The 134,521-nt window shown below is 43.7% G+C and overlaps 1 protein-coding gene and 2 long non-coding RNA genes across 7 annotated transcripts; 1 reads left to right on the top strand and 2 right to left on the bottom strand.

The window, feature by feature from the left end:
- Window positions 1–544: 544 nt before the first annotated feature.
- Window positions 545–8,732, top strand: LOC112950221. Of its 2 annotated transcripts, XR_003249981.1 has the most exons (6): window positions 545–898; window positions 3,583–3,722; window positions 4,206–4,393; window positions 5,402–5,515; window positions 6,353–6,519; window positions 8,398–8,732. It is a non-coding gene; the product is annotated as an uncharacterized LOC112950221 (long non-coding RNA). The 2 variants fall into 2 exon arrangements; XR_003249982.1 differs by lacking the exons at window positions 3,583–3,722; window positions 4,206–4,393; window positions 5,402–5,515.
- A 7,384-nt stretch (window positions 8,733–16,116) lies between these two features.
- On the bottom strand, window positions 16,117–83,454 carry MBNL2 (muscleblind like splicing regulator 2). Of its 4 annotated transcripts, XM_026042703.1 has the most exons (9): window positions 83,216–83,454; window positions 50,431–50,595; window positions 47,290–47,490; window positions 45,820–46,083; window positions 40,139–40,192; window positions 39,155–39,308; window positions 35,829–35,864; window positions 34,275–34,369; window positions 18,635–18,705 (listed from the first exon to the last, which is right to left on the bottom strand). In XM_026042703.1, the coding sequence occupies exons 1-9, from the start codon at window positions 83,387–83,389 to the stop codon at window positions 18,691–18,693; spliced, it is 1,158 nt and encodes a 385-aa protein (XP_025898488.1). In that variant the 5' UTR covers window positions 83,390–83,454; the 3' UTR covers window positions 18,635–18,690. The 4 variants fall into 4 exon arrangements, with proteins under 4 accessions (XP_025898491.1, XP_025898492.1, XP_025898490.1 ...); XM_026042706.1 differs by lacking the exon at window positions 34,275–34,369 and having other exon boundaries at window positions 16,117–18,705; XM_026042707.1 differs by lacking the exon at window positions 35,829–35,864 and having other exon boundaries at window positions 16,117–18,705; window positions 39,217–39,308.
- A 76-nt stretch (window positions 83,455–83,530) lies between these two features.
- Window positions 83,531–122,610, bottom strand: LOC112950222. Its single transcript, XR_003249983.1, has 2 exons — window positions 122,571–122,610; window positions 83,531–84,065 (listed from the first exon to the last, which is right to left on the bottom strand). It is a non-coding gene; the product is annotated as an uncharacterized LOC112950222 (long non-coding RNA).
- Between the last annotated feature and the right edge of the window lie 11,911 nt (window positions 122,611–134,521).

Genomic DNA, 134,521 nt, shown 5'->3' with positions numbered 1-134,521 from the left:
CCCCGTCGCCACGGCGACGGCCAATGGGCGCCCGCGGCACGCCCCCGCCCGCCCCGTCGCCACGGCGACGGCCAATCGGAGACCGCGACACGCCCCGCCGCGCCGCGCCGCGGAGGAAGAAAGAGCGGCGGAGACGGAGGGGCGGGGCCACGCGTCACGTGGCGCCTCCTGCCCCCGTCCCCGGGCCGCYGGCCAATCCGCGAGCGCGGCGAGGGCCCCACGTGACGCCGGCGGCGGCCGTTGCCCGTCTCCTCGGGGCCTGTCGCCASGGCGACAGCGGCCAAGCCCCGCCCCGAAGCCTCTCCGCGAGAGCCAATCAGCGCCCTCGAGGCCGTGACGCGCCGTGCGGCCGCAGCCAATGGCGGCGCGCACTGGGGRCTGGGGGAAGAGCGAGGGGGTGGGTGCCTGGCGGCCGGAAGTGGCTGCCCCGGGGCGACCGTTACGGCCGTTGCGGCCTGTGGCCCCGGGTGAGGGCGGTGGCGGCGGCGCCCGGGGCGGGCTCGGGGGGCCATGAGSGGCCATAACGGGGCCCGCGCCGAAATCCCCGCGCCCGGTGTCCGGTTCTGTGGCCCGGGTCGACTTGCGGCGTTTTAGCGCTCCTGGACGGTCCTGGGGCGCCGCCTGGGCCCCGCTTCGCCAGGGAGTGAGGGCCTCCCACAAAGAGGAGCTTGTGCGGAAGAGCGGCCGGGAGGAAAAGGCCAGGAAAAGGCCAGGGCTTATTCACAGGGGCGCAGTGCGAGTGTTTGTCTCATTAAGCTACCAAAACCAAACCCGGTGGAGGGATTGGGCTGTGTGTAGTAAATTAAGGAGGGCAGAGTCAAGGAGTAGGATTGTAGACCAGAGAACAGTGTTGAAAGAGGAGCAGGCGTCTGAACTGCATGCAAGTCTGCAGAGAAAGGTAAAGGAAGACTCCAGCAGCTGAGATTTTTGCCCTCCTGTAAGGCTGGTGTGGGGTGAAAGTGGCTGACGGGCTGTAAAGTGTGTAAAATGGGGAGAGGGAGGTGAGCAGTYGCACAGAGCAGGTTTGATTGGTGAGGAGGGGAGGAGATGGGGGCGTCCTTGAAGCTACAGTGGGCTCCTCGTGCTCGTTATGGGGCTGTCTGGTCTTGATGAACGACAAGGATGACAGTTCAGCAATAGGAGTGTCCTCACCCAAAGATTTACAACACGTGTTCACTCTCTTTGATAAAACAGTTGGAGTTGATGGGGCAGCAGGCCAGTTTTTTTTCCTTAAAGTAGTGACAGTGGTGGAGGGATGTGTGCAAACACTAAAGAAGTGTGCAAAGTAATCAATACACATAGACCATATATGTGGCCTGCAGGATGGGGAGGCATAGGGTGGTCAGCTGGAAGAGACTCCAACTTTCTGCCTACGTGGCTGGTCCCAGCAGCCTCGCTTATGTCATTTATGGGGCTGAACCCTGTGCCTCTGCGCTAATTTTGTGCCCTTTGCCTGTGATTTTGATTGATTTGGAGCAGAGGACAGCACTGAAAATTCAGCTATTAAGTGCAGGAACATCTGCCCTGAAAGCGCAGTGCTGTYGGTGGCGTCGCCCATAGTGAGGGGATGGGAGCACGTGGGGCTCTGTGGGTGCTCTCAGTTTTTCTGCCCCCAGGTTTTTGAGTGCACTGCCCATACCTGGTTATTCTCTGCCCGGGGGTGCGCAAGAGAGGAATGAGTTCCAAGGGAAAGAAGACTTCCTTCCCCACGAGGCTGGCCTGGATGGACCTTGCTGGCCTCCTCGCAGTTAGAGGGCTTCCTTCCCGAGCCTTTCATGTCCTGTGCTCGCCAGCCACGTCCCAGGCTCCAGCAGCCTGTGGCTAACCGCACTGTCTGGCCAGGGGCTGCAGCTCCTCAATGAATGGTGAATTTTATGCTGAAAGCAACTTGCGCTTGCGTCACTTTCTTGTTAGCTGCTGTAGCCTCTGGCTGCGCGCTGGGTCATGAGTCTGAAAGAGGAACGAGGCCTCTCACATCTTCCCSCTCCAGGGTTCGCTGGTTGAGCAGTAACAACAGTGTCATTGGGAAGGTTTAAACTGGAGCAAAGTGCAAAAAAAAAACCCCAAATGTGCAGCCTTGCCTCTGCAAGTAGCTAAGCAGCTTTTCTAATGGGAAAGGAGACCACGTGGGATAAGGAACATGCCGGCTCCATCAGCTTTGCTCTGGTGTGGATGTGTTTTCCATGGCTAAGAGTCTTTGCAGCACAGCTCATTCAGACCATGGGGACTGCCTGGCTCTGCTTGGTGTCATGTGGTTACGTTCAGGCGGGCCCTGCAGTCCTGGCATCCCCCACACTGCCGCGACCACGTGCAGTTACCTCAGGAACACGTGCAGTTACCTGCAGTTACACTCAGCAGCGAGTGACAGGCTGGATGGATCCAGCAGATATTTCCTCTTTCATCTGATGCCTCTTGTTACGTTACCTGTCTCATTAGGGCTGTTCCTCAGGTTGTTACCCAAGTCAGGGTGCAGTGAGGGATTGGTGTTTGCCCGCCCTTCTGGGCACACAGACACCGGGCGGTCCTGCTGCTCGTGCCCAGCTGTAGGGGCGGCGCTCCCGGGCCTGCCTCCGAAGGCTGCTGCCCGCTCCGGGTGAACTAGTCCCRGCTTTGAGCTTCCCAAAGCCAGGGTGCACAGACAAACGTGGAAAAAGAGCACTCCACAGGCCATCCCGCGGGAATCTGCTCGTAGCCTTCATTTAAGCATCTCTGGACTAACTGTTTTGTAATTGCCAGCTGGTAGAGAGCATGAGGCAAGAATGGGAGTTAGCTCCATCCTCACCTCCAGTCGGTTTGATCCCACACCTATTGCTCCCCAGGGAGCATCTTGGTGAAGTAAAACAAGCCAGGCCGCGTTCCGGCAGTATTTGATTCAATTAGTGCCTTGCACCTTCCACCCAGAGAGGACAACAAGCGTGAGCACAATGGCCAAGGCCGTGCTCATAGACACTGGCTGGTGGCTCTGTCACCTTCCAGCAGTGCCATCCACCTTCCAAAGTCCTAGGGTTCTTTTAAGCTATTGTAAAGACACTTAGGCAGTTGGAGGCAACCAAGCCCTGCCTGGATGCCGCYCTGTGCCCCGTGCTYTGAGTGTCCCTGCGGGAGCAGGGGGTTGGACTGGATGATCTCTAGAGGTCCCTTCCAACCTCAGCCATCCTGTGAGTCTGTGGGGAGCAGGCACTCCAAAAGGCTTAGCCGCAATTCCATTTTCTAATGGGAAGTGAACATCCAGGCTTCAGCAGCTTGTGTTTTATTTTGTTTCCACTGGATGACCAAGTGAGTAGCTCTGCAAATGGGCATCTTTTGGTTGTTATCATCTCATTAACGCTTTTTCCTTACAAATTAACCCTTCARAGGAAGGGGATCACTCCCTGATGGGCAGCTCTGGTATCTTTTAACTACTTTGTGCAATCCACTCTCCRTCCTTTTCACTTAAAAAGGTCGTTGTGTTTACTTGAAGATATTGTGCCCCTCTTTTATATTAAGAAAGAAAATTTGATCAAACCATTCCCCAAAGCACCTAGAAATGCAAGYGAAAATATTCTGGTTTAGCTTGTAACCTGTTTTTTTTTATCATTTTAGTGGAGTATTGGTGGACTTCTGATTTATTATGGTGTTTCACAACGAAACCAAATGAGAAATCTTGGTGATGTTACTAATTTTAATGAAAAGCTTCCCCTGGTTATCTAAGTGTTGTAAGACATAGCAATCTGCCAATGAGGGTAAGTTAAATAACTGTCGTTCAGATGTAGGTTCAAAACAGAGGAAGTTTCCAGATTTAAAAATACAGTGAAAGGAACAAAGAGCAGCTAATTTATTATTCCATTTGACTCTTTCTTTCTCCTTAGGATGTTCAAAAATATATCAATCCAATCACAAGTTGTAAGAGAAAGATAATGATAGTCTACTTTTATTAAGGCACTAAAATCTTGTTAMATGTGTCACAAAGCCAGGCTTATAATATTTAACTCTTCTTTTCTAACTAGTAGTGTGTCAGCATCAGAGTCTTGTATTTTGCAGGCAGTAGATTTCATAGGTGTCAATAAAAATCTTATATTACAGGTACTATAGTTTTTACATGGTTACTTTGARCAAAACATTGGGAACTAAATTATAAGATTGCTGTGAGTTTCAGTGTAAATTAAGCTTTCAAACACATTTTTTTCTCATATATATATTTCTTACATATGCATTTTCTGAAACAGGTTAGTAGTTCACCTTCATCTCCGAGGAACGATCAAATCAGGATTTACATCAGTCGGTGCATGTCTGAGTAGACACATTTGCTCTGGGTTTTTGCATCTACATCATCTATTACCAGCAGTTATACGGGTTGCTGTGCAGAGTGTCCACAGCAAACGACCCAAGACCCCCAAAAGGTCCATGAAGAGAGGTAGGGTTTAAGGGCAGACTGAGCTGGAGCTGAAAATTGCGTGTGGCAAGTGAGATGAGGTCCCTTTTGAAAACCTCTGCAGCCAATTTGTCTGGCCACGTGTCTCCACCACAAAGAGACGGACACATGTGCCCAGACCAAGTAGGGGCCCTGTCTCCCTCCCTCAGCACGTGTAAATATCTACAGATGAGATCATTTYGGGTAGGGATGTGGGCTAGGAGTCCAGCTTCAAGTGCAGAGTTACTCTCTCTTTTTGCCTTCTTTTAGGGTTGCCACTTCAGGGAACTTGCTGAACTGAACCTCCAACTAGTTGAGCCAGAAGTTTTAATTAAGTGCCTCAGAATCCAGAGTTTTATATAGAATATTTATCAGTGTAAACTTGMTAACAACTGTCCTTTAAAGATGAACAGGAAAGGCCTGAAAATCATCAGGCTTTGGGTACTTTTTAACACTAAATACTAGATTTGCCTTTTAGTCTTTATTGCTTGTTTTTGCTACACCCTTGTGGATTTTACTTTGTTTTAAACAGAAGCCAGAAGATTTATACTCTGTTTGGGTGCTCTACTAGTGGGTGGTTTAAGACCCAGTATCAAAAATCTTTGATAAAATTGGAAGTTTTATGTACAGAGAAAAGATTCATACAAAAGGAAAGAATAAAAAAAAAGGATCGGAGTTAGAGGGGGCATGGCAGGAAGCTGTCARTCTCCTTTCTTTAAGCTTTTGGTACTGTGTGAGAATGCTACCCTGTCACTAGTGCTTTGTAGCAGATTTTCAGAGCTGGGGTAAACTGGGAAGTGCAGGCAGGGGAAGTGCATTTGTTAATACAACAGGAATCCCAGTTCATTTCCTTACGGAAACTCACACAAAGAGTAAGCCCCAGCCTTGCTTTGCATTTCCTTTCAGTAAAGGATGATTAGATGGCAGGCAAATTCTTGAAGAATAGTTTGGGAGCAACTTAGAATATGCCAAGCTGCTATTTTAGTTTCAAATACCATTTTCCTGACTCAGGAACTTCCTTGGAGATGTGGTCYCACAGCACAGAGTTGAGCTTTATCAGACTTTTGGGGGCAGATTTGAGCAAGATTTCCTTGCAGGTTTGGGATGAATGTAGCAGGATTTGAGGTGAGTGATGAATCACCTGGAAGTGACCCTCGGTTGTCTTCTCAAGGCTGTGCCAACTAGTTTCTCTCTTCTTCCTGTTTGCCTTTTCATTCCTTTCATCTTCCAAATCAATGCTCTTCTCACCCTTGGATTTCTTGTCTAGTTACTTAGCAGTGCAAGGGGAAAAAAAAGCATTATCTTTTGTATTTACCTAAATCAAGGTTATGATGCGTCAGTGCAAGGAAGAGTATCTCTTGGTTGCCTGTTTGTGATGTCTTTGGTTCTTCATCTTGCTGTAAACTTCTTTCTCATGTGATTTCTTGGCTCTTTTTAATCTAATGTCCTCATGACTCACCTTTACCAAGGCCGCATCCTCACGATGCATTAGCTTGGACAGGGACACTAGGGGCAGGAGCCCCAGCATTTCCCCCAGCTTCTCCCCGTATCAACCCCTGTGCTTCCTCTCCCGTTTGATGCAGAGCCTTGAGGCTCCCACACTTGTCCTTACTAATTGTAACATATTTTTCATACTGCTGTCTTCCAGTTTGCCTAGACCATTTCAAATTCTGATTTTGTCCTCCAACATACGTGCATGTCCTTCTCAGCTTTGCATCATCATCCCAGCTAATGAGCATTCCCTATTCCATGTATATTCCACTAAGTGCCCTGTTGCTGGATTATGGCGTGGTACGATAAATCTGTGTTGCCTTTACTGTTCTTACATAAGAAAATGGATTTAATATGTTCAAGTCCAAGGATTTATTGTTAGTATTTGTTACTATTTGTTTATTGAAAGAAAAAAAAGTTAATAATGTAGATGGCAAAATAATGTTTTTAACCTTATGGTTAAATCCTTAGGTTTGCATCTTTGTGTTGTCAGGTGGACTCTTTCATCCAAGCTACCATTTGGTTATAAATGAAGCATGGAAGTTTAAGAATTGTATGCACACAACTGAAAGAAAATTCTGGAAGAAGATCAGCCATCACATGCCTAATTAAGGACTTCTAATAAGATGTTCTTCTAAGTAAGCTTTTCATTATACTTACTGCAAAATTATTTTAAAATCATTAGAAGCGTGTTGAAAAAATCTGTTTCATATTCTGAAAAGGGACCATGCAGTTGGCATGTTCTATGTAAATATGGGTCTATACATTAAACGTATTCTGTGTGTGTGTATGCACATGTGCACAGGCTCAGACACCGCTGTGCTGTATTTAAACCCAGTCATGATCACAGGTTTTTATAACGTGGCTTATTCTTGCCAATTTGAACAGGAAATAATATTGTCTCATATTTAAAATTACATAGTTGTACAGGAAAAAGATTATAAGTTAAAGTTAAGGCTTAAAAGTTAAGGCAAAAAAAAATCCATTTTCAAAGCAAAGACAGAGAGSCCTACTTTGCTTAACTGAACTATTTACAGCTCTCTTTGCACTCCTTTATTTCCTTTTTTTCTTGTATTTTAGTCARTGCCCAAGAAATGGATTGTCCCCCTGATACACTGTCACACAGACTCACTTSATAGAAACATCTATTTAACACTGTGTAAGAGAAATGAACACCAAGACTAGTCTTAGCTGCAGTATTTCCGAGGCCTTGCAAACTTTCCAGCAGGGTCTCAGCTGCTATAAATTGGCATAGACTCCAATAACTTAAAGCTCCGTTGGCTTACGTGACCTGCGGAGGCGACCCCTGGGATCTGTGGGGCTGCTGTGTAAATACCGGTGCRTTCAGGCTGCCAAGGCCAACGTAAATGGTGCTTTGGCCCAGGCCTGGCCCAGGGCTTAGGCATGGAGTGCCTGGATTTAGGCAGCAGCACGTGGAGGCAGCGATAGGGGAAGGCAGCTCTGCACATCGGCTCAGAGTGCGCCCCAGTGTCCTTCGAAGCGTGGCCGTTTCCATCTTGGAGAAGAGCGTAACGGTGAAGAGAGTTTCTTTGTGGCCCACGTGGGCCAAGGCCAAGGCGAAGCCTTCAGGCATTTAGCCCAGAGTGAGAGACAAGCCCCGCTGCTGGATGGATGGCTGCAGGCTAGCACTTTTTTCCTCCATGCCAAACCTTTGCCAGCAATCACCTATTCTGAGCCTGAAATAGCCAGAGAAGGGAGGAAGCGGAGCAGCAACGTTACTGCCCCCCAGAGCTAGAAGACACTGCAGGGCAGCGAGGGCAGAGCGCGTGAGCTGTGCATGTGCAGAGGGGTCTCCTGTTTCGTCTCTGTTTTCTTTTCATCAAAASAAATGCAGAGTTCACCCCTAAAGGGATACAGGTGCCCTGAGGGGGTCCTTCAGCCCACCCCTAATCCATAAAAGCCAACCCAGCGCTCCTCACCCGGTGYCTCAGGCCCCCAGGAGGACACACGTGTGGAGGGAGGGCTTGGCTTGTTGGGCAGCAGCTGCAGGCTAGGGCCTAAGGCAGAGCATTGGAGAAATACAGGGAAATGTGAAGGGAAGAGGCTGAGGAAGGCCCAGGGGGAAGGAAGCAGAGGCAGGTGCCTGGAAAGCCTGCCGTGACGCAGCAGCAGCACAAGTTAGTGCAGGCTCCAAGGTGGGCACTGCATGGGCTTCGTTATTCAGGGCAAATTCCACGGAGACCCAATCCCGCTCGCCCGAAGGGGCCGGCGCCGAGGGAGGCCCCTGCCATGGGCAGAGCGGGAGCTCATGGAGCTGCCTCCCACGGGGGTCGCTGTGTGGTGCTCGCCCGTTTCCAGAGTCTCCAACCTCCTTAATTTACTGGTCCAAAACCAGGCCTTGCTCGTGAAGGGCCGGCAGCTTGGCAGGGCTCCTCACCGCCCGGCTGCTCCAACCAGCCCCGGAAAACCTTCCTGTTCCCCCGGGCCTTCTGCAGCCGAGCCGGCCGAGGGCGGCAGGAATAGAGCTATCCGTGTTTCTCCTTTCTGTCCCCCAGTGTTTTGCAAGAAGGAAATGGGGCCAAATGAGACATTTCCAAGGCCAGGCAGCTCCTGGCTCCAGCGGGGGATRCAGAAGAAAGCCCTGCAGTGGGACGCCAGGAGAAGACGCGCTGTGGAGACCCCACGCTTCCCTATCTCCTACCCCAGCTTCTTACAGGGGCCTCCTATTGCTAATGCCCGAAGGGGAGGAGACCTTGCGGGCTTATTTGGGACAACGTCGTATTTCCCCCGTGCGGGAACACCGTACGAGGCAGCTGTGGAGGCCGTTGCTGCTGTCAATACACCGAGCCACCGACGCAAGTTCGTTTGATGTGTGAAGCCAGAGCGATGTGAAGAGCTTCCAGCGACGCCCCAGCGCGGGATCATTTCACATCGCTGCCTGCTCACCAGCACCCCCCGTTACTGAGTGCCGTAGGAAACACCACGTTGGCACCGATGGAAAAGCAGCAGTAGCTCTGGGATTCTTACTGCTGTTCGTTGGTGTGTTCCTTCAGTCCTGGCAGGGACTGGCCCTGCTGGGAGCCAAAGGTCGGTCCCTTCCGCTGCGCCCGCTCTGCCAAGCCCCACTGCTGCAGAGCTCCCTGCTGAGAGCCCAACCGCAGGCCTGGGGTCCAAGAGCATAGGCTGAGTCTAACGTTCAGGTTCTGCAAACACCAAATCTCATCGAGCCCGTCTTTCATTGATGGTATTGCAAACGGGCTGAGGTGCGTAGGCTCCTGCAGCATGGAGCAGGGTGCAGCCACGTCAGGAAGAAGCTAAGGAAGGGGAGGCGGCTGTTTCTCCCCGAAGCTTCTGTTGTGATAATAGTAACAAGGGGAAATAAAATAAAGTGCTTTCATTGTGATATTAAAAAAATGATTCCATTGAATATAATATGATCGCTGATGTGGCCACTTTGACTGAAATCAGTTTGATTCTGAGTAATTTTCTGAGCAGAACGAAAGCTGCGTTGAGAGGAAACAACTCTTGCTTTGTATAGAGAGGTGCTGTTGAGTAGCACTGCTGGAGTCTTTTGTTTAAACAGGAGTAATTATATTGCACAGCAAAGTTGGATTTGAAAGCAGTTCCTCTGATAGTTACTCCTGAAAAGGAATATATCTGCTGCACTCACCAAAAATTGGAAGGCTGATCACATAGCACAGAGGCGTGTCTGCCTTATGGATAAAATTAAAGACAGAGGAGAGGAAACAAGCAAGCAAGCAAACAAAAAAGGACATAAACTACCAAGTGAGTCTATTAAAAAAACCAAAGTTCATCTTGCCAATAAGAAGTGACACTAGTCTCTTCTAGTCTCCTAAAGAGAGTGACCAGGAGGTGTAGATAGAAGTAAGAAGCAGCAAAGAGAACATTGTTCTTGTTTTCCTGGTACGTGTCCACCGAATTCTTGCAGTGTGAAGCTCTCTCACTGCTCCGCATCTTCCCTTTGCCTTAGATTTGCACAATACTCAGCTCAGTAGCTCTCATCASAACATTTCCTGTGAATAAAATTCACTGTGAACGATACAGGCCAGTTTTTTTCTGCAACAAATAATTAGAAGCAGAGAGCTGCTTCTGAAGCGGGGTGCATTTGTAGGCAGCTTGGAGTAAAACTCTCCTGCTCCACGTTCCCCTTGATCCCAGACTACGGCATGGAGCAGGCAAGTCCTTGCCTGCATGAAATACAGCTCCCCTAGGACGGGCCTGACCGTTCCACCTTCAACACGGAGYGAGTCTGTAATTAAGCATCCGAAATACTCAGACCGTTGTGGTTTCCTGCAGTTGCAAAAATGGATGATTTTCYGGGGTCTAACTGGAAATGACCCTCGCACGGGCTGACCAACACTTGCAGGAAACTCTGCCACGCGGTCCAGAATAGCAGGGCTCTTCATGTGGAGCCCAGGGTCACCAGAAGCAGGCAAAACCAGATGAAGGTCTCTGCACACCGGTGAGAGCAGCTCAGCTATTAGTTCTCAGTAGCAAAATAACTATTTTTTCTTTCTCTGAGTTTCTCTGAGTATTAAAGGATTCACTTTCACGGGCGAGCGTAGCGCTGGGGAAGGTGTTTGATGGCTGAACAAGGGGTCACTTCTTACAGCTCAGACTTTGCTCAATCTGTGTTTCTCTGTGCGGGCAGGAGAAACTTGTTCATTAGAGCTAACGAATGGGCACAAACGATGTGGTAAAGAACTGTGATGGTGGAAGGAGGGCCACAAGCTCCATGTGAAGGTGAAAAGGAGAAAAGAAGAACGCCGGCATTGTTTCAGGAAAGAAAAGGAGAACAAGATGTTTTAAGAGTAATAAACTTAATAAACTAACCTCAGACAAAAAAAGAGGGAGAACCAGAGGAGCAAAAGCTGGCAGGCAACCCCAGGTTCCCTTGGTGCACATATGCCCAGAGGAGACACCAAGGAGGATCCGGGTGTTCGGGAGCTGTGTGGCTGTATGTCCCCACGGGCACCAAGGGGGACACTCACCTCCGCATCTCAGTGGCCGCAGGGCTGGAGAGGCTCCTCTAAGAGGCCCTTCTGCAGAGGAGTTGAAGTTGTTGCCCTCACYGGCCCTCCCTCTCTCTCCATCTCCTAATATAGCAAGCCTGTGGCCGCTTGCTTTAGAGCTAAATTGCGGGTGGGTGGTAAAAATATACCTGTTATTCCTCCAACCGACCAACTTCAGTGGGCCCGCATGCAGAGACRGACAGCCAGAGGCAAAGTACCCCTATTCTGGCAATCCACATAAATAGTGTTTACATCTGGCAGAGTATTTGCGAGTAGGAAAGCGTAGAGTTGGTTGACAGCTAAACAAGTTGGGCAGAAAAGCAGCAACCCAAAAAGCTGATACACACCTGCAATTCTAAATCAGATCAGGACTTCAAGAGGCTCAGCCGCTCCCAACATCCAGTTCAAAGAAGTGAAATTAAAAGTCCTCAAGCCACAGGAGGAGTTGCCAGGGACAGAGAGTAAGACCAGCCCAGGGATTTCTCAAGGGATCGGCCTAGATTAGAACGACCCAGGATTTCCACTTGCAGAGCAGGGCTTGTATTTGACAGTGTCTTAAAATCCATCCAAAAAACCTCTATTGTTTTTTAGATTGACAGTCAAAGAGAAGTGGGACTCATTGCCTGAAGCCACCCGAGCTGCTGCAGACTATCTGCAGAGAAATCTGCGTAGGACTGGCAGGCTGAACCTGGGGCATCTAATCCACCCAGATCTACACTCCTCCAGTGCAGGAGCATTTCCCTTCTTCCCTCCACCCTTCTCATGGAAAGGATGGGCATTTTTGGCAAAAGGAAACGCATCGGTACGAGCAGCCCAGCCCGGGTTTAGCGTAGGCACCCGAGCCATCATCCCTGCTCCTGCAGGATGCGCCCACTGTGCGCGGCTGCGCTCGCACGTCTGCTAACACCACACAGACTCAGGGCACTCGCCAAGGCTTGCGTTCCTTAAAAGCAGTATCCAAACTCAGCTCTTTGAAGACGAGAGGAGCTCGATGTTCCTCCTGTACTGGTTTTCCCAAACCGTAAATCTACATTTATTTTCTACACATTTATTTTCCTCATTTCTGAAAGAAATTTCAGTGGTTATAATGCAACTGCAAACACAGCACTGCCAAAAGCAGTTCACATCAATATCTTCTTTCATGTTTTTTTTTTTCTTCTTGCTGCAGAAAGTATTTTCATATAACAACCTGCAATTTATTTGCTGCAAGTTCTATAGTTCCTGTAATTGCAGAATTGTAAGAGCAAGAATTTGGAAGACATTTCTACAATTTATTCGTTCGCACATAATCTAGCTATACATATTTTATACCTATCATTGTGTGCTCCAATGCACTGCATACCAGAAATAGCAACTGCCCTGATGCAACAGCTGGGATGGTGTCGCCCCGCTCCACAGCAGCAATAAAAATCATCTTGAGACACAGGGAAAGCCATCAGGACTGTCAGTTACGTGACATAAAGGGAGGTGGCTCAGAGAAAGGCTTGGATAAAGAAACGTTTTCAGGCACGAAGAGCATGGGATGCATATGATGAGATGCCAAGGAGCTTCCAGCATTTCCAGTGAGGTCCTTTTTGGGGGGTCCAGTGAGTTCATGCAATAAATTCCTCTAGCAGAAGCCTCCCTGCCGAGCATGTCTGCCCTGTCAGGCACCCCAGCTCCCAAGTCCTTTTGCTCTCGCCGTCCCCCACCACGCAGGCGTTGGGCTGTTCCCAGGCTCTCGTTTGCAGTGAAACAGCAGCTTGTTCCTGGAGTGAAACCCAGCTGCTGTTCTGGTAGCGCGCTCAGCGGGCACTCCCAGCGCGCCGCGTGGACGGGGCTGAACCACCTGCAGCCCCTCCGCCGCTCACAAGCATCCAAAGCCATCGCAGCAGCAGCCCTCGGTGCCACACACRGCCTCTCCCTCACGCTGCTGCCTCCAGGAGGCTGCAGAACAGCCCTCGCGCTATTTTCAGGCTTTGGAACCGGAAAGCAAACAAAACCACGGCAAAAATAGTAATTATGGTCATGGCCTCACCCCGTGGGGCCAGAGGAGCTACGGAGCCAGATGCGAGGGTGGACCCAGCCAGTCTGCGCTCGGGAGGGCAGACATGAAGCAGTGCCGTATTGCTGCGTCACAGACTCACAGGATGGCTGAGGTTGGAAGGGACCTCTAGAGATCATCCAGTCCAACCCCCTGCTCCAGCAGGGACACCCAGAGCACGGGGCACAGGGCGGCATCCAGGCGGGTTGGGAAGATCTCCAGAGAGGGAGACTCCACAGCCTCCCTGGGCAGCCTGTGCCAGGGCTCTGGCACCCTCACAGGAAAGAAGTTCCTCCTCACATGSAGATGKRACTGCCTGTGTTTCASMTTRYACCCAYTGCCCCTTGTCCTGTCACTGGCCACCACTGAGGAGAGTTTGGCTCCTTCCTCCCTACATTCACTCTTCAGGTGCTTGTACATGTTAATCAGATCCCCTGTCAGCCTTCTCTTCTCCGGGCTAAACAGGCCCAACTCAGTCTCTCCTCATACGATAAACTTGGCCCGGGGCAAGCGGCTGCTCCCTGTGGAGATTTGATGCCCCGGCTGGAGCTCCGGCACATGCTTGACGATATGGAGGCTCCCAGGCCGCAGCCATGTCCACCTCTGCCTGGTGGGAACACTCGGCCTTTCTACATTCTCACCTCTCAGAAAGTGCCTTGTGTCATTTCTGGAAACCCCAGTGTTGCCTGAAGAAGGCGCACGAGGCTCTCCTGCTCAGCATGGCTCATGGTCCCCACAAGCACTTCCCAGCTGCCGCTCCAAGTGCCCAAGTTGGCAAGAAACAACACGACTTTTAGACACGAAAATCAACATGTTCGGACCCTTCTTGGCAGCTGACAGCCATCTAAAAAGTCACTGCAGGCTGTGGCTTTCTGTAAGAAAGTGTAAACTGACATATTTCCTGTCCTGAACCATGAGGAGATCTGAATCTTCTGCTCCTTCTTCTTTACAATGCCTTCACCACCCTCCCATCTGCCAGGCCTTCTCTGTCTTTTCAAGTCACCCCTGTAGCTCTTCTCCATCTCACATGTTTGTTCTCAGCAGGTCCCTGGCTTGCTGTACTAGTGATAGCTCCAAACTAATGGGTTGCCCTGGTGGTTTTCCATGTTACTTGTGACCTTGGGCCCTTTCAAACCAGCCCTGGGCTGCCGCAATGTGTACAAATTTATGACACAAATTCTTCCCGATTCTGCACACTCGTAAGGGGACAGGAATTTTACTTGCTTTTTTTGAAGTATTTAAGAAAGAGATGATCATGAAAAGGTGCCTGATAGCCACATGGGGTAAAGTTACCTTGGCCAATGGACCCAGTCCTGCATTTCCACGAAACCTGAGGTTGTGTCCCTGTCTACAGCTTTTACTGATGAAGAGGCAGGTCACGGTGTTTGCTGCTCTTCACTTAGGTTTGATGTGTTCAGGAAAGCCTGGCTCCATCACTCCAAGCTGTACATCGTGTTTCCCTTGGCTTCTCTGCTGACAGCACGGGGTTCTGCCCTGGTGTCAACACAAGCACCACGACCGTCTTGTGAAGAATTCAGCGGCGCTGTTCCAGTCCTTTCCCTGTCACTAGCTAGCTGGGTGATCTCTGCCCGCAGGCACCAAACTCCTCTGAGATGCCGCTTTCCCAAGAGGGTCTAGTAATAGGGATTACTTGTTCGTATAATATTCTCCGAGATGCCGGGGTGGGAAGAAAAACTAGCATAACGCACTGGCAACACTCCCCAAAGCATCGCATGCTGTGAGCCACCCTGCTGAGGCAACGGCTGCGCGTGCCCACACCTGCGCGTGCAGAACGAGAAGCCCCTAAAAACCCTCTAAAAACGGCTCAGGGGCAGCGCCAGGGAGGCTCGAGGCAGAGAAAGGGACAGGGCAAGGAGGCCACCAGACCTCTGTCCTGGTGCCGCTGCTGCACTCACGGGCCTGTGGTGCCGGTGAGGAGGGAAGAAGAGCGYGCGCTTCCTCGAGGGACGCCTTCATGGAGGCTGGCATGGGGCACATGCCCTCCATGCGCCACTACGGCCACCAGCCTGACCCAGTGCACTGCGTCGTATGTGAACCTGCCATGTAGGGCGGACACCACGGGCACCAGCCCGACCGAGGGCGCTGTGTCGTGTGTGAACTCGCCGTGTTGGGTGACCACCAGGGCCACCAGCCCAACCCAGGACACCGCGTCATGTGTGAACCCGTCGTGTTTGACGGCCACCAGCCCGACCCAGGGCACTGCGTTGTATGTGAACCTGCCACATTTGGTGGCCACCAGCCCGACCCAGGGCGCCGTGTCGAGTGTGAACCCGCCGTGTTTGGTGGCCACCACGGCCACCAGCCCGACCCAGGGCGCCGTGTTGAGTGTGAACCCGCCGCGTTCGGTGGCCACCACGGCCACCAGCCCGAGCCAGGGCGCCGTGTCGAGTGTGAACCCGCCGTGTTTGGTGGCCACCACGGTCACCAGCCCGAGCCAGGGCGCCGTGTTCAGTGTGAACCTGCCGTGTTCGGTGGCCACCATGGCCACCATCCCGAGCCAGGGCGCCGTGTCGAGTGTGAACCCGCCGTGTTTGGTGGCCACCACGGCCACCAGCCCACCCAGGACACCGCGTCATGTGTGAACCCCTTGTGTTTGGTGGCCACCACGGCCACCAGCTCGACCCAGGGCGCCGTGTCGAGTGTGAACCCGCCGCGTTCGGTGGCCACCACGGGCACCAGCCCGAGCCAGGGCAACACGTCGTGTGTGAGGCCTCCATGTTTGCCACGTGTCCATGCGTCAGCCCCGTCCCCCTCGCAGGCCCGGCCAAGGAAAGCGCCGATTCCGCCTCCGTTTTAAAATGCTCCTTTTTATTTCAGTGGTTGTACATCGGGTGGATGAACTGAACGTCACAACGGAAAGAGAATGGCTATTTAACAGAGCACTAGTAGTTCTGCTGGGGAAGGGCGAGCGGAGGGGCTTACCTGCTACTGAAACATTCACTGTCAGTGTCGTCAATTGCTCGGCATGAGAGAGGCAAACGGAAAGGTGTTTGGGTGAGGTGCTGTGTCGCTTAAAGAAAATAAAGACTGAGACATCTCAAGTAACTTGAAATTCTATCTCAGCTACAGTATTCACTGTCTCTGTGTTGGCCCATCTCATGGTTCTTTTGGGGGGGTTTCTTTGTTTTTGTTTTTATTCTTTAATTAAACAAAGCATTTAAAATTTACTCGTTTTCATTAGGCTTTTTAAAATATAAACAAAGTTTTGGCAAATAAAATTTATACAGAAAAATAGTTTTAGATCTTCCCAAATTTTGAAATAGTCTATAAAATTACTTTATAAATAAATAAAATGCAGAATCTGTTGTACACATATTTGCACATGTCTGTAATTGCCTCCTTATTGTTAGCATAGTTTTGCACTTGTACAGCTTTTAGGAATATTACAAAGTCATAAAGTCGGAAAGTGGATCTCTTATTAAAAATACATTTTCTCTCTTTTTTTTTTTTTTTCTTTTTTTTGTCTGTCAGTTGATCTGGATGAAAGACCTGATGTATCTGAAGCTTCGTCATCCATGGGCAAAAAATAGTAGTATTGGATTAATTGTAAAAAACATAGAATAACAGTTATTCTGAAACATAAAAAGTTCACACAAACCATGTTTTGAAGAGTTATCTACATAAAATATTTAAACAACATGGATAATTTACCATTTAGTATTATACAATAAGCTACCCAAATGCCTAAATTAACTATTATAAAAAAATAAAAACAACTTTGACAGATATAGGCAAGTTGCAGTGTCAACTACCTAGTTATAATGACTGAGAAAGTCTACAAATATTAGTGTTTAATAGTATATAATGGTGATACCTTAACTGCTAAAGTAACAAGTTAAGATACATTATTTTTCCACAAATTAAAACTAACGCAACGTTACAAGCACTATGTTAATTTTACAATCGAATTGTGATTACTTGTTTTCTTTCGGATGATCAAATCTCCAGCTTTATATATAAATAGATAGTAATTAGACATTGGACAAACAAGATTTAGCCCGGAAAATAATCTCCTAGACAAATAATTATACGGTTAGTGCCTTCAGTCTTTCAGAACAGGCAGTGCTGCCAAAGTTTCAAATAGTTTACAATCAATCTGAAGAGGTTAAGTTAAAATACTGCAATCACTAATAATGTCCACATAGAAAACTTATGCCGCAAACAATTATACATAATATCCACTTATAACAGCTGTCTTGTTTTTTTAAACAATAATTTAAAAACTATGCAGTTCATGTGATACATGTGCAACATATAAAATGTGAAATATGAAATATTTGGTACAATAGTGCTTGAAACAAATCTCAAATCAAACAAATGAAATTTTAATTATACATATATAATTACCTTGTAAATCAACAAAGTATTTAAAAAAGTAAACAACATTAAAATCTGCTTCATCCATATATATGTATGTATGTATATATAATATGTATATAACTGTATTAAAGATATCTTCATACTTTTGTGACACAAAATATGTTTTTAAAGAAAAACAATTAAAAGAACTATTTTTTTCCTTCACTCTAATCTGGTTACAATCTTATGATCCAATTTAAAAATGCAAATACAGTAATGATTTATGAAACTGAATCTCATCCTACATTCTTAGTGTTCAGTTGTTAATCTAGATTAAAGTCACTTGTCAAGTTTCAGTGACTAAACTGAATTTTAGTTAAGTGAGAATATCATACAAATCTCTTCATCTGCACCTTCCTTTTTTCTTTTTTTGTCTGTTTTGTTTTTCTTTTGTTTGTTTGGTCTTTTGTATGATTTTACGTTTAGAGAAGCTGTTTCTTAACAGCTTGGATCTTTTTGGTAACCTGATTACGAGTTTGAAAGATTAGTCGCTTCCTGTAAGATTAGACTGTTGGCATCAGGCTCACTTCCATCAAGTCTGATGTGACAAAATTTAGGCACTTCTGCAAAGTCTCTTTTAAAAACATTATAAATATACTTGTAAAATAATATTTTCAAGACTTTGTTCTTTTGGGGATTAAAGAGGGGTATGAAGGTCATACTGTGCAAAATTTTTATTTTTCTTCTGCTATTCTGCTATGATTCCAATGCAATTTCTCCATAGAAGTCGAACATCAACTCTCTGCATCGACAGAATTTGTGCTTTACTTTGGATTTCTGGCTAAAACGTTTAGATTGGCAGGGTGACGTGCAGGACGCTGGGCTTTGTTTCGTTTCCTTCGTCTTGGAATAAGCTCACGAGGGGAGCAAAACCAAGATTTAGAGCCAAGAGGAAGAAACCCATTCATAATAGGGGTTAAAATCAAACCTGCAACTGGAGTAGGTTTTTAGCCGATACAAATTAATTATTGCTGAACTTGAAAGATTCAGAAACGCTGAATCTCCCAAGACTAAATTAATTGGACCGTTTGTGTTAGGTTATCGTTATGGAGACAATATTCGCAAGAAGTAAATTATGTTTAGAAAACCTTTAAAACTAAATGTTACCCTTTATGTCTTGAAACATCACAGCTGGTATCAGGTAGTTAACTATTTTAGGTTGGAATATAGTAAGCATACCATATTTAATATTCATATATAACATAGCAGCACTAGCTTTTTTTTTACTTTTTTTTAACTTTTTTTTTTTTTTTTTCCTTTAGAGTTTGTGTGATTTGTCCGTCAGAACAAACTCGTTACTTAGCATGCAGTTTGTGGCAACTCTAGAGAGGAGGAGACAGGGTAGTATGTACAGTAACCGGGCTTTGCCGATCGCAGGGAGGCCTCTTGACATTCCGTTCCGCTTCTGCTCCTTACTTCAGGATTATCTGCCAACGAAACGGAGACGTCGTCATTGCGCTGTGGGGCGGCGGCAGGCCCGGCGCGGCGGCCCCGCGGCCCAGGGCAGGCTTTGCCCTTGGTTTGCTCGCACGCTGGGTGCTGGTGGCGCTCAACGGCCACCGAGCTGCTCTTCGGGCTGCCGCCTGCGGCTCCCGAATCGTGTGGGGGCCGCTCGGCGCGGTGAAACGCCAGGCCGGGCCTACGGGAGCAGCTAAGGCCCTGTTTCGGGAGGCCGCGCCTTGGCGGCGCTCGGCACCCTTCACAGACTCACAGGATGGTTGAGGTTGGAAGGGACCTCTAGAGATCATCCRGTCCAACCCCCTGCTCCAGCAGGGACACCCAGAGCACGGGGCACAGGGCGGCATCCAGGCGGCTTGGGAAGATCTCCAGCGAAGGAGACTCCACAGCCTCCCTGGGCAGCCTGTGCCAGGGCTCTGGCACCCTCACAGCAAAGAGGTTCCTCCTCACATGGAGATGGAACTGCCTGTGTTGCTGAACCCCTGGAGGGCTCCCGAGGCAGGGCATGGGGCTCAGCGCCTTCTGGGAGGCTTGGAGTTGCATCGGTCTTTGCTGCTCTCGGGAAGCATGGAGCCCTCAGCACCAGGAGTGATGGGGCAAAGCAAAGCTGGAGGCAGGGCTGCTTATCTCACCCAAGCAGGAAAAAAGCACCAGGCCCCATGTTTTCAATAAGCCAAAGCATCTTTTCTTTCTTTTTTAGCCACTGCTGATTTTCTAGAAGATTCCTTCGGGTCAATGATAKGAAGAGCTTTCTCCCATCTCCTCACGTCAGGAGATCCCCAGGGATAGAATCACAGAATCACTGTGGTTGGAAAAGACCCTTAAGATCATCCAGTCCAACTGTAAACCCATCACCACCAGGCCTGCTAAACCATGTCCCTAAGCGCCTCATCTACACGTTTCTTSAASGCTGCCAGGGATGSTGACTCCACCACTTCCCTGGGTAGCCTGTTCCAGTGCTTCACCACRCTGTCCATGTAGAAATTTCTCCCAATACCTAACCTGAGCTTCCCCTGGCGCAGCTTGAGGCCACTGAGGATGATCAGAAGGGCACCCCAGTGAGCCTTGCTACTTGCTGACCTTGCTGGTTTACCTTCAGATGTCTCAAGCTGAGGGAGAAGCCACCATTTCACAGCGGAGAGCTGCTCTGCGTCCAACACCGCACAGACAAGCGGCCGAGCGCCYGCAGCGCTCTCCAGAAACAAGCCCTCCTACGGGATTGGAAAGCAATCCACGTTTCTGCCGTCTGCCTCGAGAAGGCTGCCGGTGGAGGCGATGTCAGGAGCCGGCAGCGCGGCGTTTCATCACACCACTGCTGCAGTTGTACTCCAGACTCGAGCACGAGCCGGGGAATCAGAGGGAAACGCTCGCTTTCACTGTTTCATTTGGCATTCAGCATAGTTTTAAGTTGCATTTGCAGGTAGTAAGCGAGACAGTCGTGACAGCGCCCTGACCTACTTGTGCATTACAGAGGCAGACTGCCGCTTCATGCGATCCTTACTTTAAAAGGAGGGAAAAATGGCTTGAAAGCAGCTTTCAGCAACATACTACCTCTGACATACAGGCTGCCAAAAAGAAACACGCTCCCCACTGYGGGGAAGGCACTTGCTCCAGTGATCACATCTGAACACACCTCGCAACCAGGAGCGCCTGCAGCCACTGCATGAATCATGTCCCGAAACCCAGAGGAATGTTTTGCTTGAGGTGCCCTGAAGACAGTCACTCCAGACAGCTGCCCGTTCAGGGAAACCATCATCAGGAACGGGAAGCGTTTGCAGGAGCTGCACAAACACCCTGGGACACCCAAGGGGCTCCCGGAGGAGGGTGGGAAGAGCTCTGGCCTGCAGGTATCACATACTCAACACTTGTGAACCTGCTCCTGAAGGCACCTGCCATGTGTCTGTGCTCCTCCAGGAACAACCCGCTGGAGGCCTGTGTTGGAAGCACATCTATGGTCATCAGCCCTAAGAGCCCAACAACACTCCAAGCCCAATTGTAATGACTGACAACCTGTTGCTGCAAACAGCTTAGTATTTAAATATATGATGCATACCACAAGGATAGATATTTTTCAATGACTTCCACTCATGGTGAGTTTGCTAGTTGTTTTTTGTGTGTGTGTCTAGACTCGTTTTCTTTTTGAAATAATATAAAGCCCCTCTTGTGGTAAAATCCTGGCCCRTTTAAGCATCGTGGCTTGATCGTAAGTGCAAGGAATATAGCCATGCTGAAAACAAGAAGTGACAAAGATTATCAGCACTGATATTTTTAGCATGTTACAACCCAACATGTCAATGTAATTARTACAAGCAGCCTTAGCTATTCTGGGTTAACCATAATCACAAAATAATCTACTTCCATGGAACACAACCTGAAACCTGCTCAGTTTAAAGAAACTAGAATTCCCTATCCTGCAGCTGCCTCCGTCCCCTGCCAGGTTTTGAGGGGATACAACTTCCATTTTCTATAGCTTTTTTTCTATAGCTTTTTCCTCTCTCTACCAYTGTTTCAGAAATACAGAGAAAACTTAGCAAGAGCTCACTGCCCCTTTTGGAGAGATATCTGGAAAGGTCAAAGCTAGACTGGTCCTTCCAAATGCCCCCAGGCCCATGCCAGAAGAGAGAGGGGGCCTGATCCCYGACTGTATCCATATCACTTGAAGAGCACAGGGCTGCCCATGGATAAGCAAACGTGTCCCTGATGTAGGCTCCCTGCTCCAGACTCAGGGACCAAAGGCGAGGCCGTGGCTCTCCTCCTGTGTCCCGTGCAGGTGGCTGTGGGTGCGGAGGGCGCCGCTGGAGCTCGCCCTGCTGCACGTTGCTGYGGGCACCACTGGGTTCGGAGCTGGCTCCTTCCTCAGCGCTTGTGCAGCGGATGTAACTAGGGCACGCTGCACCCTGGCTATTTCTAGGATACGTAGGAGTCCTCCCAGTGGGAAAAAGAAGAAAAAAAAGCCCAAGTCTCTCCTTCAGAAGAAGCTTCTCCACTGCAGAGACTCAGAATTGAGAAGCTCTGTTTCTTTTTTAACCTTAGCCACAGAGTGTAAAATGCATCCCGTAGTCTTTAATTATATGTTCACACCCTATTTCTCAAAAGATAGCTCATCTCTGCCATAGCTACATACACATGTAGCAGCGTCTGCGACTGTTTCTCTACTGGCTCTGACAGAGAAACATAAAATGCTAAACTACTTGACAAGGCGAACACAGCGTGACCCTCTCCTGTTTAATCTACAATCAAAGTAACAGGCAGCGATGGAACATGTAGGCTACCTACGTCTGCCTCAACTGCCTCACCTCTTGCATGTTGAAGAAGGAGGAACTGCACAGAACATACCGACCAGAGAACATCTCTGCAAACACTCACTACAGGGAGACTCTCTTATTACTGGCAAGGAGGTCCCAAAGCCTTCCTCTTCACTGCTGTTTGAAGAATGAGATCCCAAATGTATGCACATATGACTCATTCTCAGTGATACTATTATTTTCATTGTACCTCACAGTAACTTGCCCTAATGTATTGTCACTTTTACCAGAGTAAGTGTAAACATCAAGAACTGAGAATAGGACTGTGCGCGTATGTGTGCACGTGTGCATTGACGCAAAGCTCTGTGGCTCAAGCATGGGAAAGCGTTTGCTCCTGCTGTGTGGGGTAAGCCCATAACCATATCCATGAATATGGATATGGATGTGCATGAGAATACTCCGCTACCACAGTAGTAGACCCARAAAGAAGTAGATCCAAAACACTGCTTCCAGCAAAAGCATAATGGCCAGACACTTACAACTTGTGATAGTCATGCATATACTTTAGAAGATTTAGTAACAGGGCAGGGCATTTTTTGAGGCAGTCACAGACACAGGGTGTTCTCTCCATTGCCTTCGCACCTGGTACTCATTTGAGGTGATGTGCCAGAAAGAATGTCACCCTGCAGAGGCAAATCACTATAACTGTGCCAGTGCTGCTTGCTACGTCTCAACTAACTGGTAAGACATAAAGTAAACTGAAATGTCTACAAACTGCTTTCTACTTGTCAAGAAATGTTTGCTCTCCCGAATTTGCCACCTATAAAAACACTAAGCTCCCAAATGCCAAGGCTTTCTCTCCTTTCTGTAGGAGCACAGCCCATTCAAACTCTCACAAGCCTTCAGGCCCTGCAAAGTACCACAGTATCACTGAYCCCACTGGGAAACACAGAACAGGGYGACCTACRTTACTCCTCAAGGTGAGACCATTCTGCTGTGTGCTCCATGGGAAACACAACCAAGAGATACGTTACTRTCCAAGCTTTCCGTGTCCCACCAAACCACCAGCCTGCTGCGTGTAGTGGGCAGCTCTACAGCAGCCTGTGAATATGGCTRTAGGAGGTTATTGGCTCAAGACTGAAAGGTAAAATTCAAAAAGTATTTTATAAAAAGGTGGAAATTCAACCTTTGTAAGCTCTTTTCTGATTTTTGAATTGCTAAGGGCGTTGCTTTAGTTGATGCAGTTCACGTAATTATTCATATAACCTAAAATGATGACTGCATAACATGAATTCAGCATTACTGTTTGGCCTGAGATTTTCCATCCTGATTGCTACAGCTCATGAAGCTTCTTTACTCTCTAGGAGGTAAATACTCTTTCCAGTTCYATATTTAATACACAACCATGAATCCAGAGAACTTTAAAATCCAGTATGAATTTGATGAGTGTGATCTTTAGCAGCACTTCAGCTAAAGATCAGTCCCAGTGGGTCGGCAGGAAAACATGACTTTACATGCATCTCTGAGATGCTTCTCTTTAAGAGGCTTTGAAATTATTTCTCCAAATGACACTTTGCTCTGTAAGTGTTAATACATTTGAAGACAGGATTAAGACCATATCTGACCTCCGTATTGCAAAGCATCTGTCCCTCTTAAAATCTACTCCTACTCGGCAAACATCTTAGACCACTCAGCCTTCTGTTTGTGGAGCGATGTAGTAATAAGAGTTTCCTGAAGATGAGAGATCTATCTGGGGTATACATTCCAAAAGGCAGGGATTTGCAGCCAGCCTGCTAGTATGAGGCTGCCTCAGAATTTCTTCTCTGTTCTAAAAGTAAAACCAATACGAAGGATTTCTTCCCTTTGACACGAAATCCACAACTATTTATATTTCTTCATGCCTTTGGGAAGTGCATCCATCTCTGTATTTTTCATTTTCTCTCAGAATGCTCCTCTGTTGCATGCGCTTTCTCCTTTTTCCCCAAATGAATTAAAGTTTCTTTTTATTCAGTCAAAAATGAAGAAGGATGAGTAAACGTTCAGACATGTAGTGAAAGTAATCATCATCAAATCAGCTATGCTTAAGTAGTTTTTCTGTAGCCTTACAGTTTCACTTTTTTAACCCCATACTTTCACCTTTGTGGAGCACCAAAGGGAGCTTTTGAAACCCCTGCTTCAGGACACTCATTTATGCTCTTCCAAGGTTTGGGATTTGACACTGTTCTCAACTGGCTAACARCAAAGGTGGCTTGATTTCACTGATCCTACCAGCAAAACATTAAAAACAATCTGCCTGCTCTCACAACTTGGGGGAGAAAGTGCTTGGTTGCACTCCTCATCTCTCCCACCATAGTTATTATCATGTCTATTTTACTGGCTATAGACCCCRCTCGACGTCCCTTCCTGACTCATGATAGCTCTTGTCACTGTCCCAAGGGCCCCCTTCCCTTACCTCTATTAAACACATTTGCTTGTTCATGCATCCCKTTCAGCTGCCATGCCTGCCTGATTTGCCCACGTCCACTCTCAAGACCAGCAATAACACCACGACGGACTGTCACCAGCTCGTGCTAGTGACATCCTATCATTCCTCTCTGCAATGTCATCCACAAACACAAGAGAAAACAARAGCAAAACTCCTCAGGCAAAACCTACAGGAGCTGCTAATAGGACTGGAGGGTCTTCTTGGAACCACCTTGGCAGCCCTCCTACTCCCTGCTCATCACTTCATACATAAACATATTGAGCTGCAAGTTGTATCACTAAGTTCCTTCCTCTGCTACTCCCCCCACCAGAGGTTGCTCATTCTCCTGATGTCTAGAAACCTTATCATCTTTTCCAGCATTTTATGATTTAATGTCTACAGTGTTTTTTCCCCGTCTCACTACCCGCAGATCTCTTCTAATCTTGCAGAGTGTTGATTTTATCTTCTTGTTTCTCCATTAATCCAATGCATTCCCAACAGGGTGACAACTGTGATTCATACAAACACTGAGCTCTCTAGGCCACAGATGACCTCCTTGGTCCCAGACACTAACTCACATGGTGGGCYACAACTGGGTCCTGAGACAGGAAGGTCCTATCTCTTTGCCATATATCACAGCTCATCTCCTAACACTGCAATTCTAGCACCCTGCTCCATCTTTCATCCTCTTCCATCCTCCGTTTTGTCTGTTCCAGGCACRTGCTGCATCCCGGACCATCTTCTGTCCACCAGCCCAGTACTGCTAAGGTAAGATGCCTACTCATTGGGTTACTCATGTTTGTTTGGGTCTGCCAACATTACTACCTATCCTATGCAATAAGATTTTAACCAGTCAGTAGACACAAAACTGTTGTCACAGTCAGAATGATTTCAGAATGATTTCAGATTTCAGAAACAGAGTCATGTTCCCCTGCACGCTAATTTAATCAAGTTTCTTTGGATACAATATAGTAATGTTTTATCAGTGAAAATCCCAAGCGTCAGATAATGGGACAAATAGAGGCTTTATTCTTACAGCCTCAGGAGGAGTAAGAAAAATGCCTTATCAGCTTTATAGATAGATATTTTTAGCGTATTTTGTTCTTTTTAAGGGGAAAAACATTAGTGATATCTTATAAATAGTAAAGATCAATTTCTCATTAAACCAAGGTTACAATCGCTAATTCTTTTCTCTCTGCTTGGGAAAAGATTTGAACTCCTACACCAAGAGTTGATAACGTGTCTGGAAATGGCTGAGGGTCAGAAATTCCTGCTGAGGTGGACCTATTTACCAGAATACTCCATTCCATTAGGCACAAGCTGTTGGCCATTAGGGTGTTGACAGAGAGATCGTCTGAACTTGGCTCTTCATGATGATCTTAAAGTAAAGATCAAGGCTACTTACGGGAGCCCCGGAGGGCTCAAGGATTCAGCAACACTATTCCTCTTTTAATATCACTAAAGGGTCCCAAAAGAGAGGCCACAATCATCGGGGCTGCCAACTCCCTAGCATGCTTACAAGCCTTAATATGYATTTCCTCAAAGAGTACTGCATCATGTGTAAGTGTAACTTAACAGGTACACTTCAAAAAGACAGCTGCAAAGATATATTTGCTTTTAAAATGAAAGCAACTTGGTCTTACAAATTCTTCTCAGAAGTAATAAACCGTCCASTCTTCAAAACTGACCACCCATATCCACTTTTATTAATTGCACAGGCAACAAACAGACTAGATAGAAATGAAAAAAACGTAAGATTTTAGGGCCACGCATACAGTGACTCTTTTGAACAGCCACTCAATATCACTTTCCAGGTCTGAGCGAGTGCAATCATCTGTGGTTTTCGCTTCCTATTTTTAGATTATTTTTCCTCTTCTTGAATTTTAGAAACTGCTAAAATAGGTTTACACAGAGGAACTGAGAGAACAAAGGAGTGAAAGGCCAAGCACAAGTCRTGAATCCCTTATGAAAAACATCTCCATTTCCCTTGTAAAGAAGAGTGCTACTTCTCCGAGCCCAAGTTTTCCTCATTCAGTGTTTTTCCTACACACCCACTTTGTATTTTCCTCTTACACTTCATGTCTATCCAAATCACTGTAGATGAGTGTGTAGCTTAGCCCTTGCCCTCCCTCTTAGGGGAGCACTGGGCAGCATGAAGAGCCCGGCTAGCACTTCTCTCCATTTCTCAGCAGGAACCTCCCCTCCCAAAGCCTGGGTTTCAAATTCAGATTCTATTCAAAACAAAAGCTGTTCTCCTGCAACTTTCAGGACTTAAAGACTGAAAAACAAACAAAAAAATCATTTTCTTCAAGATTACTCACAAACCACCATACTTACAACAGGATATACCTGTTTTAGTTGATGAAGCTTTGCTCAGATTTTTAAAACCTGCTATACATATAACTTCTGTGAGGAAAACCTCATGTTCCTGACTTCTGTTTACTGTTTCTCCTGCTGAAGTTTTCCTCTTATCTGAACACTCTCATAAAGAACCCGTGTATGTGTCTTTCCAAGAATACTGAGATAAGAATAAAATTGCATACATTGGAAATTGTGCAACAAAACAAACCTCCACCTCAAGCTGAAAGGCATGACAGGCACAGCAATAAATGCATAAATCCACTGTGGTTATGTGGGGAGCTGCCTGCACACTCAAGGCCAAAAATAAAAGGCATTTCTTTTGGGCAAAACGTTCATGTAATAGGTGATATGCTGAAATAAAATATGGTATTAGTTTATTTCAAGGACTATTAGTTGAAGCAACTAGCAATGCAGAGTTCCAAACAAATACCTTCAGAGCTCTGCACTGCGTTATTAAAATTTTATGACAGAAAATAACAGACTTGCATAAACTGTGTGTACATTCTAAGAACAATGAAACTAACTTTTTTTYCCCCCCCCAACAAACGCCTATGAAATCACTGGACGTCAGGAAAGTTTCCCTRTTCTTACAAAATAGAAACTGTGGCCTAAAAAACTTTTTACTCAACTCATTGAAACATAATTTGTTGAAAAAATAGCAAAAACACTAAAAGAAGCTACTTTCTCAAACATAAATACACTATTTTAATTGCAATGCTGTAAGAGTTAAAACAGTCTAGAACAAGAGAGGGAAATACAGAGTTTTCTTGTTATATAAAAGAAATAAGTGTTTGCCTTTGCTTAATTCTCATCTTATGTGATACTGCCACCTGGCAGGCCAAGAGGGGAAGTTAGGAGATTCACAGAGTCTTTTGTCAGTACTACTTAGGACTTCCTGGGGCCTTTAATACTGRAAACTCTGACTTCTCGAGTTTTCAACTTGGTATTTTTTAAAATTAATGTTACTTACATGTAGCTCAGTGTGTCAAGACAGTAGAACTTACTTGAAATCATGCTAGTGATTCTTGGGTGTCCAACAGTTTCCATTTCATTCCACGACTATCTATATCTATTTCARTACCTTACAAACAGAAATTCCTCTTCAGTATCTTCAAGATGAAGGATACTTTAGAAAAAAATATGAAACACTCTAAAAAACCATAAATTCACTTGTTGTTGCTACATGTCATAACGCAAAGAAATTGAAATTTTTAACCTTTTGTAAAAAAAGGTGTTAAGAGAACAAATCTTGTTCCTCTGTTCCTTCACAAATGGCAGACTGCGTCAGCTCCACTGGATGGCCTTTGAGAACAAAATATTAGCAGATACTCAGAACTGCTGGGTGCTGCCCTGTTAAACTGCAAAGCTGAAGAGTTTAGGGCAGCGCTTTGGAACATGGACCTAACTTTTTCCTCGAGTTCACTGGGGAGATGAACCTTGGGGGAACCCCAAGGTTCATCTCTCCAATGCTCTCTCCAATGCTCTCTCCAATGCTCTCTCCAATGCTCTCTCACCCAGCAGCTCAGGACCATGGCCCTGGTGAGACACCGAGTCCTGCATCTGAGATCCCACAGCTGGCTGGTACCTCTCCATGGCCCAGCAGGGCACTGAGCATCTTCCAGTGCCCAAAGCCTTTCTGCTCAGGGCTCACTCCTGGCCAACATGCCCTCCCAATGATGCTCCCGAGTAAAGAATATGCACTTCTGCCTCTTTTTGTAGACTTCTTCATGTCAGATTAAAAGCGCTCTTTCTTTTGCCATGAACAGAATCATCTATAGGAGGAATTACTTTGGATTTTCTAGTATTTTTAGTCAAAAAAAAAAAAAAAAAAAAGGCTGTTTGGATACCTCTTCTTTACTTTCTTATCTTTTGCCTGAGAAACCACAGCCTTTGAAACTAGTAACTCATATTTCATAGTTTTCTTCTTGTTTACAAATCCAACAGGCTTCCACAAAGGGAAAAGGAGAAGGGAAACACAAAAAGCCTTTTCAGACCTCAGCAAAACTGAGAACAGCCACCTGCCCTGCCAGAATGGGCATAAGCGGCTGTGAGGTAGAAATAAAYGGAGAGGGAGCTCTTTTGGGCACACAAGACCCTTTAGGAGACACAAGACCCTTTTGGGGTCTGTTTGCAAGAGGGAAGAACTGCCAGGAGGTGCTTTTGCTTCACATGGAAAGAAGAAAATTCACTTGCATGGGGTTGTGTTTGGGCCACATGGCATTTCAGCCTCATGGAAATCGGGGCCTTACCTTGTGGCCCTGCACCTCCTCTTCCCAAGARGTGTTTTCCTGCCATCTCCCTCATTCCTGAAGTAGCTGCCATGCACAGCCTCCCACATCCTCATGAAATATTTGGAGTGTTTTTATTTTACATTCTGTTAAATATTTCTTGAATGCTGGGGCATATTTTTTTGTTTGTTTGTGGTACTTGAATGCAACACAAGTATTTTTACGTTCGCTTCATTGTATTTCTATRGATTCCAACAAAACTGAAGACTATTGAATGATTTCATAATTAATATCTCTGCATAATTGCCACCTAATTTAGTGCAAAAACTGATGCATAATTTAAAACAGCTGTGCTAGATAATCACAAGCCTTAGTGTGAGACAGCTTGTTGATCCTCCATTTTTCAGACATGGCCTTTTTCTACTACGTCTGCCTTTCCCCTCTTCCCTCCTTAATTAAAGGCATTATAACCAGTAGAGAAATGTTGCGACTATATCATAGCTTTAACTGGTATTCCATAGTGTTGTTTTTATGATATTTATAATATAATATTTTTCAGTGCCAAAATTAAAGCATGTACCTATTTCTGTTGTATATAGAAGATAAAAGCAGTGTTCTCTAGAAAGTGATAAAAGCAAGACTATTTTCTTTAAAATAAGCTGGATTTTGGTGGTTGCCCTGTAATCACCAAGAACTGAAGACACACTCCTTGAGCTTGAAGCCGAAGACTAAGACACAGAAATGCTGGTGTCTAAACTGCCGTCAGTGGCATGACACAATCTAGTCAATGAGTCAGTGGAGATCATTTCATGTGACCATTTACTACAGACTCCGTTGATTTGCTTGCCAGATGTTGAGTAGCATTTTGGCTGAGGTCCCCTGTCTGTCATCCAGCTAGCAATTCAGAAACATGCAGATTTGTCTGTGGGTTGTATCACATTTCTTCCAAGCCTGCCAACATGATTCGGGTAAGCTAGACATCCAGGGCTGTCCTAGGACAATCTTCAAATGGCAGTAGACACATGTTTAGGCAACTGAATCAAGGCTTATATGTGCCTTATATATCAGAGAGTGAGTCAAACTGATCTCCAAGCTTCATTTGACTGCACTGATAGTCTCCACATTCCACAGCAGGCACCTACATTTCTAACTCCCATATAGACAAGTCAGAAACCTACATTTGGGTGTCTTAATTTCAAACTGAATCTCATCCCTGTGATACTTGTAGAACTCATCAATGCATATTTGTGAATGAATAGTAAGGCTTTCTATTTAATATGAAATTAAAAACAAAMAAAAACAGTAAGCAATTTGGCACAYTGACCTTATTCAAAATTGGAATAACAGTTCTAGAAGTGAGAATAACAACTCTGTCAATAAATATTAGATCATTCTCTAAAATCATACAGCTGTGAGTAAAGCCAAGAGAGTAACACTAGCTTTCTTTCTTGAATACTGCTAGCCCACTACAGATGTGAGCAATAACCAAAAGTTTTGAAAATGATCTCAGAAGTACGTATTTACATACAATTGTTGTCTTAATATTTTAAATAAAATGTTTTACATGTTTCTGTCCACCCATGTGCACTAGGTGGAGCTAGTACCAAACTTTCCATATTTATTCTCGAAGGATACTCCTCATAACTAAGATACACGTTTTGGGAACTTTGTGGGTTCCAATCTGCAAAAAAATGCTGTCAGCATCGCAAAACAGCAGCTGAACATAAGGTACCTGAGGGTCTATGCAAGGCTAAAGAGCTGCTACTTGCACCATCACTGTGGTAGCGATGGTTGGGTCACCTGTGAYGGTGGGAGGAAGCGAGTTACAAAGGGCTCCATGAATATGGAGCGTGGATCACGCTCCCAACACTTCACAGACCTCTGGAAGTGAATCTGTGTTCCTCTGGAGATCCCAAATGGGGCAGAAGTCCCCCGTTCATCCCCTTGCAATCATAATCCTGGCAGCTAGAGAGAGGGGGGACACTCCCCAGCAAGATGCCTAATCTCAGCAAAGGGCAACACCACCATTTCTGCTATGAGCTGAATTTGTTTTTTATCAGAGTTTTTGTAAAACAGAGTTTGCTAGAAGTAAAACAGCTTTCACTCAATCCTCTTGGCCCTGTTACACACCAAAATAGTTCTCCTCCCCACAGAAGTACAATGAAAGAAAATTAGTTTGGTTTTAAATCAAACTTCTGCAAGTTAAGTAAGAGATTTCCAATTTTCCCCTATATTCTTAACTGGGTCCCCTAGCCCGTATGTATTATGCTGCAGCCTTTAATCCTATAAATTTTCTCCTTTGTCTCATTCCATGCTCATACTGTGCATCAAATGCACAGAGCTGCTGGCTGAGTGTGACCGTGAATGGGTGAAGGGCAGGCACATTTGCCGCTATTTTCATGAAGAAAAGATGTAGAAAAGACATGAGACATAGCTCTTCTTTCTCACAATACAAACTTCATGCACATACGAAACAGTCCTAAATAGTCTTGTGGGCTCTGGACTCAACAGAGGGTTTTTTTTTAACCTATTAGCTGAYACTCTACAGCTTTTGGGATGTTGGTTTCTTCTAGGACACCTGAAGCATCGGACTCCCTCTAGGAAACTCCGCAATCTTTCCTCAGGAGAAAGCCAGAATATTAAGCCAAATGTTATTGAGCCAGATGGTTAAGCACTGCTATGACTTTCTTTTTGTGCCTGGCACAATGCACAAACAAGATGGCCTGAAGGTTGCAGGCCAGTAAGAAAAGTGCAGCAGAAATCRAAAAGAGGAGACCATATCCCACAGATAAGTGAAGAGGCCCCAGTGCAGCACAGACCAGGAAAGGAAGTTGTACCCAGACAGCAATAAACACATTATTTTCTGGTATATTCAGGAGAGCTTAAATACATAAAAGAGGGCAACAGCAAAGGACTCTACGACTATCAACTAGGTCATTAACAGGTGAACTCAAACTAATTCCCTGCTTGTTCTGGTTTTCTGGGGCTAGAGAAATATTGAAGGTAACTCGCCTTCAACTCTTAGAAAGTTGTAAATAAACAATGAAGTTGGAACTTTGCCTCTGATCTTTATAAGAGGTTTATAAGAAGTGCTCGTACCTCAGCACATATAGGTTCGTAGAAAAGCTTCTAAAGGGTTACAGTGAATAAAATAAGGACAGCAATGACAAAAAACCCACAAAACAAAACAAAAATAACCCCAACAACAACAACAACAACCCAACGATGGCACACACTACAGCAACCAACATGACAAACCGCTGGGGTGGGACCCATCTCCCCTCACCGCAGTGGTGCGGAGCTTGTTCTCTTTTTATCTGCATTAGTCATCCAAGCTCCTTCCACATTCAGCAGAAAGAGACGGGGCCTCTGGAGGGCAGTTCATCGTGTCCTAACACAGACTTCTAGAGAAGCACAGGGACTGGATGCCTAGCTTCTACCCGGCTGAAATTAAACAGGAGGAAACCTATCCTGCTGTTAAACCTGTTTCTAATTTCAGCAGTGAAATATATGTACATATACATGTGTGTGTGTGTATATATATATATATATATATGCATATACACATACACACAACTATATATATACACACACACACACATAAGGAAAACTCTTCTTTTAAGCGGTCATAAAATGCTCTGATCTTCCACTACAAACAAAATCTGCACTGAGAGCATTACAACACACCACTGTCTCCCCCATCAGATAAAGCTACTCGTGTGAAAGCAACTTCTTTTTAAGATGCTTACTGATACTTTTGTAGGAGTATAAATATTTATTTTACTTCAGCCACCTTTGCTTCTCATGCAAAAATTCTCCCTGGGACTGAATAGTGTCAAGGGCAGAAATGYAGTGCAGTGCACTGAGAGGCTCCCCCAGCTGACGCACTCTGGGAACAGCCCCATTTTCCTGATATTCCCATGTCTTTTTCAAGTCCAGGTGCCACCACTTCAGGGTCACAAATCCACACTGTGCTCCCAGAGCGTTCCTGCTGCAGAAACCCTTCTTCTGTGCTCAATATTAAGGAGCTGCAGCCCAGCAGGCCCACGGGCCTAACTTGACCACGGGCCTAATCCRACCACGGGCCTAACTCGCAGCATTCCCTTACCCTGAGGCACAGAAGAGGAGGACTATTAGAGGGATCATTTGCCTGGTCACTTCCCTTCTTGTCCCAAGCACTTTCCTCACCAAAACAAGCTCTGGGAAAGGAACCCTCTTTGCATCAAAAAGCTAAAAGCCCTCATGCCACTTGTTGGCAAACAAGCCCTCCAAAATAAAAAGTGAAACGAATGGACCAGTTTGTGTTTCTTTAAGATCAAGTAAGGTGTATTTCAGAGGTAGTATATTTTCCCTAGGTTAACTGTTAKGGAAACTTCTATTTTTTATGGGATATTTAAAGTTCTTTGGGGATGGACACACGAAGAGCTGCAGCTGACACCTCCTGTGTGAATCAGATCCTAGCGGAGAAGGGGGAGATCCCAACGCAATGAAAACTACCAAACCAACCCCAAGAAGGGGGTTGGTTTGTTAATAGGTATTTTCTTTCCTGCCCTGTCTCTGCCAACAATTCTAGGGATTCTTTGCAACCGTATCCATCCCTAGGGAAATCAATTTCCAGGCTGAAGATACTCCTTCAAACCTAAAGCAGATGGAGTCATAAATACCTAGAGTGCTGTGAACCAGCACTTAGAGGAAACACTCGARTTTGTTTCTTGTGTCTTCCTCACTGCTCATCCCACCTCTTCCTCARCTGCCTCATCCCACCTCTTATTCCAGACTGCTTCCATGCTTACAAACTAGTCCCTTCGGCAGCACTGCATGGAGGAGGCTACATCAGGGCACCCRAACACTGGAAACCCGTCCCAATCTCTTCCCTTTAAACACAGGAGTTAATAAGAGGCTACTGTGAGTAGTCTGGTACTGTAGTGACTCTACCTCCAGCTGGGTTAATTACATGGGAATTAGGTACAMACATGGCAACACAAAACGCAGCTACATCATTATTGGCAATAAATGTTAACTCTAAATAAGTGCAACCTGTCCCACAAACACTTGCTATAAACGACTTTAGGAAAAAAAAAAAAATTGATGGGTAAACACGAAAAAAATTCTCCAGGAGAATTTTTTTTTTCTTTTTTTGGAGGACGAAGGGTTAAAAAAACCAAACGAACAAACAAATAAATCTCAGCACTCATTTAGAGTTGGGGGGTCCGTGAAAGAAAGCTTTAAAAGGAGCAAACCTGATTGGCTGTGGCTGTTGCGGCGAAGGGAACACTTGTTGCAGGAGTTGTTGCTGCAGAGACAGTGGCGGCCGTAGCGTTGTGCATCATGGGTACTTTCAGGAGGGGAACCATGGAAGCAATGAACAGGAGGGTGCAGCATTATGGTAAGAGAAGTGGTGGTTTTTTAATTTTTTTTTTTTATTTTTTAATTTTAATTTCAATTTTTTTTTGGTATTTTTTTGTGGCGTGGTGAGTTATCAGAGCGGCAAGCCATCATGGGTTAAACCAGCAGATGGCATGCGATCGACAGTGCAAAGCGAGGAAAAGCGTGGCAGAGAGGTAAAAAAAAAAAAAAAGGAAAAAAAAAAGGGAAAATAGCTTATTACAAGTACAATTAAAGGAAGTTTGTCAACACAATCAGCGATTCCCAGAAAAAAAAATAAAAAGAAAAAAGCAGAGGCAAACACAATGAAAATGCAGAGACAGACTGGGCTGGTTGGGCTACATTAGGGCTCTACCAAGTTTGCCTGTTACCTGGAGAGCTTTTTTTTCCTCCCCCAGTGCTTGGATTACAACTAGTGCAGGACAGAATTGTACAAGCAAAATATTTCATCTGGGGAAGGAAAAYGGTAATTGTTTATTAATTTGGAAACACAATTAAAAATGAATTATATTCATTTGCCTTCATTATGAAGTAAACCAGATATTTGCTTCTTCCTTTCCAATCCAACTTTTGCATTTTATCTAGCAGCACCCCCTAACTGCCAGACTTCATCACAGTTAAATTGCCATCTGGTCTGAGACAAAAAAGATCAGGAGTAGCATCATGGTCATTCTCCTGATCTGAACACTAATTCGTTTCATCTAATAAAGCAAAGCCGAGTCTGTGAAATGTCCTGCTTTTGTTCATTTTAAGAATGATTTTTAATCAGCATTTTCAYGACAGGGTATTAATTTGACTTTCAAAGGCCTGATATTTAGCTGCTTTCCTGAACAGCCCAATAAAAAGCCATTGGGCTACAGAAAGCAGCAATGACTTATTTTCCGATTTAGAGTCTATTTGCACTAGACTTCAGTTTTGCACCGCCAAAAACAATGTGTTCTGAGGTGCAAATGTGCTTCAAGGAGGAGTGAGGTTCAGCTCATGGGTCTCACCAGACCTCTGGGGATGGAAGTCTGTATTTCTGGGAAACGCTGATGAAACTTTCTAACACACAGCAAAAAGGAGAAACAGGCACACCACTATGAAACTTTAAAACACTGATGAAATTGGCTGGCTTTTCCATCATTTTATGATTTTATAGTACTAGACAATATAAAATATAAAGAGAAATAAAACTTTGAAAACTGAAAAGCAGACTGGATTCATGATATTATGCTTTTGCAGTATAGTTGTTATAGCAGGTGAAACCCATCTAAACTGCAGTTTTTAATCTGCAAATCTAAAGAACGATACAACCAGAAGGACAAGTGAACCTTTAAATGTAGTCATTGTCTAAGCCTCACCTAAGATTTTTGAAACAAATGAATATACATCATATACAGTATAAAATAAAGAAATTTGGAACCTACCAATACTGGTAGCGGGTGTCATGCACAAAACTGACCCTGCATGTCATGCAATGATAGGTGAAAAAAGTGGATAAAGGGAAGAAACAGGTTAGCTGTTTAGAGTTAACATTCAAAGTGAGATTCAAGCATCACCACAGATAAGTTAGTTAGTTAAACAAAACCTGAAGGTCATTCATAGTTCTGCTTTGTTTTAACCCCCAATTTCATACTACAATCCTACCTGGGTATGCCATACAACTTCTTGCCTTTTTCTGCGTATATACAAGGTATTTCATAAGCCCTTTGATTTAACGTATTTGCAGCACTAGTTTTGTGTTTACAAGAATTTCTTTGAGTAAATATCACAGTCTTTGGGGACATTTAGAACCTGTTGCATAATTCAAAGAGGTTAATGTTGCACAGACCAACATTAACAAACTTCTTTGATTTGCAGTGGAGAAAGAAGGCCAAATGGAACTACCCATTATTATTTTGCATTTTTTTCCAAATTCATGTTTAATATTAATGTGGACATCCTCAACAGCACACTGTGCTCAAGTGGAGCTGTGGTTCTGACCAATCCAATAAAAATGCTGCTGTGACGATTCTCAAAGGTAAAAAGGGAAGAATGTGGTCAGAGCTCCATAGCATCCCCTGAGTCTCCAGCAAGGCTCAGGAAAGACTCTTTACCTGCCATGCAGTTCAGTTTTGGTGCCTAATCAACCCTCCACTTTCCCGAGAGGCCAAATGAGGAAGAGAACAGCAGATGTTTCGTATACTGTGAAGGCTGGACGAGTGAAGAGAGCAGCACCACATACAGCCATATTTGCTGTGGAGTCAAATATGTTTTCTGTATTCCTGCTTGGTTACTGCAGCAGCCTTTTACCCAACCATCACAGTAGCAAAGCAACTATGAATGACCTTCCCAAAGAATAATCCCCAGAGAACACACCAAGTGCCTCGTCTAGCGGTTATAAAACGTGTGACAAACAGCACTGGAAGGAGGGAAAATAGACTTGTTGCTTTTAAGATCATTCACCAAACAATAAGAAGAGGTGACAAAGCAATTGTACTGATGCAAAACAAATARAGTACAAAAATTGGAAAGTAAGCCATGCTAAATCAAGCCCCACACTTTTCTATTAAAGGAGCAAGTGGTTAAGAAAGCAGAGAAGTTATATAAAACAATTCAGTTTTATATATATTCCAGCAGCAAAACTTGCATTAAAAATAAACTTTGTTTTTTAAACACACACACACAGCAGCATATTTTAAAATTTTATCAGTTCAGAAGATATTACACAATTTAAAATCCAACAGATCATGTCATGCGGTGCTCCCTAGAATTGGGTGACACGACAGTCCTCACACACAGCAAATCCAAAGACGTGCATCTCCTTTGGCCTTCCCAAGCAACATGGGAATTGCAGATGCGCTGTCTTTRATGTAAAGCTCATTACACCCATTCTTATAGAACAGCTTTCTAACGTCCTCCTATACCCTATTCATCTCTCCAACATTCCTTCTAGCAGCTGATGACACTCACAAAGAGCTGGAGATTGAGTATTGTTAAAGAGGTCCTCCACTGTAGGTCTAAACTTTACTTGCTATGTTATCCCTATATTTCTTCTTTCTCTAAAAAAAAGAACTCGCCAACAATCTGGCCCTTAAGATTTGGCTCCAAGAACCACCTTTTCCACCATCAGAAATTTATAAACTGAAACTCTAATTCTGACCCATCAGTTGGAAAGAGGAAAGTACAATAAACAGCATAAAGAATGAGCTACTCGGGGAAGCATGAGCACTCCAAAGGTATCTAAATGCTATCTCACTTAAAAAAAAAAAAGTTCACAGACTACTGTATTTTCAACAGTATTTTCTACATTCTGAAGTAGTTTAGTTGCATACTAAAGCAATAAGCCCTGAAAGGCAGTGCTTAAGAGAAGGAATAATGCACACCTTGCTGCAAATTCTGAGGRGGAGGAGGTAAAATGAATTTGTGGAAGTTTCTGTCTATTTGTAAGCGCAGGGCAGTATTCCATTCATTTCCAAACAGGCAGGCTCATGGCTTTTCCTCAAACACTCCCCTAAGTGTCAGCACATTTTCTGCCACAAATATTTTGGTGCACAAATGTGCKAAAAATACTGTGCTCTATAATTCATTGTAATAAATATAGAGGAAGGTTCCAAGGTTATTACTGAGGTCTTACACCAATATTTCATGAAATCAATGCCATATGTGTTTGCTTCTAATCTTTAAAAGCATATGGATGGCTGATATATTGGGAAACCATTGCAGGTTACATTTCATCCCTTGTTTAACTGGCATTATTTCTATACACAAAAATAAAATGTCGAAATGTCAACAAATGCATTTGAAAACACATAATTTCAAAGAATTCTGGAAGTTCACATTTCATAACTACCTGAAACTAAAATATGCAATTTGTTAATTAAAATCAAATCATGTAATTCATTACCCAATTACACAGGATATTTACCTGTTTGGAGTGGGGGTGACTGACATAATTTAAAGAATTATATTGCTATTGTGTTTGCAGATACCTAGTACTCTTTCTTCCACAGCGTTAAAAAGAAGCCCTGGCACCCGCCACCATGTAGCTCAAGCTGCAATGGATCTTTGATTGCTCTAARGTTACAGACTTCTGAGCACTGAAATGCAAGTTACATTCTCTCGTTTTCAGATCACCTAGAAAAGGAACTATAACCCCAACTATTAGTCATAAACAGTAGGAAAAATCCTGGTTTCATTCCGAAATGAAAACCACGAAAACCAATCTGATGCCTGAAAACCCTTGAATGCAGATGCAGGGAACAATTTCTTTCCACGGAGCTGCCATGCAGGCAGAGGCTGCAAGGTTACTGCGACTGCTCCAGCTCTCCCTGGGCTCGTGTGGTTTGTGAAATGGCACGAGAGGGAGCAGAAACAGGCTACATTCGGGGGGTGGGCAGAGCCTGCACAATTCCCATGGCATCCTGGAAGCCTTTCCCACTATTCCGCTATTTTGTTAGCAGTATTTTGCCTTCTCGTTTCCTGGGAAAGCTCTGGCAGATGGAGTCAGAACACAACCAATTTAACGCAGGAAGAAAGGGCAAGCTGTGGACAGTGATTAACAGGCCTGCSAATATGAAAGGCCATCTAATGGCACGTGGAAATTACCGCTGGAGTTCTGCAGAGGGATTAAAATAGCTGGTAAATGTGTGCGCAGGCTTCATCTCCGAGGGCACAGGGAACATCATAAAACACCCTGTCAAGCGCAACAGAAACTGCCTCCCAGCGAGGCCGCCCTGGGCACAGGAATGTCCTTCCCGGGCCTGGCACTTACCTGTTGGGATAAACGCTGCGTGTTGCTGCAACTGGGCATTGGCAAGAGCCTGTTGATAGTGCAAGACACTGGGATTGAAAACGGCACTGGCACCATTGCTTTTTTCGAGTGCTTGTCTCTTTGGTAAAGGGTGAAGAACCCCAGGAGGAAAGGCCTGTGAATGAGAAAGTTAGTTAAAATCACGTCATTTTTTCAGGCATTGTCTACAACAAACATGTAAATACAAAAACTTATTATTTTTTAAAGCGGCTAAAGATGCCTTGCCATGCATATTAACTCAAAGCAGAGCAATGTAAAATGAGTGAAATATTGTTATTGATAGCAAAAGCATGGTACTATTAACCTAAGAAAGCAGCACAACTACTGAAAAGAAAGGCCTTTAAAGCAACAAAAATGGCATTTCTTTTAAAGAGGTTTCTGAGTATCACAGGGAGAAAAAACCACTTGTGTTTCATTGCCAAGTTGCTTTTAAATTTAAATACATTTCCTATTATTGTACAGATTAATGGATTATGTTAAGCATTTTCAATTACAGAAGCAGTTTTATCTCGGTTCAAGTTTTTTTTTTTTCTTTTTTTTTTTTCTTTTTTTAAATGGCAAGATATTTAAAAAAAAAACGAAACCATGTTAGGAACCAAACTAAATTGCCTGCGCTCATTACGTATGAGAATGAGATGGAGAACTACGGTACGGCGGTCGTGGTGGAGGTTGCTTTTGTTTTTATTCTTAATTATTGATTTATTTCTTTATTATTATTATTATTATTATTAAATTTTCCCCGTCAAATTAACGAGAGGTGAAATCATTTCCGGGTGATGTTCAAACGAAAGCAAATACGAGTTTCATTAGTTGCTTCTCCGAGAAAAGRAAAAAAAAAAAAAAAAAAGGAAAAATAATTTTTTAAAAAAAGAAGAATTTTAAAAATAAATAAATCAAAATAAATCAAGCGCTACATGCAAAGCAAAAGGTGAAAGGTCAAAGTACCAGGTCTACAGTTGCTTCGAGAGGTCGCTTCATTGCTTTGGCAGTCGACTGAGTCTTTTAATAACAGGCAGCGAGCACATGATGGCAGTGGGCCAATGGGATTCAAGCGAATTAACATACAGGTAAACAGCAAGCAGAGGTGCATCATGGGAACGGCATTGCATTGTGGATAGGTGAGAAGGAAAAAAATATTCTGAATGCAATATACAACATACGAAACACTAGGCATGCACAACAACCAAAATGTCTTCTAAAGAAACGGGTATTACACTCTCAATTAGTACTGAAGCAAAAATGCATCTACTATACCTTAGTTAAAAAAAAAAGCATATAAGAGAGTAAAATATAGATGTTTGAAATTCAGGAAAGTTGAGTAAAATAGCAGCTTGCAGACACTGTTAAGCACTTTTATCAACACTTCACAGAGATGCGGGACGGTTTTAGGGCGCTCCTATGAGAATTCCTGATAAGTTAGTTACGTCAGATTAAAAAGCATAAAACCCAATTGGAAGACTACATTTTTTTTTTTTTTTAATAAAAAGCGCTAGTGAACACTGTAGTGTGTTACAGAGGGTGCTAATATGTGGGTTGGCAAGCTAAGGGTCTCTGTTAATAACAGGGCATAATCAAACAGCTTTGGGGTTCAAAGCGAAAGAGCTTCTCTTTTTCTAGCACGAAGCAGATTAATAGGTTGAGTTACACTAACTTATCATTAATTCTTTATTTGTTYGGACAGGGGGGCATTTTTGTAGATTTTTTCCCTTGTAACTTACCACATTACACTGAGATGAAAAAAAAAAAAAGCCCTTCAGAATTTAAAACATATTTTCTAAACTTCATTACAACCTCTAATACTAGTTTCAGGAGCATACACTAGCAGAAAACACTGCTCCCACTGCACAAGTGAACACATAAGTATGATTTCTGACACTAGTCCAGCATCATTAAAAATTCAAGTTTCAGATTCAGGCTTCAAGAAAATATTTAGGCAGAGTAAAACAACATTTATGCATATTTCCATAATAAGATAAAACTTATGGCTGGTATGACAGTATTCTATTAAAAAAAAATCTTTTCACATTAAGTATTACTTTCAAACTTTAATGTTAAGAACGCTTTAAAAGTTTAGAGAGGAAAAGAAGGTTTATATATAAATCAGAATTTTTGCCTTTTTTTTTTTAAAAAACGGATTGACTTTTAGTTTTTTTAGGATATGTGGGATTATGTCTTAACATCAAAATGTGGAAGTAGGGAAGAAACGTGAAAAAGAGGAGAACAAGGCTCAACATGCCCTCAAAATGCTGATGGTCACAAGATGACCTAATGCCAACACTTGCTTTGCCTATTCCACACTCCTGTGTTCCACACGGACTCACCATTCTCACTGCCTCTCCATTAGCACATTCTGGATTACATACCTTGATTTAAAAGATCTGCTCTTTTGTGGTTCTTAAGGATGCATCYGGGTCCAAGATGGAGATATGATATATAGCAAAAAAGACCTCATATAAAGTTGTAGAGTCTCCATCCTTGGTCACATTTAAAACCCCAAGCAGACATGGTCTTGGGGTTGGGCTAGACAATCTTTGAAAGGTCATGGTGATGAGGGGAGGTTCCTGAATACTGGAAGACAGCAAATGTCACCTCTGTCTTCAAGGACAAGAAGGAAGATCTGGAGAAGTACACATCAGTGAGCCTCACCTCCATCTCTGGGAAGGGCATGGGGTAAGTAATCCTGGCTACCATTTCTAGAAACACCAAGAACAAGAAGGGACCAGCAAGTCCCAAAAGACTGGGTGTAGTCAACAYAGATTTACAAAGGGAAAATCATGCTTAACCTTCCTGATACTTCCTGAGAAGGAATGACTGTCTGAGCAGATGAGGGGAAGGCAATGAAAGCTGTTTAACTCAACATTAGTAAGCCTCCTGACTGTCTCCCATAAAATGCTCACAGAYAGGCTGCTGATGTGACCTGAATACATTTGCAGTAAGGTAGACTGAAAACTGGCTGAACTGCCAGGCTCAGAGGGTGAGGATCAGCAACGTAATGTCCAGCTGGAGGCTAGACAGTACTAAAGTACCCCAGAGGTTGATACTGGGCCCAACACTGTTTAACCTCTTCATTAATTATTTGGATGACAGGACTGAATGGACCCTCAGAAAGCTCCCAGATGATACAAAGCTGGGAGGAGTCACTGATACACCGGAGGGTTGTGCCAGCATCCCGTGTGTCCTCAGCGGGCTGCAGAAGTGGGCAGAGAAGACCCTCATGAAGCTCAGCAGAAGGAAATGCTAAGTCCTGCACTTGGACAGGAATAACCCCATGCACCAGGACAGAGCGTTGATCAAATGGAAAGCAGGTTTGCAGAAAAGGATCTGCGTGCACAAGAAGCTGAGCATGAGCCAGCAATACAGCACTGAGGCAAAGAAGGCCAGCCTGGGCTGTACTAGGAAGAGCACGGCCAGCAAGGCTGAGGGAGGTGATTCTTGTGGTGAGCCCACACCTGGAGTGCTGGGTCCAGTTCTTGGCTCCACAGTAAAAGAGAGACATGGACCTACTGAAGCAAAGGGCCATGGAGGCAGTTAAGGGACTGAGGGATACAACAAGCAAGGAGAGGCTGAGGGAGCTGGGGGTTCATTAGCCTGGGCAAAAGCAGGTTTGGGGGGAATTTAGAGATGTGCATAAATACCTGACGGGTAAAGAAGGCAGAGCCAGACACTTCTCAGTGGCATCCGGTGACAGATCAAGAGGCAATGGACAAAAATTGGAATACAAGAGATTCCATTTAAAGGTTTGAAAATACTTCACCACCAGTGAGGCTGATAAAACATGTAACAGACTGTTGCCCAAGCAGGCAGTAGAACCTTCCTCCCTGGTCATATTCTAAACCCAAGTGGACAGAGTCCTGAACAACCTGCTGACCCTGTTTGGAGTAGGGGGAGTTGGACTARACAATGTCCAGAGGTCCCTTCCCACCTCAGCTCTCCTGTGAACTGGCCTATGAATCCACATTTTAATTTAGGCTCACATTCCTCAGYGACTTTGCCACTCTCTGCCGTGTGAGCATTTGGAGCTCCTTAAGTACAGTGATGGATGACACTGTCTTCTAATGCCCTTCACATTTAAGCTGTACATGGTCTATAGCCTCTATCAGAGACTGTCATTCCCTTTGCTTCACATTTAAGCTGTACATGCTCTACAGCCTCTTTCACAGGTCGTCATTCCCCTTGCTGCTTACTTCAAATGATGAGGTCAGCTAAGGCACCCGAGTAAAAATTCCTAAGCTTAAATTACAGAACTCGAGGCAGGACATTCTCTGCAAGGTCTCAGACTAGAGAATTCATTGACCTCCAAAGGTCTTACAAGCTCCACTGCTCTAATGATCCCCTAGCCAGAACACTCACCCTGTGGACCAGAACGAGCCGGCCTGCTCTCCCAGGAAGGAAAACCTCCCGGGTTTTTGCCAGCAATCCACAGGGCGCCCATCTGCCCTGCGAACAGGCCCTGGCACCCGGCGCCTGTCTTGTGACTTCCATCTGCTCCTGCGGTGGCATCACTTGACAAACAGCCCGGACGAGGCCGACGGCCCCCGGGCGCTGCCCTGCAGGGCCCTGATTTGAAGGCAGCCTAAATCTGACCCTGAGGCTGGGCAGACAGGGCCAGAACACYGATGGAGACGTATGATAATACATTAAACTGCAAATATTCACGGGCCCATGGAGAGAGAGGAACATCTATACATAGTGAAGCATAAATACTGTTCTACATCCTGACAAGAATATTTCATGATGTCCTTGATCAYCTAAGTCRTACACACTTTAGTCTCTCAATCCTGCAATTGCARAGTGTCAAGCTACAACTGTTCTCAAAAGCAATTTCAACTTGGGGGAAACCTGCAAGCAAGTCCTACAAATAAAGATTCTTATTTCTCCCTTACTTTTGTTTTTTTTTTCTGTTTTTTCTTGACCACATTTGAATGCTAACATTTCAGTTCTGTCTTTCTAGAGATGCTTCATCGTGCTCATTTGATATCAAAAGAATCCAGTTATGGCTCACTGAAATCACAGGACATATATCCAACTATTACTGATTTTCAAACAAAAATCTCCTCAACTCGTTCCCTTCTTCTTCTGTATATTGCCTAGAAATATTATGTTCATTATATGGACAACAAAAACATATAACAGAAGCTAATTAGAATTAAAAAAGATCTTCTTTGCTTTAATTTCCAGATGGTATTCTATTTCTGCAGGCACAGGGAAGTTTAACTAAAAATTACCTAGGTCTAAATAGACCTTGGGGATACCATAAAAAGTATTAACATTGAAGAATTTTTCTTCTGTCTGGAGGTTTACGTTCTTGCATAACTTACCCTTTGTCCCTCCAAACGTCTGGTCTTTGCTAATTTGCTAAATACAATAGCTCAGRGTAGTTATATACTGTACTGTATTGTGTTTCTTCTAGGCTTCTTACTCTGAGAATAACTGTATTGTCTGTAACTATTGTATGCACTGCCCACAAGTCCACAAACCGCATCTGCTTAACTCTTCGCCCGGTGCCAGCCATGGGCACAATGATTCTTTGATTTGCTGGCAGCAATTTTGTCTCCGAAGTCCTGCATGCTTCCTTTATTTATCTGTACCACCATATCTATTTAAACTTATCAGCTTCGCTGCTAGCAAAAATACTAGATATTCGGGGTACTAGTAAATGGATGGACCAACTGCTCTACACTGTTTTCAGCACCAGCCTGAAAGTTCTGAAAATAAAAACATCCTCAATCTCTTCTCATCTTACTATACTTAACCTGCTTTTTAAGAAAAAAAAAAAWGAGTTTTTAAATTTTTGATAAATTTGAGTTGCGTTTAAGCTTGATAATTTGAGGTTTGTAAACTCAATTTTTCCAATAGCAAAATTGTAACACAGTTTCAAGCCACTTGTCTATGACAGTGGGAGAGAGAAATAAAAAGCGTAGGTGGGCATTTGTCTCCTCTGTCCTAACCAAGGTTTGAAAAGACACAGTCACACTTTTTAGTCAATGGGTCAAGATGTGTGCATGTGTGTCTGCACAGGGCAGTTCTTTCTCATCCTCAGAGAAGCACTAATGATAGATGAACAGCTATCTCAATGTGCTTGTTTTTCTCCACTAACTAAGGGTGGATGAGGGTGGCTAGGTTAGGCTCAGCTATCCTTAAGTCTGGCATCTCAAGGGAGGAGGCTTGAATCTCAATACAGATTTCTCTTCTGTGGCCCTTCTTTGAGGGCAAATAACCCTCTCTTTGCCTTCCTCTTTTTCTTCCAAATTTCCACATTTATATTCACACCAAAAAGCTGGAGTAGTACATACGCCCCGTTTTCCAGGGGACATTGCATCTTCAGTTTTATTTTCTGTTCAGGAAAACTAGGGGCAAATTTACCATGTAATCAAGGCAGAGAACATAAGTGGTATAGAGCGTCATTTGCTTCATTGTCTCCGACAGAAACACAGCATTAAAATAATAAAGGGGAAAAAAGCGTTTCTTCCCCCAAAAAAGCAATAGTAATTTTATAATTTCTTAACTTTTACCAAAAATAAAAGGCAAAAGAGAAAATAAAGTACAAGCAAACAGCATTAAACTGAAGCAAAATAGCCATCAAAGAGCTTTTGTCAAAGAAGGCAGCCATATATTCCAGCACTTACCATCACAGTCGCAGCTGCCGCAGCTGCCTGGGCTGCCACCGCAGCCTGGTTGGCTTGATGTTGCGCCGCTTTGATTTTGGCCTGCAAATGTGCAGGAGGGTGAAAATACTTGCATTTCTCCCTCATGCAACGACCTTTTATGTAATCCATACACACGGTTACGGTGTTGTCGTTTGTGTCAATCATTGTGCTGTCTGCAGGATGTGCAAAGCGGCAATCAGTCTCTCCACGCGCACAGTTGCCTCTCTGGAACTCCCTGCACACCTACGTGCAAAACAGCGTTCATTGCAGAGGAAGGACCCGACAGCCTGAGGTTACAGGGGAGGGAGAGCCCACACTCCCCCCAAAAAGACAGACCTTCCTCCTCCTCCAGCTACCGCAGCCAATTCAGCTTAATTAACAACCCTTTATCTTCTTTTGGGGAGAAGGGAGAGGAAAACGTCTCTGTTTTACCCTTAAACATTTGGCTCCACAAGCAACTTKGCAGTATAACTGCTAAATAAACTTGACTTGCAACACGAACGTTCCCAAATATCTTTTTTTTCCCCCCCCCTTTTCCTCCTGTTTAGAAGACACCCATAGAGGATACTCACTGAAGTAACTGCCCCTGTAAAACTAGCTCGGGATCACAAAATATCACAAAATCCCTTTCTGACTGTACTTTATATTCATGCAATTCCACTGGCTGGTAAGAGGTTCCTCTTGCTGATACCAGGGGGAGGTAGGAACCAGATTCACTGCATTTAAATACAGTCTACAAACAAAATGAAGAGCTTCCTTAAAAATAATAAAAAAAGAGGTCAGAATGAACACACAAGAGTTTTGTAGAAAGAAACCTGCTCTAGACATTAGAGCTCGGGCTTTTGGGGAAGGACATTTCTGCAAGTGCCATTTGGCCTTCTCATGCACTTGGATGAGAGGCCGTGCTGAGCTCGGCTGCACGGAGACACGTGGCCTCCAGTGGGGCTCTCCCTGAGCACAGCTGAGGGTTTCCTATGCAGCCTGTTGCAGCGTTTGTAACGCTCAGTATCTGCAYGTGCAGCTCAGGAAGGCTGGAAGGCTATAGAATTCCCCTACTATTGACACTAATTCATAAAAATCAGGAGGGAATTCATAYTGGAATACAAATGTGGTTGTTAGATATTTCATCAAAGCGTACCTGAAAAGGCCTTGTATATTTTGAGGTTTAAAAGCTAAGCCATGGAGAGCTTCATAATGAAGAGACACTTCTGAACAAAGCAACTCCATGTTGCTTTCTGTGTRTTAAAACTGAGCAAACACGCTACCTTAAAAATAACAACACACACAAAAACTCCTTCATTAGCACTGCCTGCAGGAGGAGAAATCCTGCCCATCTGTGACCTCACTATTTGCAGCAGTTAAATTTAAGCATGAATAGAGTTATCCCAAGCATCTTTTGTAGAGCCTGGCAGAGAAGCCCATTTCTAGCCACGGTGGTGCCYACAGTACCTCCAGTTTATCAGTCCGGAGGAGCTTCTGGGTAGCAGTGGAACCAGGGACTGAAACCGGCGGACTGCCAGGAACTATGACAGGCGGCGTGGGTAGGATCTCGGTCGGGACGAGGCCAACTCCGGGGGTTACTGGTGTGATGTAAGGAGCAAAGCTAATAGCCGTGTTCGTTCCTATTGTGGGACCCACTGGAAACGTGGGCTGCAAAATGAAAACACAGATCAAAATGAAAAAAATGGCCTTACCTTTAGAAAAAACTTAGCCAAGAATTTCTGAGTTGCCTTTTGCATGTTCTTTTTGGCACCGATTCATCTTCTTATTCAAACATTTTAAACAGCTGGCAAAACACACACAGTTTATTCTCTTCTTTAAATCACGGAACACATTCCGGCAATTCTCTAACCTGAATCTCTATGGAGGTCCAGCTTACACCGCAGGCTTATTTACACATCTACAACTAGAAATAACATAGATTTTATTGCTTTTTCCTCAATACCTGGTTCCTTGGGATAACACTGTATTTGATTTCATAGTGAAGCATTATTAACTCTATTAAAGCCGTATTTCTAATAACAGCATATATAATGAGCTCTTCAGCATGTAACCTCCATCTGTTTGCATGCTGTATTTTGCCACCTCGTGCAATTATATGTTACTATGGCTCACACATTGGAAAAACCTCACCTGTGTAAATGTTTGTGTGTTCAGCTGCCATTGGTGGCAAGCAGAATAAATATTATAATCTCAGCTGGACCCAATATTTAGAAAAGGATTATTCAGGCTTAGCTGGAGAGTTCATCTTACAAAAAAAGAAATTTGACTAGAAGGAATGACAGGCGTGTAAAAATTCTCAAGCAAGTCAGTGAAGTCATGACTAGAAGAAAGGGCACTTGTGTGATGCTAAAACCTAGCTCTACTAAATCAGAATAGCTGATTTGTTACCACCTATTCCATTGGGAATGGAGAAGGGACATCACCATGGTCAGACTACGGTCAGAAGCAGAAAGCTTTTTGTTTCTGCAGAACTGATGTTTGCTCCAGAGAGTGAAGCTATAATTATAAATGAGGAAAAATTATGTGGAAACCAGGACAAATCTCAGATTGGCTTTGTCAGAAATTAAGTTTCCAAATAAAGTGGTAGCTAGAAATAAATCACACATGCAGAACACATGAAGAACACTAGAGAAAAATTTAAGAATGTTTAATGACAGAAGAATGTCTTCCTCAACAAGGTAGCCTCTATTATAAAATGGAAGCCAGCCACACACAACGTAGAAAAYGTGTAACATGAAGCACAGGAGCCTAAAGGGTTATATCTGTTTAGTTTTCTTTTTGTCCTAGGAAGAAATTCCTAAATTATAAATGAGTCTGAGTTGGTACTGAGAAGATGCTGAGGGCAGCAGATTAGCCAGGATACTCAACCATATGGAAAGGGAATCCAACTACCCTGGAGAATTTAAAGCAAATAATGCCCTGTTTTCATCAGAGATCAAAACTGCTTGATACCAAACAGCACAGTTTATATCCTAAGTACTAGCTAAATCCTTTAAATTAAAATAATGAAATTTATATGACTCAACAGTTCAACTATTTTGGAACAGTATGTGTTATATAAAATATAAATGCCAACTTTGTATCACATACAATTCCAAGAATAAATACAGATACCAAATGACTTCTAGAGAGATTTTTTTTTTCCTACTTGGTATCCATTTGGTCAAAGCTGAGTCATCCTAATCTGGCAATTTACGTGAGACAGAAATAAAAGTCTTTACTTCTTTCATGGCAATCACTACAGAAAGCATTACGTAGATGAAACTGTAAAGTTCAAATGATGAATTGACAGATGAAAAAAAAAAGAATGATTTTAATACTTAAAATTTGCACTGTAACCTCTGTAATACTTCATGAAAATGTTTTATGTAGGGGGTGAAAACTCAACCAAGACACATTATGACAATATTATCTATCCAAGATACATCTTACCTGCATCTAAAAAGTTGACTAACTTGCCCACTAGGAGCACTGGGAGCTGGGACATCAAGGACATCATCACCCCAAAAAACTACATGTACCAGAAAGTCAGGGACTCTTAACGTCCATTTTTTGCTCATACTTCCCACCTCACACACAAATGTTTCAAGTGGAAAACAAGAATTGAAACAGAAGAATCAGGATTGAGATTGTTTAGATTCATCTGACCATATTCAGATATCTTCATCCAAGATGCAGACAATACTTGGCTCCTTTGACAGTCCATAAAAAGAAAAAGGCACTTCTAAAACCCAGCCATCTAATCCTTAGGCAAACATCTGAAACAAATGAACTGGAGAGTATTTAAAAGTGCTTATTTCTTTTGATAAACTGTAAAGGGTCCTAGGAAGTCCAACTCCAAAGTCGATGCCCACGCTGTAGATGCCTCAAGGCAGAGAAAGAAATCCCACTTCARTGCCTTGTACTTGGAGTTTGAATTGAGAAARCAGCAGCAGCAGCAGCAACAATATGTGAAAAGTTCAATTCAGGTAACTTGCCTAGCAATAAATTCTGGTACCACCCGGGAATAAACTGCAAAGGCAACTCAGAGCAACTGATCATTTTCATGGATAACCAAAGAGCTGTTCATTCCTGCAGAACTCTGGCTTTATGTCACCTTCTGGATTTCAAGTGTTCCAGATATCACACACATTACCTCAAGATAAAATGCTGAATTTTGTAAAGTGGACGCATTGTCAATTCCCTTCAAGTGTCTTATCCTGGAATATTTCAGMTTTCAAGACGGTAAGGAAATACTATCTGGAATGACAAGACTCTTTGCTCCTGATATTGAGATTAAATATTACTTAAAGCCACTCTGCCTCATAGACCCTTGCAAAGCTAGACAAAACCTGACATGAACTGAATAAGAGAGAAAGAAAAAGAAAAATAGATGAAGCTGGAATAAAAATATTTCAGCCTACAGTTATACTCCTTCCTATGTTCATATGCAAATTTAAACAAGATTATTTCTAGCATCTCAGCAGTTCCACAACTTAACAGCCAGCCATTATTTTTATTGATAATGCTGCAGGCAGCTTTTGCAGGTCAGTACAGCCTCGTACCTCAGCTTCATTGCCAGGAACATCATGTGGGAAACACACTTACCACTGGCTGTAGCGGTGTTCCTGGAAACATGAACTGCATTTGCTGGGCCAGCATTGCTGCTGCCGTTTTCTGCTGAATTAAATTGTTCCTGCCATTGATTTCCAGTTGCGTTTTTAAATGCGTTGGTGGGTGAAGGTACTTGCAGTTCTCCCTTGTACAACGACCCTGGGAAAAAAAAAAAGTGACACTCGATGTTACATCGCTTTTGATGATAGCTTAATGCCTCGAGGCAAAATGTTACACCATGAATTAAGCGAGAATTAATGAAATAATGGGTGTTTCCTGGGAACTCTGCAGCAAGGTGGGAGGAGCTGGTGGCCTGGAGCTCTGCCTCAGCCCCCTGCCTCTCATTTGTCATTAAGGTCACCTGTGAGGAAAGTAAAAGACTTGGAAAATAGTTGATGGCAGTTTAGCTGGTCACTCCTCTATTATTCTAGTATTTTAAGTATTATCTGGACTGCCTGAATCAYCTCTCGGAATATCTTGGCTAGGCTATTTGGTGTTACCATATGTGTTTTATGAATTACATTATCAATAACAAATCTAAACATTCCTTCARAAAATAGAGCCGTTTATATTAAAATAACTGCATATATGTGTCAGTCAAGATGTAAAGGAGCAACTTTCTGCATGTGTTCTCTTGTATGCCCATCTCTACTGCAGTTCATTGGCTTCTAGCTTCCTGCTTTCCTGCATCCCAACAACTTTGAATTAATTCAAGTGGCCTCACTTTGGTATAAAAGAAAGAAGTCAAGCCGGTATTTTTGGAGATTAAATTTAGTAGCAGTACATGGGGCTAAATGTGAAGGAACACAGCAAAAGCAGAGCTCCTGATCAACCTGAAAGAGACAGTTACACAACAAAATGGCYGGGCTGTGGCCTTCAAGAGCTTGTGTAGTAAAGGAGTGGACACAACGAGTGGTCTGTGTTGATTAAAATGTAGAAACACTGATACATATTTCCCCAGAAAAGGAAACCTTGTGGTTCACTCGTAGGGGGGGGTGACTCCATCCCCACTGCTGCAGGTAGGATGCAAAGATTAGAAGCTCCTCAGTAACACGGCTCATAAACAGGCATCAAGTGCTAAGATCTGTGGCCAGAGGTCCTAGAGCATTGGTCAAACTGGCTTTGCCACCATTTATAGAAGACCAGTTTCTAAATTGAGAAATTTTTTTCAAGTGCTTCTCGAACCTTCCCTTTACAGGTACAAGGGCTTGATAATGCTTCGCCAGGCAGGAACACACACCGCTGCAGCCCAGACTAACTCACTGAGATGCCTAAGAAAGGAGGCACTGCTGCATGCTCTGACATACATGCGTCCCCTGGCACCTGTGAACACGCACACACGCTCCTACAAAACACCCAACACTGCCGGACGCTTCTCACGTCCCACAGCTCATGTTACACTCTTCAAACACTCAAATGCAGCTGATTCTTCTAATTCTTTCTCTGAGGATTTAACAGCTAGTGATACAGGGGCAAATGCAACATGCCCATGTTCTCCCGCACCGAGGCCAATGGGAATGCATGCCAACAGGCTGCTGAACTACTGGGAACAGCTCCGATTCCCTGCTAAATCCAGAACTGATCCTGGTGCCTGGGAGTAGGTTAGATGGCAGAAGACAAAAGAATTCAAGAAACCCATATAGATCACAGAATCACAGAATGTTCAAGGTTGGAAGGGACCTCTAGAGACCATCCAGTCCAACCCCCTGCTSCAGCAGGGACACCCAGAGCASGGGGCACAGGGCGGCATCCAGGCGGSTTGGGAAGATCTCCAGAGAAGGAGACTCCACAGCCTCCCTGGGCAGCCTGTRCCAGGGCTCTGGCACCCTCACAGGGAAGAAGTTCYTCCTCACATGCAGATGGAACTGCCTGGGTTTCAACTTATACCTATTGCCCCTTGTCCTGTCACTGGCCACCACTAAGAAGAGCCTGGCCCCTTCTTCSCTACATTCCCCCTTCATGAACTTACACACGCTAATCATATCCCCTCCCAGCCTTCTCTTCTCCAAGCTGAACATGCCCAACCAGGTTTCAGTGCTCAACCTGATAACCAGGTTTCAGTGCTCAAGAACACTTTTTCTTGCCGTTTAACTTGCTTGCACAGCCGCAGCCACTCTCACTATATCATGCCTTCTTTCTGATGCCTGTGCATCATTCATTCTGTCTGCTTTAATTAAGTCCACAAAATAAAAGTTACTTTGTGAGCTGGCATGAACAGGAACAGGAATAGTCCCCATGTGCCGTGGACGCAGAAGGCAGCTTGGCTCTTCCATTCACTGGGTAATAAGGCCACTGCCTTACGAGGTTAAATCATCACATGTTTCATGAAGGCAACAAGCACGCTGGTACGCTGCCGCATTAGCATTTCCTGATGAAGGCATTTTTAACCGAGCCCTATTTAACCTCACTCTAATTTATATGTAAATAGTTTGTACAGCAAATACGGGAACAAAAAGAGCAAAATAAAATCAAGCACCACTCGTATCTATCTATGGAAACGAAAGGGATCCTGAAATCAGGAGCCAGAGCAGCTCTCAGCTATCCTGGCTTTTTGAAGTGCCTTACGTGTGAAGGGAGGCAGCAGGCAGCACTCTAATACTACTGCAGAAAACACACACCCAGTATATACCAAGGCAGCAGGTTCTACAAACCCACTCACAGAGCACAGAAGATTGCAATTCCAAACACATTCCAAAATAATCCAACCATATAGAAAACTCGCCTTCTCCCTCYGTGCACCTCTAAACTTGCTCATATTTGTGCCTCATTTATTAGTTTTCTGAGCTGTTGGTTAGCAATGAACTCACTATGAAAGACTTCTGTGGCCCCTTCACGTTTCTTCAGAAAGCGCTGTAAACAGACCTAGCCTTGTTGAAATGAAATGACCCAAAAGAAACTGCAGTGGAATGACCACTGAAAACAGTCAGCAGATTAATTTAGTCCTGTCTACCAAAATGAAATAAAATCTGGGACCAGACTTCAGGTTTCGGACCTGCAACAGTTGGAGGAAAATTGCTGAAAGTAACTTTTCATCAGCAATTGTTTAATGAATGTTCTTCATTCCTATGAACTCCTGACGAGAATTGTTTCGGAGTGCAGCTGGGCTGATGCCCAACTACCCATCAGCCCAAAAGCAAAAGCAGAAAGTCAAATTTGTTCTATCATCTCAGACAAACGTGACCCTGGATTTCTTGTTTGCTAAGAACTCAAACATGAGGTCCCGCTGAAATGATAACGCACAGCGACCACCCGGCAGACCAACCACCCGTACACAAAGTGAAATATCAACATGGCAGGTCAATGTCCACAAGCACAAGTACCTAGGCATCAACGGGCCCGCTTGGGATTCTTGCCAAGAACTGCTACGCTAGCAGGCCATCTCAGAGCAAACCCTGCCCTTTAATTTTCGCATGCATTGATCTCCCAGGCCCCCGAAGCAAGGTTTGGTTCATCACTCCACACCACATCTAGGGGGCTGGGGAGCTGCTCCTTAGACCTTCACTCCCACTGGTGGAAGCAGCACATATTCTGTTGGAAGGACGGGGCAGGCAGTAGGGGAAGAAACGACTTCCAAAATCCATTCCCATGTGTCAGCCCTAAACCCGAGCGTGCGAGCTGACAGACTGGCTTGAAAACTTTGTCCCCAGAGCAGCCACGGAGAGGAGGTTATCAGCAAACAGGCCGCTAACTGCTCTTTGCTTGTTGTGCACGTTCACTAAAATGGTTCACTTGCCATGAGCTGTCTCCATATGGCAGCAGCGATGGATGGACATCGGATTGAAGTCCCGGTACATCAGTGCTCCCCTCATCCTGGAAGGACAGTGCCTACTTCCCACTTTTCATTTCTCCAGCCCTGCCTCCTACAGCTGGCTACAGGAACCAGCCTGATGCACAGGCCATGGGTCAGGCAGGTATGGGAACATTTTTGCACAAACAGACTATTTTGCTGCTAACTACACCCGGGAACACATTGCGACTTGTGCTGGGGATGCGCCACAGGCTCCGCTGTGGTCAGGGAGCGGGACACGGTGAGGAAGCGCACACAGGCTGGAGTTCCAGGGTCTCCCAAGTCAGCTGCAGCAACAGGAAGCTCTGCAAAATGCTTCCATGTGGGCAATGCTCTCCAGAGCAGCTTAATATCAGAAAAATATCTCTTAATGATGAGCCATGTCACAATATTCTTATTTTWTTCTTTTTTCTTTTCAAATCCACMGATTTTCCCATGAAGAACAATGGCTGGTTTCGTCTAAAATCAATAGCACAAAACAAGGCTAAAGCCTGGAGTATATTAAAAAGCTATGTATGGGCGAAGAACTGCAATTTTAAAAGAACCAAAATAAAGCTTGTGCAAAAATAATACCCCACGACTGTGCATATTAAAATACTAAGAAAGCACTTCCTGTCTCCAAGTTGTATGGCTACAGTTCTCTCTTGAATATTTTATTAACCCACAATGTTTTTCAGTATTTTACTATTGCTTTAGTAGTAGCAACAATAATTCACCCAGGTCCTGGCTGTGGATTGACTATGCATAATGATTCACAACATTGCCCTCAGTTTTTACTTACTAAAATTACCCTTTCACAAAACAAAGTGGTTTGAATTCTATTATAAACAAAAGCAAAATCGGAAGGTTTCTTTTATATTTGAAAATGAGAATTAACTAACACATCCACATTCATTTAGTCCATGCACTGAAGTTAGCTTCTAAGACAGGAGTYGGTAGAGGTTGTTAGAACGGCTGGTAGTAAATGATTCACCCTGGTTCACAGAGCGAATCCAGAAAGCTTGTGGCATCCTCTCCTGCATGAAAATGATTTTGCAAAAGTGGAGTCAAATTCAGACTGGAAGGGATCTCAGGAGGTCTCCAGTCCAAACTGCTCGGAGCAGGGAGGGCTCTGAGCTCAGATCTGGTTGAAGCTCAGTGCTTCATCCAGCTGGGTCTAGAAAGGCCTCCTAACCTCTCAGGTAGCCAGATCTGCTGCCAGCCTTGATCGTGAGCAGCTTTTCCTCATGTCCAGGATGAACATCCCTTGTTTCAGCTCATAACAATTATCTCACGCCCTCCCAACAGAGGATTCGCATGAATCCTCTTTTTAAACCACACAAGATTCACCAAGACCTCATCATGCATCACACGGTCCTTGGGGAAGGCAGCAGCCCTGGTACTCCCAGCTACCCCCCACACCTGCCAAATCTCCACAGACTCCCAAATTCCTTCTGTGCCCCATTTCCCTCCCTCCCCATTTCCTCCTTCCCCAGCTCCCTTCTTCTCCTCCCACGTCTCCTAACTATAGACTGGAAAACAGGCAGACAGTAAATATAACTTGCTCACGCTGTGCATGTCCTCAACGGCCGGCCAGAATGTGCATGTGGCTGGCAGACCAGATTAGTGAAGGGCTCAATTTGTGCCGTGGCCTTTTCCTTAACTGGGCAACAGTTTGGGTCTCTCCCTTTTAAACAGGCACGGATGTTTGCATAAGCAGCAAGAATTTTCTGATGCGCCTTCGAGATGTCTGCTGCGAGCAAACGTGCCTGGAATTGGCCAGGGTGCTCACAAGTTATTAGAGTGCGGGGATGACTGACAAAAATAAGGCTAGTGCAATTATGCAAGCTTTGTTTCCTTAAGAACGCGAGCTAAAATTAACGAATGCAGATGAAATCGCGTGATCTCTCCGGATTGCATATGCAGCTTTATGAAAAAAAAAATAGTACGGGACTTCTAAGACACGAATGGCTTTAGAAGGTATTTAAATAACTGGTTCTTCAAGAGGAAAATGATTTTCTGGTTTCTGGCTTCCTCTCAGGGACTAACTCTCCAAATATTTGCTGGAGTTAAAACACACACTGAAAAAAATAGAAAAAAAAAAAAGAGCACCTAGGGCTACAAACACCTCTGCAACTGAAAAAAACAGTGCTGTTTTCAGTACTGTCCTGCCTCAGCAAACTAGCACATGGCCATAAAGATCAGGTGGCTCTTTAATCAACGGGAGTGTTTGCAAACACGGGCATGCCAGCCAGCTCGCCATCCCCTGCTCGGTACCGGTGTCAGGTGTCTGAGGATGTTACACACCRTCCAACTCCTGCTTCTTGGCAGAGGAAGGGCTAGCGCGGGGCAGCTGCTGCCGGGGACGGAGGCAGCGAGAATCCCAGGATGGTTGAGGTTCGAAGGGACCTCTAGAGAYCATCCAGTCCAACCCCCTGCTCCAGCAGGGACACCCAGAGCACGGGGCACAGGGCGGCATCCAGGCGGCTTGGGAAGATCTCCAGAGAAGGAGACTCCACAGCCTCCCTGGGCAGCCTGTGCCAGGACTCTGGCACCCTCACAGGACAGAAGTTCCTCCTCACATGGAGATGGAACTGCCTGTGTTGCARCTTGTACCCACTGCCCCTTGTCCTGTCACTGGCCACCACTGAGAAGACCTTGGCGCCTTCCTCCCTACATTCCCCCATTAGGTATTTATCCGTGTTGATCAGATCCCCTCTGGGCCTTCTCAGCAGCGCGGCGAGGGCGGCGCCAGCACCGGCGAGGCGGCTGGGCCTGCACCGCGCTCGGCTGAGCGCCGGGCCCGCGTCTCCCCGGCCGCCCTCCCTCCGCAGCAGCCCCTGGCGAGCGCTGAACGGGCGCGCGCGCCGCGGGCCCCGCTCAACCCATCCGACAATTCCACTGTTACACAAAAAAAAGGAATTCTCAGTTCCAGGAAGGCTGGGCTCTGTAAGGGTAAAAACAGACCCAGGCAGCAGGAGGGCTGGGTGTTCAGAGATACTCCCATCCACAGGCAGCGACAGGAGCTCTGCCACCCCAAAGCGTCTAATCCAGGAACTCGTTTTCAAATACAAAAATACTACTAACAAAAATAACATCTCAGGAAAACACTAACTCAATATTCATTCAGGTACCCCAGAAGTGATGATTCCTCTGATTCAAGAGGATTGATTTTTATGCCTTTATTATGCAACAGCTCAAACACCAACAGCACATTTGACACTCAAAATTAGGGAAAAATACTACACTTCAGTTTGGATAGAGTTAAAAAAGTATTTTCCATCTAACATCACAATATTGGAATTCAATTTATACATGCAAGCCTATCCGCTTATTAACTTATCCTAGCAAAAAAAGTAGACTACTCAACTACCATTAAGTATTCAACCTACAGAACTATACATGCCTGTAGAGTTAAGCGTATGTGCAAAGACTTAAAAGATTTACTTAAGCCTCTGCAGTGACTTTTGGTAGTATTTTTTTCTTTCTTTTTTAATGTAACATTATTTTTTCCTCTAAGATATAGAAAGAGAGCTTCAAACAAGCTCTGTCTTTTTCAGTTTTGCATAATTTTGTATCTAGAGTATGTCCACTTGAAAATATACATGCTCTTGAAAAGAAAGCATGGTTTCTTTAACCTAAGTAGAATCTTACTTTATAGAAAAAAACGGAGACCAGAATAAGATCCTGTATCCTGAAAATGAGACACACTTGAACATTTCTCAGATGAGAAAAAGTACAAAATATCCAAAAGGATCAAACTATACTAGTAACAGGAATACGAAATTTTTGTTGGAAAGTTCAATTGCTTCAATATTCATTTGTTGCCAATACAACTCACTAACACAATGACCTAAAGGAAAAAATCTATTCCAAAAAACAAAAGTATCCAATCCATTACACTTGAAATAACTCAGCTGTTGGATCTATTTTCCTAAAAAAAAAAAAGGCAGAAATTTTGCAGAACAAATTAATTCCTTATTTCTAAAGCTACCTTGCAAGCCACCCACCAATGATAGTGAGTGTACATACATATTTATATGCACCCACTCATTTCCGTTTCAAGACAAAGTAGAAGGCAAATTCACCTTCTTGCTTGAAAGTCAAAAGAAAAATGAAAGCAAAAAAATTCTCAGGTGACTTCAGCTTGATTCAGTTTCCAAAAAGATAAGAAAACCCATTAGCTATTTCTTCTAGTGATTTCAATTATTTGTAAGAAAATAAAAGCTGGTGTAATACAAATCATGATTTTATTCATAAAATTAGAGAACAAGAACTGAAAGTAATTGACATAAAAAGATAGAAAATAATGAAGAAAAATAGAAATCTTACAAAGAGATGGAATCTCTAAATGTCGTAAGGGTCTTAACACTAAAGACTTAATAGGAGATACTTATTTAAGTGGAAAAAAAGACAAAATGTTCTACTGAAGAACACATTTGCAATGCACRAAGAGCTCTGAGTCTCTCAAGATCCTCTTTCAAACAAATGTTGAGAAGGATGGCTATGGAGAATGGTTTAATAATTTGCCTTACGATATCCGGGGAACTGTACTCAATATTAAATTGCTCTGAAGAAAAAGAATTCAAGCAGATATTGCAGATGACAAAAAGGATGCTTATGAAATTGTGAACCATTTGTCAAACAGCCTTGAGATTAATTTCACAAATAAGACAAAGACATTTAGCCAAAGGAACAATAGTTTCAAATTAATATCAATTTATTTTATTGAGAAAAATAGGGAAATAAAAGTTTCTTCCCCTATTACTTAGCCTCCTTTCTGTTTTCCATTTTTCCCTGTCATTGGCAATCAGGATCTAAAATAGTTCTTTTTACATTAGATCCTTGTTTGACTGTTAACACTGATGACTCAAGAATTGGTAGACAATGCTGAAATAAATCTTCACTCTCAAGTACACAGGCAACTTCCATGGAATAAAAGGCAGCCAGCATGAAGGTGTGTAGGAGAAATCTCCTATGGAACTAACATAAGCAGAGGAAAGTCTAACCTTACTTATATAAAATACTTAAAATGCATTATTTTTATTGCATTTGCAGAGAGACTCTTCACAGGTTGCAAAGTCCCTGGGTGCAAAGCACATGACAACCGTACAGCTCCTCTCATGAAAAGACCACATGCAGTCAGCAAATTAACTCCAGAAGAGTTGTGATAACAGAGACGTAACATTGCRACTCTGCATAGTCTGCAAAGTAGAAGGATCTGCAGACTCATGCACATACAACAGAGAATACGTTTAAAATCTTTATGGGGTCTCACCACGTGCTGTCAAGAGGCACTGCGCACAGCTAAAGGATGACTGGGCAGCACTCATGCATCAACTCATTACAAAGATGGCCTGTTTTTAACACAGAAAAAAACTGTGCCAATTTTAGATGGGACCAAACTGTAACTTAAGATAATGATTTTTTTTACTGGTAAACAGCATACTTGATCATCAAGTTTAAGTTGACTGAACTTAAAAACAAGAAGAACTGAAAATTTGGGTAGGGGCAGTTTTATTCAACTTTTCTCCCTTTCTCAAGAGCAGACAAAAATAGCCATTCTAGAAGTAGCACCAGTAAAAAAAGATAAGTTGTCTGACTGCAGGTCAGCTGGCAAAAGGAGAGGGAAAAGTGGTGTAACAGAAGAACAGCACATATTAAATTCTGACCAGACAAGACAAGGAGTGTGGCACGGCTCCATTGCCTAATAAACATCTTGCCTCACTACTTTTATAATTTGCCTAGAAGTCTTCAAGGAGACATATGCTTATTTTAATTCACGCTTGCTCATATGAACAGAAGTGAGTTTAAACTCCAAGCTGTGCTCTAACTTGGTTTGGAAACAACATTTTGCAGCAAGAACGTATGCAAAGATAACTGAAACAGTGACAATTGTCACTGAGATGCTTCATTTCTCTGACAGGGTGAGAAGAAGCCCTACAACATCTCTGCACACAGACCATATTCTCCAATGTTCATGTGATATGATGGACATATGGGGAGAGGGCTTTGCTGGTTGGACATCCACCAGCAAATCCACCAATGGACATTCCTCACAAATGGCTATAAAAGTCATCACATGGAGTAGGAGACACGCTTTGCCATGAGGTGTCCGTCTGCCCAGGATCACAACAAAATAAGAGAATGTTATAAATCAGCTACTGTATATGGTCTTGTACAAAATATTATCCATTACAGGGCATCTTGAGAAGATGTCTGAGAGGTGTTGAGAGCTGCACTCACCGAGACAGAAAGGCTTTCACTTGGGAAAGGCTCATGATTTGGCCAGTCTGCTGTATCCACGGACTGATCGAGTGTATCAAAGGACTCAGCTAGCGTGTCACGCAGGACGACAAACACCACGTACAGGTACCCAGGGAGAACCTCGGGGACGTGTGTTTTCAAGCATCAGCCCCTCAGGCAGGAGGCACAGCAACCAAACACCTCCGCAGGGGCCAAGAGAGGGACTGCCACTTGAGTGACTGCCATTTGGCCACCTGCAGCACGTTGGTGCTGCAGCACGTTGGTGCTGCAGGCAAGTCACGCTACGGCTCTCTACATGGGGCTTTTCACCCTGGCTTTGCCACTCAGCTTCTGCTGAGCTCAGAAGCAGCTCTTGAAGGCAAAGGTTTCTTGCATCTACACTCAATAATATACCGGGACTTTTGAGCTAACCTGAGGCTTTCTAGGCACTATCAGACTACAAATAATGAAAAAAATAACCCCTTCCCTTCTTCCTTCCTTTTTTCTCTTCCTTCTCTTTCTTCCCACAGCATGGACTGTGGAGTCTACTTAACAAACAACATGAGGAAAGCAATACTCTAGTTTAATGCACAAACAGTCCAGCGCACGTTACCTAATTGGAAAGGTGAAAAGCCACTATCTTGTCTCAACAAAATGAAAGCATGTTTACCAGCCCTTAATGGCAGTGCTGAAGCTGCAGCTGTGTTATTAATAAATCATGGGTTTCGCTGCTGGGACCTGCCAGCAAGGGCTGGGATCTGACAGCAGTTYTCAGTCCTCAGGAAAGACAGTGCAAATGCACAGAAATATTTTTAAGTTTTAGAAACACCATGTGTTTATAGCAGCATTAAAAAGCAAATTAAAGAAAAACATTCCTAAGATGAAAAAAAGGAAATATTCTTGTTTGAAAAAGAACCACAGGTAAAATCTCCTGTACCACGCACAGCCATCAAGAAGCAGCAAGCTAATTCCCAAGATAACATTAAAAGACCCCATTTCTCTCTAGTATCATCCACAGAGAACAACTTCCTACCAAGYGCGTCCTAACTGAAAAACAAAAAGTAAGCAGAGACCTTTCTCACCCTTTTCCATGGACAGTCCATGCTCCTTCTCTTCCAAGCATGGACTTGATGAATAACAGTGATTTATTTATTTCARTCCCTATCTTCAAGTTTGACCTGCCCTGGATTGCCCTGTCTGGGGCGGGTAGAGCAGCACTTCTGCCTGGAGAGTTAATCAGATCCCTGACTCCCAAGCAGCAGGACTCTAGGGTTAACGCTGTGAATTAGCCACAACATCAATAAAACAGAGCAGCTTAAAAAAAGGGCAGGGAGGACAGTGACTAGAAGCTCAAAAACTCTAGTAGAGGGGGAAAATAAAAAGGAACCCCAATGGCTTAGTGACTAAAAAATAACTTTTTGGGGAGGGGCTCTTCTTCCCCCACTCTTTATTAGGAAATTCCGTAAGACCTAACAAAAATGCAAGAGGCATAAAGCAGTTACAGTTATCTCAACTGGTAGCTTTACAGAATTATGCCACTTTATCATGGCTCTGAGAAAAGATAAGGACACATTAGGATGTCTTATTACCTTATTTGAATGCTGTACCATTTAAGTACCAGAGCATGCGACTGTGGTATTGAGAGTGCTTATACCTGCTCAACGCTCTGTTGAAGGAGCAGATAACAATCCTTTTCTTTAAAACAGATCCAGCAATGGCTAAATAAAATTCTAAGTTAATCTCAAAATAAAGGCTTGCCTGTAGGTTTTSTAAGGCATCTCTCCATGACTTTAGGGGAAAGGTACACATCAGATAACAGAGACCACTACCAGCTACCACACTGCAACTACGCTGTCAAATGTCACTTCTATCTACAAATGTCCACTCCATCTACCTTCTTCAGTGTAGTGAGGAGATGTTGTGATACCTCCCTTTCGTGATCATATGGAGCATTTTGCACAGGCCTCTCTCCCCGTCAGTGAACAAGCAGTGCTTCTTTTTAACTCTGACAGCCAGTGCTTTMACTCACATGCATACACTGTCTGAATGCACAATTTTATTCACTTCCTTTTGGGCCAATCCGGAGGGTTAACCATAAACRATCACACTGTGAACGGCTTTACTGAAAAACATAAATGGATTTCTCAGTCTGTCTATGAGATTAGATAACCCTAGTCGCATTTTACCCAGAACAAACTGAGGCCAAATATGGTTAAAATGCTGAGAAACGTGTGTGGTTTCTGGCTGCAGTGCTGTCTTGCCTTTGCTTTACAGTTGTGCCCACTCAGCACACAGAAGAGCTCCAGGTCACTCCCCCGGCTCTCCATTTGGGTGAGTCCAGCAGCCATTTAGCAGCTAACAGTGAAAACAACAGTTTAAGGGGGATTCATTCCCTGTTCCCAAGAGCAGAAGTCAACTTCTTTGACCAGGAGACCACCATGTCTTGTTCTGCAACCACATGCCTTGCTTGCTGCCCAGTTTTCCATGAAGGAATTGGCACCCTTTGTATGGACACCTCACAWACCTGACAGACCTCCCTCAACACAGTCCACAACGTCCACACGCTGAGGCTGAGGGGCCTGTGCAGAATTCAAGACTGGAAGGGAAGCACACTAACACTGTGCGAACACGGCATCTTTAATCTATTTCCCTTAAGTCTTGGGGCATCAGAGGATCCTGACCTTTCAGTTAACACTTTCTCTAATGAGCTGAGTGATCTGCAGTAAGAAAAGAAACAAACACWGCCCGAGGGCTCCTGAGGTATTTGCTGACAGCACAGGAGGGAAGAGAGCGCAGGAGGCTTTCGTGTTGCCCTCCAGCCCCGAGAAGGCCACGTGCCCAGGGAGTGCAGGCCATGAAGAACTCCTGGCTCCTGTTGCCCGGAAAGTTTCCATGCCCTGTATTCTCCTCCAGCTCCCTCCAGTGCCCCAGTCCTCTCCTCCCACCAGTTCAGCTGGCTGAGCTCCCCATTGCGTTCAAGGTCTCCTCTCCCTCTGCCCGTTCTTGTAGCTCACCTCCTACAGCCTCTCTTCTTTTCCTGCTCCCATTTAGTCAGGTTTTATGATGCCCCTTCCCTTCCCACACGGAGTTTGGTCAAAGAGAGTATGGAAAATAGTGAACTTACATAAAGTGCAAGTTTTGATACTTACAAAACAAGCAAATTTGGGTGMAATTTTACAAAAACAGCAAAAGGCAAATTACTGGTATCAGCGCGACACGTCTACTGCTAGATCTCAAGTTTCAKATGTAAAAGATGAAAAATAAAGTTCATTAATGAACCAGTTTTAAGAAACACTTAAGAAGGGAAAATGAGGTATTTACCTCTTAGCTGCTTCTCAAAAATGGCTGAAGTGTTTCACAGAAGCTCTAACAGTATGAGTCACCTACTCCTATGCCTCACCCCAGGTAATTACATTTTCAGCAAAATACAAACCATTGAGAAGTAGAATATTATATGGAATGTGGTGGCCAAGATTAAATCCAGGTGATGCTGATGACACTTTAAGGTAATAAAACACTCATATTTGCCTCATTAACACACCCAAGTGAAGGCTAGTGATCACACACACTCCAAGCACTTATTCAGAAATGTATTTGTTAAAACCCAGTGACAGTAAACAAAACATTCAGTAACATGTTAAAATGAAATCTGCAAGTCAAATGACCCTTTGTCTAGAAACAATTTTAAGGAAATTGGCTCTTGTTGTCTTGTGCAGCAAACTCTTCATTCTGTGTCAAACCTGCTCTTCTCTGTCTTTTCCAGTGTCAAAGTAGAGCCTAAATGAGTTGTGCTGAAATTGTGTAAATCACAACTATTTGACTTAAACAAGGCTTCCTCTGATTTGTTTTCTTCAATATTCTTAAGATGAAGAAGTGACTACTTACCTTCACACCCTAAATCTTAGCACGCAGAGGAAATTCATTAGTTATTGCCAGGCATTCAAATATCTGCAGCAGAATGAGCAGATCTACTTGAATTCATGAATCACCTTTGAGACTTGTTCTTCCTCTTTTTACAGGCTTTTACAGGACAGAGGAAGGTTCTCCCCTTGAAGGTGATGAACCASTAATTTTCTGTATCCATTACTAGAAGCCTCCATGGATTTTGCACTATTCTCRTTTCCGAGGAAAAACTCACTCGGGGTCTTGCAATACTGTATTTGAAACAGGAATTACAAGACCACATAATTCATGACTTTCCTCCACGATGTGAGTGTTTTCACTGATAGCCAATATATCTGAGCAGTAGTCCCAAGACAAAGATCTCCACAGAACATCTTTTTGTCAAAACACTTCCCTTGTTTGGATGCCAGGAAGGCAGGGACAAGACAGAGTTAGAAGCAGAAGGCCAAGCCAAGGCTTCTGTCACTCATTTTTATGCAAAAGTGGCAACACTGCAAAAACGAGGCCACTCCAGCTKAAGATTATACCACTTGTGATTGACAGAACTTTTCTCTCTCTGCTCCTTAACGGGAATGGAGAGAAGAGAGGTGTTAAGAAATCTTCCTTCTAAAAGAGGAAGGAGGAGAAGAGAACAATAATGAAGTCCTTAAAACCACATCTGACACTTGGAGAAGTCACCCAGCTCACCACCTGGCCTGGTTCGTGGCGGAACTCGTGGCCTTCGTCATTGCTGAGAAACATTCATTGCAGCTACGTTGCGGTCAGAAAGGRCTTCAGTTTAAATATTCTTTATAAATCTCAGAAGGCTGAAGAATGCATTAAACTAAAACTCCACAAACCAAAACAAAGTTTTATGGAAGAAAAAATACATAATGATCTCATGCTTTTCACGAGAACACTTCTTTCAGGGCCAGAAACCATGAAGTACTTGTTTCTATTTTCTATTTTTATTTGTCTGATACGCACATCGTAATGTGATTAAAATTGCTGTGACACTTCAAATTCTATCTGAAGGAAGGGCATATAAGTTAAAATGTCATATGGTACAAAGTGTTATTCATTATGGAAACATTAAAGTTTCAGATTTTTCATAATGCCTTGGCAACTGCAAAAAGTCTGGAAAAGAAGTATTGCATGGCTAAACTGGCGGGCTTTTTTTCCCATCCTGCTGCTTTTCAGTGAAGAAAAGTGATGATGGATGAGCATCATTCATCAGGAGAAATAGTCATAATATGAGATCACTAACCAGCATCCAGACAGGGTTTAACCAACTCCCTTATTTAATCAATGGGGATTCAGTTTCTGGATGGAGATTGGGCTGGAGGGAGTTTAGCTAATGCTACCAATTTAGCCCTAACATACTAAAAATGGGAAGATTTTAATCAGTGAGCAGTGCTCAGTAAAATCCACTGCTGCTTGCCCCACAGAAGCAGAACTCACTCACGCAGTACTGACTGTGCAGTGACYTGCTCGGGCCGCACCCTGTGCTCATTTTGCCACGTTAACAAACCAGGGGCCACAGTCTGACTGCAATGTAACATAAAGCTGCACCCAAAAGGAGCAGCTTCTGCTAAAGGCAGACATATACCTCTCAGCACTCACTCACTAGGCTATTAGTCCCCCATACTACACTTAGCAAAGCCCTGTCCCCCAAGCAAGCCAACTGCGAGTGGGCAGAACACGCAGGCAGCTGGAAGGACTGGGACCTTCTGCCTTCAACTACAGGCAAGCTCTGTACTGCAGGGTTGGTAGATAACATGTAGGCAGACAGACATGCACATATACATGTCCTGTACAGATATGCAGAGGACAAATGGCAATCTCTGCAGATGGACTTTGCCAGTGAAGATGATACCATTCCTTAGGGCATTCCTTACCTTCKAAACAGTTTTACAGTGAGGTTTTCATAGGGTGCCTCTCTCTGCCATCTTCAGAGATGTCATCTTTGGTGCGGAGATTGCTTTGGCAGTAAATAAAATAAGACTGCTCCCCAAGCACGTAGTCCCGAGCTTTACAATGATTTAGTTCCATTTATTTTTGTAAACTTTTWAGATACTTTAAAAGCAGATTGATTAGAAGTAGCTTGTTTTCCTACTCCAGCTTAAATGTAATAGAGTAAATAACCCCAACTTGGCAAGTAACTTCACTAGAAAGTTAACAGGCTGCCAATGTGGGAAATGTCTTTAATGAATATTAAATTGACATTAAGGATACAGCAGTTCTGTTAACATTGTGCTAACAAGAAAATTGGCTCCTCCAGTAGACGTCACTGGGCTTTTTGTTTATTTTGCACTASCAACCCACTCTGAAATCCCAGTGTTTCACCAGCAAGTGTTTATCTGAGTTCTCTTCAGCAATGTCAATCCCAGGGTCTCAAAGTTTCAGCGAACAGAGAATTCCAAATTAGCTTTAAATGTCAACTCTGCTTTGAGTGGAGCAAATGTAGCATATATTGAAGGAGGATTCAATACAAGGCTCATCACATGTACAGACGCCCACCATACTGTAGACCACACTTGATTAGTTTTCCTGTGCTGTAATCCTAAGAACAACAAAACAAGAGGAGAGCAGAACTGGAGAAGCATGCCTCAAGGATTTCCTTGGCCAGCTGTATTTAGCAAGGAAATGTTCAGTTTTAACTCGTTAAGGAATGTTCAATTCACGTGTCGTAGCAAAAAATAGAGAAAAGGGAAGAGCTGTGGAAGACTTTCAAACATCAAAATGAAGACTATAAACAGCACTGCCTGCCTGCAAGCAAGAAATTTCTGGAATGTACCATGGAAAGCAAAGGAGAACCCCACAGCAAGAGATACTGCAAAAGCCAACCCAGTTTAACAAGTGGAACTACCAGTTTGGAGTCKAGAGAGAAACAATACAAAAATATCCTGGTTAAAGCAGATGCTTTAACCAGCCACTGACAGCAGAAGCAGCAGGGCCATGAAAGTGTGAAAATTCTTCGTATTTGCCAAAGAAAACCCCAACATGCAAGGYAATTATGTATAGCTCCTTAGAAATACAAAGCCTTCTAGAGTTGTTAACTACTTGTTGAATACTACCATTAAGGAGGAACTGAAGGTCTCYAACTGTAAAGCTCAACAATTTCAGATACATTTTAATATATTCGATTTCCTATAAGCAAATGATAGAAATGAGAACAGAATCCTTCATAGACTGTATTGGATCACAGATGGAAATTGTTAAGATATTTGAGGTCTAGACAACAAATGATGTATCCTCAAACATCTGTCTGCCAATTTTGCATTTATTTCTTGTAGACATACAAAGCTGATAACACTACAAAGACCTCTGAAGTATGGGTTTAATAATGCTTTAAGTGCATCTTTTATGGCTGCTATTAAAAACAAAGACATACAAAAACAAGTGGACATTTTTCTCAGATCCCTCTGACTGTAAACAAGAGGACAACCTGTTTTGGTGGAAATGYGATGGCTACTACCACTCTCCCACAAATTCCCTATTAATAACCGAGGAGGATGACTGAGGCAAGGGAGTGTTTGCCTATCTGGGTACAAGACAGTCATCCTGGGACATTTCTCCTTGCCTGAGCAGGATCCAAGCAGGCATTGTGGGTTCCTAATCTGAGCAGAGCTGTCTCGAGGCTGGCAGAGTCCTTCAGCCACTGGATAACACACTGTACTCCATTGCCATATTCCCTCTTCCCACGTCGACACAGGGATTATCTGGATGGCTGTGAGTAGCTGCACTGAGCATTGAGGGGTTTAGGGTTAGAGTCSATGATCTTTGAAGGTCTTTTCCAACCATAATCATTCTGTGGGAGCTCTGGAATTGCTTATCTCACGTACTGCCCAAGAGCCAGTACCCACCTCCTCTGAGGTCCTGGCAGAAAATACAGCAAAGCAACTCACCCAACCCAACCCAATGCCACCCAACCACACACTCTATCAGGTCTGGTGTTCTGCTCATGTCAGCTAACAGATTAGGGATGAACACGTGTATTTGCTCTGTAATTATGAAGCATAAATGCATGTTTCAGAAGGTAAAAATCYCTCTGTGTTTAAGGCTAGAACAAAAATACCTGTTACATACCTGTAAGCAAAAGTAGTTTAGAATGAAAGCCCTTTAAGGATTGCTGAGTCCAATAAAAATATACTACTTGTTGGCTAGTTGACTGTTGCTAGAGGAGGAAAAAATACTGCTAAGAGGTATTTAGAAGAGATATTCAGCCAACTTTAAGTAACTGCTGACTCACAAGTCGACAAAGCCCAGTATCTGTAAGGGCTCAGATGAGATGAAATTTAAAAATATGGGTAGAGGTTTTCAAAAATTTTGGCCTCTTTTTAATAATATAAAAGAACATACAGTTAAAGAGGAATACACCAAATAATTTTATAAAAAATAGTATGTAAAAAAGGTTATCCTCGGGGAAAGTAATGAGGTAACAGTGCACTTAATTGTAAAATCACTTCTAATAAGTAAAAGTACAGCTAACCTAATTTTGATTTCCAAATGTAGAATTTGTTTGAAAATTCTGCAAGTACAGATCCCAAACCCCCAAAACAAGAAGGCTTTGATCTTTTCATACCTGACCAAATAAGCAGTTGGGATTTATGCCCAGGAATCCTTAGCTCATCCAAAGGCTTTATAAGGCTGCTTTATTAGTCTATATTTCTGTGATATCTGATGAAGTCTGGSCTTCCTGAAGCATAACACAAAACTAACAGTGACTTCAGTGGATGAGTCAGGAATTAAAGAATAAAATCATTATGAAGCTGTAGATTCCACTGTCTTACGTCTACTTGTTAAGAAAAAGATACACATAATAAAACACACACTAATTTTGTATTATTCTACATATTAAAGGAAAAATATCTAAGGATCAAAATTCATCAGTGTTAAAATATAAAACGTTCAAAAAGAGTATATGAAATGGTTGTATTTATGGGCCCTTAAAGTTCTGCCAAAGAGACTGCTCACTGCTCACTTCARTTAACAACTGAAGTCTTGATATTACGGAATTTGGAAAACTTCTTGATTCATTTCTACCAGGTCTGGGGCAGATTTTGTTTCATTTGACACTGCTTTTTCTCTCCACAGTGCAAACTAGTGTAGTTCACCTCTTCCGCTGCTGCTGGGAGTCCTCTGGCTATCGCTCCTCTGAAATCTCCAGCCTTGCTGCAAGTTGCAGACTTCCCTGATTCTGCACTCTGCAGAAGGTCACAACTTGGAACACTTCTGCAGTCACTGAGACGAGCTCTTGTACACCTCTGAATTTGTCTTTATATTCTCAAGAGCAAAGCACAGACTCTGCTTCTCAAGAGCCACTGCAGCTGCATACAAGTAAATAAATAAAAAACACTTTTTTTTTCTCCGATAAATGATTCAGCGTCTAAGAAAATAAAAACAGCTGTATTGCATTAGAACAAGGTCCAGCCCCGTATCCTGTTTCCAAAAGCAGACAGCAGCAGATGCCTAGGGAGTAGTATAAGAACAAGGAACCCATTTAATGATATATACTGAAAACATTTTTTGCATATCCTTGATAGAAAACAGAGATGGAATTCTGACTGAAGGGAAAAAAAGAAAAAGCAAAGGAAAACAAAGAGTTGAACACACAAATCCTGTGTGAAAGCATGAAACATTCATTTCAAAATAAAGAGGGAACTGACAGGAAATTATACACATTTCCTTCTCGTCTCTCTCTCAAAAAAAAAAAAAAAAAAAAAAAAAAAAAAAAAAAAAAAAAAAGACATGCAGGAGCAAGACAAAACCAAAATCCCACTCACTGTTCACAGGAACAGTGTAAGCACATATTGATGCACGTCACTGACTAAATATTTTTTTAAGAGCCATTAACTATGAGTGTCAAGGGCTTTCTTCTTGTGACACAGTCCTCATGGAAACCTACTGCTGCATGTATTTATGTCATGATACCACAGCTGAGAGCTCCCACTGTATTTAAATTAATGGATTTATAGAGATGACTTCAAAAACATTTAGAAGATGGAGGGAAAGTCTGTTCCACCTGATTCCCCAAGCAGTGGAAAAAGCATTAAGTTGGTGCATTAGAAACAGGCAAAATGGGCTGAATTTAGAAAGTCACAGTGAACGTGGGGCTGCTTCAGTGCCCCGTGGTATCAACTTGAGGTTTATTATAGACTTAAGTGGACAGAAAACCAGTCCCAGGAGAAGTCCCCTATGGAGACATAGGCTGGAGGGGCTATAAAATCGCAGACGCAGAAAACAACTGCGTTGATTACTGTTTAGCCTTGTGTCTCCAGGACACCAGATTTGTGTTTCTCAGAAGCTCCAGACAAGCTAATGAAATGTGCTGATGACTCAAAGTCAGTTGGCAACGGGAAGAGAGAAGAATCTGGCTATGACAGAGGAGGACGACCTTGAAATGTGGAGAATGAGAACCAGTATGAAAGAACAGAGTATTTCTAACGGGTGACATCAGGCCTGGACGCTACTAGGAAGGTGCTCAGCTAGTACTGAGCTCCACACCAGGGCACATCACAGATGCTTTAACCAGCCACCAACAGCAGAAGCACCACAGCCATAAAACTGTGAAAAAGGCAAAGTTGGGCCTAAGGATATATTCAGCAAGGACCATCTAGAAAAGACAGTAAGCTTTGGTGGCAAGGCTTTTTTTCTTAGGGTGAATCTCYTCCTGCAAAGCTGTGCTTCTGGTCACCAATATTCAAAGAAGATGGATTCAGTCTGGAGCGGGCACGGGCAAGAGCTGCCAAGGGGGCTTGGCGAATGCAAAGCCTGTCTGACAAGCAGTGAAATATAGCGTGGTGTTTTTTGCCTAGTAACCAAAGGGATATGATTGTGCTCAATAAATGTGTGGAGAGACACTGGGACATCCAAGCAGGGGTGCCAGGAAGGGGCAACATGGCTACTTGACCTGTAGAATAACAGCGCTACTAAACTGACCGGAGGTGAACTGGAAAATGAAAGAATGTGAATGGAAGTGAAGTTATGGGAAAGTCTGACGGAAGCAGAAAAAAAAAACCTCCACAAAMCCCACCTATTTTTAGGGTGGAGTTTGATAAATGACCTACTGAAGCAGTGACCAGGATCAAAAGATCTGGAAATCTCTGACTTCCACAGCCGACTCAAAGCCACATTTCCAACCAGTCATTAATAAAACAGGTATTTACTGGTATGCAGCGAAGGCAGCAGGCATGCAGCAATCCTCACTCCACAGGTAGCTACCAAGCGCAGCCGCTGCGCGTGCTGAGCACCCTGCCCRCTCGGCAGAGCGCTAATCCCGCCGCTCTGTCCTGAGCCGGCCGCTCCCGGCTGGCTCGCGAGCCCCGCGGGGACGCCGTGCCCGTGCGGACACGGCGGCGCTCGCGACGGGAGCGGAGAGGAGCACCCCGCAGCACGTTGGCCTCAGCCCGGGCACCGCGCGAGGCCTCGTAGCGCCGGCATGGCTGCCTAGCAACGGCGCTCRCGCCGCCGCGCCTCCATTTTGGGGGCCCCGCGTCCAGCGCCCGCGGCAGCGCCTCGCAGGGAGAGCCCCAGGGCCGGCGCGGCCTTTAGGGCACCTCCGTTATCGGCCTCTTCTCCCCGCCGAGTGCTGAACTTGCACGTCAGCCACGGGCGCTCCTGTACGCARTGTCCCTCCTGTAGAGCGGGGTCTAAGCGGCTTCTCTGAGCTGCGTAAGAGATCAATAGTGCTCATAATTCCTCTCAGTTCTCCCACTTTGCCATCACCTGCTGGATGGCTGGAAGCCGGGAACCTGCAGGCAAGGTGCCAGGGCCTTGCAGGAGTAACTTGCGGTTCAGTGCGCTCCACAAGCACCAACCCCAGTGCAAAGCACGGACTCCATCCATATGCACCCCTATGCAGTGCTGTACAGACTGATATCTATACAGCTACATCTATCTAGTGCCTGTCATCTATACATCCACGTGCTGTACACACGTGTGAAAAACAAGCTCTATGATGCACTGCAGGGGCAACCTCTCAAAGATATTTTGAATTGGATCCTGAATACTGATAGGTGGGCTCTTCCCATTTCCAATATATATATATAGTTGTTTATAAATATGATCCCAAAAAGGTGTGTGAACAAAAAAGTGTCTCCATTTTTTCCCTAACCCTAATCCAAACCCTAACCCTAACTAGCTGTGTTAGCTAGTCTAATAGGAAGCCTTATCTCTTCCTGCAAASCTTGCAGATTTTATTAATTTTTCCTCTTTTCAAAAGGCAAAGAAAGGATAAGTAAAAACCACAACACAATTAGCTCCCTTTCACAAGGGAGAAAACAAAGGCACAAAGATGTTGAACATTTTGCTYAATATCACACAGCACCGCATTTCAAAAGGCCCCATTTAAATAAACACCTTCCAATTTCCCAGGTTATCTATTTCTAATCCAACAGAGCTCTGTTATAAAGCAAGTGGTTACTGTATCTTGCAGACATGCAAGATAAATAGGGGCGTGCTTACACATATATATTAAAGTCATTCCAATTAAATACAGTATAACCAGGCCCCTTCCACATGCCTCAGGTAAGATCACATTAAAGTTACTGTATTTGTTTTGATTCATTATGGTTGACTACATTGACTAGAGTCTTAACTGCATACAGCATGCGCATAAGGAACACAAAGTCAAAAAGATATCAAAATAATGAATGTTAAGAGACATCTTGCATACGCCACAGCAGGAAGCTCCAAGCCCTCCCTTCATTTCAGGTCATTTTCACATTTGCCTTTATCTATAGTTGCACAGCATATTTCTCTTCCATATGATAATGCTGCTCTCCGAGTGTGTTTCAGTTTAACACCAAAACAAGAGTACACGTGATACCGTGCGAACACCCCCTGACAGCATCAGCACTACAGGACTGGCCAGGCCTGCTGGTTTTTAATCATTCTACGAGAAAATAACCAGTCTGAGGGGAAGTTCTGCCCACAGCTTTCCCATTTCTGTGTGCTTACTTTATTCTTAAAAATTAAGCTGAAAAATCATCACAGGATTTTCCAGAAGGTGCTGTTCTCTGGGTAGTCTCCTTCTGGCATCCACAGCAAGGCCGAGCAGTGACACCAACTACTAAGTGTAGCCCAGTGTTGACTGTGCCAGCTCAGCTGTCCATCCTCTCTCTGAACAATGCTGCTCAAATCTCATTTCAAGAAATAAAGTGGTCTAAGATCACAAGTATACTGAGATCAAAAAGACCTGTTGGCTGCATCAGTTAATTAATACCTGTTGAACAGAACTAAAAATCAATTTACCATTTTTTCTCCATGGTTTCTAAAGAAACCTCAAATGCATTAACTTATTGCAGTATGACTTCATTTGGTATTTCTATGTCTGTAGCTACAAATAAGCACACGAACCAGAATTTGGCCATGTGTACAGATATTTTATGAATTAAGTGACTTTCACTCACTACTTAGTTAGCTTGTGATAACCTTTCCCATTTTACATAAAATCTTAATGGCTGCTTTCAGATCCCTCATTTCATGTGCGTCAACAAGATTACAACTTGTTTATGCCAAATCAAAAGACACCATGATACGACTGACACTGATCACAGCAGGCATTTTCCAACATTTATATTTCTAGGTGAACTAGAACRTAAAACTAAGAACGTGTAAAAACGCATGAAGATCTGATGGGAGATGGGAACTACAAATTCCTTACTTCCAGGCAAGCTCCAGCTACAGAGTCCAGAGCGACCCTTGCAATCTCCTACTGCCTTGAAGAATCCTGCCATGCTTTGTATACAAGAGCCAGCTTCCGCAAGGTGCATTGATCCACAAATCATCTGGGATCCATTCACTGCCTTGTACAACTACCTACAGTAAGTAGTGAAGCTGCACCTCCATGACCAGTAGAGTTTTCCATCTCTCGGAAGACAAAAAGCAGTGAAGATAAGTACCAACAATTCAGTATTATAAATCTGCTATCTGAAAAGGTAGTGAGAGGAATATGCCAAGAAAGTTGCATTTAAAAATAAATGAAGGCTCAAGGTGAGAAGGAATGAATAAACACAACCCTCGGCAAGAGCTGTTTCTCAGTAAAGGACTTAAAGATCACTAGCACCATTGAAGAGGTAGCTCTGCAAGCTGTTTAGCTCTGTGTAGCTCTGCAAGCAGAGGGACAAAAGAAAGGGGGTGTCTTACACATTTGACAGCAGAATTTCTTGTGGGTAACCCCATTCTGAGCATCGCCTCCTGCCTGTGCTCTCTGCCACAAGAAGCAGGTTCACATGGACAGAAGTTCCCTCATTTGGGAGGCTGAAGGTCACTCTTTCTTTCTCCACTCRGCCATTTTCACACAACATGTAGGAACTTAATTATCTCGGTGACTATGTTCCCTTCGTCAAACTTGGCTGCAAGTGGCCAATGGGTTCAAAAGTTACAGGGGAGGTGGCCTGAGCWTTGCACAGGCTCCAGGTCCTCCAGAAGGCAGGCTAGAAACCCTGATAGCCAGAAGGTTCAATTAAGGAAAAAATGCAGATTCTTCCTGCACTTCTAACACTAACCAGTCCATGCATACCAATCAGCTAGCAATGCTCTCACTGAAGTAATGAGAGTTTTGCAGCAATTAGTATTTGCATTGATTTATACCAAGGACTACTGTGGGCTAGAATTTCAATAGCACAACTTTGTTGACCCTGCAGAGCAAAGCTACCATGTGAACTCTGTAACTGACATGCACACAGATGCAGTGGCTCCATATCCACCTCTACACGCCTCCATGTTTCCACATGCAAATCCCATGTCTTCACTTCTAGCAACAATGACACACATGGTAGGAATAATGTGATGAAGCACCTGGCTAAAGCAAAGGGCAGTTAGGGAGCAGCCTGCATATTCATTACATTCATTAGCACTACCTTAGCATTGAAAAACAAATCATTTCTCAAGTTTTGTAAGGTAAGTCAGCTACATGTATATCTGAGGGCATTTGACACACATCTGTGACAAATAAGAAGCAATGGAGAATTATACTTTGGGGAAGGAGGGGCTTTGTTTTTCTTTTCATTGTTTTTCAAAGTGCATAAATCATTTTCTGGTTAAATTCTAGTTTTCATATCTTTATTAAAAAGAAGCTACGGCTGCAAATTAATTAAAGTAGCTTTATTTTTATTTCTGAACACCCCTCTACTAAAATCTATGAAAGATTTTCATTCATGTAGCAGATTGGTTCACACTTCCATCAATTTGCATTAGCTGTTAGCATTATTATCAGTGAACAATGAAGTAAGTGCTGAAAATATTGACCCCCTTCTTGCTCCCAATGACAGTTTCTTTGGGGCTTAATCCTAACCTTTGCCCTTCTCGCAGCCAGGTCATCCCTGTGGCAAACACAAAATCTGCCTTTTTCTCAAATCGAGTGTCATGATCTCCAGTGGTGGCAGCACCTAATGCTGCCTCCTGAACAGCTGCACCGAGTTGCCAGAAGTTTGCAGGACCATTTGGGGCACCCTGGGACACCCAGGACCTCTGCCTGGTGTCAGAGGTCTGTGGTCCTCAGTAGGCCTGTGGTCACCAGTATGAAGAAAAATAAAACCTAATAATTTCAGTTTAAATTGGTCCATCATGGGATTGATGCCTCAGAGCAGCCCTCAAAATTAAGCCCCAGCCAGTTCCAGTAAATTAAGTTCCAAAATCACTAGCCTTTTTTTTTTTAATGATTTTTCAATACCATCTACTTGCTCAAAACCAAGACGCTGATCTCTGAGGAGATGCAAGTTAGGGAAGAGGAATGACTGCCTAATAGACTTGCCTACCTCAGTCTTGTCTACGTGCTTTATTTATTTATTTATTTATTTTTTTAGGTGGTGTTAAACCTCAAAAATTCTAAAAATTGTGTTATTTTGTTAAGAATCTCTCTCGCATCCTCTGTCTGGGCTGCCTGTTCTAACAGGGACACCTGCCTTGTTTCTAGCAGGCTTTTACATCAAGAAGCTCCCTACATCTGAGCATAYCCCTGTTTTTTGCATCCATGATGCAGCCTTTAAGTACAGCAGCTTGGGAAGAGCAGCTCCCACATGAGCCGAGAGAAAGCAATTRACATGGGGCCGCAGGGAGAAGGGGGAAAAACATCCACAATGCCRGAATAAAAGAGGTACCACCTGTCGGGAAAATAAAGGAGTGGGTGGGGAGAGCCCGAGAGCACAGGCCCGTAGGACCTGAGTCTATAGGGATGGTGGGGGAGGAGTGGGCAGCAAAGCAATTGCTCTTGTGCTCAAATTCCTAGCGCTGCGATGAGTCACCGATGCTGATTGAATTTTGCCTTCTCTACGCCCACAGCCTGGTTATTATAACGCAAAGGGGAGCACAGGCTGGTACGCCCAACACGGTGAGTTGGGGAGGATCCAGAGGACCTGCAAGGGCTTGCAGATCTGAAGAGCGTCTGCKAAATGCTGCGTCTGGAACCGAGCTGCCGAGCTGCCCTTCTCCACGTGAACAACCCGGAGTGGTGGCCAAGCGGCAGCTCCTGCCGAGGCCAGGGAGGACCCAGGATCACCAAGAGTGGCGACCGCTGGGGCTTCTCGAAGGGCTACCAGCAGTGCTCCTGCCTGGGAGCCCCTAGGGGTAATGTGGGTCCTCAGGACACCATGAAACAGGGAACAGGATACCCTCATATCTCATCCTGCAGCTAATGATCTTTGATTGCTTTTTCTTTCTGCTCTTATCCATCCTGCTGTTCATTCTTCTCGCCAAATGGGGAGGCGGGAGCAGAAGGAGGGCACACACCAGGCGACCTGCTCGGCCAGTGCCACCACACCAAGAAAAACAGGGGGAAACTGCCAGCAAATGACCACCCTGCTGGTCGTAACGGGTCCAAAGAAGCACAAATCTCCACRTGACAGGTCTCCACGTGAAAGAGCACAACTCCACGTGCTCAGATGACAGCGAGCCCCTGAAATTTAACTGCCCCATTGGCAAGTGGGGTTCCCATGTCTGCTGAGTGAAAGAGGGGTTGGTGTCTGAGTTACCAGACACCCAACTTGGCTCTACTTTGTCAATACAATCAAGCTGAAGTGCACAGTTCTAAATTCAACAGCTCTGGTAGTAACTGGGGATATTAGCAACAGCCAGGATATCTCCAYGCTCCCATGCCTTCATGCCTCTGAGAGACGCCCGGTGTTTCTGAAAGAAGAAGACACTGTTGACACTGAGACCTTCAGCTGGTCCCTCTCTTTCTCCTCGCTTCAYCCTGTCCACAGCAGAAGCAGTGGTGGCAGGTTAGGGCTTGCACCTCCATGTCACTCTTACCATTCATGGCCCTCTGCCGCGGTATCCGGCCCTTGGCTGCAGCCTCAGGCGAGACCCCAGAGTCCCACGAGGGCTGTGGGGCTCAGCTGAGCCTCCCGCCCTTGCTCCCAGCACATGAGAAATGTTTCTCTTGCAAGAAGAACCAATTCTAGCAAACACGGACACTTCCGCAGGGAATAAATGCCCAAGGTCTCTATAAAAAAAAAGTGCTAGACACCATGTAGTACATTGCTTTAGGGCTTATTTCACTTTTGTTCACTGAAATCAATTTAAGGTAAGCCAAGTTTATGCATTTTTAAGTGTGTCCACACRCCAGTTTAGCTGTTTGGTTTTTACACCCACCAATCGTCAGGCCAGTACACAGACCATATGTCTACCATATAGACAGCTGTGCAAACTAGAGTCGGGTAACCAGACTCGGAGATAGGGGGGTCTGGGTCAATTCAGAAAGAGATTCTCCTCTCTTAAATCCCACTACATCTCAATTTACACTCAAGTTTGATGATTRCACTCATAGCTTGGTGTTACATTTAATCTAGTTCTCTTCTTTCGTCTGGGCCAGTTCAAACAGTTGCACAGCTGCACGACCCCTTGAACAAAGATAAATAAAATGTGGCTGATCTGTGTGTGACAAGGATACAGGACTGGACGTGACCACCTCTCTTGCAGCAGCTGACAGTTACATGAACTGGATATTATCTGAAACGTGACATAATTTCAAGCAACATCTAACTTCTAGCATTTCATTGTGAGCCAAAATGTCCTACAGCTTGAAAAAGCCACCTTACCATCCCCTGGAATTGCACCGTCATGGACTAAGTTTAAATGAGACTAATGAAACTAAAAATGAACCTCATGAGACTTCCTCTGAACTCAGTGGAGACAGACATGATTCTTCCAGAGAAAAATCTCAGTGCAACCACATGGCATCTGGCTCTCAAAGTCCTTAAGCAGCATTGGACAGCAGTCTAGGAAATTACTACATGTTTGCATGCTGTGTCCTACATATTCACTGCTGGGTCAGTACTGGCCCCACTAAAATGGGTCTTTATCTGACCCAGATAGGCCACTGTTATTCTGAATATAGAGGGAGCCTGTGGTGTCAAGTCTCAGTAAGCTGAAGTTGGCTTTCATCAGCACTCGCTTTCCATGCCTACAGTCTCTGACCCGCAGCAAACTGGAAAGCTTCTGTCAGGTCTTCTCAGACTGTAACTTAGAACTTTTTTAAAAGAGGAAAGGAGGAAGCAAGGAAGCAAAGAAGGGAGGAAGGGGGATACACCATGTTTTGTAGCAGCACCACACTGACAGCTCAGAACGGGGAGAAGGGGAGATCTTAGGATCTGAATCCTCCACCTTTGCATCTTCCATATCCCTGCAGCCTTAGGCTACCAAAAGCACAACCTTCCCCACCCTGCTGAAATTATGTCGCTGGGCAGCAGAGGAGGCCCCGCTCATGGTGCCATAAAGAGAACCAGGTCTTACAGCCCAGGAGAAAGACCTGCTCCAGTCTTGAGCCTGCCTCAGGCACGGCCCTTAAGCTCACCCTGTATTTCAGCAGGCTGACGCTATATCTAAGTGTGTGGCGGGCAGAGCTTCATCCAACTAAAACGCTCCGCGAGCTCGTTTCGATGGTTTCTGGTAAAGGCAATTCCAGCCAGCCGTGCTGTGCCCGGGGCTCATCTGCAGCCTGCCTCAACTGTCCCAACCGAGACGCGAGACGAGCTACCGCCGGCTTCAAAGCACGGCACGATCCCAATGCCTTCACTTTTGTGAAACGCTGAGATCCACGAGAGAATCACAGAAAGGCAAATGACTTGTTAGTGCATCCTAACCACGAGATAAACGGCCTGCTCAGTTTACAAAGGCTTTCTTTTTTTTTTTTTTTTTTTTTTTTTTTGGACTAAAATCAAGTCCATCCTAAACAACTTTTCAGTTCCAGATATTCCAACAAAGTAGACGTTCCTAAAATTTCTTTTCTTTCTTCTTTTTGTTTTTCCTGGAACCCTTTTAACTCAGTAAACAGGTCTCTGTGTATGGTTTTCAATTACCTTTTATTCTGTAGAGCTAAATGAGACCAGATAGGCATGTTCTTAAAAGGCTTTCATGAAAATGCAAATTAACAGTTCACACTAGTCTGCTGGCTCAATAAATGGCACAGTCCAAAGTATTTAGACACTAGTAAATAGACTTAAAAAAATGCAGAAAGAAAAACCAAATCTGTGGCTCCAAAGAAGCTTTCATTTTCTGGTTACTACCACAAAAYTGGCCATGACAATATATTTAGAATACTTCTTGCGTTATCTATACTAGCTTAGGCAATGTATCCTTCTACTGGCTGAGCTGCAGAAAAGGTATAAATCTTAGTCAGGGGAAATTAGACCAGAATTTAAAACCCCAGGGCTTGTCTGTGGACATGGGCAAGTCAGCTTCTAGTAGAAACATGTGACTGCATTTCCTTATCTGCCAAACTCCCCCCCTCTTCCTCTCCTAAACTTCGCCATTCATTTTAATGTTTTTCTCGAGCCAGCTCAAGTAGAGAGGAGGCTGCACGTTCTTGTCCCCAGAGACCATATTACACGTTAATATTCCTCTGAAAGGATTTTGTTCTTCAAGTAATACCCAAAGGCAGGTTTGCTTGCAGTGTTCAACTTGGAGGAACCYACACGTGCATATGAAACTTAAAAAAAAAATAAAGCTCACTCAAAGCGAGCAGGACATATAGAAGCATGAAAGGAGGGATTAGTGAAATTGAAGCTCCCCAGTTGGTTCCACAGGCTGCTTCCCAGCCTCTTTCCATGCAGGAACACTGCAGCGTCCCACGGGAGCCTGCAGGAGAGGCGAGCGCTCCCCAATGGGCCGAGGCCCCAAGGCCGCGGAAATGTTCCTCAATCCGCGCCACGCAAACGCACCCGGTCGGGTCAGGGCCACCTTCATCGGAGCTGCCTCGGGCCGCTGGCCTGGTACGGCCTGGGGTGTTTGTACGACAGGAAAGGGCTGCTGAGGCAGGGGGCGAACTGCTAGAGCACAACGGTGGCCATTAAACAGGCGCCCATCTTAAAACCAGGCCGCGTCTACCKGCACTGTCCTCCGGCTCCCAGAAACGCCCTGTGTAGGACATTTAGGACAGACCAGGCTCTGTCCTTCACCACAGAGCGAGAAGCAGACACGGAGTCGCCCCTCAGGAGCCCGTGCACCTGCATCAACGCTTTCCTGGCGGGAGAAACCAAGCTCGCGCGGCCTTGGCTATTTCTGTCTAGCCCCGAGCAAGTTGCAGATGAAGGATATTTAGAGGCTAGACAGCCTGCAACCGTGAACTGTAATTAGTCCACCGGGTTGCTGCCGCTTCTGCTGGGTTTAAAGGCAAGTATTGGCAAGAATAGGTTCTTCAGAGCGAAGAATCCCTTCGGAGTTGAGGGTTCCGCTCACCCTTTCCTTGCAAACAGCAAACACAGTTAAACTACTTCGAGGCAGGGAAATGTGGAATCTGACAGGGTTTCGTGACTCCACGCGCCTGGCTGCCAGGCCAGGGCTCTCCCCTTGCAAGAGGCAACGCAGGGCGCTGCTGGCCCCAGCACGGGCACTGCTGCTGCCCTGCTCTCCCCTGGCGYGGCGGTGGCAGCGACGGCAGCAACAACTGAGTTTGAGCTGCCCCTTCCCAGCCTGGTGCCCTGCATGCCCAGGGGAAGCAGGGGGGATGTGGCAGGGGGAATAYGTCCTGCAATACCAGTGGGGTCAGCTCTGGTTAACGCCAAGCAGCCATGAGGCTATGGGGTAGAGTTGGACACCTCTGCTCTTGTCCAGCTTGGTAGATACCTGCTCGCTCTCTTCTATCCTAGAAACCTGGAAAGGAGAGGAGGGCACCCAAGACATTTCCTCCCAGGACAGGGATTCTGACAAAGCAACACAAACACCTCAGTGTTTGCATAAAAAAAATGCTCCTTTTCTCTACATAGGAAGACATTTGTTCAAAGAAACTCAACTTTCTCACTGTACRTTATTTTCACAGCAGCTACACTCAGCCAAGACAGTAAAAATGCTCAGTCTTCAAAACAAGATATTATGTAAATAAACCCTAAATCAYGGCCTGCACTGATATGCGGCTCACTGTTCAGCAAGGAAAACAGTTCTTGTTTTTTCAATTAAATGCTGATTTTATCTATAATTCTAGACTGTTCTGTTTATTTACATAAAACATTACGTCGCTTGTTGAATTCCAAACTGTAACTCTGAACCTCTGATTAACGCCAGTATTTTGGAAATCTATAGATCAAATAAATTTACCTGACCAATGGTGGAAGTCTCCCAACAGGCAGTACAGGCATGTGGTGCTAACCAGGCCTGATCTTGGTGCACACGYGTCCCCCAATTTACGAGCACCCCACCCAGCATAATGAGACTAATGGATGTTAAGATACTAGCCGAGATAGCCAAGGGCCATGCACTTGCAGTGGCTCCTGAAAGCTTTTCATGCACTAAAGGGTCAGGTAATGCACTCTGGCTGTGACTCGTGCAACCAGCAAAGAGCTGCAGCAACTCAAGGTGTTATCTGCCCTTCACGACATTGCAGCAGAATCACTGCAAGAAACCTGCACCCCCAGCTCTGCTGCTGCGGGCCACCACCTCACTATAAGGGCCTCTTAAGGGGCCTCTTAAGGGCCACTATAAGGGCAAGGGGAGCAAACACGCTCGGCCACAACCCGGAGCGTCTGCGCTGCAGGAGGTGCCCGCTGCCTTTGCCGACTGCAGCCACGCAGGAGGGTTTAATGGAGCAAACCTGTCAGAGCTGATAGCGGCTGCCCTAGAACAGAACACGCTTGTTTACTTTAACTGCATTTTTCCAAATCATTTCAGACTTCTCTCCATTGAGCAGTAACGCTGCTTGGCAGCAAATTATCCCCGGAGATCCCTTAGGATTTCCCCTCACAGTATGACTAGCTCAGGCTACGACTTGAGTTTTGATTCTCGGATGAGTCTCATCCCTGCGCACAAGTCCCCGGCTCAGCGTGTCGGGGATGCCGAGTGGGATGAGCCAGGAGCACCACGGATGCCAGGGCACATGGCCACCGGTGCTGCAAAGACACAGGAGCAACTCGGGTGCACTGCTTAGTACATAGCTACTCTCTGCACTGCTAATTGTTTGTAATTAGTCACGTTATTCAGTTATCTGTGATTCCACAAGACCAAGGCTAAGCATAATACGCTGTCTCGTAACTGAGTAATGGCCAATTTTCTTACTTCTGTGGATTTAAATACAATAATTTCTGCTCTTAACRTAATTTGCTTCGTCATCGCTCTGCCAATGGGCAAGTGTTTAAGCTGCCATGTATTTTCATTTGCAATGAAACAATGATAAATCATATAAAATACTCTAGTGAATGTAATTGTCACACTGCCTGTAAACTACCCTGTATCCCACAGTCATTTGCAATTTTTGTAAACACATTGGAACTGGCAAAGAGAATCTCTAGAAATCTTTTCAAACTTCAATACACAAAAGTTCAGACAAAAAGCACTTGCATCAATATACATATTACCAGAATAAATCACTTAATCAATTTGAACTATACTCTTTTTTTTTTTTAACATTTGATACATTAGCCTTTTCATTATACATGCAATGTTTTTCCTTACCTTTAGGGAATCAAAGCAGGCAATAACCCTTCCATTTTCAACCTGGCAACTTTTAGGGGGATGTGCAAATTTGCATTCCTCATCAGAGCGTGAACAAGTTCCCCTCTGAAATTGTCTGCACACTTCTAACGTTAGCCATTTTGTATCTCTGACAGGAGCCACATTCAAAGCCATGATGAAGAGCTGATTTGGCTGCTGTAAATTGCTGTCAAGTGAATTATGCCAAAGAAAGCTCAAAAAAAAAAAAAAAAAGATGGGGGGGGAAGAACAGCAAAAATATTAACCAGAAAAAAATAATTCCAACTGGAAAGGAAGTGTTTGTTTTTTGTTTTTGAAAGTGGCGGGGGAGGATTAAGAATGTCCAACACACACAAAGGAAAAAAACTAGAGAAACTTTATCAGCAAACAGTCACTCATCAATCATTAAGTCCCACTTGTAGACTTTTGGCTGAAAAAAAACATGCTCAGTAGCATTTCTGTCTGTAAAACGCCGGGGTCCGTTGAGTGTGTCACTGACACTCCAGTTTGAAGTCAAGGTTCTTCAATGCAATGGCACTCCTTGGGAGAGCAGCAATCCCTCGCAGATCACTCGCTGGTGGTGATTGCACAAGAAATGCAATGCAGTCATCTGCTTGTGGCCCAGTGATAGATCTTCGCTGTCGTCGTCGTCTTTTTACCTTGAAGATTGTTTCACATCGATGAATTGGCAAAGCGAGATGGCTGAGGTATCTTCTGCCACGTGCAAGGTCAAGGCAATGGCTAGCTGGCAAAGACAGTATTTTGAAAGCACGGGCGTAGCAGTCCTCTCTCGCAAAAGTGACTTCACAAAGGCACTTTTTAAATCACTGACCTGACAAAACAAATACAACATCAGTTCACATTCAGCTCATTTGAATCAACATTATGAAACCTATCAACACTTCTTATCAGAAACGATAAACAGGCTGCCAGTGCTTGCTCATATTCCTTTCTCCAAACCAAGCCAGCCTCCTTCATGAAGTTATACGTGACAAGGGAATAACCGGTTGAAAGAGTATTGCAGTAATATTCTAGGCAGCAATCCAAAAGTTGGGAATGATTTAAATAGATGAATGTGGCAGACACAATAATTAGGCATGGTGGTTGTGAAACAATTCAATCTAATGTGCTTAGGCTCCAAAACAACATACAAGTTTCCATTAATTCATCATTTGGCCCTTTGGATTGTGCTACTGCTTTATAAACTGTTATTTGTTCTCTCTTAGAATGAAGATAGTAGTATTCTGCTGGGGTTTCCTGCATCTCTCCCACTCTCTTATTCAAGGGAGGAAAAACAGAAAACAGAATGGCCATACCAAAATTACAAGGAAAAAAAAATCTTCTTTGCCCAGAAGCAATCAATTAGTTTCCCTGTTAAAGCCAAGGCTGCTTTTGAAAGGCTTCGTGAAAGACCAGTCTTTCCTAAGTCATCACTGTCTGGTAAGTCCGTTCTCATGTCCCAAAACTTTTTCTGGATTTTTCTTTGATTAAAGCCTTCATGCCCCTTTACAAATACATGGTTCATCATCAAAATCCTGGACTTTCAAACATGGAACTTAAACTATTAAAATATACATATGACATTTTATAGTCCCCAAATAGTTTTAAGTTCCATTTTAGGCTCTGCAGATAGATTTGAAAAAAAACCAATAGGTTAGATATTATATGCAGCCTTTAAAAAATGACTGTGTATTACATGCAGAGCATGAAACCATGGTCATGGAGTTTCCTTCCTTCTATTCAGCTTCTAAAGAACACAAACTTCACTTGACAGATACCAGCCAGAAGCAGTTGATTATTTTTGTGCAAAAATACTGAATAGGGGATGATTGGAATAAATTATATTTTAAAATGTACCAAGAAAAGCTGAAAAAAAAACCCCACATTGTTGGCTTTCCCATGCCTGAAAAAAAAAATGTATCATTGAGTGCTTAGATTCATCTGGTTTATTGAAGCCAGTCTTGTTAGAAGTAACGTGAGTAAGAATTACTCGCGCAGAGTTTCAGGAACAGTTCTGACTTCTAGGTCTTCACCACATCAAAAGCCTCTCTTATTACTTAATAATGCTAACAAAAGAAAAGGTTTCACTATGTGACCGATACCTACAACAAAATTTGCTACTACTAGTACAAGTAAAGGTAATACAATGCTGATTGCTCAGCAATTCAGTTTCAAGTCAAATGTGTAGCAAGATGCCTGGCTTGTGCTTAGCTAGTTCCACCTCTTCCTTCTGCAAGTTGCCAAAGAGTACATTTTAAAACAATTCTACACTATATTACACAATTGTGATATAGTACAGTATATGAATTAAATCCTCCTTTCATTAATTATTCCTTAGATGTCGTCCCAAAGCATCAATAAAGAATGGAGTTAAACTGAAAAGCGGACACAGAGGTGAGAAAATACTTGTAAATGATTAAAAGTAAAGAGGAGAAAAAATGAAAGGAATTAAAAAATAAAAGAGCTTTTCCAGAAGAGCTTGCTGGGTTGATGACTTAACCATCTAAATGAAAAAGAAGAAAAATTCCCTTCGAAGCCACTCTTTCAAATTCAGGGGTGTTGGCAATGGTTTTCAGAAGGGTATGTAGGAGATGAAAATTTTTCTTAAAATTTCAGTCTATGTTATATGGCATACTGCTTAAAAAAATCACAAGTAGCAAYTGTCTGCTGCACTGTATACCACTACAGCTGATAAAGCTGTTTCTCAAATAGTAGGTGTTAAGACTGACAAAAAATAGATATTACATAGCACGACACTGCAACACTGCCCGTTTTACAAATGGTTTCAGTCATACTTAAAAAAAAAAAAAAAAAAGACATTTCCAGTAGAATCAAATATGAAATTGTAACAAGAATAAATACCACAAGGGTATTTATGTTATGGTGGAGGGGGAAGTAGGAGAGTGGAAGAAAAATTATAAATACATAGAAATATTCACCCTATTTCCATTTTCTCAATATATGAGCATACTAGACAAGGTTTTCCAGAAACRAGAGGGCACAAAGAGCTTCTCTCCTGAATTTTATCCTGCCTAAATAACGCCGCCATGAGACTTCCCAAGAAACGTGCGGTACTTCGGCAGCTTCTGCAGACCCACGTGGGCATGGAGGAGCCCCAGGGCAGCGCTGAGATGTTCTGGAGCATGAAAGGGCTCTCGGGCAGGAGCAGGCACGAAGGCGGTGGGGACATTCGGAGAGCTCCATCAGGACCACCTATGGGGTCTAGGTGCTTACTGCCACCCACAGCCAACTGYACTGCCTCCTCCTCCTCCTCTTCCTCCTCCAGTCTTCTGGGCCAGGAAGATGGGCCACGTGGAGAGCATGGGTTTGGGAGGAAGGTAATACAAAGGGACGGGAGGAGAAAGAAAAATGAGAAACGGTCTAGAAGGAACAAAAAAGAGACGAGTTCATAACATGCGGAAAGAGCTCAAGAGAAGAGAAAAGCAGGAGTAGAAAAACAGAAAGTGAAGTGGCTGGTTGTGGAAGAGGAAAGGCAGAGGCTTCATGGGGAAAGCGAGACGAGGGRAGAAACGTGGAGGAGGTGAACTTTGGGGGAGAAAAGGAATTTTCAAAGGACGGGAGAAGCGAATAAGGTTACATGGGAAAATCCAGTGGTTTGGGTAAAGAGATTGATGGAAATGAAGGAAAAGCAGCACGGCCTTATGTAAGAAAATACAAACAAAACAGTAACAGAAAGCCTGTACAAAACGCTTTCCCCAGGGCACGGGCCCTTAATAATGTCCCAGCTAACTCAGACCTTACGTGCTGCGAAACCCACCCACGTGGAGAAGAGGGGGGGTCTCTGGCAAGCGGGAACTTGGCTTTTCTTTCCACTGGCTCCAATGGGCCAGGCCGGCCTGCCCGGCTTCCAGCAGCACGTAGCCAAGGCCGGCTAGGCCGAGCCTTTTGCTTTGCCCAGGCTTCTTGCTGCAGCCTTGTTCTTGGTGGTTTTGACGACTCCAGCTCTCTGGGCAACACAACTTGACCCTACATCCCCCACTGGAGCTAAACAGACTGCATTATCTTTTTATTTTTAAACAGCTGTTGCTGCTTATTTCAGTCTCTCATGCACTTGGATCAATGGAACTTATTCGAAGTATACCCACAAACCGAGTTTTCTATACACAAAATAAATTCATTTGGAAACTCTCTTTYACTTTATACCTCCCCCTTTCATTTCTTCCTGGCAGAATCCTATAAAGGCACAGAGGAGTAGGTGGTTTTTGCCAACCTTGTGTTCCCTTGAGATACAAAGGAAGAACCTGTGCTCGAATCCACGGCTTCTTTGAGCTGTGTTTTAAACAACAGTCTTTTTTCCTTTTCCAAGTAGATATTATGTACCATTGCATTTAAATATATCCTTTCCCATAAACATTTATAAACATTTTCCCTTTAATTTTTAAATAAGACAAAACACATAGGCACTAGGAACCTCTAGSAAAGGTTCCAATTCAGAGAAACATTAAGCAACCGCATGGGAATTTCTAGTGAGCAGCGCCTTGCCCTGCTGCAAAAAACTGTGGATCTCAGCTCAAAATAAGAGCTCTGGCTAGATAACAAAAAAATATGGGGGGCTCTGGCTCAGCAGTTTTACTTATCAGGCAGATTAGGGGGTGAAGTGAAGCTGTGTGTTGTTGGAGCTGAGGCTTTCTGGATGGGCCCTGTTCGCGCTGCAGCAGGTCATGGCTGCAAGGCCGCAACCACCTTTCCAGGGTAATAATGAGCGAGGGAGGATAATTCCACCTGCGGATCAAAAAGGCACTTCTGCAGATGACAACTTTGATGAAAGGATCAGAGCTCTATGCAGGCTCCCAACACAGATCGCTACTGAACCCTCTCATTTCAGAAGGAATTATAATTTTCCACTTTAGAAAATTAAGCAAACCATTATATCCACAAAATCAATAAGAGACTGGAGCTCTACTTATTGATCCTACTGTCAGACTTTATCAACACGATCCATTTAATTTTTCTTTTATAATATATATAACATGCTGAAAATAAGAACCAAAAGTTACAAAATCCTCAGTTGTACTTAAAAATGGCTGCATATATTTAAAGTAACCAGTGTACCAGAAAAGGTTTGCTAAATATACCGAGCAAGCTCTTCTCTTTACAGTGGTCYGCTTTAAAACCAAGGGATGAAAACGACACAAAAACCCCATCCCACTGCGTGGTGAAACCATGCTGACCTTCCCTTGGGTCCCTAGCAGGGCCTGCTGCCCAAACTCATGCTGCAAGTGGTTGCAGCAGCTCTTCTCTGGGTGGAGTGCAGGGAGTGAGACAGATTTTGGCATGGGTTTCACAGCCATTCTCCAGAACAGGTAAACTGGGATGGGCTCCAATACAGGAGAACATCAAGCCAGCTTATCTAGTAACCATCTCCCCCTGCACTACGCTTTACGAGCCCAGGCAGACAAGAAATCCTGCGTGCACTTTGCAGCGCAGAAGGTGTAAATCCTCAAGCAGTTATGCAGCCTTGTACTTTAGGTCATCTACTCAGTACAGTCACACAAAATCCCTGTTGGAGCAAACTGCTCCAGTGTGCTGGATGCTCAACGCCACCAGAACATCTTCAGAACTTAAGTTTTCCAACATACCATGTGTGACTTTTCAGAGTGTTGGCTTATTCAAAAACACAGTATCGTGTTTAAGGGGCCCAAAATCATCTCACTGAAAAGTGTTGGATGTTCTCAGCTGTAAGAACTGCCAGCCTCAAGGCCCAGCATCCACATGCTCCACATCAGATAATCTCACCAATGGCATTAGGTCCTCAGGAGCCTTCATCTGGGTCTGAGCATAACCTGAACTCTCAGTTTAGCCATTCCCTCCCATTCATGGTTACTAGCTCCGAGTGAGCAASCTTGCTTGGCATGGTAGTGTAACAGGCAAGGTGGGACAAAACACAGCAGCTCCCAATGTGACTATGAGCCAACGTGCTGTGCTCCCTGCGGCATCTTCACATCGCTGACAAGGAGGCAGCTTCCAGGGCTGCTCCTCCTCCATGCTTCTCCCAACACTACTGACCTTGCTGGTGTGGGAGGGCCTGAGGCTAAAGGCCATGAATCCATGGACTGAACCTCCATTCTGCTCGGGCTGCCCCTTCTCTGTGGCACGTCTTCTCTGCCGCTCCCTCCTATAACGTGATGAATCTGTGGAATAACCTAAACTCACCCAAACCACTCCCTCTCCCTGGAAAGCAAGGCTGACTCTGAGTCATCTCACACTATTAAAAGCCTCACTGCAAAATCCCCTGCTAACCAATACAGAGAGGATCTTATTTCAAAAGATGCTGAAGTGGATGGAAAAAAAGTTATTTTGCAGACAAATAATATGACAGTCGGCATGGTTGTTAATCACATTTGAATAAGGTACATTCTTAAAGACTGACCATGCAAGAAGATTTCTCTGTGGTAGATGAGCTTTTCTCACTTCATCTGCCCACCAGATTAGGAAATGGAGACCAGAAAGTGATATGACAAAACTGAGGTATCCTTTGTCAACAAGTACAATGCCAGCTTGTATCCTTCCACTGAACCAATTCGTAACCTCCCATGCATATTTTTATACATAGCCTAATATTAGAATATTTGATAAAACCCGGCAGCGTATGGTAGAGTTTAATCATGGCTTTTTACATAGTTCAGTGAAGTTCAGAGAATGGCTGAGGTTGGAAGGGGCCCATAGAGATCCTCTAGCCCAAACCCTTCAGTTTGAGTATTAAAAACAGAATGAGGCCCCTACCTGTCTAACTATTACGAAGTCACAAAAATAATGACCTCAGATGGGGAATAAGATGATGTGCCCCAAGACAAAGACTAAAGAAAACTGGGATATCACAGAAAAACAAACAAACAAACAACAAAAAATGTATTCAAGAAACAAAAGAAAACATAAAAGACTTCCAGGAAACATCCTCTGCTCTTTCAATGGAAAATGTGATGGAAAACCGTAACATTCTTAGGAAAAAGTATTCATTTATAGCAGAAAATATTCTCTTTGATAGATTAAAAATGAAAATTTTGATCCGTTATTTAACCATTTATTTATTTATTTATTTTTAAGGCTGAAAGCAGACTTCATTTTTCATTGAATAAACCATGTCTGCTCAATTGAGGAAGAAAACAGAACAATTCTATTAGAACAGTAGCGGAGTAGCTTGAAAAACAGGGCAGTAGCCATAAATACTAGAATTTTATTCTTGGAGTTTTTATTAATATGACCTGAACTCTACTGAAGTCAGGTCTCTGGACATACAGGGTAAAAAGGCCTGTTACTTATTTGCCTAACTTAAGAGATAACTATTGCGACACCTTTGTTATACAACCAGAGATGGACACTTTAGTCAAGTATAATTCCAATGAAGAATTTACTGCAAGCCAATCCTAACTAGTTTAGTTAAGCTGACAGAAGCCCAGGGACAGGTCAGAAAATACAGGTGTGTTTTCTTTGAACTCAGCCTGACCTACAAATAATCAGTTTTGCTAAACGAGCCGCATTCTCCTTGCCAGGAGCCCTGATCTGATACGTGGATCCTTTTGCCGCTCTCACCCGAGGTCCAGGTTTTTCAGTATGTTCCGTGCTATTTACAGGATGGCAATGAGCTTATTAAGAAAATCTATCGGTTTACTTTAAAGCTGGCTTTACGAYATAATAGCACTAATGTCCTTTGTCCTCTGGGAAGCAGGTGGGGAAAGCGCATGGCCAACCACGGAGCGCCAGGCTCAGCTCAGGGCCTTTCCAGCCACTCATCTGCATCCTCGTAATGGACCCTGAAATGTTCCTCAAGTTGAGCTCTATACATGGCTGGAACCCACAGGAGAATTTTCCAATGTCCCTGTGCTTCGAAAGCGTGCTGATAAAATGAATGCTCATTAGACTTCAGTTAAAACATGATCGCGGAAAACAGATTTTTCTTCTTCTAGCAAACATTTTTTTGGCTTTTACAATAATTTTCTTCCTGCTCCACCTCTACTATTTTTTTTTTTTTTTTGGTCTGCCTCTTATTCTGTAACTTAAACATTCCTAGTTCTCAAGTACAAAGAAATCTGATATAATTCTCAGAGTTTATGAATTTCATATATAAAATTCTGCTCCCACCCTGGCAAGAGGGCCGAAGTCCTTTTTGTTATTGTGCCTGTGTGAACAYAGTTAATCATCCCCAGCAGCCGTGACGTCCCACTTGGCCTCTTGTGGACMCTAACGTTTTGCTTCTGGCAGAGCGTGCCAGGTAGCAGCGATTAATCAAGCCCAGCTCCCTGCGGAGGGGGTACCCCTGTGCACGGGGAGGTTCTGCTCTCCCCCAGCTGTGCACATGCATTTCATTTTTCAGGGGTCTAAAACTATTTACACCAAAATGAGTTTATGTGCTCTAAATTCTTTATAGTCCTGGGCATGTTCGTGGCAAGCATGCACGCATGAAGTGTCTGTTTTCGCCTGCCAAAGGACAAACAACCTGCTACTACAAAGGAGCACAACTTAAAAGGGCTTAGGCRGCTGCCAATTCCCTATTTTCTCCACTCCAGCTTTACACTAAGCCTAGGAAAGAGAATCCTTACAAAGGCTTTTATTTACGTGACAAACAGTGTTCTGTCTCCGTGAAAGCAAGGGACAGCTCTGCATAAACCAAAATGCCATGGAAATTAAGACATGTTAGACTAGCAAACTGAAAACACGGTCAAGACCGTCAATAAGAGTGCTAATAATATATCCTAGGAAATTACCCAGCTCTGGACAGTTGCACGGCATGTCCAAACAAAGCTCCTGAAGAGCGGGCAGCAAGACAACTACCTAATGCTATTAACTCTRACTGTGTCTTAAGCACTAAATCCATTCTGATAAAGAAATAGACTCCTGCCACAAAAGCCCAGGAGCAGCGGAGTTGMGAGGTGGGGCACGTGCGTTTTTGTGCCCTTTGCACCATTGGCATGCTGAAATACCTCCCACGGGCCAGCCCGATGGAGCAGCTCGCCCAACACCCCATCTCCAGCAGCAGCTGCTGTCAGAGGCCTGCAGAAGAACCCAAGAAGGGAGCAAGCAGAGGGGGATAATTTCGGTGAATATTTTCCCAGCCTCCAGTGATCTAAGACTGATGTCTTTGTGTTTAACAGGTCTCGCTGGATTTTTCTTCCATGGATTTGCCCAAGTGCCTTTTTGAATATTGCTCTATTAGAAGAGGCTTTCATCAGCCTGTGCACGGGGGCCGGGGTGCTAGGAGGGAGCCAGGCTGTTCTTTGGTTGTTGACAAAAGGCTCGTCCCACGGGAGACCAGAGCGGATATGAAGGCAGCACTTCAGGACTTGTGCTGTTTGCAGCTTTGTCTGAACCTCCAAGTGATAACTCGGTTACAAAATGACTGGCTAAAAAATTCCTTGGCCAAATCGGTGTTGTTACTGGCTTGCTTGAAGGGGTTAAAGAAGACAGAGGCCTCCCCCTCTTTGCCTCCAGCAAAGGTGGAACTTGGAGGAAAAATAAAATAAAATAAATATGGAGCAGCACAGGAAGCATACGCAACCACAAGGCAAGAGCAGCAGGGGCCTCCCAAGGGTTTGCCCATGGGAGGCTCCACCAGGCCTGCTTTACCACCAGGAYTGAGCTGCCCTTTCCGCAGCGGTGCCCGCGCAACACCCGTGCCACACACCCCTACCTTTAACCATCATCAGTGCAACACGCTCCAGCTTCCCGCTTCTTACCTACCTTATGGGACATGCTGGGCAGTCAGATTAAAAGCACACGTGGAAGAAGAACTTGTATATTTATATCTATAAATTTTAGATACATATTATATATATTATTTCTGCGAGAACATAGTTAAAAAGACAGTGCAGTAACCTAGCTTTAGCTTAGTCYGGGAATGTCAGGTTGTTGAGACTGTCACTGAGCAAGTATCTTCACCTGGAATTCCCTTGCATCTTCTTTAAGGTCTGAAAACTCTTCTGCTAACATTCAGACAGCAAGTGTTCTATGACAAGAATATATGTTTTACTAAAAGCCATCTTCAAAGCCCTTTTCTAGTCAAGCAAAAAAACAAAATTTTATGTTTTAATATGGAGRTTTTTTTGTATGTCAAAAATATCTAAAAAATAGGTATTAAGCAGGTTGATTGGTCTTTTCCGAAAATAATCTGCTCTTTTCTTTGAAACAGAAAGACATTCTCCCCCTCATTTTTTTTTAATTGGTCTTCCAGGATGAATCTAGAAAATATCCAATCATGCCTTGCCAGTGTGGAGATGACAGTAAGAGAGTTTTTTATTTCAAAATTTCATGTCATTTATTTGTCCACACGAAACCACTACAACTTCTGCGGCTACTCATGCTGTATTAGATGATACATACTGGAAACCTTGTCTCTGGAATACAACAGATCTGCACTGCATGAACCTCTGTTTTGTTGACAAACATCTATCATGATTTCAGGAAAACTATTATCTTCCTCAAAAATAATGTTTTTATAATGACAAATAAGGAGAATGTCCTTTCTCAAAGGGGAGTTGACCACTAAAATTGCAAATTCTGGTGAAAATCTGTTTTCCATGAAATCTTGAAAATTTCTGTGTAATTCTGGAACCAAAAGGAATGGCTTAGACTGGTATTAGTGGAATTAGTGCAGGTGGACTGCCTGCAGATGCAACGTACCAGAGCAAAGATTTTCCTCATCTCTAGGATAAAGAATCCTACTTTGGATGTGCAGCACTGCCACTGAACTTCCTTTCTGCTTGCAACCTGACAAAGAAGCAGTGACATGCTAAAAAATGGGTCATATTCATCTGTTGTTTTAATTTTTCAAATATATATCGCCCTTGGTCCAAGAAGCTCACCACTGCTTTGTTGCCACAAAATACAAAAAGAAAAATACTTTTTTAACCCATTTTCATTTCAAAAAAAAATAATATATTTTTGAAGAAATAATGGGAGACAGATCACTTAAAACAAAAAGAAGATGCTTAGGAACCAACTCCGAAGGCTTATCCGCTTATAGCAATAACCTAACTGAGCTCATACCTATTTTTCTGCCACATGCAAGAAGCAGAACTACTGTCCAGCCGCCTATAACAGGAAAAGCAGATATAACCCACACGCAGATTTCTTGAAAGAAAAATAACAACCAAAAAACCTGCCAGAATATTAGAAGAGCAACTTCAATGCAGAAAGTCTTCATTTCTGTTCCAAGATGTTGGCCTCATGTTCCAAGACATTTCATTTTGGTTCCAAGACATTGGACTCGTGAAGCAATAGTCACCTCGGGGACATTATTTAACTGAATTAGGCAGTGTCAGTTGTAGGATTCCTCAGTTCCACACAGGGGCATGTCACCAACTCAAATCAACAACCTGTAAACTTTTCCCAACATTTTAGATGACTATTCCACTCTATTTTAATGYGTTCATAAGGAAAGACTGCATTAGGAAGAAAAGTCTGTCACACTCTCGCTAGGGCTTGCTGAAAACTTTCCTGAAGAGAATTCCTGGATCTCAGTGCTTCCCCAAAGCWGGAAGGTCAAATTATCAGGGAAAACGAATTTTAGCAATACTGTAGCAATTCCGCCTGACCATTTTATTTACACTCAGTTGAATCACTTTATTGTAACTTAAATATTATCCTAGACAAGTAGGCATTCATTCTGGCATAAGTTATAAACAGGAATTCAGTATGAAAGTTGAAACAGAGTTCTTTCATCTGCCCAAAACAAGGAGGTACAATACTAGTTCAGTGAAAATTTCACTTARCTACAGAAGTGTTTTGACAGATTATTTTTTCCAGGGCTTTTCCTACAATCTCCACTTACCTATAACAGTAGAGATTTATCTGCCCTGCTGGGGCTAGCAGTGCTGCTGAGCACAGCCTGATGTTAGGCATGTTCCTGGTGCAATGGAGAYGCTTGTGACAGTAAGTCAATCCAGCTGGCTTTGGGCAACACAGGGGTTGCCACTCATACCTCAATATAAAACTTGGACTGTTAAAATAAGTCACAGTTTCGTCCTTTTAAAAGCTTGACTTTTTTTTGCTGTACTTCAGGCTTAGTCCTAGATGGGCATTTGAATCCATGTTTTGTTTTACACTACACCATTTTTATTCCTCTTGAATAAATTGTGTTAAGTTCAAATTTTAAAACTTGCTTTAACCCTGCATAAATCTCATTGTGACTGACAGCACTATTTTTAAAAGATAATGTCTGTTTTTTCCTCATACTTCTTTCCTTAAAGAAAAAAAAGTCCTGTGCTAAAAGACCTTGGGGATTACCAGGTAGTGCAAGAAAATAATTCAGTCCAGGAACACCAAAAATTTTGTTCAGGGATCAAATATTGTGTATTTGGGAACATTAAAAAAAAAATTGTTGCTGTTTTGCTTAAATATGTTTCTACTCCAGAAACGAACTTCGTAAAAATGACTTAACAGATTTCTATGTTGAATATGCCTCATTTTTATGCAATATTTGCCTAGCTTGTAAATCCGAGATTTTATCTTTTCTAACCTTCAGCCTAGATACACACACTGGCCTACAACACTTGGTAGGAGTTCTTTTCATTTCCTTCATTATTCCCAGGACTAACAGTAAGTAACATGGAAAATCAAACCAGAGCAACAAAAAACCCAAGCCAGGCAAGTCATTCGCATCCAAAATTATACCCTCAAGCAATCCCAGGCAACATTTTGGGCTGCAAAAATTACCAATATTTGGCTTTCCAATTTGTTACAATACAAAGTCTCAAAATCCTGAAGACCTATTTCAAAGCCCTTTCCCTACATTTATCCCTCTGTCCATCATCTGCAATAGTAGTAACCACAGTACCACTTTACTCAACAAAACAGCCTGTCCACTACCAAAAAAAGCACTATCATACTCTGAAAAGACACACAAAAAAGGAAACTATAAAAAGATGGGAGTGGTATTTCAGTTGTTGGCTTCCAGGATTTCATACAAAGTTTGCCCAATTTACACATTAAAAGATCTTTTTAAACATTAATTATCATGAGTTTGTAAGGTTCAGTGGGAATCCATGATTTAAGGTCCCTTGTTTTCTGGTTTCCTTACTGGTGAGCTCTGTAAGGRTGGCTTAAAGAGCAATCCTGCTGATGCACAGGGTACAACATTACCTAAATTTTGTAGCTGCAGCACCAGAATCAATAGAGGCACAAAAATAAATGTGTGAATCTTTAAATCACAGTAGAAACATACAACAGTAGAAACTAGTCTGCTGTTTCTGAAGGCCTATTTTAAGCCAGTCATTTTTACCTTCAAGATGAAGCACATCAAAGATGAAAAATCACCATGTACCGTCCTCCTTGGTGAAAAGGATACTAACTTTTTGGTAGTCAGAGGCCAAAAGGATTGAGGTGGTTATCTCTGGTTATATGTGGTGGTCTATCACATATAACGAAACAGAACATTGCTATTAATTTTTCTTTAAATTCATCTAAGTTTCAGAAAATCACAGTTCTTGTGCTGGGAATCAATACAGGTTAACACACAAGTTGAAGGAACCCCTACACAACTCTACTGCAGCAGAGCTAACRCTCACCCATTTTACTGGAAGCCTTAAAACACTGAGTGCATTTCATAAAGCCATATCACCTACAGATATATTTACAAAAGTCTCAGTTTATATTTTTAAAAGTACAGGTCTTACAACTGCAGAGTGAAGCTAGAAAATACAAAACCTAAGATTTTAAAATTTAACAAAAAGAAAGTAAATGAATCCTCTCTCTCTGTAACCTGATGATTTTTGTGGGACTTGATCCTCGTGAATTTGGAGGGACAGCAGTCTCAGCGCTACRAATCTTATGGTTGTTCAGAGAAACTGGGTTAAAAGCTGCAGCTACAAGTGTAAAATACTTGCAGATGGCATAAAGAACAGAATTAGAGTAGAAGTTTGGGGCCAACAAATTCTACGAAGCATCCAAACCCACCAAATTCACGTCATTAAGTAGTATGCTTTTACTTCTAGAAGTCTGCTGTAATTTGCACAAGGAAGACTACCAACAGAGTCCTCCCCTTCTGCTCTTTGCAACATAGCGATGAAAAAGTTTGCAGATGAGACCAAAATATTTACAACATAGACCTCAAGCCAACTGTGAAGAGTTACAGAGTATCTCATTATACCAGGGATACCAGATGATCAGTGACATACAAATCTAACATARATATAGGCAAAATATTGTCCTTCCCCTAAAATGTTTTAATATATACACAACAAGACACTACTGCTCAGGAAAGAGAACTTGTAGACACTATGGGCAATTCTACGGAAACTTCAGCAAAATACTCAACAGCTGATAGAGTACAAAAGTAGCAGAACATTCGGAATTATTGACAGAAAACAGACAGCAAAACAGACAAGAAACACAGTAGTACATGAAGCTGTGGAGCACATAAATCTTGTGTCATAAATGAAGTTCTCATCTGCCTCATCTCAAAAAAGATCATAGAAGAACTMGAAAAGAAAGAGAGGCCAACAGCGTGATTGTTGCTATGAAAGGGATGCCATACATGCAGAGACAGCAAGGCTTTTGACAGCRGAAAGAACATGACATTCATACAGAACGATGAAGATCAGTAAATGTGACTAAGAAATAAGGAGTAGCCTGAGAACTACCACTCAGGAAAACATGCAGGAGGAAAACATAAGCCACTCCTGCTCAGGGCAAACAACTCAGGTGGGTTATGCAGGTGATGGTGAGGTGATTGATTTGAGATGGGTGATGTGCTGAGGGCCAGAAACACAAATTGGTTTAAAACGTCAATTTTTCCACTGAAAAATCAGAACATTTAACAGTCATCAAAATCATTAAATAGGTTCAGACAGAAACTCCTCATCAAAAAGTCTCCCCTCCCTGATGACCAGACTAGGAGCCAGAGTCATTTGCCAATCAATTGACATATTCCTGTCCTCAAGCGACCTCTTTTCCTTCTCAACTCCAGGACTGCAATTCCTTACACGTAGCCTACTTCTGCAGCTACAGCTGACTACAGATCCATAGGGACATCCTGGTCCTAAGACCCAGCCATTAGAGAGCAAAAACACTTTCATCTTCTATTTCAAGCAAGCAGATTTCAGAAACGGGAAATGTCTTCCACCCATCTTGAGCTACCTAAAGGTGCCACTGGTGCCTGGAAAGCACAGGCTCTTGAGTCCTCTTCAGGGCCAGAGGAGAGACAGACCCCTCCAAAAACTGCTTCAGACCTCAAAGGCACAGCCTCATCTCCTGCAGATACGACAAAGCGGCAGGCCTGATGGAACTACAGGACACAGGATTCGCTGTGASAATGGCAGAGTGGAAAAGTGATTGTGCTCCACTGGGATGATTCAGCAAACTGGGGAGGCAAAAATGCTCAGAAACACGCACTTGTTCTCAGGCCACCCTCTGCTGCCCTTCAGGTTTGCCATTCTGCTCCTCAAGAAACCAGGGAAAGAAGGAAGGACAAATACAGAGCAGGAAGAAGACAGAGCAGGAAGATCTTTCATGTTCTACCAAAGAGTCCAACCATTTTAATTCCATGTATTGCTGTCAAGCTCAACCGTCCTCCTCCCTTCCACATTGGAAGTTGTGGCTTCTTACCACTTAGGTGGTAACATGGAGGATTAAGCTGCCCGCTCGTCTTCTGCCGGCGTTTCCACTTCAAAGAGCTGTGGCCATGGATCCAAAGCCTTTGAAAGAGGCCTCACTGCACAGTCAGAGTACTGAGCAATAAAGGAAGGCCAAAAAAGGGTAAAAGGAAAAAAAAAAAAAAGACTTTCTAAACACTTCAATACAGCCGCTTCCAAAGCTCTTCATGCCCTGCCCACCATGGCAAGGAAACTTCAGATTTTGCTCCCCTCTAGATCATGTAGATCCCCTCTAGGCCCCGCCAGGAGGGCGGCWGGGCCAACGCGCTGCTCTCCTCACAGCCCCGGGCTCCTCAGGAGGCCGCGCGGGGGCCGCCTGCAGACCGCGACCCTGGCAGCGCTGAGGAGATGTCGGTAGAACATCTCAGAGGGTGAACCCTCTGAGAAAAGCGGGAAGGAAGAGTAAGGCAAGCTGGGCCAAAAGTAGGCTTAGATACTCTACAAGTCTATTTCTTCCCCTGCCCCAACGTCCAAGAGTCTCTCAGAGGAAGCTCGGGCTGAAAGCTCTAAAGCAGAGAACAAATACACCAAAATCCACCACCGAAAATCATATTCTGGGCTCTTGAAAACAACTGGAAATCTTGACACTTTATAATTTAAGGTGGGTTTCGGCCTGTGAGTTGAGAACAGTGCCTACGGTATGTATGAACCACAAAAATGAGGAAAGATTCAAGAACTAGGGTGAAAAAAAGGGATTTTGCACCATTTGGCATATACAAAGCTTTAGAATAGAACATGTAAAGAAAGAGGAAGCCCTCAAAAAATCCAAGAAAGAAATATTATGCCTAGATAGGAGATAACGCTAGAGGAAAACAGACATTTTTTACTGGGCCCACCTATTAGAAGCTATCACAAAAAAAAAAAWTTTTTWAAGTTACCATCAGAAGTGATGGAAGGGGAGAAAGGGGAGAATATTTCTACTGAACCTTAGCTCCCTTCCACAAAATGATAAAATACGGAAAAGATTTCTGATATTTCTGAATTTTACAGCTCTGCTTACTGATAGAAGGACTACACTGTCTTGCAGAACAAGAGGTTTTCACCAACATATGAACCTCCATTGCCATCGTGGCTGTAGCAGTTCAACAGCGTGTGATCACCAGACGCTCTTGCACTGGTGTTGATCAACCACTCAGACATCTCTGAGTTATTGATCTAAAAAAAGAAAAAAATAATAGACTCTGATGTGAACCATCTGTTCCTACTGCTTCATCTGCTTTATTTCGTGCAAGAATTGCACTGTTAAAACTCTCCCACTCTCTTACTAGGAAGTATTTTTTTGTATCTCAAAATCACAAAGAGAAAAATCTGTGTCTGTGCATGTTTATACATAAAAGCAGGAGAAAGCAAGTGAGTCTGTGTTTACATTTCTGTATTTCTCCCTTCTATATTTACCAGAACTAGGCCTGAGCTCTCCTAACTGGCAGGGCTGGTGGTATCACGAGCGCACGGATCCGATGCCAGACTTGCAGCTCCAGGAGTCCTGTGGGTCTTCTGCAAAGCAGCRCGATGAATTCTGCACAACGCTGGCAATTCTCAACAGCTTTAATAAAAGCCACTAGCACAAACGACGCTTTACATAATTGCTATGCCTTTGTATTAGCTATAAGTATTTTTCATTTAAGCTTCGTTGGAAATATTCTTTCATTTTCACAGCCCCAAAATTTTTCGGTTTGGTATGCTCAAAATAGCAACTAATAACAAGCTAGTAACAACAGAACTTGACATTCCCAATGCTGTCTAAGGGAGAATATGATTCTCTAATAAGTCCTCTTTAAATACATAAATATATATATATACTTATATATATATAGAGAGAGAGAGAGAGAGAGAGAGAGAGATGGGGGGGACAATTAAAAAGTTGGCAGATTCTGGAAAGGAGATGCATCATTTCACCCTTCTCAACTACCCTTTATCCCACATACAGCTGAAAAGTTTGTTTTTAACAGGAGACTTTGGACTCCATTTATCAATAACCAAGGACTGTCACTGCATTTGCTAGTAATGTATAAGAAGATCAGTTTAATTATACTAGCAATTAATACCACTATTATTTGGGCTTGTTTTCAGCATTGGCACCCTCTTAAAATGAGYTTTATTTCCCCTTCCTTCCTTAAAATGAGTTTTATTTTCCTCAGGCTGTAATTTCGCCCATTTGCAGACAAGTTAGTTGCACTGCAGTGCTTCACACCAGCTAACCGTAAAACATCGTGTTAAACACAACATATCAAATGAGTCGCACAGTCAAAGGCTAAAAAAATGTTTATAAAAAGAAAATGCATACTAACAAGTTCTACAGCAACTGATTGTGCTCTCTTGTGCCACAATTGTGCAACAGCTATGTGTATTTTAGCTAAAATCACTGGGCTTCAGGAAAAAAAAAAAAAAAAAAAAAGTGTTTCTTGCCTAAAAGAGAGAAAGAAAAATATCTGAAGTTAGGGATTTCTAAGGATTTCTAATAATGCTAGAAAACAAGAAATCACTAATAGCTAATCTTTGAAGTTTAAGCTCAGCAATGTGTCCAACCAAAGATTCAAGAAATTAAAACCATCTGTGCTCTCATGAATGAGGAACTTCATTTGAACACTACCAATCCTTTCTTCTTCTCCCTGAGTACTACAAAAGGTACTACATTTTACAGAGCTTTTAACAAATAAACATAGTGAAGACTATTCCTGACATACTTGTGAACAAAAGAACATCATTAATTCACAGAAGTGAGCTATCAGCTGCATCAGCTAACGAAATCACATTAATCGCCATTTTCCTTGCTCCCCAAAATCATACTAGTGTATGGGTTTTTTTTTTTCCCCAAGTTGTCTATAAAAGGCATTCTTACAAATGAAAAACTTGGTTTGATTTTATGAAACATTCCATAAGCACAACACTATCCTTCAGGACGAGCAACTTATTAGTAAATGCTAATTTAGGAAAATGAAGAAACTAATTATAAACATAATTATTGCTTGTAAACAGACAGGCTGCACACAGTAAGATATTACTGCACAAAYAGCTCTGATTAAATCCACAGAACAATCAAGGAGAAAATATATTACGCTGAACAAAAAGAGGTACCAGAATTTTACCTGGCCTGAAATAATTTTACTACCAAGTACCACAAAGYAAATGTAAATATTGTGTATTTAATTCTGTCTCAATCTTCTGAGGCCAAAGCCCACCTAACTATCCATATAAAGTATATGTTGAGCAGGAAAGATTTTTTCTTTTTATCCTTTTGTCTGCTTGATTGCATATTCTGCATGGTCTTTTGATAAAATCTATTTCACTGAGTAACGAATATAAATTTTCTTTCTGTCAGGTGGGGACAGGGATGGTAATGTTCTGCATAGCCATATAGCCATCCCAGTGACAYGAGAAACCGCCTGTTAAAATAAAAATTATCTGATAGTCTGAAAACCAAAGATTGACAAGTTTTGCCTCAAAACTGTTTTCATGCATGGTTTAATTTGTGAAAATTAAAATAGTAGCTTATAGCTTGAAAAAATGGCATTTCTCATGATCAGTGTTTGCTTCACATCCTTAACACATACTCTGCATAAACACTAGCCCTTAAGCATAGCCAGTGAATGGGTTAAACGCACACCGCCCATATTCATACCCCATGGCATTTAAGAAAAGGAGTTTTAATAATAATGGCCTATATCCTGCTGTAGCGCACAAAGTGATCCTGATGCAGGGGGTGAAATTCTCAGGACACCACGGCTGCTTTTCCTTGGAAGAGCTGAGCATTTAAAGCTAAATGGTTGGTGCGCTGAGGATGTGCGAAGCCCCCTGCTCCACGTTGGTACCGAGCAGGAGGCCTCGGGAGCCGGAGCCGAGCGCGTCCGGACAGCGACACGCTCCGAGGAGCTGGAAGGTGGCACCAGAAGCGGCAGAAGTTTTGAGCCGAGTCTTGTCCTCGAAGGGAGAGGGGGAAAAGGCTGCCCTGAAAGGACCCAGTTAATGCCATGCTTTAAAACCACTCTAGATTGTTACCAGAAAAATAAATAACTAAATGAACTTTAAACATGCCTCAAAATTCACTATTCTAAGTGATAAAAACATCCTTTTAATCTAGCTTCTTCTTTAAGATGCTCATCTTCAATCCTCCTCCATTCATACAGTTATTTTTTTCCATCCAACATCCAATTTAAATAAAAACATTTAATATGCAAGGTTTATAGGCACTACAGGAAAATAAGTCAACATTTTCTTGCTGTTTCTACAGGAAAAATAAGTCAACATATTCTTGCTGTTTCACTAAAGGTAGCTTTAAAAAGGAAAAAAAAAAAGAAAAAAGCTATGCAATATATCATATATGTACCTMTTGTACCCCTATACCACAGCTGAACGCAGTGTGTTAGTTCAGGAAGCGACTCAGACGGGATCCTGAGAGGTTCTGAGCACCTCAGTGCATATGGCAGGCAGGCAAAGTTGGCTTTCCTGGATCTGTAGGATCTCATATGACGAGGCAACGTTCTCAGACCCTCCCAGTATCCAGAGTCTAACACTAATTCAAAAAAAAAAAAAAAAAATCCCCACAAACTTCCTCATTCCTTTCGAAATTTTACAGACTTCTGTCTGTAGATTCTGTCTAAAAAAAAACCCTTTTCCTTCTCTCCAAAGCCCTGAACATAAATCTTCCTCAGCAGAGCTTGCTGAGGCTCCTCCTCAGCAAGAAAGTTAATGTGCCTCAGCACAGTGAAATCAGGGCTCTAAAAGCCAGCCGGCTCATTAAATTATTCTGCTAGCTGTGTGTGCTCTCATTAAAAATGTATAAAGCTCCGATAATTGCAGTAAGTGTTATTATTAACCATGTTTTCCTTGTTTCCGTATAAAGGTTCTATTTTGCTCCCGAGACAAAGCCCTGGAAATGGCAGGGGAAGCAGCGTTCAGCTGCGCTGCAACGCCAGGAACTCCGGCCGCTCGCCCCCGAGCCCGCAGGGAGCCCCCGTGCCTTCCCAAACACCCATGCTTTCTCCAGGGAATAAAATCCTGCAGTCCTACGCTAGGCTCCTTCGTACCCAGGATCGCCTCTGTGGGCTGGGCTGAAGCCTCCGATAGGGAGTTATTTAGATCAGCCATTCTAATTCGCSTAAATCTCCAACCGTCTCCGTGATAAACTTCCCAGATTTCCAGGTTGACTCATTCTTTGTATTAAAGCTGGGAAGCACTAGCAGCTGACAACACGGCGAAAAATCCAATTAGGCTGCAGTACTTCTGAAACACACTGACCTATTTCTTTTTTTTTCCCCGGTGTTATTTTTAATATGCATATACTCATGTTCTATTTCGGAAGGGAGCTATTTATACGTGGAAATTAATTCTCGCGGCAAACAAGGTAACACCAAATCCCTGCGTTTACACCCAAACAGGACGCGGTCACCGGGGAAATCCTGCTTCCCCCGCTCCCCCGGGCGGCACATATGGCATGCAGCACACTGCAGCAAACTCTTTAAACCCTCAATAAGAGGCAGCGATCCTCCTACCTTGCTCAGCCCTGCGTGCTCGGCGCATTTCCAGGGCGGAGCGGAGCCTCCGGCAGGGGCGCGTGGCCGTCTCCTTCCCGCTGCATCGTGACGAGGGATAATTTTCGCGTGAGACAACGAGCAGCGCCGCTTTTCCGCGCCCGGGAAGCCCTGCGCCTTAGCGGGGGATTTTTCCCTCCGATGATGAAGCAAAGACAGAGCCTAAACTCTGTTGCCGAAGGACTGCAGCCCTCCCTTCCACCAGATCCCTCCCAGCATATGGCAGCCAATCACGCCCAAGTTCGTCAGCCCCACTGCTCTTAAACTGATGGCAAGGCGATGATTGACGCGGCAGCAGAGCCCTTGCAATGTGTAAAAACAATGCGCCCATACTGATGAGGCAGGAATTTCCCCCGCGCCGCAGCCGGGCAGCTTGGCTGGCGGGCAGAGGTGACACCGCCGCTGCGAGAGCAAGCGGCTCCGGCGGCCTCCGGCAGCGCCGCTCCCGCGCCGGCCTCGCGGAACCTCCTGTTCATCAGAAAAGCAGAGAGCTCCTGTTCATCACAAATGCACCGGCAAACAGCGGCGCTGAGAGGCAGCAACTGCGGCGGTGCCCCCGCTGCGGCGGGCACGGGGCAGCCCGGGAACAGCACAGCCTGCCCTTCATTTTAAAAGGCAGCCGAATCCACATGGACGTGTTTCCTTTTTAATACTGCATATCCTTGCCGTATTGTGTAGCATAAATGCACTGTAGCAGTCGCATTTAGCAGCATTAATATCCTTCAGAAAATCTGAAACCTGTCAATACCAGCTATAGAGACAGGATGCTTCTTAATAAAAACATACTCAATAATAGATGTTATAATATCCTTGGCAGACAAATCTTACTAGCAGCATCCAAACTGAGGTATGTGTGATCAGTTTACGGCTAATGTTCATCAGGTTCRGGAATAAGGACCGTGATCCCAGTCGCCATTTTCTGGTCCAACTGTTGGCAGCTTCATGTCCCCTGTACACGATGCCTGGTGCTGACCAGTTCTCACAAATCCTCATGAAGTTTCAGGACAAGAAATCAAAGGATTATCGAGCAAGAGCTGCAGAAAAGGAAAATATGGAACGAGGCGCAACCTGTGGGGCAATGAGAAAGGGGGGGGGATTGCCAAGCAAGACTACTTTGGCAAATATATGATATGGATTGCATTGTACAAAAATGCGTAAAATGTACATAAAAAATCTATGAGAGGCCGAACAGCATGAATAGACAAGAGAAAAACAAAGCTCTCATTCAACAGGCAGCCCTACCCCAAGGCCCCATTGTTTCCGACTGTTTTGCATAACRTAAATAAATAAATAAAATGATTCTTGCATCCCGCAAGCGGCCGCTCTCCCTCGGGCTGCACCCCCTCTCCCGGGAGGTGTTTCCATCGCTCCCACCACAGTACAGGCCGGCTGGGCAGCTCCCGCTCCGTGCGCCCATTCCCTGTGCTCCCGCTGCCTCCTGCCCGCCGGAGCAGGCTCCTGACCAGGAGAGGAGGCTCCAGCCAGGCAGCCTCCTCTTTCCTGAATCACCCCCTCCATGCCGCGCTATTAAACATAAACAAATAAATAAATAAATAAAAGCTCAAATAGCTGCTTCTGCCGGGTCTCGGGAGACCCCGCAGACGGTTCACGCTCTTGGCAGGGTTGGCGACTCCAGCCCTTACTAGGGGGTGCCTGGTGCTTCTCGTTGCTATTTTCACATTCTTCCGACTTTGCCAAACTTGAGCTGCCTGCGTTAGAATTCCCCGTGCCGGACGCCTGCTGCAGGATGTATTTGTTTCTCTGCCAGAAGCACTCTGCCCATTTCTGAGGCAGCTGAGACCAAAATCTGCTGCTGTGCCCTCCTCCTCACTGACTGACTGACTGAGGAGCCCTGGTTCCCCTGCCCTTGAAAGGGCAGCCTTGCAGTCTGACAGTGCTGATCCCTCCTTCTTTTTCCCCCCCCTTTTTTTTTCCTTTTTTATTTTGAACTCGGCAATGTAGATCTCAAGCGTCCCCTGACATCTCCAAATGCCTGCATGCAACCAGGGGGGCACTGCGGCCCGGCGCCTAATGGGCTCAAGTGGTAGGAGATTAGCAGGATTTTCCCCCCTAACTGCTGCTCCCATCTGCCAAACCTGCGGGCCTGGAGATGGGGCGAGAGCCTCTCCTGCTGCTTTGGTGACCCTCCGGTAGCGCCCCAAGGACGTTCCCGAGAAAAACACCTGGGAGAAACCCGCAGTAGAGCAGGAGGAAGGTGGTAAAGACCAACACGAGGCTTGGGCAGAAGAGGGASCGAGCAGAGGCAAGCGCGCCAGGCAGGCGGGGAGTGAGGAGCAGAGACACGGGACGGGCTGGACACAGGGAAGAGGCACCTCGGATGGGAACGTGTCTCCGCTCCCACTTTCACTCACAAGGGAGCACACAGCTTAAATCCCCTCCTCCCCGTGCAGCAGCCACACAGGGCAGCCTGCTTTGAAGCTGGCAACGYTCCCCACTGTCCTTGCTCCCACATGGAGATGGTCCCGCTGTCAGACACCTGGACCCRAAGGGGGCCCTGCTCGCCATGGGGCCACGGGGCTAGCACGAGCACCGATGCCTGTTGGCCAGCCTGCTCTCTGGATGCCCACAAGCTCCCATGCTCAATTTGCGCATATAGAACCAGYCACACCTCTCCCAAGGATGCAGTTGTGTCAGACACAGCTCCCTTCAGCCCTTGCAGGGCTTTAAAGCTCTCCCAGCAGGCCCTACACTCTCAAACACACTCGGGCCATGCGACACCCTCTGCTTCAAGGTGCGAGGCCACTACATCGGCAATACAGGCGGCAATACAGCCCTACGGCTATTTCAGGCACTGCATCAACTCTCCTCTCCCAAAACACTTCCCCAAAATAATGAAGATGCCTGGCGACCCAGGCACGCCATGCAGGACCCACAGCCAAGCGGTCCCTAGGGCAGACACTGCCAGGCTGCCCTCCAAGGCACTAACCCTACGCGGCAGCAACGCRATTGCTACTTGGCTCCAGGGCCAGCCCTGTCCCTGTCCCTCCATCCATGTCTTCCTGGTGATCCCACATCCACCTCACAACAGACACTGCAATGTTTTGGAGCAGCTCAGTTTGTTTCTACAATGGAAGCTAGCAAAATACCTCAGAAACGTGAGGACCAAGATGAGGAACGCTGGGATTCAACGCTGCCCTCACAGCCTGGCTCCAGCCTCCGCGCTTCCTAACGCGGATACAATCAGTCTGCAGCTGCCCAAACCGCTGCCTGGCTCCCGTGCAGGCCGGGCTGCCACGGGAATGACTCAGACCTGCGGAGAGGGACAGCTGGTGGGCAGGACTCCGGCCTCCTTCCTCACAAGGCTGCCAGGAGCAAAGCCAGAGAACAGCACGAGGCCTCGCAGGAGAAGGGCCGGCCTCRCAGTTAAGGAAGCCCAGCCCTGCTCCGAAAAAATGCAGCTCTTCCCGCCTCTGCCCAAAAGCTCCRGTACAGAGGTCGGTCAGCTAAAGCAAAAACACTTCCTTGGTAACTGGGCAACGTCTCCTCATTTTCCAGTGTGAAGCATTTAGATTTGCAGAATTAGTGTTTTTTTGCAGAATTAGATTTCATTTTGCAGACCAAAGCTTCAATTGAAACCAAACGGGCCTTCTGATCTCCATACATGCAGAGAATCCCAGAATGGCTGAGGTTGGAAGGGACCTCTAGAGATCATCCAGTCCAACCCCCTGCTCCAGCAGGGACACCCAGAGCACGGGGCACAGGGCGGCATCCAGGYGGSTTGGGAAGATCTCCAGMGAAGGAGACTCCACAGCCTCCCTGGGCAGCCTGTGCCAGGGCTCTGGCACCCTCACAGGGAAGAAGTTCCTCCTCACATGGAGATGGAACTGCCTGGGTTTCAGCTTGTACCCACTGCCCCTTGTCCTGTCACTGGCCACCACTRAGAAGAGCCTGGCCCCTTCCTCCCTACATACACCCTCCAGATATTTATACATATTAATCAGATCCCCTCTCAACCTCTCAACCTTTTCTTCTCCTTCTCTTCTCTCTGAGACYCAACTCAGTCTTTCCTCACAGGAGAGATGCTGCAGTCTCTTAGTCATCTTGTTGCCCTACAGTCATCTATAAAGCTACAGCGCTTCAAGAAATTATTCTTGGGTTTCTCAAATTTGGAGCCCAAGGCTAGCAGCCACACTCTCACCTTGATCCTCTTGTGCCCTATTACATTTTAGTTCCCCTTCCAGTCAAAGGATAAAACACCCCTCAACTCTCAAGATGGTGCTGAAAATAAATCACGTCACATTTGCGAACCCTTCCATAAAAAATTGCCAGAGAAAATATACAACCTGCCTCATAAAATGGTATCTGAGCAGTGTGTGGCAAATAAAGCATGCATTTATTGGGGAGCAAATAAAGAAAGGAATTTTAGAAATATCTGCTCTGTGCATTGAGCRAGGTGTTCCATAGCAGCTGAACTGAAATTGAGACGTAGCCACTTGATCACTCATTTTTCACATCAGTTACAAAGGACATAATTTTAACTTTGAGTCCTATTTATAAAATCTTATTATATATTTAATTGCAAAATGGCACAATCAAAGAGGAGCGGAGAAATTCAGATGTCAAACACGACAAAGAAAACAAATGAAAGGTAAATTCTGAATACAGAAAATGCCATCTGCTCTGTTAGACATGCTCCTGTAATTAACAGCTCAAAGTGTTGCAAAAGGTGACTGCTACAAAGGATTCTTCCAAAAAGTACAGATGTAATTTTCACAGAAAAACTGCATTATTTGGATAGTAAAAAAGAATAAAAACTGGAACATGCAAAGCCTKTATTTTTTTTCTTTAGTCTTGAATAGTAAGAGTTAGATGTAATCCCAGAGACATCCAACTTCTCAATTTAAACAGAGTTTTGTAAGCTGCATGGAACATATATAACAATGAGTGCTTAAGATGCTAAGCAATTTACATGATACTTAGTAGAGCAGAAAGACATTTTCTTGAGCCACGCAGAGATGACTTGGGGCAACAGGGACATTTCCATAAATCCAGCAGTGGTTACAACAACTTCCACGTGGGTCAGCARCAGACTCTTCCCCCAGTAACTTTGCACAGCCACTACTACAAGCAAAACTCAGCCTTGTTAGGTAGGGACTGAGTACACCAGAAAAATCAGGCAGCTGCCCAAAGTTCAAGTTTAGAAAAGTAGTATTACATATAGTTTATTTTAYTATATAGTCTAGCAATATAGTACACATTCACGTATAATACCAGTAGCTTGCCTTTGCAAGCTACCTCTCTGTTCCTGTCTCAAAGGAGCTGAGTTGCTGGTGGAAACCGTTATGAACTACAAAAAATAAATAAAATAAACGCCACAAGTATTGCTCAATACTCAAGTTCGTAATTGGAAGCAGGTTTACTGTTCTGCAAGGACACTAGGTCTAATTTTGATTAGAGAACACACTTGTCAGTGAAAGCACTATTTAAACACCCTAGCAACCAAACACTGTAAAGTCTCCCTAATCTAGAACTTGAAGCTGATTGTAAACAGACATGACAACAGGCTTTTCTATTTTCATCATCTGCGCTGAGAGAAATATGACATGTAAACACGTCAAAAAAGCAAACACACACACACATATCTATATGTATGCAAATTAGCTGCTGGGATTCAATCTTACCAAAGTTAAGGTGGCTTCTGGAGGCCTCCCAAATCCCCTCTCCCGTTCCAGTGGTCGCAGAGGGAACTGAAGCCCCGTCTAAACCGCGAGACCCAGACACACGGATTCAGGCACACACCCTGTCTGCATCCTGACTGATGACACCAATTCCCCATTCGGATGAGAGCTGAGGACACAGGCAGCCTCCCTGCACGCCCTGGTGCGTGCTGGGGCTGGCATGCTCTCCAACAGAGCTACTGCATGCTCCAGAGCAAGGTTTTGTAGCTGAATATTTGAGACACCAGCCAGGTGCACCGGAGAGCTCAGCTGCCTCTGCCTACAGCCTCATGCACTTAGCCAGAAATACRTTTGACCAAATATAAACAACCACCTCTCACTGATTCACTCTACTCCCCCTCTCTCTTTATAGTCACCGAAGAGAAAGAGGCATTCGTAGCCTGTGAATCATCTTAGCCAAAAGTAGGTATCTGAATTCTAGCAGATGGATCGTGCCCTGTGAGTGCCTGGGTCTCTCTACTGATTACCTGACCTCATCCTCCTTAGGTTCCTTCCATTAAGTCTTTCATTAAACATAGAAAAGATGAAATCATACGACAGGATTTACCAGGAACTTAAAATTGACATGCTTAAATCAAACGCATGGGATAGAGCCTTTGATTTTCAAATTCATTTAAAATAACTACAAACGTGATCATGTAGCTGGAAAACACCTGTGTTTTGACCCTGTGCATCAGAACTCCCGCATGCTGGAGCTCCTCAGCTTGCTGCAAGCACGTTCCTGCTCTGCTCCTACGTAAGCCACAGACACTTGTGCTCTTACATTGCATGCTCTTCCATGTTCAACACGTTTCTTTTTGTCTTCCCTGACTGAATATCAATCCTTATATTTGTTCATGGTTTCTTCCATTTCCTCTGAGTAAGCGGGTGAAAATGAATTAACCAAAGATGAACTGGGTTGGGATCATCCTCCTGACTGCTTTTGGTTTTGCTGGGATTTCTTGAGAAGGAGGATTGGTAAAATTACTGATGACTTGCTGATTCTGTCTATATAAGCTCAATAATACATAACTGGCAAGCCATTTATATTAATCAACTTCTAGAATGCAGATTTATGTAAAAATTATCAGAAAAAAAAATGATTCTATTTTTCTTCATGACAACTGAAAAAGCAGTTTGTGGGCTGATGATGTGAGCTATCAAATCACAGAACCACTATTAAAACTTTAATCCTAAAAGTTAAGCTTTCCAAAAAGCAAACAGTTTGTGCCATTTTAAACACTACAGGGAATTCCCATTGGACTCCATCCACCACTGCAGGAAAGCCCGGGTCACTGGTATGTCCTGGGTATGTCCGTCAGCACCGTGCAGATGTCAGATATAAAATGGTCCAGTGTCATTTTAGAGCCTGTATATTTAGATACCTGTTCCCATCGCAAAATGTAAATCATTTCCTCATTACACTTCAGAGCAGATGTTTCCAACTCTTTTGGTAGACTATAAAGAAAGAATATAAAAGAATATACAAAGCTAAGTCCCTTTTACTCGACCCCTGAACACTCTTCAAAGAGCCCTTTTGCTGTTCACAAGGAATCATACGGTAAAGGTACAAACACTTCTAAGCCAACAACATAAGTAATAAATTCAAGATAAATCCTTTTTTTTTTACTTGACTTCATTATTCTGTACAGCATTCCCCTTATTCTGTACAGCATCCCCCACAATCAGGGAATGATCTGGTGGAAGTTTCCCAAGTCTTGACTCTAGCTGAAATAAATGCTGAACGCTCCAAGCCTTCCTAAAAACTGCTTTAAATCCATGTGGCTGCAAGGAATACTTTCCAAATGTGTCAGATGTAAAAAGAATAAATAAATAAAGGAAAAAAATAAAAAAGGGGAAAATAACGAGTTGTGCCTTTAAGTCTTCAGTATCCACCTAGAAACAACGTGAAGGTGCAAACTGCCACTATCCTGTAATGCCTAAACAAGCTCTAACAAGAAGCCGTGTAYTGGGAAGTTCTTCCACTGCTGGTAAAAACATGCTCCTTCCTCCTCGAATTCCTCCGTGACTAATTTCCTCCAGAGCTATTGTTCTGGCCTCACATTTGGAGTAGTTCCTATTCAACCTCACAACAAGAGGAAACCATTTGATAAATCATCTAGGCAGAGAACTTACTAACCTCATCCACAGAGCCATATACAGCACATAGGAACCCCCTCCCTGAGTTTCAGGAAGCATAGGTGGAAGATGTGCACACTCAAATTCCTGACTCTCATCCTGAGAAGCTAAAATTTACTAGCTTCCTATAACAGCCAATCTACTGAGAAGACAAAGCAGCAAGCCTAAGCAGTTCCTAAATTACCAGAATTAATCCTTCACWTGATTACATTGAAACAGTATTCCAATTATGTTTTCTGCAGGTAAACCAAATATGTACTTTTGTAATCGTTGAGGAAGCTTCACTCATCAGCCTCTAATGCATCCCAAATCCTACCCAACTGAAGCAATGGCTGCAAATAATAMATCTTCTGACCAGTGATGTCATGAGGATTCTTGAATTATCTTTTGAATTCAAATGCTGTATTTTATTACTCAATTATAACTCCAAAGGGAAAAAGAAGCTGCTGAAACTAAATTAGTATTCTGAATTTCCCCGTCTTCAATTAGCACAAAAATAATTCAACACGCTCTTTTTAATACATTAGAACTATTCTACTGGTTCTGTACACTACTGCAATATATAGGGAAAACGCTCCGCTGCCATTTAACAGGTGAGGGGAGCCACTGCTTCCCTAGGAGCTGCCACTTTACAGCCCACAGGGTGGATGCTCAGGGCCRTGCAGCAAAACCAGCAAGCAATCTTCCCTGTAAGCAGAGAAAATGGGCTCCCAGAGACTTTGCAGAAAGCGAGAGCAATTGGATAATTTCTGCTTTTTAAAAAGCAGCCAGAGCGCGATCGAATCCCTCGCCCTTTTACAACAATTAATGGCCTGGATACAYAAGAGCAGAGGAGTCTATATAATCAGCAGAGCATTAGCTTGGCAAGGAGAGGAGGCCTGGGCGATGTAAGGACAGGGTTTTATTTCCTTCTACCACGTATGGATGACAGGTAGGAGAAAGCTATGCCAAGGGAGCTGCTGGCAAGCAGCTCGGCTTCTGGTGAGCAGGCACCTATGCTCTGGGAAGTCCATGAGTTCACCTAGGCAAGCTTTTCCTTAAACAGCAGAGTCATAGGCACCCAAACAAGCACTAGTTTTCCACCAAATTTCAACTTTCACCTTAAAAAAGGCTGCTTTGCTTGAACTTGCTCTCCGATGACTGTGATGTGGCTGCAATACTTTATTTGTATAACGGTTTATACATTACACGTGGTCCTTGGCCTAATTACTCTGCCACATAATACTATACACAATCACTAACCTTAACTCTTGCTGACGTCATCCTAAATTAACAGGACCATAAAAAAATAAGTAGCTGTATAAACAGGAGGAAACAAGACTTGCTTTCACCCAAGAAAAACAAACACATTGAAGTAATGAAAGGCAAGAAACAAGGTCCTCACATCTGCAGGAGCAGCATTAGAAGTGTAATAAAACGGCATGCAAAAGCCTAATCTCTGCTGACAAGGTGGCTCGCAGAGCACACATCAAGATTTAATTCCACCACCCCCAAAACTGAAGTAAATTTTATAGACAGAGATATATATAAAAATGCAGTAGCTCATTCACTAGAGGTTCAAGGAAGGAACCAAGATGTCCTTTGCAGGGAGAAGTCCGTAAGCAGATGGACTCCCAACTTTCTAAGACAGAAATCCTGTGTATTCTCCTAGGAACCTGAAGCCATAAGGCCAATTCCACCACAGTGCATGATGCTTTTGGGGACCCCTGGGACTCCTCACCTGCTGGAGCTGTGCAAGGAGGGGGTTGCTTCTTCAGGCCTTAGGAGTCACCCAAAGCGCATGCCCATTCTCCCTGGGTTGGGAGTGTCCACAAAAGGTGTCAAGGCTGAAATATCCTGTAGGTCATCACGTTGTATATATGTAGGGTCACCATACTGATCTCAGGATTGATCACTGGAGCAGGATTGACTATTGTATGAACTACAGAAACAGTACTGGGAACACAAAATTAAGTTTAGGAGTAATGAAAATGAAAAAGCAAGCAAGCAAAGAAAAAAATCCCCACAGAAACACTGCATGGACAGGACAAGACCAGAGACCACCCAGTCCAGCTTCCCATTCAAAGATGACTACGAGCAAAACTGAATCGGGTCAGTCTTGGCTTTGTCTCAACGAGACCTGGAAAGCTCCCAAGACAGATACGAGTCTCTCTGGATGACCTGTTCCTGTGCAGCACCACCCTTCTAATGAAAGAGATCTTCCTAACGTCCAACGTGAACCTCCAAAGCAGAGTCATTTTTGGCCAGCACCTGCTGTTACATTATCTGGCACTACTAAGATGACTTTGGCTCTGTTTTCTCTGTTACTACTCTTCTGATAGCTATAAGCAGCTGTCCCTTCACCTCTTTTTTTAATTGTGTTTGGTTTTGCTGTTTTAAGCCTCCTTTTCAGACTAAAGCAGCCCAACCCATTAACTTCTTCCTGGCTCTAATTCCTCATTCAGATAAGTAGACTTTTGTTGGATCTGTAGATGGCAACATCACTTAACCTGAGCTAAAAATGTTGCTGTTCAGCAAAAGCAATCACCATGTGCTCAGGTCCCTGTTGRAGAACTAGAAGGGCTTCTAGTTTTCTCTCTTCCACCCCTGTTGGCACAGCACATGTGGGGGTAAGGGAATATCACTCAAATGTTTTGCACTTGCTTATTTTGATTCTTTAAACTCCTGACAGAAGAGTACAGATAAAATGCCCAAGATCCTACACACAGGGGTCCACAGAGTCTTCAGTCCTACTATTTCTATCCTCTCAGATATTTTATGTATGTAGTGTACTTTCATTTCACAGAGATATCTACAAGCAACACACACAAAACTTCATCAAAGTCTCTTCAACCTACTGAAAAACACCTATTCAACAGAAGAGTAAAGTTTCATCGCTTCCTGGAAAAGTTCCTTACAATTCTTCAAAACCCCAAATTTGATTGATTTCCTTCAGAACCCAAAGATTTATTGTAGAGGCAATACAACTTCAAGTGTACATGCAGCTCAAAAATATAACCTTTAATAATATTCCCTTTACTCTGTTTTCCAGTCTTTTCTATTGAAAGACACCAACAACAATGAATAACCCAATAAAATCTTGCTGAAGCGTCTAGAGCAGTTTTGATGATTCCTCCAGTTTAGAAAATTCTTAGGCAAAAGTTCTATCTTAAGGCTTGGCCTTAAGCATAAAGTTCTGTGTTATCCCTCTTTTCTTTCTTTTATTTTTCTCCTTTTTCAGTGTGAGATTGTCTCAGTAGCAGCTCCTTCATTAGGGACTTGGTAGCACCAGGGATCAGGTCTAGCACGTTTGCTACTCCCAGTGCCACCGTGAGGAAAAGTGCTTCAATCTCAGAAATTTTAAGGGAAGAAGGAGATAAGCTTTCTATAAAGCAAAACAATGCTGGGATTATCCTTCTGTCAGCCCGTGGGCTGTCATCACAACTCAGGCTACCAAACTGCTCAGATGCTCCACAAGAGAGAAGTATTGAGCTCCACCCAGCTCTGGCCTCCAGTTAGTGCCACGCTATTAGTGAAGAGCTTCATAGCTCAGAAAACATTATTTTTTCTTCCCTGTTCCTCTAATTTACAATAGCTAGGACAGGTTATTCCAAGAAAATGAATGACTGAGGCCACTGATAATTTCTCCTTCTGCTGCAATCTCCACTAACCTTGCCCTTATTATGACTGTACCCTTCCTGTCCACGCTCACCACTACTCCCAGAGAACATGTTTCTAGTTCTGACCAAGCTTACGTCTTCAGAAGGAAGCAYACAGCAACCATGCCTCTCCCATGACCACTGGCAATCTGAGTTGCACCATCTCCTTCGTCTGCCACGAAGGCAACAAGTYCTCTAAGTAGATAAGCATAAACTGACACCAAAGGAAGGCTAGGAAATACATGGGCCCGTTGCTGAATGGGGTCTCTGGTGACAAACATGAAAAAGGCTGAGCTAGTGAATTCCTTCTTTGTTCTGGTCTTTCTTCTCTGGGACCCCAAGCCCTTKCCACTAGCGAGTAAGCCTGGGGCAATGCAGACTTGCCCTCAACGGAGGAGGATCAGGTTAGGGCACATTTAAACAAACTGGACATATGAGCAGCGAGTATGTGATGGGATGCACCCATGGGTGCTGAGGGAGCCAGCTGATGTCATTGCTAGGCTCCTACTGATGGTCTTTAAGTGGCCCTGCTGCTCAGGAGAACTTCCCAAGGACTGGAAGAAAACAAACATTACATCTATCTTCAAGAAATGTGAGAAGAATCCAGGAAACTACAGACCAGTCAGCCTCACCTCGATCTCTGGAAAGGCAATAGAGTAAGAAATCTGAGATTTCCAGATAAGAAGGAGATTGACGGTAGTCARCGTGGATTTATGAAGGGGAGATGATGCTTATCCAACCTCATAATATTCTGTGATGAGTTAACTGGCTTGTAGGTGAGGGAAGAGCAGAGGAGGTTGTTTATCTTGACTTTATGGAAAGGCTTTAGACACCATCTCCCGTAACATTCTCCCATGACGATGGCATATGGGCTAGATAGGGACAGTGAAGTGGGCCACCTCTGGTCCAACCTGCATAGTTCAGCATGCTTTGGGCTAGACCCTCGACCTAGAAGTTGATGGACATCATAACACTGCTGCTATTTCACAAAGAACATCATTTCAATCAAGCAATTGAAAGAACTTGCAGTTTCCTGCAACTTGAGAAGCCCTCAGCCCAGCAAAGACCAAGAAACTCGGGGAACGTCTACAGGACAGGGGCCTGAGGACTAAGGAAATCACGAACTGTGACCACTAACACTGATCATAAACATCCTCAACMCCCAACTCCATTGCTCCAGTAAAGCTCACAAAAATCACCTTGATGTTTTGACATCTCACTGTATACATATCTAAGACCGAAATTCCACATCTGAGGACAGCAAATGCAGGGTGAAATATTTAATTGATCAAAGCCTATGCTRAGGCAAAGAAAACATTCCTGCTATCTTGAAGCTTTCAAATCCCCTCCCCAGGAAATTGTCCAGGCATCTAAGCCAGGTCATCAAAGCTGAGAGCCTAAACTGTCCATATAAACATCAAGCACTGCAAGAAAATGCTCTACTTCCTCAAAAATCTTGTGTACACTTGGAATGCTTTCTCAGCTAACCTGAACACAGACTGCTTCGACAAGCCAAGCTGAATACATTTAGACATCAATATTCAGGCACCTCTGTATCTGAAAACTTTTTCCTCTAACACCTCCAAATGCCATTCACTCTACTTCCTAAACCATTAAAAGTCCTAAAACATTAAAAAAAATACTCAGAACTTCCCCTCCTCCTTGGAAATGTAACAGTTAAATTACAGGAGGAACTCGCCACGGATGCACCCTCCCTAGCAACCACCGGGGAGTGCCAAATTGCTCATTCCTTAGAAAGCTCAGCAGCAAAGCCAGCTGTAGGCTGCCTTCACTGCACTCTATGCTATAGACTAGGGACACCAAATTAAAAAGGACATTGCCCCCAAGATGCTTTAAATGATCTCCTGCCAGAGCATAGTGGGCTGATACATACTCCATCTCCTTCATCTCCTTGTGACACTATTCAACATTGTAGGAAGAAATTTCACGACGGCCTACAAAAATCTGAACAAACTAACAGCAAAGTCATAAAATCACAGAAAYATTAAGGTTGGAAGGGACCTCCAGAGGTCATCTAGTCCAACCCCCGTGCACACGCAGGGTTATCTAGACCACGTGGCACAGGGCAGCATCCAGGCAGGTTTGGAAGATCTCCAGAGAAGAAGATTCCACAACCTCTCCGGGCAGCCTGGCAGGGCTCTGGCACCCTCACTGTTAAGAAATTTTTCCTTACGTTCTTGTGGAACTTTCAGTGCTTCAGTTTGCAGTTGTTTCCTCTAGTCTTATCGCTGGCCACCACTGAAAAGAGGTCAGCTCCCTCCTTCTCACTCCCTCCCTTGAGGTATTTATACACRCWGATCAGGWCYCCCCTCAGCCTYCTCTTCTCCAGGMTGAACAGRCCCAGCTCCCTCAGCCTTTGCTCAYAGGGCAGATGTTCCAGGCCTCTGATCATCCTKGTAGCCCTGCGCTGGACTCTCTCCAGCAGCTCCACAWSCCTCTTGTMCTGGGGAGCCCAGAACTGGAGACAGCACTCCAGATGTGGCCTTACCCTCGTCTTGTGGAGACCTACAAAGCCCAATTCTGTCTACACTACTATCCAACATCAGCCTCAACCTCACAGAGGAAAATTTTCTCACTAAACAGTAGTCCTATTTATCCTCCACCACAAATAACTAGAGCACCATCAAAATGACCCGCTGTAGAGGAGCAGTATATGTTAAACCTAACTCTAAAAATCACCAGTGAGCAGCAGGAAAACACTTCAGAGGGGCTGCAGCCACAGACAGCCTCTGGTTTTGTTGCTTTAAGATATGTGATCGCAGCTGATCATAGGTCAAAAGTATTCCTGGACTTTACACTGGCATTATACTCTCATACTGGAAGCATTGCTCAATGACAATGCTGCCCTCTCAGTTCGTACCTAGGCAAAGAGTGACTTATAATATATTGCATGAAGCCTTCCACTTTAGGAAATTTTATTAACTCAGAACATGCCTCAGTTACACGGTAACCTGTCCTTCCATCTTCCAAACCACATGCTCACACTGTTTAAGAACCTGCTTACTATCTTAAAACCTTCCAGGGCCCATGCCCAGGGCAACAGAAGGACTATGTAGGGCTGCACTGAGGAATAACCCCTGAGCACCATCATTTTCTTCTGTTACTGAACACAAGTCCATGGTAGTGCAGGAGTCTGGGATAGAGATGTGGAAACTGTTGAACTGTTCACCACTTTAAGCTCTTTGAAGAGATCTACTCTTCCTTCATACTTGTATTTGTTCAAGCTTTAAACAAGTACACTTTTATTCCAAATTTAGTAAGTGCTTCAATATTATTTGAAGTCTTAAGCAAATCAATGGTGGCAAATCCAGTTATCACAAAGAATCCAACAACAACAATCCAGACTATACAAAAAGTGCAGGGAAAATATCATCACTAGAAAAACGAGATTGTTTTTATTTTTAAAGGCTTATCCACCTGAAATGAGTGACTAGAAAATGAMAGGTATTTTTGATCAACTTTTTTTTTCTGTCTTTCACTTCAGTGGCATTTTAATGAACACTTTCTAACTAGCTCTACTTACATAAAGTTGCAAATGAACGTGGGAGATTATTGAAGAAAGGTAATAAAAAAAAAAAAATCCATCAGGCATTTTCTTTCCTGGGTGTCTAAGAGAAAATGAATAATAATTCACCTGGGGAAAAGTGATCCAGCAAAGCTCCAGCAAACTGGTAGAAGTCATTTGGAAAGGAGTAGGAAGAAAAAGACTGAAATATGATAGAGGGCCATGAGGAAAAATAGCAGTGAGATCTAAAATCCAAATAAGTTACTTTACAGTTTTGCAAAGACTAAGACACCATGTTCACATCTGTCCTGAATACTTCAGAAGCAGAAAGCAAATAATAAGCTATTAGTCAAGAAAAGTAAATGTGATTGCAAGACTTGATTGAGCCCTCTGAAGACAGATTTCTACCATGAAAACTGATGGTATTAAAATACCATCTTTGGTAACAGGTTCAATTGGGATCATGGTTCCTTGTTTCTATACACAGGCTGAACCAAATTCTGAAATATTCCACTTGTAAGATTTCAGCAGTACCAAAATAAGACTGGCTGGTGGCTCTCAAAAGTCAAAGAGAGGAGCATATACAAGCAGGCTGCATTCACCTAGCACAGAATTAGTGTCAATGAGAACCAGTCAGACCTAAAGAAATCAGACTGTATGATTTTACTCAGCAGCGTAAGGAGTGACATTATCATACCCTGTTACTGAACTTCTAAAATCTGCCTAGAGGATGCAAAACATCTAAGACCATCAGGCAGCAGCAGAAATACCAATTTACTATGCTTGCCCAACACTTCTTACTGCCGTAAGCTGTTAACAGATCTTTTTCACTACCTTGCAATTCATCTTTTAAGCTAAGACGCATGACCAAGGAGGTTTCCAGACCTCCAGCACTTGGCGTGTCACTGGTGGAAGAACTAACTTGCCACTTTTGCTATAGTTCATCTACARCAGTTTAGGAACCCCTAGTTTAGATAACACACAGTAAAAACATTAATTTATTTAGTATTGAGCACTACAGTTCTAGCAACTAGGCAATCAGGAATGAAACTGCAGAGCAGATGTAATAGAAGAGATGAAAAATTCCCCCACCAAGTGTTAACAGCAAGTAGACTTTATTTTTAATCTTTGCACAACTGTTATTCTGCAAAAAAAAACAAATTTAAGAAAATGATGCTTAAACGAAGATTTCAGCACCACAATCCCAAACAYATCATTGCCAAAGACTGGTGATTTTGGCGGGTTTGCTCAGGCCTAAAAACAGACCATTTCTTCAGAGTGAAGACTGAAAACCATACAGGAGATGAGTTACAGAAGGACATTGAAGTGACTCATGCCATGCAGGCCTCCACTGTACCCGCACAGTGCAGAAGTTCCAGTCTTCCAATGATCACAAAGACACTATGAGCAGGCAGCCTAACTCTCAAGCTACAGAAAGCAAAAACAAGTATGGAGTTCCACAGTACTCCATAGCCTCCTCCTGCAGGTCACTTCAGAGAGACCAGCGCAGCTCAGTCCTGTGGTCCACGACTATTTCAAACATCACCTGCCTGCAGAACCCAAGTAGGCCACGGCACATACCAGCAACCGCAGCGAGTGCCGAGGCCTGACGTGGCCCCAYGTGCAACACCAGCAACAAAACTCCTGACACAACCTTAGCTTTCCAGTAAGCAGAGCAGCAGCTAGCACCCCAGCCCACCTTAGCACACAGGAGCTGCAGCTTTCTATCAGGGGTTCATACACTCACCAAAACCACACGTATTTGACACCACACAAAAGGTCCTTGTCCATACTAGGAAGAATTACATGCTTTCCCACAGCAATATCAGCTGTGTTGTGTGCATGCGAAGAGTCAACACCAAATTTGCGTTGCAAGCTACCAACTGGCAGCGCCGATCCCAAGGCAACACATTGCTTTTTTGAAACACACTCAAAAATGTGTCGGGAGCAAAACCACAACTGTCCTTTAGCCCTGGAGAGCAACTTAGAGCGTTTCCCGGCAGTGTTTAAATGCATATTTGTCCCTCAAGCCTAACTACAAGCRCTTTTGTTGTTTGGGAACGTTTCCGCGCTGCAGTATGCGCACACGCACACAGGGGAAGGGGAAGACAGATGGCTACCTACCTCCGTGCACGTTCACCACCGCATGAACACCATGCTGAAGCCACAAGCAGGAGGCCAAGCCCCACATTTAAAATTAATTACACTCCACTACTATCGACAAGTCTGCACTGCTTAAAAAAAAAAAAAAAAAAAAAAAGCCTGAAGAAGACGTATCAGTTTGATGCCATTACTTAAGAATATTAATCCTATGTGGATTTCCTCTATAGATGAATTAAATAGGAGTTGTTTCAAACACACATACAGAAAAATCCTACTGTTATTTGCACACCTGCTCAGAGGTACAACTATTTCCAAAAGGGAAACAGTTGTTATTTCCAAATATAACAGTTGTTATTTCCAAAAGGGAAACAACGCATTTGGAAACAGAAACCTATAGGCAACAGTGTCATCCATCAAGAAACGTGTGTGTGTGCATGCACACGTGTGTGTGCACATGCATATGTATGTAAACAAAACTGCTCCTGGATGAAAGATGAGCATTTCATTCCAGAAATGAACCAGAAACCCGAATTTCTTAGGCTGTGTTCACGCTACCACTTTTCTTCCGCTTTTCCCTCACGTTCACCTTCACTGGTGGTGTGAAGGAAGTACCTGGTTAGGAAGAGAGTGCCATATTTTCCCCCCTCTTTTTAGGGGGAAAAAGAAGGCTTTCTTGTTGCCTGGTGTTTTCTACACGGGTCAGGAGCGGGAGGCCCCGGCCCCTCGCTACTGATGGGGCCACTGGGGGGTGAAGGAAGGGAAGCCGAGGCCCCGGGGAGCGTTTCCTTCCCCGAAGTAACAAAGTTATAAGCGCGGCTCCCCCGCACGCYGCTAAGCGCTGACTTCACACAACCCCCGCGGGGAACCACGCGCAGGGAGCGGCACCCGCCGCACCTTCCCGGGCGGGAAAAAAATAAATAAAGAGGGGGGGAGGAAAAAAATGAAGGCGAGGGGGGCGGCAAACTCGGCTGCGGAGCGGCGCCCGCCCGGCGCCGCCAACGGCCGCTCGCGCGGCGCCAACGGCCGCGGGCGGCGGTGGGGGGGAGGGGCCGCGCGGGGCCGCGGCCGTTGCGGGATGGCGGCGGGGGGGGGGGGGGGGGCGGGGGAAGGTCTCGCTTACCTCGGGCGCAGCCGCTCCGCGAGGCGCCTCCGCCGCGCAGCCCGTGCCCTCTCCCGCCGCGGCGGCGGCGGCTGCTGCTCGCCGAGGGGCGCTGCGGTGCCGCCCCGGCCCGCTCCGCTCCGCGCCGCTCCGCCCCGGCCGGGCCGCTCCGCCCCGGCCCGCGGCTGCGGCCTGCGCCGCCGCCCCGAGTGCTCGTCCTGCCCTTGTCGCGCCCTGTTTCTTGCCCGAGCCCCGGGGCGTGGGCAGTGCCTGGAGAAGAACGCGCTGTTTGCGCCTTCTGCCCAGATTTGGACCCAAATTCCCGAGTAGTTTTCGCCCCCGAAGTTATGTTCTCTGGCGAAAAGAGCGCTTTGCTTTCGTGGGCCCGCAGTGCCTGCTGCTGCTACCCGCATCCTGCTGCAGGAGCCCTCAGGGATTGGCGGATAACCCTGAGGAAAAATAATTAAAATAAAAAATAAATAAAAACAAATAAAAACAAAATAACCCGCTGCTTCCTGGTTTCTCTTTGGAAAATCCAGCAYATGCTGCCCCTTGACTGGGCAAAGCTCCCAAAACCTGGGCCCCTCATCGTAGCACAGCCACCGCGGTGCCCTCACCCCATGTGAGGGTTTGGGATCCACAGGAGCTAAATCCTTCCCTGACCATAGGAAATCCCCACCTCACTCCAGGTGGTCTGGCTCCCTGTGCAGGAGGCTCTCCGGAGAGCCAGTCCCTTAAGAAAGAGGTGGATGGTAAAGCATGGCCAGGAGCGAGGCCGCGGACCCCTAGTCTGAATGGATRCAACCTGCTGTAGAATCACAATTTATTGTGGGGGGAATCAGAAAGCATCTGCATTTCAATTGAAATTAAGTTGCTTTGAGCTATGCCTGAAGTCTTCTGCAAGAAGAATCAGTGAACTTTGAGGTTTGTGTTAATGCAAGCTGTGTTGCATTTTGAGCAAGAAAGTAAGCTTTTGGACTTGTTATCCCAGAGTTGCACTTCCTTCGGCATTCTGAGGCGGAAAGAAAAACAAAAAGATATATTTAAAAAAAATAATTCATGGAGTGATGAGTTAATATTTTAAGGGCAGTTGGAAACCAGTTCTAACCTGGTTGTTCGAGGCAACCCCATGAATAAAAGTGTTTGAACATAGCCAAGCAGAGAAGCATGCTAATATTGCTCTACTTGGAAAGGGAAATAWAATAATAAATGCAATAACTGCAAAGATCAGCTAGAGCCTAAGTGAAGCTGCTGCTAAGAAGAACCCAATATGATGAGCACCCTCCTCGAGTTGGTAGGAGGGGAAGAGTGACTTGGAAAAAGGAAAAATAAAAAAGAAGAAGCCGCTGGTGCTCCAGCTCATCCCACTGTAGTCCTCAGGCTACCAGAGGCAGCAGGAGCAGCATCTTTGAACTTCTCTCCTTACGGTTCTGGTCTTGGTGAATTGCAGTTCCATGAAGGAAAATAAACAACAATAAACGCCTTTCTCTGCACATTCTCTTTTTTTTTAATCTTCATTAAATGGGAGAAGAAAAGCCGAAGAAGGCGTTAAATATGCAGAAAGCCTCAACAGGATGTTCCATCAGGCAGACTTTAGTGCACAAGTGCAATCATATAATGTAGCATCTCAAGGGGCCTTCTATTAGGCATCTGCTCTTACTGAAGCAGGATTAAGTATATTTTATATCATATCTAACAGGGTTTTCTACACTGCTTTTAAAAACCTCAAGTGAGGAGCATATTACCTCTTCAGGCAACCTGTTGTGCTGATTAACCTGTTTTTGCCCAAACCTCCCATTCTGCAAATTCAACCAATTGAAAATTGTCTCTCTCTCTTTAGACTATGGAGGACAGCTGATGGTTACCCTGTTTATGACAATCTTTCGCATGTATATATAAAGTTAGCATGAGATACCGTGTTCTAAGATGTTTCCCTTTGATTCAAATTATCATATTTTACCAAACTTTACCAGACTTGTTGCTCTTCTCAAGATACTCTTGAATTTGTATGTATTTTATTGAAGTGTAACGTCCAAAATAGCACGTCATAGACCAGTGGAGCCCCCTCTGTGCAGAAAAAGAGAGAATAATAGACCTGTGTTTTATATATTTATTATTTATTTTTTGCCAGTAAATCCCCCAATAAGATCTGGCCTTGTTGCAATGGCTGCTTGGTGTTTATTTATTCAGCATGTGTTGATTTTATAAAACCAAGTCAATATCAATAGAACTGTTCTCAGCCTGCTATTCCCTGTATGAATTTTATGACTTTATGTATTTACATACAAGTTTAGAACCTAGCTCTCATCTTGTTTCTTTTAGGTTTTCTCTCCACCAACTGAGAGTATTTTTTACTAGGAACAGTCTAGCAAGGTACTTTCTGAAGTAGCATGTTGATATTTGAATATGGCTTATTAATTTTSCATTTAAAAGAATCTCTGAACTGTTTAATGGGATTTAGACAATTTTATCTCATTTTGAAAAGTTGCAGCCTAGAACATATAATAAGAATAATATAATATAGCATATAATAAGAAAACAAGGAAAAGTTAGTTACCATTAATTCTTTAATAGCTGGAGGGTTTTTTTGTCATATTGTGTTAATACGTTTTGCTAAAAACAAACCTCAGAGATTCAAGGTATCCTATCATTGAAACATGCAGTATGAATAGAGCCGTTATTATTTTGCAAAATGATAAAATTATAAACAGAGTTTTTAAGCCTGYTTAAAGCAGATGTAACAAACCTTTTTAAGAGTACATGAGTGTCATTCTGGTGCGCGCTGCGCCCTCCCCGTCCATGCCTGCTCCATCGCGGGTGCGCGCAGGGAGACGGCAGCTATGGCACAAGCAAGGGGTCCGGGCACACGGCTGCCTTGAGGTGGGTGCCACTAGGCACAGATTTCCAGCAGCAGCAGCAGCGGCCTGTAGCTGCAGGCCTTCCCCCCACCCAGTGGTGCCCCCATGTGTCTCCCTACATGAATGTCCAACGTTGGGATCCCAGCAATTTGTTTGACTTTCACATGATGCCAGAACTCTGGCGCACACAATCTGTGCACGGGGTAACCCCTTTCTCTGCGACTTCAAATCAGCCCAGGSATTTCATGCAAAGGGAGAGGTAGGGGGTGACATAGCTTGAGCACATACTGAGCCATGCCGTTAGGTAGGTACTAAGGAAATCCAACAATCCAACTATTCTGGATCATGGCAAAGTCAATAAAAGTTCTGAGATGTGTTCTCTTTGCTTCTTAGTTTCCAAGACCACCAGTGAAAAATAAAAAACTACAAAAGACCCTCCTTGGTCTCTGCTTACATGCAGCAGCTAGGGAAAGTTGACATGCGTTCATTGAAATCGTGCCTGTCCACGCAAGTTAAGATGAAATTGTTTCAAATGCAGGTTGAATGGGATAGCTCAACCTTACCCCATGTTTTTTAAAGAACATAAAATTCAGTGCTGTAGGAAGTTTTCCCATGTGTGGGAACCATTCRTCCAACCAAACAATTCGCCCAAAGTTGGTGGAAAGCATTTGCCCACAGAAATCAAATCTGCAAATTGCTGCTTCTTTACAATGTGTGGTCTGCCTCTTTTATATATGCAACACTGGATTTGTTTATATGACAAGTAAGATATCTGCCACGTCTATTCAGGATGCTTTTTGGAACTAATGTTTCAAGTACTTTTGTGATATATCTATAAGGAAGTTTCACAGACTTCCATCGTTTCAGCACCTAAGACCACTGTGGGTCAATAGATTATGGTCACTGTATGCCATGTGCTATTGTTATATAGACACTGCTTTAGCGAGTCAGCCCAGCACCCTTGTTACTCGTCTTAAACAGATTGTCACAGTAGGAGTTATCCCGCTGTGGACTGAGATTTGCATGTAGTACTCCAAGAACAGGAGAAACTAAGGTTGACTTTAGTGGACTTGCCAGGCAGGGGCAGGTTTCTTCTTTAACCTGCAGTGATGGTGCAGCGGATCCTCTCCAGATGATCCTATCAGAAAACCCTGTGCTCTGAAGGAGGCTGGGAATTTCCCTGATTTGGAAGAAAATTCCTCTCCTCTTGTAAGTTTGTGGAACACCTTGACCCTGTTCATTTTGTGAACAAACCACAGTACTTATGTCCAGTGCTTCAGAGGAAGACAACCCTCCACCCACAAAACACAATTGGGATAGTGTTGTTCAGAGAGGAGCCTTTCCTCACCATTGCTGCCAAGCAGCTTAAGTCCAGACGTACAAGATTTGAGTATATTTATTGTCTTAATGAAGACCTGCAGATATAATCAGCATATTCAGGGCAATTCAGTGCTGATTTTCTCCAAGAGGTCTACAAAGGAACACTTAGGCCATCCCTATTCTACCAAATAAGACAGGCCAGGGGCTAATCTCCAGTCCTATGGCCAAGTGACACAGGGTGCATTCCATGCATACAGCTAAAATTTCCTCTATTGCCCCCAAAAGCTGTCCACACGCATATGGCCTGGTATGCACTTATTCCCTGATCATATTCTGGGGTATCCCTGATCATATTCCAGGATATCCCTGGAATCAGGGTATCACAGAATCACACAATCACAGAATCATAGAATCGTTTAGGTTGGAAGGGCCCTCAAGAGATCATTTAGTCCAACCCCCCGTGCTCCAGCAGGGGCACAGAGCGGCATCCAGGTGGGTTGGGAAGACCTCCGGAGGAGACTCCACAGCCTCCCTGGGCAGCCTGTGCTAGGAGTCTGGCACCCTCACAGGAAAGAAGTTCCTCCTCACATGGAGATGGGACTTTCTATGTTTCAGCTTATACCCACTGACCCTTATCCTGTCACTGGCCACCACTGAGAAGAGTTTGGCCCCTTCCTCCCTACATTCTACCCTCAGGCATTTGTACATGTTGATAAGGTTCCCTCTCAGTCTTCTCTTCTCCAGGTTAAACAGCCCCAGCTCGCTCTAGTCTTTCCTCATACAAGAGATGCTGCAGTCCATTAATCATCTCGGTTGCCCTCCGCTGGACCCTCTCTAGAAGCTCCACGTCCCTCTTATACTGGGGAGCCCAGAACTGCCCCCAGTACTCCAGGTGCGGCCTCACCAGAGCTGAGGAGAGGGGCAGAATCACCTCCCTCCACCTACTGCCAACACTGCTGCTGATTCAGCCAGGATCCCATTGGCCTTCTTGGCCACGAGGGCACACTGCTSACTCATGGTGAACTTGGTGTCAACCAGGACTCCCAGGTCCCTCTCTGCGGGGCTGCTCTCCAGCAGGTCGACCCCTAATCTGTCCTAGTGCCTGAGGTTCTTCCTCCCCAGGTGCAGGACCCTGCACTTGTCCTTATTGAACCTCATGAGTTTCCTCTCATGGTCTGTTGACATATCCAGCGGTGTCTGGAAGGAAACTAGTTGTCACCTAACTGTACCATGAGTCAGGTAACCATCAAACAGTTGAGACCAAGCAAATAGCCAGGAATCCACATCACTGCCATGTGTGGATCACTTGGATATACAAACCCTTATAGACTCTTTGGCCAGAAGAAACATGTAGCACTACACCCTTAATATAGTTAGATAAAGATCTGTCTAAATTACATGTATTAAAAAGAGTTCTCAGGTTTTGCACATAATTCCTTCACTTTCCCCAGTATCTTGTTCCATTAATTAGCAGAATTTAATGCTAGCTGGTTCCTTTTGATTTTAAGTTTGTTTTTATTCATCTTCAAACTTCCATCTGCCAAATAACGTGCCTTTGACATGCAGGTTGAAAGGCAGTCCTTACTGAGATTGCTATACCAAGTGATTAGTTTAATGCTCTTCACTGGTTAGGATAAACAAAACACAGTGCCTTCCACACACCACACACTTTACTGACCCCTCAAGCCCCCTACTCTATAGCAATAGCTGGTATTGTTGTATGCCTTGTGTTATACATTGATTTTGGCCCTCTAAAATTGCCTTTTTGTTGGGTCATAGCTCTCTAATTCATATGATTTGGTCCCATTGTCAAAAGTAGTATATACTTTTCGATATTTGCTAATGTTTGTACCATCTGCAAACTTTACCAGAATATTTTATGTTGTCCAAATGACTGATAAAATTACTGGGCAAAAATTCGATCCATGGGAAAAGCTGCACCAGAATAACCTTTTTGGCAAAGTCTCTTCATTAACAGTGACATCTGAGGCTCAACTAGTGAGTCAGTTTTTAATCTATGTAATTTTAATTTCATGTAATGGAAGCTTTTTTAAATCAAAGTGTTACTGTGGAATTGACTGAAATGCTTTGAAGAAATCAATGGCTGTTATGTGAACAGAGTTGTCTTTAGCACTCGGAATTATAGTCTCTTCCAAGCAAGCAAAGAAGCACAGGAAACACCCCCACAGCCCRCCAGCCAGCTTTGATAAAATCTACCTGCTTTGATGCTCCATTGACCAGTATTAATTGTATTTTAAGCTCTATTTTTTTGTTGTTGAAAAATATCCAAATTAGCACTCTTTTTGTTATGATTATAAATGATATCTGTTAATTAATCAATAAGCCCTCAAAGGTTTTCAAAAATTTGAAACAATTTTGCCAATACTCTTCTGGAGCGACTTAAAAGAATACATCATTAACTGTAGACAGATCCTTATCTAACCATGTTAAGACAGAAAGTTAATTGGAACAGGTCCTGCCCCACCTGCTTTCTTACAGGTGACACTTGTGCTTTTTGTCATTTCACACATGGATACATATTTCTATGCTCTAACTATGAAATAGAAATCTGTTGCACAKTTTTTGCTTTTCTTACATTGCTTACCTGTATATTCGATGTAAGTTTCTTATTTTTTTCCTCCTAATACTTACTAAAAATAATACGGCCTTTAATTCAGCTGCCCACCGGTATTACAGGAAGGTTTTTTTGTCTTGCTACTTTTAATCCCTGTCATTAATTTACTTTTGTTTTTCTCACCTGTGTCTTTACAAATTGATTTTTTATTTTCTCATTTCCTCTTTTCTTTTGTAAGTGGAATGGCTTTCTGCCCAGTAAAAGCTTTACATGCTAATGAAATCATGGCTTTTTACATGCCCAACCGGATATCTTTGAACAACTGGCATTTTCTGGTAGCACTTGCTACTTCAAAGCCATGTTTTCTGTCCATTAGCTGACAATTACTCTAAGCTTTGGACAATTAGCTCTTTTAGAGATCCGTAGATGAATATCGGCGGTACCATTCCATGTTTACACAAATGGGGACTAATCAGATTCTAATCAGAAAGACGTGAACAGAGTAATTTTTAGATTGACAATGAACTATTCTTTGTCTGTCAAGAGGTCTCATAATGAGTCATTCTGTATTGGGAGCGAGGCACGCTGGATTGAGAAGCTGTAAAGAAAAAAACTTCCCCTTAATATTTGTCATCGGACTTTTTGTTTGTTTGTGTTTGTTTTTCCACTGGCCATATCRGGTATCCAGAAAACGTTTCTTAGTTGGAAATAACCAATGGTATGTATTTTCTTTCTTGATGCTCTGTGTACAGATCCTAAGCATTAACCTGATACATTTTGTCATAAGGTAAGCTTCAAATGTTCTGGTAATTCATATATAGAAGAAACTATTTCAAGAAATTTGCCCCATAATTTCTTAATGTAACCAGAGACCATAGTAACAGTCTAACTACATGTGCATTAGAGAAAGGACTTACATCAAGTCCATATCCTCCTCTCTTAGAAAGATTTCTAGCTAATCAAAAGAGGTGAAAAATCATCCTCAGTGAGTTGTTCCAAAGATAATTGCTCTCACTTTAAAATGTCCAGTTTACATACAGTCCAATTTTAAGGTTTGGAATCATGGAACTCCTTAGGTTAGAAATGGTGCATTGGCACACACCGGGATGCACAATAAGGATGTTCTTTTAATGACTCCTAGCACCATGAGGGCAAATGTTGCACCAGCTATTCCTGCTGCTGTGACAGAATGTAAGTTTGTACAAAGTGTAATGCTGAGCTACAGCTTTTTTTTTTTTTTTCTTTAAACAGAGGTCTTCAGAGCATCTGCTTCTACACCGTCTTTTTAAAATGTCACATTTGAACCTAAATGTAGTAAAAATGTACAGCTTGGTAAAAAGATAGCACAAAGGTTTGTAATTGTCATTAGTTCATTGCCAGAGAAGTTTTCACAGACTGATTTTCCACCATTAGTAAGGCTGGTAAAGTTGATACTTTACAGTTGCACCTACATCTATTTTAATAATTTACAGGTTGGGAATTGCGTCACTGAATTCTATTTCAACAAAGCACTTAACTTCTAGCATTTGTTTAAGTTCATCTYGATTTGTCAGACCACTTAAGCATGTCTTGAAGTTCCAGTGGAGCTTTGGTATGTTTAATGATTTGATGAATAGAGGTGAATTTAAGCACACTCAGATTATTTTTTTTCTTTTTCTGAAGTAGAGGCTTGTTCTGCAGTGTATACTTTCAAGTACATACTTAAAGCATACAAAATAAATACTTTCAGCATTTATGTCTGAGAATGATAGCTGTTTGAGAACTCTAAATTAAAAATTACCTAGAAAATGTATGCAAATATTTTTCATAAATTATCCTTTGAAATGCAGAACAAAGCATTGAAATATGCAGTGACATATAAATCTACAGCAAATTTTTAAAATGGTCAGATGAGTTGCATAGGGCTATGTCCAATGAATACTTAACAGATACCTGAAGCTACTGGCACCACTTCACAGAAGTTATGTCAGAGTTTTATACCTATGCAGCACTGCTGCAGATGGAGAATGTTTAAATAATTCATTTCCTTATACATGCAGTGCATTGATAAGCATAGGTCTAGCTACCTGAACCTCAGTTATGGTGCCATAAACCAGTCTGAGAGTTTCTGGAAATGCAGAAAGGTGCAAAATTGAAGTAATGGARAAGGCACTCATGTAAATTCTGCTATGAAAAATGGGTGTTGAAAACAGGAAGCAGCYGATCCATCTAAATAATAAAATCTAGTGTCTCTTGGGAAAATCATAATATATAATTGTCCCAACTGCTGTGAAGCAGGTTTACAACTAGTTAATACTGAGCACCCCAGTCCTGATTGTGCCATCTAAATTGTGTGTCACCCCCCGGTACATCCAGCCAGCAAACCCTCAGTGAGGTTGGGTTTGGTGTTTTATTTGAAAAACAGTAGATAAATCCAAAGCTGTGCTGTGAAGAGGCAGTGCATCTGTGGGTTAACTAACAGAGCATCTGGCTCTGAACCATGAAATTTTGTGTTTGCTGATGTTACATATGGAGTAAAACTCCAGTTTGGCATCACACTATTTCTAAGTGTGACTTTGCTAGTCTGGACTAAATTTTATAGCATACAGGACACAAATTCTGTCTTAAGTATGTTGCCTTTGCACTTAAATGGTTGTCTACACATTGCATTGCAAATCTATGTGTCTAGAAGAGATACATATGCTAGGTATAATCTCAGCTATTTTCTCTGTCTTACTACTTTTTGAGTGTTCTTTTTTGTTACTGTAAAAACATCAAAACTCAAAGGAATGAAATAGTGGAAGTCTTCTGACTACCCAGATTAAAGTCTTCTTTAGTTTAAAAATGTAAACAGAGCTTTATTTGTAAGGAAAATATGAAAAACGAGGCTGTGAAACCTATTCTACCTGAAGGCATTATGGAAACATGGTAGTTCAACAATGAAAGTTCAGCTGTGATTATGGTTATGCTAAAGAAAGGTATGCTAGATAGTGTACATATACATACATATATAGAGACATACATATATATATATAAAGAGAGGTAATAGTAAGCATAGAGAATATATATATAATGTATCTACTCTATATAATCTACATACATATATACATACATGTATATACACAGAAACAGGCATATGTACACGTATATGTAGAAATTCTGTTTAAAACTATGATAGTGTGTAGAAGGAGCCCCTTCACTGGGATTCATCTCCCCTAAAAACATCTACCTAAAGCTGTCTGCAGTGTGGGTATGGGAACTCCAGACTGCAAAAAAATAAATGCAGGTATCTTTACATAAGACAAGCTCTTGCAGAGGTTTAGTCAGCACTGTCAGTGGCATCTGCAAAGTGTAGCCTGAATCTGGCTCTAAGCTCTGCTGACCATGTTGACCAGGTGTTCATTGACTTTATCACAAGCTCAGACAGTTTACAGATATTCATATAGGTGGTAGACTTGGACAGCTGAGCCCCACTTGATATTGACGCTATAAAAATCTGTATTTGAGTTAACTTTACGCCTTTTGTGGCCAGGGGAGATTTGTGCCTTTAGAGCTATGTTTATTTTACCAACTTTAGATTTATAATTTAGGAAAAGAAGAATTGMGTCTTAGAATTATGTCTCTCTGTTGACTAAAAAAGAAGTCTGGACAGTTAGTCATCTGCATTATAGACTTAAGAAATTAGGTGAGTTGAATGCTGTGCTTTTGTCCTTTTGAAACGAATTATCTGATTGTAGTCTCCCTTCTTGGGGACTGGCGTAGTGTTTGCCATGCAATAACACCATTTAATAACATTTAAATAATTAGCTTAACTTAATACCATAATGCATTTCTAGGCAATTAAGCTTGCATACCTAGTTTCAATGAAACCAACACTTCTGGTGGGGAGATCAGCCCACACATGTCACGAGGAGGGAGCGGTGGCATTCCAAGTCTCTGGTGCCAGGTAGGCAGATCGGGATGTCAATGATGTTCCCTAGCCATAATCTGATTCCTGCTGTTTGACCTGCTTGGTCTCTGCCAGTCTAAATGCTGGAGTGCTTAAAGTACATGAGGTTCTTTGTATGCTTGGAGAATTTTGTGTATTTCAGTTTCAGATCTCAAAAGCATAGTTATTCTGCTGCAACACATCTTAAGGAACTGGGTAGGGTTCAAATTACAGAATATAAAAGTATTTCAGTTTCTCTCTGATGGATCTTAAACTAGATTGGGAAAATCATCTGCAGTTACAAATTCCAGCTATGTGAATTTCTGGATAATAAGAAAGGTAAGCAGGGTTTAGCCCTTATTATCCCATTATTTTACCCACCACCATCCACCTTTAAAGGTACTATTGCTGGGGCAGCTGAGTATCTGCAAAGCAAATTCAATTCAGTGGAAGAAGCAAAGTAAGAACACACCATAAAGAGAAATGAGTYAGGCAAAATGCATATGAAACCACCAGATAGATAATAAAAAAAGTGCACTGTATAAATTCAGGGGGTTGTTCCAGGACTATTTCTGTTGCTGGTCTTTTTTGATAAATTTGGAGAAACAAAGAATTGTGCAGAGAAATGAACTCAATGGAATCTCAACTTTGGACTTTAATTTCTCATTACCAAAAATAAAAGTTGGGAAACTGATCGAGTTTTTCTAACCCCCAAGTATAATCACATACTAATATAGTCCTTTTAAATACTCAAAAATGGCTCTTTGCTGCATGATCAATACTCATAGCACTTCGCCTCTTCAAAGTACAACRTAAGTGCTAAGAATTCGATATAATGTGATACCAAACTTTAATAGGCTAAGGATTATATATGTTTAAAAGAATGCTATCAAGTCAAAAATGCATTAAAGTAAGTCCTCTTGTTTGTGTTATTGATTAGGACTGTCCAAGCTTTCGTCTAAGGCTACTTCCATCTGCGTTGGTCCTGTCTATTTTAACACAAGACTAACATCAGTCCAAAGGATCTTTTTTTTTCTATTAATTTCCTTCTTCCCAAGCCGTCATAGGTTTTGTATACTTCATAACAATATGACAACATAGGCCAAGCCTCTGTGCCTTTAAAGAGACAACAGCTCATGTCCTCTAATAATTTCCACTGAGCTTGATTCTTTAATTGACTATACATTAACAGATTAACACCTGTGACAAAATGCTTTTTTCTTTGTCTTTTAATCATGGATGTATCCTTTTACTAGTGAATTTTCCTATTTCTTCTATTCTGTTCTTCTGATGTTCTTCTCTTCTGTTAATC

This window comes from Nothoprocta perdicaria, unplaced genomic scaffold (assembly GCF_003342845.1).
Source record: "Nothoprocta perdicaria isolate Ctin4 unplaced genomic scaffold, notPer1 scaffold_311, whole genome shotgun sequence".
NCBI classification, from domain to species: domain Eukaryota; kingdom Metazoa; phylum Chordata; class Aves; order Tinamiformes; family Tinamidae; genus Nothoprocta; species Nothoprocta perdicaria.
Note: the sequence above shows the minus strand (reverse complement) of the source record. Positions and strands in the feature narration are given on the sequence as shown.

Bases quoted from the DNA above. Each gene is read 5' to 3' on its own strand.
- MBNL2 (XM_026042706.1), bottom strand. From the start codon at position 83,389: ATGGCTTTGAATGTGGCTCCTGTCAGAGATACAAAATGGCTAACGTTA. The intron at 50,596-83,215 runs GTAAGGAAAAAC...TTTTTTTCCCAG, and splicing joins CCTGCTTTGATTCCCTAAAG to GGTCGTTGTACAAGGGAGAA. The intron at 18,706-35,828 runs GTAGGTTCCAAA...TTTCGTTGGCAG, and splicing joins GACACCCGCTACCAGTATTG to ATAATCCTGAAGTAAGGAGC.